The sequence below is a fragment of the Bufo gargarizans genome, chromosome 8 (assembly GCF_014858855.1).
Source record: "Bufo gargarizans isolate SCDJY-AF-19 chromosome 8, ASM1485885v1, whole genome shotgun sequence".
In the NCBI taxonomy this organism is placed as follows: Eukaryota; Metazoa; Chordata; class Amphibia; order Anura; family Bufonidae; genus Bufo; species Bufo gargarizans.
In genome coordinates, this window is record NC_058087.1 from 84,565,552 (window position 1) to 84,709,730 (window position 144,179).

A 144,179-nucleotide genomic window follows, 5' to 3' on the forward strand; every position below is an offset into this window, starting at 1 on the left:
TCTACGTGGCATTGATTCAACAAGGTGCTGATAGCATTCTTTAGAAATGTTGGCCCATATTGATAGGATAGCATCTTGCAGTTGATGGAGATTTGAGGGATGCACATCCAGGGCACAAAGCTTTGTGACGAGCTTTGTGACATGGTGCATTATCCTGCTGGAAGTAGCCATCAGAGGATGGGTACATGGTGGTCATGAAGGGATGGACATGGTCAGAAACAATGCTCAGGTAGCCTGTGGCATTTAAATGATGGCCAATTGGCACTAAGGGGCCTAAAGTGTGCCCAGAAAACATCCCCCACACCATTACACCACCACCACTAGCCTGCACAGTGGTAACAAGGCATGATGGATACATGTTCTCATTCTGTTTAGGCCAAATTCGGACTCTACCATTTGAATGTCTCAACAGAAATCGAGACTCATCAGACCAGGCAACATTTTTCCAGTCTTCAACAGTCCAATTTTGGTGAGCTCGTGCAAATTGTAGCCTCTTTTCCCTATTTGTAGTGGAGATGAGTGGTACCCGGTGGGGTCTTCTGCTGTTGTAGCCCATCCGCCTCAAGGTTGTGCGTGTTGTGGCTTCACAAATTCTTTGCTGCCTACCTCGGTTGTAACGAGTGGTTATTTCAGTCAACGTTGCTCTTCTATCAGCTTGAATCAGTCGGCCCATTCTCCTCTGACCTCTAGCATCAACAAGGTATTTTTGCACACAGGACTGCCGCATACTGGATGTTTTTACCTTTTCACACCGTTCTTTGTAAACCCTAGAAATGGTTGTGCATGAAAATCCCAGTAACTGAGCAGATTATGAAATACTCAGACCGGCCCGTCTGGCACCAACAACCATGCCACGCTCAAAATTGCTTAAATCACCTTTCTTTCCATTCTGACATTCAGCATTCAGTTTGGAGTTCAGGAGATTGTCTTGACCAGGACCACAACCCTACATGCATTGAAGCAACTGCCATGTGATTGGTTGACTAGATAATTGCATTAATGAGAAATAGAACAGGTGTTCCTAATAATTCTTTAGGTGAGTGTATATGTGTGATATATATAATATTTAGTTGAAAAAGCACCCACTTAAGTAATTTGTAAACAGGGGGTCAATCTCCGCTGTGGCCTTCATGGTGGATTCAAGGTAAGTCTAATTGCGTTTTTTTTTTAGTTTTTTTTATTTTTACCATTTTATTTCTCCTTCTAGATTAGGAGACATCTGGAAAAGAAAAAAAAAAAGCCACATTCAAACCATGCTGCAAAAACTAAAGGACAGTGTGAACCCACTCTTGGGACCCCTATATACACACACACACATTTTCTCTGGTGCTCTTTGTTTCTCTAGTGCTCTTTGTTTACTCAAATGCCATAGAAACCCAGTGTATGAACCATACATTTTCCCCTGTAGAGAAGATGTCAAACCACCAGAAAAAAAAGCTTCAACAAGCTGTGTAAAAAAAAAAAAAAAGCCGGAGACAGGCCACTAGGGGAAAAAAAAGGTTTTCTAGAGCCTTTCAGCTAACATCTGGAGCTGGCACTTTTACTGGAAAAATAATTACACAAAAACTCCATTAACACCCTATGTGTGAACCCTCCCTTAGGCCTCTTTAACACGGTCAGTATTTTGCATCAGTACTTGTAAGCCTAGTTTATTTACAAATGCCTATCCAGGCAATAGAACCTGTCTTGACCCAGATATAAATGAATACTTCACTTTTATTTGAATACAAGTAAAACCTAAATGCTAAGTGTGTGCGAGGTGCACTCTTTAATTGAACTTAAACAGAACCAAAAAATTAAGGGGTGTTAAAAACACAGTGCACCACTTCACTGGTAAGTATATTGCTTTGACAATTAGGCGGGGTGAAGAGATGTGCACTATCTCTCACCCTTACCACTGTAAATGCAGAACACTACCGTACCACCGTCCGTGGTGACTCTGCCAGCTGAGAATGGTTGTGCTAACAGCCATATAGAGTGGTGGGAGAAATGGAAATATCAACCCACTATGTGAATGGCGCATAAAGCGTCTCAGTTGATCTCAGACTGGGATTAGTGGCAACAAACACCGCAACACGGACTCGGTGCAGAGTAGACAAAACCACAACTAACTTGATTGCTAAACCAAACCAAGCAACGTCGGCCAGCCTGACCAACCGCTGGTTGCTGGTTAGCAGTGGAGTGGTGCACAGCGATTAAAAACTAACACTGCCCCCCGACATGTTTCACCAGTATTCTGGCTTCTTCAGGGGTCAATGGGTGAAACATGTCGGGGGGCAGTGTTAGTTTTTAATCGCTGTGCACCACTCCACTGCTAACCAGCAACCAGCGGTCGGTCAGGCTGGCCGAAGTTGCTTGGTTTGGTTTAGCAATCAAGTTAGTTGTGGTTTTGGCTACTGTGCACCGAGTCCGTGTTGCGGTGTTTGTTGCCACTAATCCCAGTCTGAGATCAACTGAGACGCTTTATGCGCCATTCACATAGTGGGTTGATATTTCCATTTCTTGTACAAGCACCTGAATGGGGCTTTCAGAAATCCATGCGCTTGCCACCACAGTCAAATGAATGGAACTGATTTTCAGTTGTGGAAATTTCTGCAACAACGTCCACAGTGTGAGTGCACCCTAAGGATCATGACCTTCCTCTGACGGGCCTACAGTAGATATGGATTATTCTTATTATGATGGAAGCTATTCTGAATAACACAATAATAAAGAACAAATATTTAAAGTGGAAACATGTTGGAAGTGTTTCCCAGTATAAGCATACATTGGATCCCTATTTTAGCAGTAATATGACACTATATTGCACTTTTATATCAGCACTGCTATTTTTGCATTAACACCACTATATTAGTAATGTGTGGCAATGACTTTGGCACCATGTAGAAATTTGTGTAGTCCTTTTAGTACAGCATAGCACAGATACGGTGGCAATATACAGTACAGCAGTACCATAGAAGCTCAGCTGCCATATGGCTAGCTAGCCGATCACTTTTACCTCCATACTAAGGGTTCATGCATACAACCATGGTTTTTTGTTTGCATCCGCTCCACATTTTTTTCGGGTCGGATGTGGACCCATTCACTTCAATAGAGCCGCAAGAGATCAGGAGAGTGCACTGTGTGCTGTCCGCATCCGTATGTCCGTTCCGTGGCAGTCGCAAAAAAATAGGACTTGTCCTATTCTTGTCCGTTTTACGAACAAGGAAAGGACTGTTCTATAGAGGGCAGGACGTTCAGTAAAATATGGAGCACACATGGCCAGCATCTATGTTTTGCCGATCCACAAATTGTAGACCGGAAAAACGTCAACGGCCATGTGCATGATTCCTAAGGGAACATTTTTCAATCCCTTTCTGCCCAAAAAACAGTGGGTGGTACGGGGGTAGCCATAGCCAGCCCAGGAAAATACCATTGATTATACCAGAAATAGACACCAGCTCCCTTGCTGGAATAGATTTACATTTTGGTGCACGGACCTACACAGATGCGCCACAGTTATTAAAGTTTTTTGAGGGGCATTTACATACTGACGACTTATCCTCAGGAAATGTCATCAATATCAGGTTGGTGGGGTAGGGGTCTGACTCCCAGGACCCCCACCGGTCAGCTGTACAAATAGGCCGCGGCACTTTGTGAATGCTTAGGCCTTTTCTTAGGTCATGTGATGTCACTTTCATCGGTCACATGGGTGAGGCACAGCTCCGTCCTTTTCAAGTGAATGGGCTGAGCTTCAATACCAAGTTACTATTAAATGGACGGCGTTGTGCTTGGTGACTGCAAGGAAGACTTGGCTTCCTCAAACAGCTGATTGGTAGGGGGGGCCAGGAGTTGGACCCCTTCTGATCTCACATTGACTACCTATCCTGATGATAGGCCTTCAGTAGGTAAATCCCAGAGAACCCCTTTCATAGGCATGTGCTTCTTAATAATTGTGGTGCATTTGACACCTGTGAGGGATAGATTAAGACCCCCGTGTAATACGCCAGTCTTAATAAATGTCGCCTTTAGACAATGTTGGACATGTGCAATATTTTCTCTAGAGGACTTCTCTCCATGAAGCGCCTGTCATTCCTGATGTGCTATTCCTGCAGTGGCAGTTAATCTAGTATAAATGAATAAAGGATGAAGGAGACAAATCACGTCACTTGTTGACTATGGTTCCATTATATTGCATATTCCCCTGTAAGTAGACTACGGAACACCTCCCAACAGCTCTCTTTTATTATGGAAATAGTTGTAGGTCTGTTATCTGCAGTATATGAGTGTCTTATGCAGTCATATAACACATATGTATGTTTACAATCTTATTTATATAATTCACAAAAATATCTGATAGACAATCTACATATTGATATAATATCTAGATTTAGATAATATATATTACTTTTTTTATATTCATGTGCTTCAAGTCATGGTTTCAAGAAGTGTAAAATTGTTCTCGGAGAGGACCATGTCATCACTTTTAATGCCTGTCTGGCTAATGTCTCGTATTGTGTTCTTAAATATCTCTGCTAGCGAGGCCTCTAAATGTGTCCGGAATGCTTTACTTATTAGAACATAAAGGATGGGATTAACACAACTGTTAACAAAGGCCAGGCTAGTAGAAATGGGGATTCCAATCCTAAGCCACTCACTATATGCGTCACTATGGTGAATATGCAATTCCAGCAAGCTAAATATGTGATAAGGAGTCCAACAAAGGAAAAAGGCGACCACAATAGCTAGGACCATCCAGAAGAATTTACTGTTTGTTTGTGTGGCTCGTCTCTTCATCCGGATGGATAGGATTGTATAACAGGTAACCATGGTTAGCAAAGGGAAGAGATACCCAATGAAAAACTTTACCAGAGTTAGTGAGGTATGGATCTTGTGGACAATAGAGTAATCTGTTTCATGGAAATGGTTGAAGCATACAATAGTAGACCTCTTCATCTCTGTGTCTCTGAAGTACAAGGAAGGGCTAGCAATAAAAGTAGCTATCGACCACACACAGCCGCTTACAACTCCTGATATCTTCACTGTCCGATGCCTCTGTATGCTTGGCCAAACCAACGATATGTATTTGTCCAGGCAAATTACTGTTAGAAAGAATACACTTGCAAACATATTTAGAATAGCAATGAAAGAATTCAGTTTGCAAAGTAGCTTCCCAAAAGGCCAGTGGAAGTTGGTAGCCACATATGTGATGTGCAGTGGCAGGAACAATACAAAGATTAAATCTGCAACGGCCAGATTGAGAAACCAGATAGTGCTTACAGTTTTCTTCCATTTAAATCCAGTGAACCAGATAACCATGACATTCCCTGGTACCCCGAGAAGAAAGGCTAGCGAGTAAATCACTAGAGATGCCACATGGAGTGCATGCATTTGTACTTCATTGTGAGGTCCCTCTTCAAAGTCGTCATAATCATACATATAATCGTAGAGGTCATCGATGGCAGAGTCGTTTATCGTCGAGTTCATGTTCTAATTTGTGTAGCTGGCTAGAAAACACAAGGGTAAAGATTAGGAAGACATGGCCAGGCAAGCTGCTGCTGCTTTCTGTAGATTGATTAGCAGTTGCTTGCTTATTGGTAAAGGGGCTGTGCAGCCAGTACATATTGATGACATATCCTCAGGATGGGTCTTCAATATCTGATTGGTGGGGGTTCAACTCCTGGCACTCCCGCCGATCAGCTGTATGAAGAAGAAGAGCGCTTGTACAAGCACTGCTTCCTCTTCAAGATTACACTGCGCATTGTCTCACTTGCAGCGGTGGCACAGTGTAATTACAAGTGCTCGTTAGGTGAATGGAACAAGCACTTGTAATTATGATGCACAGTGTAATCTTGAAGAGGAAGTAACACGCACAAGAGCTGCCTGCTCTTTAATCAGCTGATCGTGGGGGTGCCGCTGTACATTACCCTACTTCGTGAGATTTCCCTACCTCGTAACTTCTGGTCGCACAGGAAATGATGTGAGGGGGTGTGCCGGAGTTGTGCCGATCTGCGCATGCGCAAAATGACAGTTTAGGGAAATTTCACAGCGGAATTAAGCTGGACACTGCGCATGCGCCGGAGAGCCTTGCCAGCCTTAGGGTAGTGAAAAATTATGGCCCAGTGTGCAAGCTATATTTATTTAACAGAAAAAATGGCCATCAGACCTCCCTACCCCCACACTGCGCAGGCGCGGAGATCGGATGGATGTTCTGTAGTAAACAGTGCTTGCTTACTCTGGCCGTAATTTTTCCCTACCCTAAGGCTGGTGAGGCTCTCAGGCGCATGCGCAGTGTCCTGGTGTCCAGCTGAACTCCGCTGTGAGATTTCCCTAAGCCGTCGTTTTGCGCATGCGCAGATCAGCACAGCTCCGGCATGCCTCCTTGCGTCATTTCCGGTGTGACCCGAAGTTATGGGCTAGGGAAATCTCATGAAGTAGGGTAATGTAACATTACACCGGGAGTTGGACTCCCACCGTTCAGATATTGATGATAGGTTATCAATATGTACTGGTTGCACAACCCCTTTAATGCACACAAAACCACATGACTATTAACAATAAGAAAATGAATTACAATTTTGATCTATAGATCTCAGTTTCAGGCACATCTTGACTGCTCGCCGATAGCTACATCTGATCTTAGCCTAAAGCTTAACTTGCAGTGGTATTTTGTCTGGCAGAATGCAGATACTCATGCTGGAAACATGCCGGACTCCATTCTAGTGACAGTGTCCAACATGTGTCAGATCCAGCAATTCTGGTATTCTGCTCCAATGCCAGAACATAATATCTAAACGGTGATGTGAACCTAATCTTATAAGGAAATTCTATGCACGCTGTTTGTTTAATTATTCCCCAGATGGTATTAAGTCTCAGAAAAGTCATGTTAACAAAATATGTTGATGCTTCATAATTACTGGTACATTTAATACTCTAGGACTGATTCCATAATGTACCATAACCTAACCATCAAAGGAGGTCTCTTTTAATTTGCCCCTTTAGCCCTAAATTGCTACCATAAATAGTTATATCATAATCATCTGTCTTCTCACTATAGAATACAAATCCTGGAAAATATATTACAGTAGTTCCATTGTAGATGAAATATTTTTTAAGGGATTTTCCAGGTTCAGGATACTGATAGTCTATTTTCAGGATAGGCCATTAATATGAGATTGGAGGGGCACAATTCATTGTTTACATGGGTCCATCTACATGCAATGTCATCTATTTAGTAGAACCACTGCATTGTATTGTAGCTTTGTCCCACTCAAGTGGACAGGAAGGACCTATGGAAAACTAAGCACTGCAACCCCTCCAAATAGCTGGTGCTGAGGGTCTAGTCATCCTGAGGATGGGCCTTCGATATTGTTCTCCCTTTAAGAAGAGGAAATGCACTGCAAACAAAATTGCACCCATTTTCATAGTGTGTCTGTGGCTATATTAAAGGGGTTTTCTAGATGTCAGTAGATCAGTGGGCAGTGGGGGTCTGACATCTAGGACCCCTGCCGATAAGCTATGAGCTTTGCTGCCTTCTCTGTGTTTACTAAGCACATAGCCACACATTGTATGGCAGCTGTGCTTTGTATCGCACTCAGCCCCATAGAAGTGAATACCAAGCACAGCCACTATACCATGTACAGTACTGTACTTGAGCTGAGAGATGGCCGTGGCGCTATGGTGAGCGCCAATGCCTTCTTAAACAGCTGATTGGTAGGGGTTCCAGGTGTCCAATAACCATCAATCAGATACTGATGACCTATCCTTGAGGGTAGGTCATCAGTAGTAAAATTCAGGAAAACCCCTTTAATCATTAGAAGAATTCAGTTTTTGTCTGTCTGGTAAATTCGTAGTACATTAATTTATATTAATTTATTTGTATGGGCTGCAGTGCATGTAAGCTAGGCCAAATTTATCAATGTGTTGCATTCTTAAGGATACACGTACATACCCACATGGCATCTGTTATATATTTTAGCAGAAGGACCTGGCTTTGCACAGGTATATTTCATCTATTTAATTTAATGTTTGTGTGTGTGTTGTTAAAAAATATCGACAGTATCCCCCATAACAGTGACCTCCACAGCCCTCTTACCCCTAACAAAGACCCCCCACAATGCCCCACCTCCTTAAAATGACACCTCCACAGCAGCCCACCCCCTTAACTTTGACCTTCACAGCAGCCCGCTCATTTAACAGTGACCTCCACAACACCCCACCCGCCCCCCTAACAAAGACCTCCACAGCGGGGCATTATTGTCTTTAGTTGACAGTATATAAAACCCCACAGAATTCGTGTACACTTAAAGGGAACCTGTCACCGGGATTTTGTGTACAGAGCTGAGGACATGGGTTGCTAGATGGCCGCTAGCACATCCTCAATACCCAGTCCCGATAGCTCTGTGTGCTTTTATTGTGTAAAAAAAAATCCTGAGATGGAATCATCTCAGGTTAATTTGCATATGTATCAAATGTTAGTTTTTTTACACAAAAAAAAGCACACAGAGCTATGGGGAGTGGGTATTGCATATGTGCTAGTGGCCATCTAGCAACCCATGTCCTCAGCTCTATACACAAAATCCCGGTGATGGGTTCCCTTTAAGGTCACGTGAGTTACATCAGCCTCTACAACAACGTTGGCTAAGCTTCGCAATCAAAATCATATTACTCACACATTAGCTGTCTTATACTAAGAATGTCCTTTATTGCCTATAGCAACCAATCAGAGCTCTTATTAATGACCTGTAGCAAAATAGAAGCTGAGCTGTGATTGGTTGCTCTTTGCAACCTGATGAATATCCAGGCTAACTGCCACAACAGCCACAGAGAATGGCTCCTGTAGTTTGGTGGTTAGGTTATTAAGCGTATTTTTTTTACTAATATTTGGGAAGCGCGGGGTGAAAATTTCCACTCAAAACATAGTCTATGACGTTCCCCGAGTCACAGGAGGCGGCTGTGCAAAATCGTGATTGTAAATGCGACAGTGCGGATTCCTTTAGCGGACATACATACATTCATACATACATACACACACAGCTTTATATATTAGACATATACACACTCACATTTTAAAAGCAGGCTGTGTTTTGAGTGGGCCCTTGGATATCTGCCACACATTTGCAGTTTGATATGGTGTGGGGTTTTTGTCCCATTCAATATAACCTGCCATTATTTCCATGTGAAATCTACTTTGTTAAGTGACCCTTCATGTGTAATATAAACTCTATGTTTTGATCTACGTTCAAAAGCCTTAGTAAAATCTTGTGTTTCCTATTTTTTATTAATATTCGGGCATTGGAAGCAGCAAACTTAAATAAATAAGTAGCAAAAGACAACGCTACACCTCGCCCACGTATGGAGATGTCAGGCTCCAATCCCCGGATGGATCATTCCTCAGTTCAAGATATAGAGATAATCAATTCCACATGTGTATGGATTCAGCAACAGCGTTGACCGCGAATATTTGAATAGTGAATTTTAATCGCAAATATCAGCACTTCGAGAATTCGTGAATATTTAGAATATAGCGCTATATACCGTATTTTTCGCTTTATAAGACACACCTAGGTTTTTGAGGAGGAAAATAAGAAAAAAAATATTTGAACCAAAAGGTGTGCTTTTGGTAGGTTTTGAACTAATGGTGGTCTGTGGATGACGTGCTGTTATGGGGATCTGTGGATGACACTGATGGGGGATCTGTGCATTACACTGATGGGGGATCTGTGCATTACACTTATGTCATCCACAGATCCCCATAAGTGTCATCTACAGATCCCCCATCAGATGGATCAGTGTGGAGGGAGGAGGCGGGGACACTCATGGCGGGGCCCGGTGCAGTGACTCTACTCTAATACACCAGGCCCCGCAACTGTTAAACATTCAATTTGATCTCTATATCTAATTGTATACGCGCTGTACGGTACTTACTGTAGTACCGGAAGTATAACATTAAGACGGCGCAGACCGGCATCTCCCTCGGTCATGCGCCGCCTGTCGCAGCTCCCTTCTGATGCGCCGCCTGCCCCAGCGCGTCTACAATTAGATATAGAGATCAAATTGAATGTTTAACAGTTGCCGGGCCTGGTGTATTAGAGTAGAGTCACTGCACCGGGCCCCGCCATAAGTGTCCCCGCCTTCTCCCTTCACACTGATACTTCGCTGGCCGTGCTTTTTCCATTTTCCCCCCAGTGTGATATTTGTGCTGTGCTGAATTCCTGTGACTTCTGATACTATATATATATATATATATATATATATATATATATATATATATATATATATCTCTATATATATATATATATCTATATCTATATCTATATATATATATATATATATATATCTATCTATATATATATATATATAAAATCCAGATAGTGTAGTTTAGTGAGTGTATAGTGTAGCTGATAGGTTCCAGTGTACGGTGTTAGGGACATTAGTTAGGTAGCTCATATACAATGCCTGTCTAAAAAAAAAAGTTGCCACCCAAAAAAAGGTCACACACGCTAATATTTAGTTGGACCGCCTTTAGCTTTGATTACGGCACACATTCGCTGTGGCATTGTTTCCATAAGCTTCTGCAATGTCACAAGATTTATTTCCATCCAGTGTTGCATTAATTTTTCACCAAGATCTTGCATTGATGATGGTAGAGTCTGACTGTTGCGCAAAGTCTTCTCCAGCACATCCCAAAGATTCTCAATGGGGTTAAGGTCTGGACTCTGTGGTGGCCAATCCATGTGTGAAAATGATGTCTCATGCTCCCTGAACCACTCTTTCACAATTTGAGCCCGATGAATCCTGGCATTGTCATCTTGGAATATGCCCGTGCCATCAGGGAAGAAAAAATCCATTGATGGAATAACATGGTCAGTATGTTCAGGTAGTCAGCTGTCCTCATTCTTGGAGCACATACTGTTGCTGAACCTAGACCTGACCAACTGCAGCAACCCCAGATCATAGCCCTGACCCCACAAGCTTGTACAGTAGGCACTAGGCATGATGGGTGCATCGCTTCATCTGCCTCTCTTCTTACCCTAATGCGCCCATCATTTTGTAACAGGGTAAATTTTGTCTCATCAGACCACATGACCTTCTTCCATTGCTCCAGAGTCCAATCTTTATGCTCCCTAGCAAATTTAAGCCTTTTATTCTGGTTTGCCTCACTGATTAGCGGTTTTCTTACGGCTACACAGCTGTTCAGTCCCAATCCCTTGAGTTCCCTTCGCATTGTGCGTGTGGAAATGCTCTTACTTTCACTATTAAACATAGCCCCGAGTTCTACTGTTGTTTTTCTTCGATTTGATTTCAAACGTTTAAGTGATCGCCGATTACAATTATTCAGGATTTTTTTCCCGCCACATTTTTGTTCCTCGACTACGATGGGTCCCCACTATCCTTCCAGTTTTTAATAATGCGCTGAACAGTTCTTAACCCAATGTTAGTAGTTTCTGCAATCTCCTTAGATGTTTTCTCTGCTTGATGCATGCCAATGATTTGACCCTTCTCAAACAGACTAACATCTTTTCCACGACCACGAAATGTATCTTTTGACATGGCTGTTTAAGAAATGAGAAGCAACTCATTGCACCAGTTGGAGTTAAATAACTTGTTGCCAGCTGAAAGATAATCGCCCATGCAGTAATTATCCAATAGGAGGCTCATACCTATTTGCTTAGTTAAATTCAGGTGGCGACTTTATTTTTTTGGGCAGGCAGTGTATATAATCCAGATAGTTAGTTTTAGATAGTCAGTGTAGGTTAGTGAGTGAATAGTGTAGCTGATAGGGTCCAGTGCAGGGTGTAGTGTAGGTTAGATAGAGATGTAGTATAGTGTAGGCTTTTGCTGTCTGCTTTGTGTTTGAAAAAATAAAAATAAAGTTAGTTTGTTTCTGTGTTTTAATGTTTTAGGGTTTTGTGTGGGTAGTGATTAGTGTCAGCGTCTTTTTTCTTTGAAAAAACAAAAACAAAATAAAATGTGTTTTTTTTGTGCTTCAGGGTCATATTTTACCTTTTTTTCCCCATTGTCCCCAACCCAATAAAGTTTGCCCAAATTCCCTCATTATTTTCCTTATGTATATTTTGTGTATATAAAAAAACACAGGCGTGCTGGCAGCCGTGGTCATGGTAGGAGAGTTGGTTCCAGTGCTGGACCGCTGCCAGCACGGGGCTGCTCCTCTACCCATGGAGGGCCGAGCGCAGGTGGCAGAGGTGTCCACCTCATCTGTGAATTTTTTGGGAGTGGCAGCTGCCCCATTTCATCTCAAGACACTGAGGCAGTGGTGTCATTCGTGACACAAGCTAGTGGCACGGAGTCCTCTGTCCTGGCTCTGAGAAGCAGGACCAGCCCCCAAGAATCAACCCTGATGTTGTTTGACAGCAACAGTGAGAGGGATATCTTGGGGGTGGTAATGCAGGAGAGTGAGCTAGAGCTTGATCCGGATGCTTAGGACCTTTTGGAACGGATGGAGGAGGTACCGCCCATCAGAACCCCAGTGACATCCCTTCCAACTGGTGCATGTGGTTTCAGACACAGAACCACCACACCTAGTCAGACACAGGCGTCAGCGAGGGGACAGCAGAGCCAGGTCAGGGGCTCCACGTCTGCTGTTCCCATCAGTCAACCACTGGTCGACCTTGGGTCTGACATTACAGGCGATGAAGAGAAGGGTGACTTAGAATGGGTGCCATCTCCCTTGTCAGGTGACAGCAGCAGCAGTGATGATGAAGGTAGGCACCCGAGGCAAGCGGTGCTCCAGATGACCAGGGAGCCCAGTGGCAGGAGCTCCACTGGTAATCGCAGCAGGTACTGCCTCCACCTGTGCGCACAGAGCCCGAACAAGCGCAAACCAGCACCACTACATCTGACAGGAGGTTGGTGTGTAAGTCGCTTGTTTGGGCTTAATTCACCTGCAGCAGACCATATGACTAGAGTTGAGCAAACACCTAGATGTTCGGGGAGTTCGGCCGAACTTTAAAAAAAAGTTTGGGTTCGGGACCCGAACTTGGACCCGAACCCGAACCCCATTGAAGTCAATGAAGACCCAAACTTCACTTTATTATTTTCCGTTATAACGGAAAATAATAGTATTAGCTTTTTCAGATCTAAGTTTTCATGATCCGACAGTATATTCTAACACAGAGGCGTTCCCATGGTGATGGGGACACTTCAAGTTAGAATATACTAAGAACTGTGTACATAACTGCCCCCTGCTGGCTGGCAGCACCCGATCTCTTACAGGGGGCTGTGATCCGCACAATTAACACCTCAGGTGCCGCACCTGAGGGGTTAATTGTGCGGATGTCAGCCCCCTGTAAGAGATCGGGTGCTGCCAGCACTGGGGGGGACTTTCTGCAACCTTTTAGGTTAAAATTAATAAAAAAAAATAACAATATCTAAAAATGAAAGGACACATTAGAACGTAAAGAAATATTTATTAACGATGTTGATGAACAAATATGCCTTTAAGGCAACTTTTTTATTTGCTTATGAGCAACTCCTGGATCCCCTTATGGTGCAGCTCCTCCAGCTGATTCACCTTCTTATCCAGATGCCGCTGCTGCTGATGTAACCTCCTTTGCTGCTCCCGTATTAACTTTTGCTGAGTGTTGATCTCCAGCATTGCCCTTTGGTCAGCCTGCTGCAGCTGCATGATTTTTTATTTACCGAGTACTGTTAGAAAAATATTAAAATTACTTTTAATTAAGATTAAAAGGGAATTAGTGCATTGTGTGGAGTATTTGTTAAAGCACTGACGATTTACATTACAATTTTTTAGTTAATGATATTTATGATGATTATGTAATTTGTTAGTGATAGTTCAGTATAGTATAATGTTATTTAGTTGGTTAGCTAGTGCTAGTTCAGTACAGTATAATTGTATTTAGTTGGTTAGTTTGTGATGTTATGTAGAGTATAATGTTATTTAGTTGTTTAGTTAATGGTTTTAAATATAGATTACATAGTTAATGTCCAGTGTTGTTGTTTTCTATTACTGTAGTGTGTGTTGTCCCCTCATTTTTGGCCCTTTGTTTCTGTGCATGTTATGGATACAGAATTATATTGCTGTGTGCACATATTTAACCTCCTGGCGGGGGCTGGTGACAGCTTCCTCCTCTTCTTCCTCATCAGGAGTTGGGGGGGGGATGCGGCTGCAGAGAGCGACCAGCTTCTTTGGCCTCCACATCCACCATTTCACCAACATCAGGTGGTGGTGGAACATCTGCATGCTGGGAGGGTCCAGCATGCTTTCAAACCTCCTCCTCCTCAAATGCAGAGACCACAACCACAACCATATCCTATGTAGAAGGCCTGCGCCTTACAGAGGGAACTGGAACCCCTGTAATCACAAAATGTTCAGAATTTAGACAAACAACTCATAACAAATGCAAATTTACCCCTTAATGACCTGGCCTTTTTTCTCCTTTCTGCCCAGGCCATTTTGAGCAAATCTGACATGTGTCACTTTATGTGGTAGTAAAATGCTTTTACTTATCCAGGCCATTATGAGACTTTTTCTCGTCACATATTGTATTTCATGACAGTGGAAAAATTCTGTCACAAAATGTCATTTGTATAAAAAAAAGTTACTAAAAATTTGATTACTTGGTATTACTCTTTTTGTGATGTAAGGTGTCCAAAAAATAGTTTTTTTGACAGTTTTTTTTTTTTTTTTATGGTGTTCATCTGAGGGGTTAGGTCATGTGATATTTTTATACTGCTGGTTATTACGGACGTGGCCATACCTAATTAGTATTTTGTCTTAGTTAGGGGCTAATTTTTAGCGGGATGACGGTTAAATTGGTACTATTTTGAGGGTCATACGCCGTTTTGATTGCTTCGTGTTGCACTTTTAGTGATGTAATGTGACAAAAAATGGTTTATGTAGCACAGTTTTTATTTTTTATTTTTTAACAGTGTTCACCTGAGGGGTTAGGTCATGTGATATTTTTATAGAGCTGGTCGATACGGACGCGGTGATACATAATATGTCTACTTTCGTTTTTTTCACAATTTTTGGATATGTAATATGTGTACTTTTCTTTTTTTCACAATATTTTTCAATTTTTATTTAACTTTATTTTGGAAAAAGAAAAAAGAGAGATAGGAGGCAGCGTGTGTGTATAATAATTGGTAAAAAAGGTAAGTAGAAACTCTTACCAGACGATGTTGTGAAGAGTCACAACACCTATATGAAGCTTGTGCTGATTTTTCCAATCAGCGTGCGGAGCGCCTGCGCTGCTGCCTAGGTTCCAGCCCATGCCTTAGAAGCATTCATCGGGGAGAAGTATCATTGCAAAAGTAAAAAGAAACTGAACCTTTAGGATGGCGCTGTCAGCAGGAGTCAGAAGCAGGTAAGTATTGATAACACAATACTTTTTATTTACAGTTAAAATACGGTCAAATTCAACCATTTCAGCACTACCATACTCCAAAGCACCTTAGAATATAATAACTTTTTCTTAAAGAAATCAGGTCCACTATATACAAAAAATGGGTCGGTAAGGAATTGAATGCCTGATGACGGCTTTCCATAGTTTGAGACACATGCCCACCCCCCTCCCCTCCCCTTGCTCCATCTTTGCTTGGTCTCACGCACCCTTTTTTGAGATTAAATAACCGCTACATGTAAATACTGTTTTATGTTGTATATTGGCTCTCCGCCCCTGAAACGCGTTGACTGTAAATAAAAAGTATTGTGTTATCGATACTTACCTGCTTCTGACTCCTGCTGACAGCGCCATCCTAAAGGTTCAGTTTCTTTTTACTACTGCAACGATATTTTGGAAAAAGGACGCTTTTTTTTTTTTTTTAAACCTATATAAAAAAAAAAAAAAATTGGTTTATTTTTTGTCCCCCTCTGGGACTTCATTTTTTGGGGGTCTGATCCCATTTACAATGCATTACAATACTTCTGTACTGTAATGCATTGGCTGTAAGTGTATTACCAGTGTAATACAAGGGGCTGGATCTCACAGGACAGCCACGATGCCTAAGAAAGGCATTGGTCTACCTTCCCTGCCATTGGATCCCTGTCACAGCAGCACGGGGACCCGATGGACACCCAGCACACGTCTGAAGCTCGCACATGTCGCAGTCAGTGCTGACCACGGCTGTGCAGGGGTTAACGCGCCGGGATCGGTGATTTCACCGATGCTGGCACATACAGCAAGGGCCCGGCTATTAGTGACTGCTGGACCCCTGCCCCCGATCGGGCGGACGCAGCTCCTGCACCTGCCCGATCACCATACAGTACAATTACGTAACTGGGCTTTAAGTCACGTCCAGATCTGACGTACATGTACGTCATCGGGCGTTAAGGAGTTAAGTGGGGGATGTATCTAATGTAATGATGTACGTGGCCTTTTACTGGAATACAGAATGATGATTGCAGTTTATGTATATATATACACACACACACATATATATTTTTCTGTGTGTGTATAACGCACAAAATCAGCCAGTTACATCATAAATCTGTACCTCGCAGTGTGTATAAATATACAGTATATATACTCATGGCGAGGTAGAGATGTATGATGTAACCAGCTAATTTGCTATATGTAACACCAGTTAATAAGTAATCATTTGTAAAGGGATGAAATACTTATTTTCATAACTGTATATATACTGTACATTACAGAGTGTGGGCGAGAGATACAAAAGTAATGTAAGCACTGTACCTGGGCATATTCTGTCACGAATCTCTTTGATCTGTTCCGAATTTCTCCTCTTCAAATCCGACCATTTTTTAAAATATGGCCATCCTAGGGCGATTGCCCTTAAAGAGGACCTTTCACCAATTATGACACTGTGAACTAAGAATACAGACATTGAGAGCGGCGCCCGGGGATCTCAATGCAATTACTATTATCTCTGGGCGCCGCTCCGTTCTCCTGCTATGCCCTCCGGTATCTCCGGTCACCAAGTTATGGTAGGCGGAGTCTGCCCTTGTTCTTCTGTAGCGCTGGCCAATCGCATTGCAGAGCTCACAGCCTGGGAGAAAATAACCTCCCAGGCTGTGAGCTCTGCGCTGCGATTGGCCAGCGCTAGAGCAGAACAAGAGCAGACTTCGCCTACCATAACTTAGTGACTGAAATCTCCGCCTACTATAACTTAGTGGCTGGAGATACCGGAGGGCATAGCGGGAGAACGGAGCGGCGCCCGGGGATAATAGTAAGTGCAGTGAGATCCCCGGGCGCCGCTCTCCAAGTCTGTATTCTTAGTTTACAGTGTCATAATCGGTGAAAGGTCCTCTTTAAACTTCCTCTTGAGCTCGGAACGGATCTCCCTCACAATGGCCTGCTTCTCAGCGTGGACCCGGGTCCAGTCATAGCCCCGCTCCAACATGCGCTGCAGGAGAAAGATGCAAGCATATAATCCCCATTTTTTTTAAATACAAGTATTGTAAATAATGTCCTCAGCAAAACATCAAAAAGTTACCGTTATAAGATGGGAATGTATTGCGATTGTATGTGTGTGGAGTCTGAGCAATCGGATATTGGCCAGCTGAGCAGAGATGTACCTGTCTAGTGAAGTGACGGTACGGTATGGGGTGTACAGCTGGTTTGCCTCCCCGTGGTGCACCCTGGATAACTCTAAATGAACCAGCAAATATTGGCGGTTAGACAAAGAAAGCTTCTCCTGAGTCCTGACGAACAGGACACAAACCCTAATCTATAGACTGTGTTTGTGGGTGTGTGTGGGGTATATAGTGTACGGCAGGAAAATGGATGTGCAATGTGCATGTGAGAGATATTTCTATGCTGTCCATACGTACATGCTGCAGACAGTGCTGTGATGTTACAACAATATTTAGTGCACCAATCAGTGATATCTACTTAGACCTGATAAAAAGTGAAGTTATATGTATTGATAAAAAAAAATTCGGATCATAAGTGGCGATTTTCGCAATCACTAATACAAACCGGATTCCAAAAAAGTTGGGACACTATACAAATCGTGAATAAAAACTGAATGCAATGATGTGGAGGTGCCAACTTCTAATATTTTATTCAGAATAGAACATAAATCACGGAACAAAAGTTTAAACTGAGAAAATGTACCATTTTAAGGGAAAAATATGTTGAATCAGAATTTCATGGTGTCAACAAATCCCCAAAAAGTTGGGACAAGGCCATTTTCACCACTGTGTGGCATCTCCCCTTCTTCTTACAACACTCAACAGACGTCTGGGGACCGAGGAGACCAGTTTCTCAAGTTTAGAAATAGGAATGCTCTCCCATTCTTGTCTAATACAGGCCTCTAACTGTTCAATCGTCTTGGGCCTTCTTTGTTGCACCTTCCTCTTTATGATGCACCAAATGTTCTCTATAGGTGAAAGATCTGGACTGCAGACTGGCCATTTCAGTACCCGGATCCTTCTCCTACGCAGTCATGATGTTGTGATTGATGCAGAATGTGGTCTGGCATTATCTTGTTGAAAAATGCAGGGTCTTCCCTGAATAGATGACGTCTGGATGGGAGCATATGTTGTTCTAGAACCTGAATATATTTTTCTGCATTGATGGTGCCTTTCCAGACATGCAAGCTGCCCATGCCACACGCACTCATGCAACCCCATACCATCAGAGATGCAGGCTTTTGAACTGAGCATTGATAACAACTTGGGTTGTCCTTGTCCTCTTTGGTCCGGATGACATGGCGTTCCCAGATTTCCAAAAAGAACTTTGAATCGTGACTCGTCTGACCACAGAACAGTCTTCCATTTTGCCACACTCCATTTTAAATGATCCCTGGCCCAGTGAAAACGCCTGAGCTTGTGGATCTTGCTTAGAAATGGCTTCTTCTTTGCACTGTAGAGTTTCAGCTGGCAACGGCGGATGGCACGGTGGATTGTGTTCACTGACAATGGTTTCTGGAAGTATTCCTGAGCCCATTCTGTGATTTCCTTTACAGTAGCATTCCTGTTTGTGGTGCAGTGTCGTTTAAGGGCCCGGAGATCACGGGCATCCAGTATGGTTTTACGGCCTTGACCCTTACGCACAGAGATTGTTCCAGATTCTCTGAATCTTCGGATGATGTTATGCACAGTTGATGATGATAGATGCAAAGTCTTTGCAATTTTTCGCTGGGTAACACCTTTCTGATATTGCTCCACTATCTTTCTGCGCAACATTGTGGGAATTGGTTATCCTCTACCCATCTTGGCTTCTGAGAGACACTGCCACTCTGAGAAGCTCTTTTTATACCCAGTCATGTTGCCAATTGACCTAATTAGTGTTAATTGGTCTTCCAGCTCTTCGTTATGCTCAAATTTACTTTTTCCAGCCTCTTATTGCTACTTTTTGGGGATTTGTTGACACCGTGAAAATTTGAATCACCGTATTTTTCCTTTAAAATGATACATTTACTCGGATTAAACGTTTGATCTGTCATCTACGTTCTATTACAAATAAAATATTGACATTTGCCATCTCCACATCATTGCATAGAAACATAGAAACATAGAATGTGTCGGCAGATAAGAACCATTTGGCCCATCTAGTCTGCCCAATATATCTGAATCCTATGAATAGTCCCTGGCCCTATCTTATATGAAGGATGGCCTTATGCCTATCCCATGCATGCTTAAACTCCTTCACTGTATTTGCAGCTACCACTTCTGCAGGAAGGCTATTCCATGCATCCACTACTCTCTCAGTAAAGTAATACTTCCTTATATTACTTTTAAACCTTTGCTCCTCTAATTTAAAACTGTGTCCTCTTGTGGTAGTTTTTCTTCTTTTAAATATGCTCTCCTCCTTTACCGAGTTGATTCCCTTTATGTATTTTAAAGTTTCTATCATATCCCCTCTGTCTCTTCTTTCTTCCAAGCTATACATATTAAGGTCTTTTAACCTTTCCTGGTAAGTTTTATCCTGCAATCCAAGTACTAGTTTAGTAGCTCTTCTCTGAACTCTCTCTAGAGTATCTATATCCTTCTGGAGATATGGCCTCCAGTACTGCGCACAATACTCCAAGTGAGGTCTCACCAGTGTTCTGTACAGCGGCATAAGCACTTCACTCTTTCTAATGCTTATACCTCTCCCTATACATCCAAGCATTCTGCTGGCATTTCGTGCTGCTCTATTACATTGTCTTCCCACCTTTAAGTCTTCTGAAATAATTACTCCTAAATCCCTTTCCTCAGATACTGAGGTCAGGACTGTGTCAAATATTCTATATTCTGCCCTTGGGTTTTTACGCCCCAAGTGCATTATCTTGCACTTATCCACATTAAATTTCAGTTGCCAGAGTTCTGACCATTCTTCTAGTTTTCCTAAATCCTTTTCTATTTGGCGTTTCCCTCCAGGAACATCAACCCTGTTACATATCTTTGTGTCATCAGCAAAAAGACAAACCTTACCATCGAGGCCTTTTGCAATATCACTTATGAAGATATTAAACAAAATTGGTCCCAGTACAGATCCCTGTGGAATCCCATTTTTTTTGCATTCAGTTTTTATTCACAATTTGTTTAGTGTCCCAACTTTTTTGGAATCCGGTTTGTATTTTATAACACTTTATCTGCATATAAAGCGATTGGTCTGACATGCATGTGAATTGTAATCAAATACACTGATGTAATGTGAAATTACTTACAGTAATCAGGAGTTCTTCCTCACTGTCTCGAAAATTGCTTCCGACCATCTTTTCCAACCTGTTCAAACTTCGGGTAGTTCGAAAACAGTTGCTAGGCCATGCTCCTTTTTGCCCATGCGCATTAAGCGAATTTTATATTGCGATTTTAGTAATGAAAAAAAATGTGAACAAAGATAGCGAATTCATGAATATATGACAAATATTCGGCCATATATTTGCGAAATATCGCGAGATCGAATATTGCCCCTGCTGCTCAACACTATTCAGCAACCAGCAATTAAAACATAACTTTTAAAATTCCATTAAAGCTCATTGGTGTCCTCATGCTTACGCATTTTGCGCATACCACATGTCATCATAGCACTAGAGAAAAAAATAAGCAGTACTATCTTATAACAATAACCCACTGAAATGCTGATGGGTGCAGGATATGGAGCACATTTGAAACGTATAAGACATATAGAATGTGCACATTATATCAGAGCACAGTAAATACATGGGCCCTGCCAGGTGGATAAGAGCTACAACCAAACAACCAGCAGAGAAGAATTACAGAGGAGACAGAAAGGTCAAGCAGTGGTCTGGGTTGAGTGTTGTATAAAACAAAGAAAGGAAGGGAGAGAGGAAGACTAGCCTATGGACCTGTGAACCCTTTGGGAATAATGTGGTGGGTAATTTAGGGCCATCAAAATGAATAGAGACATCTATTACTAGAGAGCAGAATACACCTACTTCATACGTTTCAAAGGCTTTTATCGACAATTACATGACATTTATGCAAAGAGTCAGTATTTGCAGTGTTGGCCCTTCTTTTTCAGGACCTCTGCAATTCGACTGGGCATGCTCTCAATCAACTTCCTGACTGATAGCAACCCATTCTTTCATAATCACTTCTTGGAGTTTGTCAGAATTAGTGGGTTTTTGTTTGTCCACCCGCCTCTTGAGGATTGACCACAAGTTCTTAATGGGATTAAGATCTGGGGAGTTTCCAGGCCATGGACCCAAAATGTCAACATTTTGGTCCCCGAGCCACTTAGTTATCACTTTTGCCTTATGGCAAAGTGCTCCATTGTGCTGGAAAATGCATTGTTCTTCACCAAACTGTTGTTGAATTGTTGGAAGTTGCTATTGGAGGGTTTTGGTACCATTCTTTATTCATTCTTTATTCATGGCTGTGTTTTGGGGCAAAATTGTGAGTGAGCCCACTCCCTTGGATGAGAAGCAACCCCACACATGAATGGTCTCAGGATGCTTTACTGTTGGCATGACACAGGACTGATGGTAGCGCTCATCTTTTCTTCTCCGGACAAGCCTTTTTCCTGATGCCCCAAACAATCGGAAAGAGGCTTCATTGGAGAATATGGGCCAGATTTATCATGACTCTGACAGCTCACTCCACTTTAACATATGGCTAAAGTCAGTTTTAGCCAAGTCACATTTATGATCGGCCCTTTAAGACTGTAATAAATGTGGTTTGACGGTAGCAGTTTATCCGTCAGTAAGCAGCTTTACAAAAGTCGAACATCTTTACGGAAAAGTTGCACGTTTTTATGAAAAAGTCGCATGTTCTATTAAAAAGTCTCATAAGATAAGCATGGTCCCCACTGGAGTGAAATTGCGACTTTTTTGTGACTTTTTTGCGACTTTTTAAATAGTCCCAATAGTAAATCTGTCTAGAGATTAATTTACATAAGAAAACACGCCCACTTTCAGAAAACTGGCGAGCATAGTGCAGAGCAGAAAAAAGTTCGCAAATTTGTGCACAGTTTTAGCGTTTGGGACTTTTTTTGGGACTTTTTCACTCCATTATTCTGACCTGAGCTAATGATAAATCTAGCCCTATGACTTTGCCCCAGTCCTCAGCAGTCCATTCACCATATTTTCTGCAGACGATCAATCTGTCCCTGATGTTTTTTTTTTAGAGAATTGGCTTCTTTGCTGCCCTTCTTGACACCAGGCCATCTTCCAAAAGTCTTCTCACACCTGCCTGCTGCCATTCCTGAGCAAGCTCTGCACTGGTGGCACTCCGATCCCGCAGCTGAATCCTCTTTAGGAGACGATCCTGGCGCTTGCTGGACTTTCTTGGATGCCCTGAAGCCTTATTAACAAGAATTGAACCTCTTTCCTTGAAGTTCTTGATGATCCTATAAATTGTTGATTGAGGTGCAATCTTAGTAGCCACAATATCCTTGCCTGTGAAGCCATTTATATGCAACGCAATGATGGCTGCACGCGTTTCTTTGCAGGTCACCATGGTTAACAATGGAAGAACAATGATTTCAAGCATCACCCTCCTTTTAACAGGTCAAGTCTGCCATTTTAACCCAATCAGCCTGACATAATGATCTCCAGCCTTGTGCTCGGTAACATTCTCACCTGAGTTACCAAGACGATTACTGAAATGATCTCAGCAGGTCCTTTAATGACAGCAATGAATGCAGTGGAAAGTTTTTTTGGGGATTAAGTTAATTTTCATGGCAAAGAAGTACTATGCAATTCCTCTGATCACTCTTCATAACATTCTGGAGTATATGCAAATTGCTATTCTAAAAACTTAAGCAGCAACTTTTCCAATATTTATGTATTTCTCAAAACTTTTGGCCACGACTGTATAGGAGACATCATAGTAGCTGGATAACAACTAGAGATGGAGCCTCAAGAGAAAAAAAAAAAAACATCTGAAATATGCAAAATATGGGCAGATACAGTTTTATTCCTCATGTGCACACACATCCCTGCATTGTGTATTTTAGGCACGGCAGGGGAAGTCTTCCTGCCTGTACTCAAATGAAGAAAGCGGTGCAGAAAGGCACTAAACCAGGCATGTCCAAAGTGCGGCCCTCCAGCTATCTCAAAACTATAACTCCCAGCATGCCTGCATAGCTTACAGCTATTAGGGCATGCTGGGAGTTGTAGTTTTGCAACAGCTGGAGGGCCGCAGTTTGGACATGCTTGCACTAAACACTCAGCTAAGGCTCAGCTCACATCTCTTCTTCTTTTTTACTACATTCACTGTACATGTCAGGAAGAGATCCTGACCCATATAACGAACATATGGTCCCAATATAAGCAATTGTATGCCATACATCACCCATTGACCTCCATTCACTGACCCTACACTTTTTAATACATTTAAATACCTTTTTGGCATCCGTGATGTCCATTATACCCTATGGATACATTCGGCGAGCATATACTGATGTGTGCTCTGAAGATAGTACAAATGAGCATAGCCTTAAAATAAGCCTGTATTGTGCACATAAAACTGCAGAAACATTACAAATCATTTTGTAGGACACTGTGAGATTTCTTTTCCATGAAAAAGAACTAAAACTGAGAAATATGATTCATTTCCTAAAGGAATATAAACAGTCTCAGGGCACATTTCGTAATACTACATCAGTTCCAGATTGTTGTCAAAATGAATCTCAGATCCCGGTAGGTATGGATATCAGGATATATACAAAAATGAGACTTCATTGCATTGTTGGAAATTAAGTTAAAGAGAATTTCATTACAAAAAAAAATATACAAGTAAATCTAAGCCTTGAGCTAGGTCGTCCTACATTGTGAAGTTTTGTCTGTTTCCAGGTTAGAGGGAATTGGGGGTACTATCACTCCTTGGGGAGAGACTGCTTTAATCGGCATGAGGAGACTTATAGGTTATACACGCTCCTCTGGAATTCTGGGAAGAAAGGGATGCAAACTTGCTATGCCTCTAATGTCACCAGATGTAAGGCAGTTATAAGGAGATATAGCAACCCCCAAAGCCTGACTTAGGCCTCTCACCCAGTTAAGCCAGCTCTGTACTGATGAGGGGCAATCACCCCAAAACTGCTGTCTGCAGATTAGGCGCTGGCTTATTTAATATCATGGCCTAGTTATAGGGTTGAACATTGACTTATAGGATAGCTGCCTTATATCTGGTGGCATTACAGGCAGAGCTTATTTGCATCCCTTTTTTCCCAGAATTCCAGAGAAACATGTATGGCCTATAAGGCCTCTTACACCAATTAAGGGGCTCACTCCTCAAGGAGAAATAGTACCCCACAAATCCTGACTTAGGTCTCTTACCCAGTTAAGTCAGTACTCTCTGCTCTGCACTGATGAGGAGTAATCATCCCGAAACAGCTGTCTGCAGATGAAATGCTGGCTTATTTATTATACGAGTCATGTGTCAAGGCCTAGTTATAGGGTTAAACATTGACTTATAGGATAGCTGCCTTAAATCTGGTGGCATTAGAGGTAGAACTTACAAAGAGCTCATTTGCATCCCTTTCTTCCCAGGTTAGATGATTGTTTCACATTATGGCTTCCCAAAAGGGCATAGTGATGCAATATGAAACAGATGACTGCAAATCCATACATGACCCATTTGGCACACCTCCCAATTACTATATGCCCTCCATCCCAGAAATGTCACCCCATCTTTTTGTGACCCCGCCATATTTCTAACTTTGAAGTGATGTTATTTGCTAATACATATGCTGATATAATGTTATTCATGGCTTTAGGAAACATCTTTTTTTTTTCTGGCATAGTATTAGGGCACTGCCACGCTGCAAAAGATGCAGTTGAAAACTGTGTTTGATTAATTGAAGTGCGTGCTTTGGAGCCCAAACTTAGAAGGGGCCTACCCAGGAGGTGGACTAGAAGATTTTATTGTCAGGGCCCCCTCAACAAAATTATAAATGATTACGGTGACAGTATATACAGTGATATAGTGATATGACATTATTATTATTTATTATTAAAGGGCCAATCATTCCATGCCGCTGTTCATATAACTTACCGTATGTATGTGTAGGAAACAGACGGAAAGGCTGTTGGGCCTGGTCTGACTAGCCACAGGAGTGGGGGTTTGCAAAGAAGTTCCTGGGGGGGAGACGTTCAAAAATTTGCTGTGAGCCCAATCATTTCTAGTTACGCCACTGATTGACACAAATGTATTCACAACTTGGTTACAGAATGTAGTTAGTTTAGCAGCCTAATTTAGCACGGTAGAAATAATCTAAATGATTTAATTGTAGGGGGGGGATCAGCTGTGCTGCGGTTGGGATGCAGCCAGCTTCTAGCTGAGTACGGCGTATTCACTCAAGCTACAGCAGTATCGTTATATTAACCATTTAGAAACAAATTGTTTATTCTGTATTTCTTATTAAAGGCCGCGCAGTGACCCCCAAAACCTCATGGACATTAACCACTTAAGGACCCGCACCGTACCTGTACGGCGCAACCGGATGTGACTTAAGGACCAACGGCGTACATGTACGAGGCATGTTCCACCGGGCTCTGGGGAACGATCGCGGGGGACACAGGAACTTTCCTTAATTTCCAATAGGTGGTTATCAAGGCCCTAATTTTTCAAACTCAGGCCGGGGAGGGTCCCAATACTTCCGGAAGTCATGGTGCCCGTGTCGTAACAGGGCAACATTTTCCAGGTCAAGTCCCCCAGACAGAGAGGAAGTGAAGGACCCAAAAAAGATGCAGTGTTAAGGGGTATTAGGAAGGACACCATTTACCACTGCAAAACCTGCCCTAAAAAACCTGGCCTGTGCATGCAGGAGTGTTTTAAAATCTCCAACTCATCCATGGAGTATTAATTTAATTTCATCCTTTATGTTCCCTGTAATATTTCCACTTTATAGCTCTGATTTAGTCCACCTCGCTTGCATATCCACTTTCCAACAAACACTACATATTCTTTTTTGTGAGACAACTGTTAGGTCAAAAGTGCCCTTTCCACCCCTTAATATGTTCGTATGGGGGTGCTCTTTCCAAAATGGGGTCACTTCTTGTTTTTTTAATTTCTGGGGACCTCAGGAAATTCTTTAATGCGACATGGCACATAAAATCCACATCTGCCAATTCAGGCCTGCCAGCTAAATCCATATTTTGCAGTTTGCCTGCTGTGCGCCCATACAGCAGCCTACAAGCACATATGTGGTGTTTCCTGAACGGGGAAACAAATCAGTTTTGACTAGCCTGAGGGGTGTAGTTTCTAAAATGGGGTTTTTTATGGGTGGTTTCTAATATGTAAGCCCCAAAACCCAGTTTTTCAGGACCAGTTCCATAACTGAACTGGTCCTGAAAAACTGGGTTTTGGAAATCTTCTTTGCTTCTAAAGATTTGCTTCTAAACTTCTAAGCCTTCTAATGTCCCACAAAACAAACATGTAGTAGACATATGGGGAATGTAAAGTAATAACTATTTTTGGAGGTATTACTATCTATTATAAAAGTAGAGAAATTGAAATTTGTAAATTTGCTACTTTTTCATTTTTTTTTGTAAATTTGGTATTTTTTTTATAAATTAAAATGAAATATTTTGACTCAATTTTACCACTATCAAGAAGTACAATATGTGGAAATAGCTAAAGACTTCCACTCGTACTACACGAGTTTATATAACTTACGACATGATAGAGATCCTCTGCTTACCTCCAGAATCCAAAATTTTTTAAATCCCCTAGAAGTTCCCAAAATAACAGAGTCAGAGAGGTCCACACTATTAACACCGGTCACAGAAAAAGAAGTTAGGTCAGTATTATCTAGTTTCCCAGTGGGAAAAAGCCCAGGACCAGACGGTCTCACACTGTTATATTATAGGAAGTTTGAAGACACACTTATACCCCACCTTACTGATCTCTGCAATTACCTTCTCACAGGAGGGAACCTCTTTCCACAATCGCTAGAAGCCCATATTACTCTAATTCACAAACAAGGTAAGGACCCACAGGCATGTGAGAATTACAGGCCCATATCCCTTCTAAACCTGGACCTCAAGATCTGGGCTAAATTAATAGCAAATCGCATTAACCCTCTACTCCCCCGTCTAATTGGCCCTGAGCAAGCAGGTTTCGTGAAAGGAAGGGAAGGTAGGGATAATTTGCGTAAACTCCTTCACATCATTCATGCAGCACATCATCACAAATCCCCACTCGCCCTATTGGGAATTGACTCTGAAAAAGCGTTCGATAGGGTAGATTGGGGATTTCTAGAGGCTACGCTGCACAAATTTAACTTCCCAATAGAACTGACATCAGCAATTTTCACATTGTATAAGAGTCCCTCGGCACGAATAAAAATAAACGGGACATTATCTCCTTCTTTTAAGATAGCGAACGGGACACGCCAAGGCTGCCCGCTATCCCCAGCCCTTTTTATACTGGTAGTTGAGACATTACTGCAGAGTGTAAGACAAAATTTGCAAATACAAGGTTTTAAGTGTGGCCAAGCGCAATTGAAATGTATGGCATTTGCTGACGACTTGCTTTTTCTAATCTCTAGTCCTAAGACAGACCTACAAGTTATACAAACCCTATTAGATGAATATGGATATGTGTCATCCTTCAAAGTAAATCTCACCAAATCGGAGCTATTAAATATTTCCCTCCCTAATGCATTGGTCCTAGAAATCAAGCAGAGGTCCCCCTTCCCTTGGGCGGCAAACACTATTAGATACTTAGGGATACAGCTACCTAAGAAACTCTCTGACTTATACACTCTTAACTTCGCTCCCCTCCTAGCAGAACTCAAACGTCTCACAAGCGAATATGACTACCCATACATCTCGTGGCTAGGTAGGAAAAACCTCCTAAAAACATATATAATCCCAAAAATAACATATATGCTCTTGATGATACCAACACACTTGCCAGCACAGTTCTTTACATCCGTTAGAAAGCTTTTCTCGAGATTTCTCTGGAGAGGTCGTAGACCCAGGCTTGCCCATTCACTATTGATAAGAAGAAAAGAGAATGGGGGTATAGGCTTACCGGACATACAAAACATATACCGGGCTAATCACATCAACAATTGGATGGATCTAGTAAGCCCTAGGAAACAGACAAATCTTGCATTGTTTGCTCAGGAGTCTATTAACAAGCCGCTACGTTCCATCCTCTGGTGGCCAACTGAACGCATGATAAGGGATCCGGACACTAATCCCCTACTAGTGGGGATGTGCAGAGTATGGCTAACATCCAGGAATTTACTGGCCCCAGTCCCATCACCCTACATGCCTGCAGCCCTAATCCCAAATGTAGTGACGAATATTGACTCACCATACAATGATCTCTGGCAGAAACTGAATGAAACTACAATAGCGGATCTACTTCCGCAAGGCAAAATGCCGTCTCGTTCTACACTGCAGAACTTGTTGAACACCACTCCCCTGGGGGATCTACATTGGGCCCACTTCCATAAGGTGACAGACAGGTTCCTCAAAACATCCCCAACTCGTACACAATTAACTAAATTTGAGGAGATGCTGAAATCAACACAAGTGGTACAGAGGAGACTGGGGCTTACCTGCTCCTTGCTATCTGAAAGAAATGAAACAAGCAGACCCACATATATTCACTCATGGGAGAAAGAACTGAACGTAACTCTTTCAGACGCAGACGTCAAACAGATCCTTGCCAGATCACACGGTTTCTCACCATGTGTCAGGCTTCAGGAGAACCATTACAAACTACTCACAAGATGGTACAGAACGCCAGAATTTTTGTACTCTCATGGTCTCTCGTCGTCTGACACATGCTGGAGATGTGGCAATGCTACAGGCTCCTTATCACATATATGGTTTATGTGCCCAGCAATACAGACCTTCTGGGAAAACATAGAAAAAACTGTGAATAGGGTATGTAATACCAGACTTAAGTTACAATCTGAATATATTATCCTAGCACGAACTACAGACATCTATAAGCCATCCAAGCTAAATTTGGTGACGCATCTCATTGCGGCAGCAAAAACCTTAATACCCCTACATTGGTTAAGCCCAGACCCACCCACTCACCCACTCAACAAGAGTGGATACAGAAAGTAGACCAAATTTGTACGTTCGAGGAAATCTCAGCGTACAACAACAGGACCAGAGACAAATATCTCAAAACCTGGTCACCATGGCGTTCTTTTCGTATGTGAGCTGGCAAGAAGTTTACAACCGTTAGACAACTAAGCCTGACACCCCCCCCTATAACAGACTGGTCAACCCCCCCCCCTCCCCCCCGTTCCCTTTGCTCTTTCTCCTGTGCGTACGACTCTTGAAGTCACATCTTTTATACGCTTTATTCTGGATATATGCTAATGTTTAAACTTAATTGTAATCTGTCTTTTATGTTTATTGAAGCATAAAAAATTAAATAAAGAATTTACAAAAAAAAAAAAAAAAGAAGAAGTACAATATGTGACGACAAAACAATCTCAGAATGGCCTGGATAAGTAAAAGCGTTTTAAAGTTATCACCACATAAAGTGACACATGTCAGATTTGCTAAAAATGGCCTGGTCCTTAAGGTGAAAAATGGCTGGGTCCTGAAGGGGTTAACAATGAAGACCAAATTAACAATGCGGTTGTAATTAGTTAATATGATACTGCCGTGCCTCCTCCGGCCGTGGAGTACTAAGCCGCATCCCAACTAGAGCACAGCCTCTGGCTGAAAGTAGAACTGGCTTAGTTGCCCATAGCAACCAATCAGATTCCACCTTTCATTTTTCAGGGCTTCTTTGGAAAATGAAAGGGGGAATCTAATCGGTTTCTATGGGCAACTAAGCCAGTTTTCCTTTACACCAGTTCAAATCTCCCCCTCTGTGTGGCAGTACCCCTTAGGCCCCTTTCACATGAGCGTGATTGATTAGGCCCGGATGCGTTCAGGGTATGTTCAGTGAAACTTGCACCATTTTGCAAGCAAGTTCAGTCAGTTTTGTCTGCGATTGCGTTCAGTTGTTCAGTTTTTTCTGTGCGGGTGCAATGTGTTTTGATGCGTTTTTCACTCGCATGATAAAAAACTGAAGGTTTACAAACAACATCTCCTAGCAACCATCAGTGAAAAACGCATCGCATCTGCACTTGGTTCTGGATGCAATATGTTTTTCACTGAAGCCCCATTCACTTCAATGGGGTCAGGGCTGTGTGAAAAACAGAATAAAGAACATGCTGCGTTTTTCATGCAACGCAGAACTGATGCGTATAAAAAAACGCTCATGTACACAGACCCATTGAAATGAATGGGTCACGATTGAGTGCGGATGCTATGCGTTCACATCACACATTGCACCTGCACTGAAAACTCGCTCGTGTGAAAGGGGCCTTTGGCTGGGTTCACACGGGCGCCACGTTTTGGCTCAGAATGCGTCCCGGGTGCATTGCGGCAAACCCGCGCGAGTAGGTACACAATTTCAGTCAGTTTTGACTGCGATTGCTTTCCGTTGTTCAGTTTATATTGCGCGAGTGCAATGCATTTTGCACGCGCATGATAAAAAACTGAATGTGGTACCCAGACCCGAACTTCAGGTTTGGGTTCAAGGTTGTGTAGATGTAATTATTTTACCTTATAACATGGTTATAAGGGAAAATAATAGTATTCTTAATGCAGAATGCTTAGTAGAAGGTCAATTGAGGGTTACAAAAAAAATTAAAAATTAACTCACCTCCTCCAATTGATTGCGTAGCTGCCGGTCTCCTGTTCTTTCTTCAGGACCTGTCAAAGGACCTGTGGTGACGTCACTGAGCTCATCACATCGTCCAATCACATGGTCGATCACTACAGTGATCGACCATGTGATTGGACCATGAGATGCAAAGTCATCACAGGTCCTTTAGCCGGTAGCTCATGATTAAAGAAGTAAGAAGAGATCGGCAACTACGCAATCAAGAGGAGGAGGTGAGTTCATTTTTATTTTATTTTTTAACCCTCAATTGACCTTCTACTAAGCATTCTGCATTAAGAATACTATTATTTTCCCTTATAACCATGTTATAAGGGAAAATAATACAGTGAATAGACTTTCATCTTAGCAACCATGCGTGAAAATCGCACCGCATCCGCACTTGCTTGCGGATGCTTGCGATTTTCATGCAGCCCCATTTACTTCTATGGGGCCTGCGTGATTTTCATGCTACGCACAAGTGATGCGTGAAAATCACTGCTCACGTGCACAGCCCCATAGAAATGAATGGGTCCGGATTCAGTGCGGGTGCAATGTGTGCACCTCACGCATTGCACCTGCTCAGAAATCTCGCCCATGTGAACCCAGCCTTACTGGCTAAATTTACCTGCACTGTGAAGAATGATTGTTTGTTGATGCAGTAACTGCATGCAGTCAACCGCTGTGTGGCAGCACCCTAAGGCCTCATGCACATGCAGGTTACATATGGACCTTTTCCTTTCTATGGGTCCACAAAACAAAAATACTGCACACAAATCTCATCTATGTGCTACCCGTATACATGTGGCCAGGACGCAAATTGAAGAACCTGTCCTATTCTTGTCCATTAGGCTTTTTTTTTTACAGTGGGTCCTGCGAAAATTGTTTGAATGCACACATTCATATTTTGTGGGTTAACCGATTTTCGGACCACCAAAATGGATATGGAAGGGTAAGGCCAGACAGTGTAGCTGCAAGGTCATTCTTTATAAGGGCTCATGCACACAGCCGTGTTTTTTGTCTGTATTTGATCCACATTTTTTGGATTGGATTGGATGCGGACCAATTCACTTCAATGGGACCACAAATTATGCGGACAGCACACTGTGTGCTGTCCGCATCCGTATGTCTGTTCCATGGCACCCGCAAAAAAATAGAACATGTTCTATTCTTGTCCATAGGATAGGACAGTTTTATAGAGGGAAGGATGTTCCATTCCATTAAATGCGGAATGCACACTGCAGTTATCCGTGTTTTTCAGATCTGCAATTGGCAGACCGCAAAACAGACCACAGTTGTGTGCATGAGCCCTGGTAGTAAAGGGGTAATTTCCTTTTCAGTGCAGACTAAAGCCTTTCACATCAGCATTTGTTATTTCCGGAAGTCTGCTCCATTTTAGGAGCAGAACAATGAAAATAATGGAAGTGCTGGATTCGGCACATAACCGAAGCAAACAGAGCTAAACAGATCCTATTGACTATAATGGTTTCCATTTGGGAGAGCACTTTTTACCGCTATTTTTTAACAAATTCTGTGACCCAGACAGAGCCTCCAACACAGGTGTGAACGTAGCCTAAGCAGCTTTAATTAGGGGATCTATCCTATAATGTGGGTTTGTTGTTGGTTTTTCTGCAGATTGCACCCTATGTATATGTCAGTTTATGCTGCGGATGTAAAATTCATGCTGCAGACCAATTTACTGTATGCTGCAGAATTATTTTTCAGTGTGTGGATTATATTTCTTAAATGGGTATTCTGGTTGTGAGACGTTATCCCCTATCCACAGTATAGGAGATAACTATTCGATCAGTGGGGGTCCTACTGCTGGGACACCCACTGATCATAAGAACGGGAACCCCATACTCCTCAGGCCCCTCAAAATGAACAGAGCAGCAGGTCGGGCATGTGTGCGGCCAATCCATTTAACTCTATGTGAGTTCCAGACGGGGCCTAAAACTGGCCTAAATGTCCAGGCAATTTTGTGTGATTTTGTGCACGTGGTGGTTTAGTGACCCTAACTTTTTAAATTTGTTTGACTATCAAAATAGACCCTCTGCTCCTGCCCCGAGACACCCGTTGGGCATGTGACCACCGGAACTAACAGAGGAAGCGGCTCGGCTCCCTCCCTGCACTCGTTCAGTGATCTCTTGCCTGCATAGGTGAAGGCAAAAGCGGTAATAAACGTCTCCTGTCTTCTCCTCAGGGTCCCCGCTGGGTCTCACAGCAAGGACCCAACCTGCTCCTGCTAGATTGCAGGAGCTTTAATCCCGGCACAGTACAGCGCTGGGATTAAAGGGCTGCCTGACCGTTTACACACATGCTGTCTGCACAGGGTATGTGCAGATAGGACATATGTAGTCAGTGGGCAGTTGGGAAGGGGAAATGGTGCTGCTGATCCACAGGCGGTTCAGTTAAGAGTTTCTCCTTGCGTCTGTGCAACTATATTATTTTCCTAGTAACTAGTCAAGAAAAAATGTTATTGCGTTTAAGTGCATCAAAAGTGCAACAGAGACACACAATCTGGCCTTACCCTAAGACCCCATGCACATGACCATTGAGGTTTGCACATAAAACCGTTAATTTATCTGGGTCCGAAAACAAAAAAAATGTTGTCCAAGTGCTGTCCGCGGCCGGTTCACAAATGACAGAATCTGTCCTATTCTTGTCTGTTTTGCAGACAAGAATAGGCTTTTTTTTTTTTTTTTTACAGTGGGTTCTGCAAAAATTGCGGGATGTGCGTGGGTTGAACTCATACTCTGCGGATCTGCAATTTGTGGACCGCAGAATGCATACGATCATGTGCAGGAAGCCTAAGGGCTCTGTCACACGAGCGGATCCCGTTCATGGAATCCACTGATTGAAAGAGTGCCAAGCCCCGCTCCGGACAGCAGAGACACGGAGCATTAACATGATCGATTATACTCTTTGCCTCTCTGTGATCTTTTTACTACAATATCACAGTGACAACTTTATCTCACCATGATTTTGTAGTAAAAAGATCAAAGAGAGGCAAAGAGCATAATTCATCATATTAATGCTCCATGTCTCTGCTGTCCGGAACGGGGCTCGGCATCCGCTCGTGTGAAAGAGCCCTAAGGCCACTTTCAAACACTCAGTATTTTGCATACTGCATTAGCAGTATTTTGTATGCCGCTCCGGGACATATGGCCCGCTCACGGACCGTATGTCTTGGAGGGCATACGGTCGTGTGCATGAGCCCTAAAGCAAAGGTTGAAAGTCGCAGGGAACCACTACGCTTCCTGCAGCAATGCAGATGCACAAATTTCAGGTGGTTTTTGTGGCGGTGATTTTTCAGCCACATCTGTCGTGGCCATACCTTGTGCAGCAATTAGGCTAGGACTACATGGCGTGCAACATTTTTTATAATGATATTGAATCACGTGACATGCTGCGACTGGGATACGAGAGTTACAAAAAATCCATCCATGTTGGATTTCTGTGCGACTGTCGCGTCAGGGCATGTTGCAGTGCGACACCAGTTACAATAAGTGTTGTGCGACATGATTGTCACATGTCACCATGTAGCCCTAGCCTTAGAGTGAATTCACATAAATAGAATCTTTTTTCAGTTCTACCACATGTGAACATGCCCCCAGAGAGCAGGGACTGGATCACTTTACTGCTAGGCAGACCTGTTGATGGATGACCACCCCTGTGGCAGATGTAATGCCCTTCATTTTGGTTTTCACCCAGCTTTCTTATGAATATATAACAAAAAAGTGCTAATTTTAATTTGTACTGTGAATGAAGCAAGAAACTTACCAGAAGTAGTCCCTGGACACTTGAGCAGGGTGTAGTCAGTGAGAAAACACGAAGCCCTGGATCCTCCCTTCAGCCTAATTACAGAGAATACATATTTAGTGCAACACCCAAACACCGCTGGACTGGAAAATCACAGCGTTTTCAAAGAAGTGAGAGTCTGATTTTTGCAGCATTTTCCTTGGATGTGTAAAGTGCAAATTCATGTTTTTTTAAGGAATAATTTTATGTAAAAATCAAGCCAAGTGAAACATTGCCTAGAAAAGCTTAATGCCCTCTGTTTCTCGCTCTGAATTCAGATTTTGGAACAGTGAATGCCTGTACAGTTCTTACATGGCTGTAGCTACTGAATGGAGGAGTTTGAAATGAAGGACACTTATTTACAGCTCTCGGCGCATGTAAGGCCAGGGCTACAAAGTAACAGAAGAGAGGGGCTGTCTAGGTTCAGAACTGAACCCGGACATCCCCCCATTTTCACCCATGAAATGCTCTGATGCTTATGTCAGAGGTGCCGGAGGGGTGAAAATGGGGATATATCCAGGTTCAGCTCTGAACCTGGACAACCCCTTTAAATAGAAATGCACTAAGGTTGCACATAGGCTGAAGTCACACAAGGGGAAACTGTTTTCAGAAATAATGGAAGTCTATAGGCATAGTCACATGGCCAGAAAATGGCCCCATACAATTGAAGGGGGCATTTTTACGGACTTTTTTTAATGGTCGTGTAAACGTACCCTAAGGCCCCTTTCACACGAGCGAGTTTTCAGCGCGGGTGCAATGCGTGAGGTGAACGCATAGCACCCGCACTGAATCCTGACCCATTCATTTCAATGGGTCTGTGTACATGAGCGGTGATTTTCACGCATCAGTTCTGCGTTGTGTGAAAATCGCAGCATGTTCTTTATTCTGCGTTTTTCACGCAGCCCTGGCCCAATAGAAGTGAATGGGGCTGCGTGAAAAACGCATTGCATCCACAAGCAAGTGCGGGTGCGATGCGTTTTACACTGATGGTTGCTAAGAGATGTTGTTTGTAAACCTTCAGTTTTTTATCACGCGTGTGAAAAACTCATCAAAACGCATTGCACCCGCGCGGAAAAAACTGAACAACTAAACGCAATTGCAGACACAAAACTGACTGAACTTGCTTGCAAAATAGTGCGAGTTTCACTGAACGCACCCTGAACGCATCCGGACCTAATCCGTCACGTTCGTGTGAAAGGGGCCTAAGGCTGGTGTAACACATAGGTTTTTTTTCTGGCATTTTTATGGGGTTTTGCTGTTTTTGATACCTGGTGTTTTCTTGCCCATTTTTGGGGCAAGAAACACCACCTCCAGATATTGCATGAAAGTCTATGGGAAATGTTAAAGAGGTTCTCCAGGATTTTTTCATATTGGTGGCCTATCCTCAGGCCTGATCAGCTGTTTGAGGAAGCTGCGGTGCTCACCAGAGTCAGCCTCAGCCACCTCACAGCTCACCAAGCACAGCACCGTACATGTTATAGTGGCTGTGCTTGGTACTACAACTCCAAGACCATTCACTTGAATGGGGCTGAGCTGTGCCTAGGCCATGTGACCAATTAACATGATGTCACATGGCCTAGGAAGAAGCCTAAGTGATCACAGATGGGGTCCTGGGAGTCAGACCTCGGCTGATCTGATATAGATCAATATTAGAATTATCTATGGAGGATACAAATCTATGGGAAAAAGCCAAGAAAAATGTTGTATGTCTAAAAACACTTGAAAAAAACCCCCACTGAATTGCCTGGCATTTTTAACAAACAAAAAATATGCTAAAAAAAACCACTGCATGTGGCAGCAGCCTTAGGCCTCATGCACACGAACGTATTTTCATTCCGTGTCCGTTCCGTTTTTTTTGCGTATACTGAGCCATTCATTTCAATGGGTCTGCAAAAAAAAAAACGGAGGGTACTCCATGTGCATTCCGTTTCCGTATGTCCGTGTTTCCGTTCCGCAAAAAAAATACAACCTGTCCTATTATTGTCCGCATTACGAACAAGGATAGGACTGTTCTATTAGGGGACAGCTGTTCCGTTTTGCAAAATACAGATGTCATCCGTATTTTGGGCGGATCTGTTTTTTGAGGACCGCAAAATACATCAGGCCGTGTGCATGAGGCCTTAGTCATGCAACAGTTGCACATTTCACTTGGAGTTGTGTGAATGAGGGTAGGTTCATGCGTTGCTGGCATTTTTCAGCACTTATGAAATGTAAGTGTCGTTTTATGAACCTGCATTCTTTGGTGCATTTTTTGCAGTGAAAACACCAGCTCCAGATGTTAGCTGAAGGTCTATGGGAAATATGAAATGCAGGACACACAAGTGTAGTTTTGCTAATTTAGTTTTTGTGCATTTTATTTTTATGTCTTTTCAAAAACGTAGCACGCTGTAACCATCATGGCGCTTTTTCAGGCGTTTTTATATCACCTTCATTATAGGGGACAAATTCCATGAAAAGAAAGTTAGTGGTAAGACAATGTAGGGGAGGTTCATCAAAACTGGTGTAACGCTGGGTTTAGACCTGAGCGTTCGGGATGTCGCGCTCTGTATGCGCGATTGTACCGGCTTTTGCAATCGCGCATACAGAGACAAGCAAACGCCCATTGTCGCGCGTACCCGGAAGTCTATGTACGGGAACGCGCGACAAGACGCCCCAAAGAAGCTCATGTACTTCTTGGGGCGTCGGGCGTTTTACAGCGCGATCGTACGTGCTGTAAAACGCCCAGGTGAGAACCATTCCCATAGGGAAGCATTGGTTTCTCCTTGTTGAGCGTTTTACAGCGCGTAGGAACGCGCTGTAAAACGCTCAGGTCTGAACCCAGTCTAAAGGAAAACTAGCGCAGTTGCTATTAGCAACCAATCAGATTCCTCCTTTCATTTTCCATAGGAGTTCTGCAAAATAAAAGGTGGAATCTGATTGGTTGCTATGGGTAACTAAACTAGTTTTCTTTTACACCAGTTTTAATAAATCTTCTGTGTGGAAAAAATTTATGAAAAAAAATACTGCAAAATGCAGGTGCTCTAAAAACATACATGCAATTATTCTTGCATATTTATAGCCCCAAAAATGCGAGACAAAATTAGTGTGTGTAGGGCCCCTTAGGCCTCTTACACGAGCGATACGGATTGTGTCAGGATCTCTTCAGTGAAATCAGCTTTATCTGCAATTACATTTAGGCCTCTTTCACATCGCCGTGTGCTGGCCGGGCACGTGCTGCGGACCACAAATTGCGGTCCACAATGCACGGGCTACGACCGTGGGGCAGCCGCATGATGATCTCAGACCCTTTCACTGGAATGGGGTCTGCGATCCATCCGTTCCGCAAAAAGATAGAACAAGTTTAATATTTTTGCGGAACAGAAGCGCAGAATGGAAGATGTTCCGTGCTTCCGTTCCATTCCGCACCGCATCTCTGGATTTGCAGACCCATTTAAGTGAATGGTTCCACACCTGTGGTGCGGAATGCACACGGCTGGTTACATGTGTATTGCGGAACCGCAGTATGCAGCCCGCAATACGGCCGTGGAATGAATACGTTTGTGGGAAAGAGGCTTTAGGATCTGTTGTTCCGTTTTTTTTTTTGTTTCCGTTGTGTTTCCGTTTCTGTTCCGTTTTTGTGTTCCGTTTTTCTGTATGGCATATACTGTATACAGTAATTACATAGAAAAAATTGGGCTGGACATAACATTTTCAATAGATGGTTCCGCAAAAACGGAACGCATACGGAAGACATACTGATGCAATTCCGTATGTGTTCTTTTTTTTTTTGCGGACCCATTGACTTGAATGGAGCCACGGAACATAATTTGCGGGCAATAATAGGACATGTTCTATCTTTCAGCAGAACGGAAAAACGGAAATATGGAAACGGAATGCATACGGAGTACATTCAGTTTTTTTTTTGCGGAACTATTGAAATGAATGGTTCCGTTTACGGAACGCAAAAAACGGCCTATAAACAAAAAAAAATGGTTGTGTGAAAGAGGCCTTAGAGTCCATTCACACGTCCGTAAGTGTTTTGCAGACGGTACTCCGTGTGCATTCCATTTCCGTGTTTCCGTATTTCTGTTCCGCAAAAAAGTAGTGCATGTCCTCCTATTATTGTCTGCAAATCATGATCCGAGGCCCCATTCACGTCAATGGGTTCGCAAAAAAATATGGAACGCACACCGAACACATCCGTATGTCATCCGTATTTCATCCGTATTTTTCGGATCCATACTGTAGAAATGCTTTGCCCAGCCCCTATTGCTCATGTGTTTGGTGATTAATAGGTTACTGTTTCCGTTTCTGATCTGCAAAAAACTGATCGCATACGGAAACCATACGGATATGTTTTGTGGAATAACGAAATGGAAGAGGACTTAAATCAGAGAAAAAAAACTCAGATACGGAAAAACAGACTGCAAAACAACAACAGTCATGTGCATGAGCCCTTGCGCTGTAGTTTTTAAGCATGAAAATCTCTGCAGAAAAAAACTTGCGTAATCCACAACATGTGTAGGTGCCCAGCACTGTTTCACCATGCATGGAGGGTTGATTTCCAAAATAGAAAGGACAATTTTTGATTACAATGCATTTGGAAATTCTTCAGAGTTTTTCACTTTTTTCACATTCTGTTATGTTGCAGACTTGTTTTTCCCATCAATATCACATAATGACAAAGTGAAAACAGAATGTTCAAAATCTTTGCTGAATTATTGAAAAGGAAAAACTAAAATATTGCATTGACATAAGTATTCAGACCTGTTACTCAGCACCTTTGCAGTGACTACAGCCTTCAGTCTTCTTGAGTATGATGCCCCAAGGTTTTACGCTGGGTTCAGACCTGAGCGTTCTGAAACGAGCGCTCTGTATGCGCGATTGTATGGGCGTTTACAATCGCGCATACAGAGACAGGGGTGCACACATTGTCGCACGTTCCCGAATATCTATGTGCGGGAACGCGCGACAAACGCCCAAAAAAAAGCTCAAGCACTTGTTTGAGTGTCGGGTGTTTTACAGCGCGATCGTACGCGCTGTAAAACGCCCAGGTGAGAACCATTCCCATAGGGAATCATTGGTTCTTGCCTGTTGTGCGTTTTACAGTGTGTAGGAACGCGCTGTAAAACGCTCAGGTGTGAACCCAGCCTTAGGGTTTTTAAGCCATTCTTCTCTGCAGATCATCTCAAGCTCTGTCAGCTCTCTCCAGAGATGTTCAATTGAGTTCAGATCAGGGCTTTGGCTGGGCCACTCAAGGGCATTCACAGAGTTGTCCCGAAACGATTTCTGTATTGTCTTGGCCGTGTGCTTTGGGTCATTGTATTGTTGAAATGTGAACCTTTGGCCAAGCCTCAGGTCCAGAGCACAGTGGATCAGGTTTTCTCTATTCAGCTTTTCCTCACCTCTGACCTGTTTGCCTCTCCCAGCATGCTTCACTTTAGTATTGGGTATATAGTATTGGGTATTGGGCAGTGCCTGGTTTCCTCCAGACATGATGCTTAGAACTGAGGCCAAGTTCAATCTTGGTGTCATCAGACGAGAGAATCTTGTTTCTCACAGTCTGAGATTCCTTTAGGTACTTTTTGAAAAAACCCAGGTAGGCTTTCATGTGTCTTTTATCAAGGGAAGGCCTTTTTCTGGCCACTCTGCAATAAAGTGTGTCAGGGATGACTGACCTGGATGTTCTTCCCATCTGCATGCTGGTGCTCAGTCAGAGTGACCATGACCGTGTTTCAAATGTCTTCCATTTAAGGCTACTTTCACACTTGCGTTCAGAGTGGATCCGTCTGAGACGGATCCGCTCATATAATGCAGATGATGGATCCGTTCAGAACGGATCCATCTGCATTATATTGTAAAATAAATTCTAAGTGTGAAAGTAGCTGCAGACGGATCCGTCCAGACTTTACATTGAAAGTCAATGGGGGACGGATCAGTTTGAAAATTGCACCATATTGTGTCACCTTCAAACGGATCCGCCCCCCATTGACTTCCATTTTAAGTCTGGACGGATCCGTCCGCACGGCCAGGCGGACACCCGAACGCTCCATGAGGCAGTTCTGAAAATTCTAGAACATGTCCTATTCTTGTCCATTTTTTGGACAATAATGTGTTTCTACAATAGGGCCCGCAGAAAGTGTGTGATGCACACAACCAGTATCTGTATTTTGCGGACTTCAAAGTGGCAGTGGCCGCGTGCATGAGCCCTAAGAGGAAGAATGGAGTTCCACTTTTGTATAGAGATGGGTTCATTTACCCAAAGTATTAGCTAGGATCCTGCAAACCCAGGGTATCCAGGCTTCTCTCTAGGATGCTCATTGCATCATCAGCATCCTGAACTATATCTCTGTCTGTAAAGGAAATACTTGCAGTGGTAGATATGATCAGCCGAGGCAATGTTTCATTATTAACATTACCAGGTGGTTCATGACACAACACAACATATGGTCGTAGTTTTATCACCCACCCAAAGCAGGCAACGAGAAGTCTGCATCAAGGGAAATTAAGTAATATTTTGGGGGAAGAGATTGGCCCTTGACCAGGAATGGTCTAAGTTTTCCGTTTCCTGGCTGCAGATTCCCTTTAATAAGATACAATACTTGGTATGTGTATAACAAGAGTGTTGTATGCAATTTGTCTTATTTGAATACTTTTAGTACTGGATGTTATTACATTAAGGCTACTTTCACACCTGCGTTAGGTGCGGATCCGTCTGGTATCTGCACAGACGGATCCACACCTATAATGCAAACAATTGTATCCGTTCAGAACTGATCCGTTTGCATTATGAAGAAAAAAGTCAAAACAGATCCGTCCTGACTTACATTGATAGTCAATGGGGGACGGATCTGTTTTCAATTGCACCATATTGTGTCAGTGAAAACGGATCCGCTCCCATTGACTTATATTGTAAGTCAGGACGAATCCGTTTGGCTCCGCATCGCCAGGCGGACACCAAAACACTGCAGGCAGCGTTTTGGTGTCCTCATCCAGAGCTGAATGGAGGCGGGACGGAGCCAAACTGATGCATTCTGAACAGATCCTTATCCATTCAGAATGCATTGGGGTTGAACTGATCCATTTTGAACCGTTTGTGAGATCCCTGAAACGGATTTCACAAACGGAATTCAAAACGCCAGTCTGAAAGTAGCCTTACCCATGGATATGACTTATATTCTGCATAGAGATGGATACACTGTACTGTATGTTGCCTGTCTTGTAATAACCAGATTGTGAATTAAAATACTAGCACAGTGACTAATGTGTGGCAGCACCCTTATATATTCAGAAAATCACTGGCTCATGAACATGGCCCTTTTATGCATGAGACATATGTTTATTGCCAAGGACAAGATTGAACTTGGGAAAGGCTGATTGCACATGACAGAATCTAATCCTTTTCTTTGCCCTAAAAATAAAAACCGCCATGTGTATGAGCCCTTAATCTGCACATATTGATAAAAAAAAGCTTGTCCATCTATGGTGACCATGAACAAAGTGTGTGGAGGACAAAACGTGAAAAGGGGCATCCATGCACAAGGAAGACTGCATAGGAAATACTGGGGCAGACTTGCTAACCCTATACAGAACTGTGCAACATATTTAGACAGGTGCGGAAAAAAGTCTGCAGAGTAGGAATGCTTTTAAAAATAGTTTATTTTTATCAATTTTATCAAAGTGAATAAACAAAAGAAAACGCTAAATCAAATCAATATCTGGCGTGACCACCCGTTGCCTTCAAAACAGCATCAGTTCTTCATCAGTACACTTCATTAGTTCACTTGTACACAGTTTTAAAAGGAACTCAACAGGGAGGTTGTTCTTAGAGAACTAATCACAGATCTTCCGTGGATGTAGAATTGCTCAAATCCTTCTGTCTCTTCACGTAAACCCAGACAGACTTGATGGGGTTGAGATCAGGGCTCAGTGGAGCCATACTATCACTTCTTGTTCTTTACGCTGAAGATGACATTGGCTTTATGTTTGGGGTCATTGTCCTGTTGCAGAAAACATTTGGAGCCAATCAGATGTCTCTCTGATGGTATTACATGATGGATAAGTGTCTGCCTGTATTTCTCAGCATTAAGGACACTATTAATCCTGACTAAGGGTCCATTCACACGTCCGTTTTTTCTTTCCTGATCTGTTCCGTTTTTGCGGAACAGATCAGGACCAGATCTGGACCCATTCATTTTCAATGGGTCCTGGAAAAAAAAATCGGACAGCACAATGTGTGCTGTCCGTTTCCGTTGTTCCGTTCCGCATGTCCGTTTAAATATAAAACATGTCCTATTCTTTTCCGCAAAATTCGGATCCTGGTACAATACAAAGTCAATGGATCCACAAAAAACGGAAGACATTCGGATGTCATTCCGTATGTCATCCGTTTTTTGCGGAATCCGTTCCTGGAAACACATAACAATTTTTTATTTTTTTTTCAATTTTTTTTCAAAGAAATCCAAACAACTTTATTTGATTATTGAAATGTATACATGTTTCCGTTTTTTGCGGATCCGCAAAAAACGGATGACATACGGATGACATACGGAAACACTTTCAGGAACAACGGATCCGCAAAAAACGGACCGAAATTCGGATTATAGAAAAATACTGACGTGTGAATGTAGCCTTAATCCTCAACTCCATTTCCTGAATGACAACCCCATGCAGTGAGACTATGCAGCTTTCTTCCAGAGAAGGTTGGGATGGTGAACTCACTAAAAAGAAGAGCTTGCATGCATTTCCTCTTAAAATATACTCTCAAGAATTTTTGGTGATGTCAATTTTCCACATCACTGTAAAAAAAATCCTGCAGTTTTCCAACTGGCCACTAAGCCTAGTAATAGGCTGACAATGTCTGTTCTGAATAGATCAGCTTTCAGTAATCATCCCATTAGCATCACAGGTAGGATTGCAATAACAGGTATCTATATATAAATAAAGGCTCACGCACATGACCGTACTGTATGTATTTTGTGGTCCGCAAAACACGGATTCGGAAAAACACGGATTCGCAAAAATACGGATTACATCTGTGTGCATTCCATATTTTGCAGAACGGAACCGCTGGCCCCTAATAGAGCAGTCCTATTCTTGTCCGTGATATGGACAATAGTAGGATATGTTCTATTTTTTTCCAGAATTTACGGAAACGGACTGCACACGGAATAACTTCCATTTTTTTTTCCTGCGGACCTGTTGAAATGAATGGTTCCGCACCTCTGGACAGGTCCCAGGACATGTCACACTCTCCCATATAAGTCAATGAACATCTCATGTGGCTGCTCCAAGGCATATCTCTAATTGCTGTTAACAGCAGCTCAAGCAAAATATATAATCATGTACAGAAAATTTTATTTTAAAAACTCTACAGAAAATAAAAACAGCTCAGTAAGGCCTCATGCACACGACCGTTGTGTGCATCCGTGGCCGTTGTGCCGTTTTCCGTTTTTTTTCGCGGACCCATTGACTTTCAATGGGTCCGTGGAAAAATCGGAAAATGCACCGTTTTGCAGCCGAGGCCGTGATCCGTGTATCCTGTCCGTGTATCCTGTCCTATTTTTTTGACGGACAACGGTTCACGGACCCATTCAAGTCAATGGGTCCGTGAAAGAACACGGATGCACACAAGATTGGCATCCGTGTCCGTGATCCGTGGCCGTAGGTTGCTTTCATACAGACGGATCCGAAGATCCGTCTGCATAAAAGCTTTTTCTGATCTAAGTTTTCACTTCGTGAAAACTCATTTCCGACAGTATATTCTAACACAGAAGCGTTCCCATGGTGATGGGGACGCTTCTAGTTAGAATACACTGCAAACTTGGTACAAGACTGCCCCCTGCTGCTTGGCACCACCCGATCTCTTACAGGGGGATATGATAGCACAATTAACCTCTTCAGGTGCGGCACCTAAAGGGGTTAATTGTACTATCATATTCTCCTGTAAGAGATCAGGGCTGCCAGGCAGCAGGGGGCAGACCCCCCCCTCCCCAGTTTGAATATCGTTGGTGGCACAGTGTGTGCCCATCGCCCCCCCCTTCCTCCCTCTATAGTTAAAAATCGTTGGTGGCACAGTGTGTGCCCATCGCCCCCCCCTTCCTCCCTCTATAGTTAAAAATCGTTGGTGGCACAGTGTGTGCCCATCGCCCCCCCCTTCCTCCCTCTATAGTTAAAAATCGTTGGTGGCACAGTGTGCGCCCACCATCGCCCCCCTCCATCTTCCCCCCCCCCCATCATTGGTGGCAGCGGAGTTCCGATCGGAGTCCCAGTTTAATCGCTGGGGCTCCGATCGGTAACCATGGCAACCAGGAAGCTACTGCAGCCCTGGTTGTCATGGTTACTTAGCAATAGTACAATAGTAGAAGATTCATACTTACCCGCTTGCTGCTGCGATGTCTGTGACCGGCCGGGAGCTCCTCCTACTGGTAAGTGACAGTTCTTTAGCAATGCGCCGCACAGACCTTTCACTTACCAGTAGGTGGAGCTCCCGGCCGGTCACAGACATCGCAGCAGCAGGCAGGTAAGTATGAATCTTCTACAATTGTACTATTGCTAAGTAACCATGGCAACCAGGGATGCAGTAGCTTCCTGGTTGCCATGGTTACCGATCGGAGCCCCAGCGATTAAACTGGGACTCCGATCGGAACTCCGCTGCCACCAATGATGTTGGGGGGGGGAAGATGGAGGGGGGCGATGGGCACACACTGTGCCACCAACGATTTTTAACTATAGAGGGAGGAAGGGGGGGGGGGAGCGATGGGCACACACTGTGCCACCAACGATATTCAAACTGGGGAGGGGGGGGTCTGCCCCCTGCTGCCTGGCAGCCCTGATCTCTTACAGGAGAATATGATAGTACAATTAACCCCTTTAGGTGCCGCACCTGAAGAGGTTAATTGTGCTATCATATCCCCCTGTAAGAGATCGGGTGGTGCCAGGCAGCAGGGGGCAGTCTTGTACCAAGTTTGCAGTGTATTCTAACCTGAAGCGTCCCCATCACCATGGGAACGCCTCTGTGTTAGAATATACTGTCGGAAATGAGTTTCACGAAGTAGCTCATATCCGACAGTATATTCTAACGTAGAGGCGTTCCCATGGTGATGGGGATGCTTCAAGTTATGTTCGGGTGTCCGCCTGGCCGTGCGGAGGCAAGCGGATCCGTCCAGACTTATAATGTAAGTCAATGGGGACGGATCCGTTTGAAGATGACACACTGTGGCTCAATTTTCAAACGGATCCGTCCCCATTGACTTGCATTGTAATTCAGGACGGATCCGTTTGGCTCCGCACGGCCAGGCAGACGCCAAAACGACTTTTTTTTCATGTCCGTGGATCCTCCAAAAATCAAGGAAGACCCACGGACGAAAAAACGGTCACGGATCACGGACCCCGTTTTTTCGGACCGTGAAAAAAAACTGTCGTGTGCATGAGGCCTAAAAAGGATGTATATAGTTGAGGTATGCATCCATAGACATCTATGCACATACTGTACAGTGCATCCATAAATGAAATATCTATACATACACTTCTACGTACGTATGTTTAGTTTTCATAGCCATGGTATCCATACATAGACAGTGTGTGGAATATGGTAATTGAGGTAAACCTAATTTTCCTTTTTATCTCTTTTGTCATATCTTCTAACAGCAATAAATCACTGAACACAGCCATGAATGCAGGATTTTTCTTCTCAGGGATTTCTGCTTTCCTAACTAGAATGGAGAAGCATGACCCTATTCACTAATCGTCAATTATTGAAAAGCTTAAAAAATTCTGCTGGCAAAAGAACCAAAGTACTTACAACATGATGGACTGATGCCAGACTGGTCGTGCACCGCCAGACAGGGCTAGATAAACTGTATTACAGGAAGGATGTGGATGGAAAGTGTCCATTCCACGTAGGCCTCTTTCACACGAGCATGACGGATTAGGTCCGGATGTGTTCAGGGTGCGTTCAGTGAAACTCGCACCATTTTGCAAGCAAGTTCAGTAAGTTTTGTCAGTAGGGCCGGACCAGGGGCGAAGCTGTAGGGGGAGGCCATCATGACGATGGTTTGGTTAGTGAGGGTGAGGCAGGCAAGGGTTAAGTGTAGGAGGCAGTGGTGTTCCCAGGGTGTTTGGCACCCGGGGCGGGTCATTTCTCTGGCACCTTTCCCACAATACTTGACCACATACCTCTTACATCCAGGGACATCTCCTGTCATGTAGACCTTCTCTTTCCTCTTCAACTCAGTTAGACCGCCATGAGAAATTTTTTCAGCCGCATCTTGTCTCTACAGAGTTTGTAACACAGACACATTAGATTTCTACATTTTTCCATCAAGCTCCTCATCCTGGTGTCCCCACAATACCTGTGCCCGTTGCGCCCCCCAATGCCCCAGGTTCTATACTGCTGAAAAAATAGTGACCCTAATAGACATAATTGGGGTAATTTATCAAACTGGTGTAACGTAGAACTGGATTTCCAAAAGAGCTGTCAAATATGACAGGTGGAATCTGATTGGTTGCTATGGGCAACTAAGCCAGTTCTACTTTACACCAGTTTGATAAATGACCCCAAATGTTCCTATAGTGTCTAGAGCAGCTATAATGTCCCCTAGAGTGCCCCCAGTAATAACACCCTATATTGTGCTCCAGGCAATAATCCATGTATAGTGTCCCCAGAAATAATAGAATGGCCCCTACAGTGCCTCCCTAATAGAAAGGTCCCCATGCTGCCCTTATACAGTAATTTTCCCCACACTGCCCCCATACAGTAGTGTCCCCCACACTGCCCCCCTACAGTAGTGTCCCCCACACTGCCCCCCACACAGTAATTTCCCCCACACTGCCCCCCACACAGTAGTGTCCCCAACACTGCCCCCCACACAGTAATTTCCCCCCACACTGCCCCCACACAGTAGTCCCCCCACGCTGTCCCCCACGCTGCCCCCACACAGTAATGTTCCCCACGCTGCCCCCCCCCACAGTATTGTCCCCCACACTGCCCCCCACACAGTAGTGTCCCCCACGCTGCCCCCCACACAGTAATGTCCCCCACGCGGACAGGGAACTATGCGCACCGCTCCCTGCCCCGCCGTAGTATGCGGGACTGGGTCACGGGTGTCAGCGCTTCAGCAATGAGCGCTTCCATCTGTATTGATGGAAGCGCTCATTGCTTCTGGGCCTGCTGGCACCCCCGTCAGACCCGGCACCCTGGGCGCACCGCCCCCCCTGGGCACGCCACTGGTAGGAGGCAGTTGGGAGGGCGGCAGAGTTTTTGCTATGGTAAAAGAGTAGGAGTGGGCGGGCTAGTGGGCTTAAGTGAGAAGGAGTAGTTGGAGCAAGGCGCCATTTTATGCGCCATATATATATATATATATATATATATATATATATAAAAAAGTAATAATCAGTTGGTGCCTCCGAGCTGCCGTTCAACGGCTGGGGGCAGGATGGAGTCGCCAGTTTATCTGGTTTGTGTGGTGTTATTGGGGCTTCTAGGACCTCCCTTGTCTGTGCTTTAAGGGATGTTAGGTTGGTTATTTAACTGTTATTATGTTATTTATTTTATTTAATAAAACGGCTGTTGTGGCCAATTAAAATACAAACCGTTGTCTGTGGTTATTTAATACGGGGAATAAAGAGCTGGTGGTGGTTTGGTAGAGACCCGAACAGGTAACCAATACCATTGTCATGCGATTGCGTTCAGTTTTTTCCGGGCGGGTGCAATGAGTTTTGATGTGTTTTTCACGTGCGTGATAACAAACTAAAGGTTTACAAGCAACATCTTCTAGCAACCATCAGTGAAAAACGCATCGCATTCACATTTGCTTGCGGATGCAATGCGTTTTTCACTCGGCCCTGGCCCCATAAAAGTGAATGGGGCTGCGTGAAAAACGCAGAATATAGAACATGCTGCGATTTTCACGCAACGCAGAACTGATGCGTGAAAAACAACGCTTATGTACACAGACCCATTGAAATAATTGGGTCAGGATTCAGTGTGGGTGCAATGCGTTCACATCACACATTGCACCTTCACTGAAAACTCACTCGTGTGAAAGGGACCTTAGGGTTGTCCTATGATTAAATAAGCCATTTCCCTGCTAGATCACGTGTATTTCTTTTACTTTTATTGCTCCTATATTCCATTTTGAGCTGTGGTCACCGGCATGTACATGTATTTTGGCACAAAGTAAGCAAACCAATAGATGGGAAAGCCCTTTAACCCTTAGATTTTGCTTTTTTTTAAAAATGTTATACTCCCTGCCTTCCCGAAGCCATAACTTTTTATTTATCCATTCAGGTTTTTTTTTTTCAGGACAAGTTGCACTTTCTAATGTCACCATTTAATATTGTATATAATGTAATGGGAAGCTAGAAAAAATGTCCAGACCCATTGAACTAGAATGGGTCTGTAATCCATCCGCACCGCAAAAAAATAGAACACGTTCTATTTTTTTGCAGTGCGGAGGCACGGACAGAAACCCCATGGAGGCACTCAATAGTACTTCCGTGGGATTCTGTGCCTCCGTTCCACACAGCTCCTTCCGGATTGTGGACCCATTCAAGTGAATGGGTCCTTATCCGAGATGCGGGGTGCACACGGCTGGTGCCTGCACATTACGGATCTGCTGTTTGCGGGCCGCAATATGGGAACGGCTGGGCAACAGCCGTGTGCATGAGCCCTTACAAGGAGAGAGCTGCAGTAGAAAGGACACACCCTCTGAGTTGCCAGCCTGGAGATAATCTAGCAGAGCAACTGGAGCAGTGAATAGGGAGATCTCTGGATCCATGTGAGGTACAGGGCTGGTTCTAGCTTTGCTAAAAAGGTATTGTGATGTACTATATGATGTCTGATTTTCATTTTTTACATCAATCATGACGTAAGCCCTTTATATTTTATTGCTCTGGGCTCAGACGGTGTTAGTGTGGGACTTTTCGCCAAGCAAGCAAGGATACTGCTGCTATATGGAAAATTTTACTTTTGTTGGTCTGCAAATGTGGCACACTTTTACCTAAATTAAATTTTTCTGGGGTGTGGCCCGGGCGGTGAGCTGGGACTCTTGGCCAGTCATGTAAGGCCCCTTTCACACAGGCGTTGGGGATTGGGGCCAGATGCGTTCAGGGAAAATGGTGCGATTTTGACACTAAAACAAGTCTGTTTTCACTGCGATTGCGTTCCATGTTTGCGTTTTTTCCACGCTGGTGCAAAACATTTTAATGCGTTTTGCACGCGCGTGTGAAAAATTGTCATGTTTGGTACCCAGACCCGAACCCGGACTTCTTCACAGAAGTTCGGGTTTGGGTTAGGTGTTGTGTAGATTGTACTATTTTCCCTTATAACATGGTTATAAGGGAAAATAATAGCATTCTTAATACAGAATGCATAGTACAATAGGCCTGGAGGGGTTAAAACATTTTTTTAACTCACCTGATGATGATCCACTTGATCGCACAGCACGGCATCTCTTCTGTCCTCTTCTTTGAGGAATAGGACTTTTGATGACGTCATTGCGCTCATCACATGGTCCATCACATGATCGTTTACCCTGGTGATGGATCATGTGACGGACCACGTTATGAGCGCAGTGACGTCATCACAGGTCCTTTTCCTGTGCACAGCAAAGATGAAGACAGAAGAGAAGCCGGGCTGCGCGAACAAGTAGATTAAGGTGAGTTATATATTTTTTTAACCTCTCCAGCCCTATTGTACTATGCATTCTGTATTAAGAACGCAATAATTTTCCCTTATAACCATGTTATAAGGGAAAATAATAATGATCGGGTCCCCATCCCGATCGTCTCCTAGCAACCGTGCGTGAAAATCGCACCGCATCCGCACTTGCTTGCGGATGCTTGCAATTTTCATGCAACCCCATTCACTTCTATGAGGCCTGCGTTGCGTGAAAACTGCAGAATATAGAACATGCTGTGATTTTCTCGCAACGCACAAGTGATGTCTGAAAATCACCACTCGTGCACAGCCCCATAGAAATGAATGGGTCCGGATTCAGTGTGGGTGCAATGCATTCACGTCACGCATTGCACCCACGCGGAAAACTCGTGTAAAAGAGGCCTAAGAGTTCTGCTGCTATATGGAAAATGAAATGTTCATCAGTAAGCAAATGTGGCGCACTTCATGCCTTTGCCTAAATTTAATTTTTCTGAACTCTGGCTCAGGCGGTGTGGGTAGGACTATGGCCAGGCATTCTGACCCTGTTAGGCCTCTTTCACACGGGCGTCAGTTTTTTTGCCCGGATAAGAGCCGGGTGCGTTGCGGGAAAATGTGCGATTTTCCCACGCGAGTGCAAAACATTGTCATGTGTTGCACTCGCGTGAGAAAAATCGCGCATGTTTGGTACCCAAACCCGAACTTCTTCACAGAAGTTCGGGCTTGGGATTGATGTTCTGAAGATTCTATTATTTTCCCTTATAACATGGTTATAAGGGAAAATAATATCATTCTGAATACAGAATGCATAGTAAAACAGCGCTTGAGGGGTTAAAAAAAAAAAAAAAAAAAATTTAACTCACCTTCGTCCACTTGATCGCGAAGCCGGCATCTCCTTGTGTCTCCTCTGCGCTGAACAGGACCTGGGGTGAGCTGCTCCATTAAATACCGGTTAAGGACCTGCGATGACGTCACTACGGTCATCACATGGTACGTCACATGATCTTTTACCATGGTGATTCACCATGGTAAAAGACCATGTGATGACCGGAGTGATGTCATCACAGGTCCTTAACCGGTATTTAATGCAGCAGCTCACCCCAGGTCCTGTTCAGCAGCAGAGGAGACACAAGGAGATGCCGGGCTTCGTGATCAAGTGGACGAAGGTGAGTTAAATTTTTTTAATTTTTTTTTTAACCCCTCTAGCGCTGTTTTACTATGCATTCTGTATTCAGAATGCTATTATTTTCCCTTATAACAAAATAATAATGATCGGGTCTCCATCCCGATCGTCTCCTAGCAACCGTGCGTGCAAATTGCACCGCATCCGTACTTGCTTGCGGATGCCATCCGATTTTCACGCACCCCATTCACTTCTATGGGGCCTGCGTCACGTCAAAATCGGACTATATAGAGCATGCTGCGATTTCCACTGAACGCACAAGTGATGCGTTAAAAACAACGCTCATGTGCACAGCCCCATAGAAATGAATGGGTCAGGATTTAGTGCGGGTGCCATATGTTCGCTGCACGGATCGCACCCGCACGGAAAACTCGCCCGTGTGAAAGGGGCCTTAAGGCATAATTTCTGGATGCTTGGTTCCCTAACAAGTCACTCCTTTTTTTTTAATCCCATAACACTGTGTGTCTTTAATCACCATCAGCCTCTGATAAGGGACAATTATTGGAAGCTTGGAAATATGAAAAAGCAGAACCGGCACAGTGAGTTTTTAAACACACTGTTAGTTAACTCCATCAAACATGCGTTTACCAATAGCTGTGTACGCCACTCTGACAAGATTTGTTATTGCTTCGGGAGGGGGGAGAGAAAATAAAATAATAATTATAAGGGGTAACATGCTTTCCTAAAAATTCTGTGCCCTAGGAGATCAGAGGGTGTTATATACCAATGTTCTGGGAAATTGCAGCCCCTTTGGTTCGGGAAGAATCAATAAGGGTCCAAACTGAACTTTTTAAAAAAATTCTGTGAATCTGCATCTAATCTCAAAAGGTTCACTCATCGCTACCAAATAGCAGTCATTTTTTGTAATAGCCAAAACATAGGTAACATTTTTTGTATTAGCCAAAACATAGGTAACATTTTTTGTAATAGCCAGAACATAGGTAAAAATTTTTGTAGCAGAGATAAGCAAATCTTTAGAAATTCTCTTCTTCATTGATTCTCCAAAATACAAATGACTTTGCTGTGAATCTCCAAGCTGATGAATGAAGCCTACTGTTTCTAATTAGGAACAACAAATAGACTAACAGTGTGCTAGTCATGGCTGGACTTCCCTGTCTGTCACACTTTATATTTTGAAAAAGAAACCTCCTTTTTCTCCTCTATGTGATAATTGTACACATTGTATACATTTCAGGAGAGACTTGTTGAACCACGTTGATTAAATGGAGCCCATTGTTACAGCAGTTATGATAAGATGGGTGGTATAGTGCTTGGCTTTAAAAAAAAAATCATGTTTATTTGCTTAGAAATCTTTCCTGCCAGATGTACTAGTATATAAAGGCAGGCTGTGTTTAGAAGTGTGTGCTCTGTAGACTGCTTTTATACAGAGGCATCCAGTAAAAAATATGTAGCACAGGGTATGCGTTTTAACATGAGAACATATGGCTGATGGCCGACACTGATTTCCTATACATCTATTGGATGTATACGTCAAGCACTCCGCCCTATGTATACCTTCGGCGGAGACTGTTCAGACATTGCAGAATATTTCCAACGCTCATCTATACATTGAAGGGATGAAATGTTTAGTGAAAATCCACAGCATTTCCACAATAGAATATGCATGAGCCAAATGTGTAAGATCTGCAAGAATGCTTGTTTTTCTGTGCAGAAACTGTCCATTTCATGTGATTGGTGTTTTCAAAATCCCATCCATATGTATTTGGGTGATTTTGAGTAGTGATGAGCGGCAGGGGCTATATTCGAATTTGCGATATTTCACGAATATTTGGGTGAATATTCGTCATATATTCGCGAATTAGAGATTATTTTCTTGATTGAAAAAAAATCGGCTTGCGAAATACAGGCGTGGGTCACTTTTGCTACATTTTCCAAGCTGCTAGACGTTTCCTGAGACTGGAGAAAATGGTTGGCCCGGCAGAACATTAAAAATGCCTTTATATGCAGTTAGAGTGCGCCAATATATTTGCGATTGCACTAATCGGCACTAATGATGCAAAGATTTTGGCGCAATACGCAAAACTTCACATTTTAGCAGGTCTGCATGTATGTATGGAAAGCAGAACCTATCACACTAACACCCTGCAACCTATCAGCTACACTATATCAGGATATAATCTACACTGACTATCTCCCACTAACTATCTGTATTAGGCCCCATGCACACGGCCGTGTTTCACAGCCGTGTGCGGGCCGTGGAACCGCGGCCTGGATCCCTCCTGAGAGCGTGCGCTCCTGCTCTCAGGAGGGATCCAGGCCGCGGTTCCACGGCCCGCACACGGCTGTGAAACACGGCCGTGTGCATGGGGCCTTATATATATGTAGTGTGGAAAGCACAGAGCACAGCAATGACACTGCTGTCTCTCTCAGAACTTTAAAAACTACAGAAAATGGCTGCTGAGGAGGTTCTTATATAGTAAGGGGTAGGCAACTTTCCTATTGGTTGCTAGGGATGTTGCTAAGCTCAAAGACATTGCAGCCTTCTCATTGGCCCACAAGCAAGAAGGGAGGTTACTGATGAAAAAAAAAAATCAAGAATATCGAAAATTAAGACTATATATCACTATATTCTAAATATTAACACATTCACAACTCAGAAGGGAAGGAGCACGATATGGTAATTTTTGCGGGATGAGGTGATGTTTTCATTGGTACCACTTTGGGGTACATATGACTACACTGTCTGCACAATTATTAGGTTAACCCAAAATGTTAATAAACCTCAAACCTGAATATTTAACCCTTTCATGACCAAGCCATTTTTCACCTTTCTGCCCAGGCCATTTTTTAGCAAATCTGACATGTGTTACTTTATGTGGTGATAACTTTAAAATGCTTTTACTTATCCAGGCCATTCTGAGATTGTTTTCTCGTCACATATTTTACTTCATGACAGTGGTAAAACTGAGTAAAAAAAATAAATATTTTTTATTTATAAAAATAAAATAAAAAATTACCAAAAATTTTGAAACATTTGCAAATTTCCAAATTTCAATTTCTCTACTGTTATAATAGATAGTAATAACTCCAAAAAGAGTTACTACTTTGCATTCCCCATATATCTACTTCATGTTTGGATCATTTTGTGAATGCCATTTTATTTTTTGGGGACGTTAGAAGGCTTAGAAGTTTAGAAGCAAATCTTGTAATTTCTCAGAAAATTTCCAAAACCCACTTTTTGAGGACCAGTTCAGGTCTGAAGTCACTTTGTGAGGCTTACATAATAGAAACCACCCAAACATGACCCCATTTTTTAAACTAAACCCCTTAATGTATTAAAAATGATTTTACAAACTTTGTTAACCCTTTAGGTGTTCCACAAGAATTATTGGAATATGGAGATGAAATTTCAGAATTTCACTTTTTTGGCAGATTTTCCATTTTAATGTTTTTTTTCCAACTAACTAAGCAAGGGTTAACAGCCAAACAAAACTCAATATTTATTGCCCTGATTTTGTAGTTTACAGAAACACCCCATATGTGGTCGCAAACTGCTGCACGGGCACACGACATTGCGCAGAAGGAAAGGAATGCCGTATGGTTTTTGGAAAGCAGATTTCACTGGGATAATTTTAAGCTGCCATGTCACATTTGAAGACCCCCTGATGCACCCCTAGAGTAGAAACTCCAAATAAATTACCTAATTTTTAAACTAAGGGATAAGGTGGCATTTTTTTTGGGTACTATTTTAGGGTACATATGATTTTTGGTTGCTCTATATTACACTTTTTGTAAGGCAAGATAACCAAAAATTGCTGTTTTGGCACCGTTTAAATTTTTGGTTATTTACAATGTTCATCTGACAGCTTAGATCATATGGTATTTTTATAGAGCAGGTCATCACGGACATGGCAATACCTAATATATGTACTTTTATTTATTTATGTAATTTTTACACAATTATAGAATTTTTAAAATAAAAAAATAATGTTTTAGTGTCTCCGTAGTCTGAGAGCCATAGTTTTTTCAGTTTTTGGGCGATTGTCTTAGGTAGGATATAATTTTTGCGAGATGAGATGATGGTTTGAATGGCACTATTTTGGTGTGCATATGACTTTTTGATTACTTGCTATTACACTTTTAGTGATGTAAGGTGACCAAAAATTGCTTTTTTTTACACTTTTTTTTTACACTGTGCACCTGAGGGGTTAGGTCATGTGATATTTTATAGAGAAAGTCTTTACGGACGTGGCAATACCTAATATGTATACTTTTTTATTTCTGTAACTTTTATACAATGATATAATTTTTTAAACAAAAATAAATAAATAAATCATGTTTTAGTGTCTCCATAGTCTGAGAGACATAGTTTTTTTAGTTTTTGGCCGATTGTCTTTGAGGGATCATATGACTATTTGATTGGAACTATTTTGGGGGGCATATGACTCTTTGATTGCCTGCTATTGCCGTTTTTGTGATGCAAGGTGCCCAAAATTTTATTTTTGATACATTTTTTTTTTTTTACCGTGTTCACCTGAGGGGTTAGGTCATGTGATATTTTTATAGAGCAGGTCATTACAGACATGGCAATACCTAATATGTACACTTTTTTTTATGTAAGTTTTACACAATGATATTTTTTAAACAAAAAAATTAATGTTTAGTGTCTCCATAGTCTGAGCGCCATAGTTTTTTCATTTTTTTTGGCGATTGTCTTAGGTAGGCTATCATTTTTGCGGGATGAGATGACAGTTTGATTGGAATTATTTTGGCGGGATATGACTCTTTGATCGCTTGCGATTACAGTTTTTGTGATGTAAGGTGAGGTGCTTTTTTTTACACCGTTTTTGTTTTATTTTTATTTTTTATGGTGTTCATCTGAGGGTTTAGGTCATGTGATATTTTTACTGTGGTTTTCAGCATAATAGACTAATATTGCTTTGGTTTTTCCAATGTGACGCTGGAGTAAGATACAGCTTACATTTAGACCATTGCTGGATACACTAAAGTTATGTAGAGGCCGGTGCCTCTACATAACTTTGGAGGATCCACCACCAGCTATAGGGGTTATTAAGACCAGCGTAATAAATGACCCCCAAAGTATTTAGCTATGAGAAAGTGTTGGAAATACAACTCCGGGTAGCTTGCATAAGTGTTAAACACATACCTTACATTGTGAGACATTTTTTACATTTTAAATTACATGTCTAAAAACAGTGACCAGAGGCACTTTTCACATATCACAAGTGGCAAAGATTTCATTAAAGGATTGCATGGTATGCCATATTCTACACATCACACAATTATAAAATCTATCAAAATTTGACTATTAACCACAAATAGTGGTTAAACAACACATTTTCAATGTATGACAGAAAGCTGAAAGGCATTCATCAATCTCCTCCAATATGTGCTGTTAGAACAAGACCTGAGTGAAAATAATGATTAATGTGTCATAGTCACATGTCAAAGATTTTGATTAGTGAGGTCTGAGAGCCGAGACCCCCACTGATCGATCGCTAATAAGAGGGGAAACAAGTGCTCGCATAGGAGGCTGTCTCCCCTCACTGCAGGAGACGAGCTCATACACTTCTATTGAGCTTGTCTCGTGCAGCGAGGAGAGACACCACTCTGTGTGAGTGCTTCTTTCTCCTTGTTTTAGCAAAATGTGGGGGGGTCTCAGCACTGATTTTATGTCACTATGACCTATCAAAAGTACAGGGACACTTTAAATACATTATTTGGGCAGCCAGTCAACTGAATTGCTGCCATGAAATACAAGGGAAATGTCTGGCTGCCCATGGTCTCTCCCAGATAAATCAGCTGTTTGCAGAGGGTTTGTGCAGTGACTCCACATTAAAGGGTGAAAAGTACAGTTTTGTTTTCAAACAATGTAAAACATATAAATTAAGTTGTAAACGGTTTCTAAACTGTATTCAACAAAAGTCTACAATTTCCGAAATAATCATAACTAAACTGAACTAGAGAATCCATGACGTTCATTTTATCTTATGAAACACTCCCTCTCTACAAAGGAATACTGATAATTCATCAGTCTGCTTCTATCAGTACAATATGCACTCTTCCCAGACCTAACTGACTTTCTGACTAGCCCCAGGCAGTACACTACTGACAAAGCTGCACATTCTGTGCTACGTTCTGAGGGACACAAACATCTCCCATGTAATATTTTACATGGATATCGATGTGTTGTGTAAGTCTAATGAAAATGGGCGAAAGAGGACTCACCTCCGGTAGTTGCTGCAATCGCGCATGAAGTGAAATAATCTGCAGCTGTTGGGCAGAGAGAAGTACTCTGATTCATTTTCTCCTGAGAGGCCAGGATACCCTGCCTTCGTGGGAGGGACAATGTAATCCTCTGATACCATGAGGATGTGACAGTTTGCATCTGGACTAACAATGACGGAGGTGCAGATGAATGACTGTCTGTCAGGCAGGGGAAGTTGGATTACACAGACCCTTTGAAAAGAAATGACTGTGGCTGCCGCCACTCTCTCAATAGTGCAAAATGTTCATGGATACACACAGAATTTAGAACTCAGTTGAGGCTCTAGGCTGGATACACACATACAGGTTTTGATGCAAAGATGATAAATACTGCCCAGTCAGGTTTGCAGAAAGAACCCCATAACATTTCCTGTCTTTTAAAAGACAGGAATGTTATGGGGCTCTTTCTGCAAACCTGACTGAGCAGTATTTAAAGGAACTAAGAGCTGTCCCCAGGGCTGGGACAAGGTCCACCACCAACAGAGGCTGAGCTGCCCAAGTGCAACCCCCCCCCCCCAACTTGTGGAGTCTTTACTAAATACTTACTGTTGTAATCACACATAAATGTGCACAGTTATAAGTACCAATTAACTATAGCTGCAAACAAATGCACAACCTCTTTAGATCCATATAAAGATAGAAATAAAGTGCAGAAAAACACATTAACCACATAATCTTAATATAAATAAACATAATCCTGTCAACAAGACAGAATAAAAACTAGCAAGTTTTGCAGGGGTACGGGTAGCTGGGGTGGTAGGACAAGGGCTGATGGGGGAAGGGGGGCTGGGTTAGATCATCTAACCCCCCCTCTCCCCATCAGCCCTCGACCCTCCCCATCTAACCCACCAGATATTTAATGTTATTTATTCCTGCAGCTCTAATGCTCTGATGATCACTGATCAGTAGATGACTCAAGTCAAGCCCCCCCCGCCATTTAGATATGTATGTTTGTTATTATTCATCATCCACCCCAACCCATCCACCCCCCCCCCCCCCCCCCCGGGCGTTCCTTGTAATTTTACCCCATCCAGAACCCCATCAGACTTCAGATCAGACGGAAAAGAATATTATCTTTATTTAAAAACGATCTTACTTTACTTCAGGGCAGACTCTCACGCTCTATCCCTGCTGGGACCTGGGCTGGGTCGTGACACAGTGCTGTGCTGCTGCCTGCGCTGCTCCCGGTCTCCAGAGGGCGCACATGTGACCTGACTGCGTACAACGCGTCAGGTCAAAGTGCGCGCTGTACGCAGCCAGTCAGGCAAGCGACTGAGCAGAGACCAGAGCAGCAGAGCTACAGTGGGATGCAAAAGTTTGGGCAACCTTGTTAATCGTCATGATTTTCCTGTACAGGGAGTGCAAAATTATTAGGCAAATGAGTATTTTGACCACATCATCCTCTTTATGCATATTGTCTTACTCCAAGCTGTATAGGCTCGAAAGCCTACTACCAATTAAGCATATTAGGTGATGTGCTTCTCTGTATTGACAAGGGGTGTGGTCTAATGACATCAACACCCTATATCAGGTGTGCATAATTATTAGGCAACTTCCTTTCCTTTGGCAAAATGGGTCAAAAGAAGGACTTGACAGGCTCAGAAAAGTCAAAAATAGTGAGATATCGTGCAGAGGGATGCAGCACTCTTAAAATTGCAAAGCTTCTGAAGCGTGATCATTGAACAATCAAGCGTTTCATTCAAAATAGGCAACAGGGTCGCAAGAAGCGTGTGGAAAAACCAAGGCGCAAAATAACTGCCCAAAATAACTGCCCAAGATGCCACTTGCCACCAGTTTGGCCATATTTCAGAGCTGCAGCATCACTGGAGTGCCCAAAAGCACAAGGTGTGCAATACTCAAAGACATGGCCAAGGTAAGAAAGGCTGAAAGACGACCACCACTGAATAAGACACACAAGCTGAAACGTCAAGACTGGGCCAAGAAATATCTCAAGACTGATTTTTCTAAGGTTTTATGGACTGATGAAATGAGAGTGAGTCTTGATGGGCCAGATGGATGGGCCCGTGGCTGGATTGGTAAAGGGCAGAGAGCTCCAGTCCGACTCAGACGCCAGCAAGGTGGAGGTGGAGTACTGGTTTGGGCTGGTATCATCAAAGATGAGCTTGTGGGGCCTTTTCGGGTTGAGGATGGAGTCAAGCTCAACTCCCAGTCCTACTGCCAGTTTCTGGAAGACACCTTCTTCAAGCAGTGGTACAGGAAGAAGTCTGCATCCTTCAAGTAAAACATGATTTTCATGCAGGACAATGCTCCATCACACGCGTCCAAGTACTCCACAGCGTGGCTGGCAAGAAAGGGTATAAAAGAAGAAAATCTAATGACATGGCCTCCTTGTTCACCTGGCTTTTGAGTGTCCTTGCAAAGAAAGGTGGCTATATTGGTCACTGATTTGTTTTTGTTTGTTTTTTAAATGTCAGAAATGTATATTTGTGAATGTTGAGATGTTATATTGGTTTCACTGGTAAAAATAAATAATTGAAATGGGTATATATTTGTTTTTTGTTAAGTTGCCTAATAATTATGCACAGTAATAGTCACCTGCACACACAGATATCCCCCTAAAATAGCTAAAACTAAAAACAAACTAAAAACTACTTCCAAAAATATTCAGCTTTGATATTAATGAGTTTTTTGGGTTCATTGAGAACATGGTTGTTGTTCAATAATAAAATTAATCCTCAAAAATACAACTTGCCTAATAATTCTGCACTCCCTGTATAAATCGTTGGTTGTTGCGATAAAAAATGTCAGTTAAATCTATCATATAGGAGACACACACAGTGATATTTGAGAAGTGAAATGAAGTTTATTGCATTTACAGAAAGTGTGCTATAATTGTTTAAACAAAATTAGGCAGGTGCATACATTTGGGCGCTGTTATCATTTTATTGATTCCAAAACCTTTAGAACTAATTATTGGAACTCAAATTGGCTTGGTAAGCTCAGTGACCCCTGACCTACATACACAGGTGAATCCAATTATGAGAAAGAGTATTTAAGGCGGTCAGTTGTAAGTTTCCCTCCTCTTTTAATTTTCTCTGAAGAGTAGCAACATGGGGGTCTCAAAACAACTCTCAAATGACCTGACGACAAAGATTGTTCACCATCATGGTTTAGGGGAAGGATACAGAAAGCTGTCTCAGAGATTTCAGCTGTCTGTTTCCACAGTTAGGAACATATTGAGGAAATGGAAGACCACAGGCTCAGTTCAAGTTAAGGCTCGAAGTGGCAGACCAAGAAAAATATCGGATAGACAGAAGCGACGAATGGTAAGAACAGTCAGAGTCAACCCACAGACCAGCACCAAAGACCTACAACATCATCTTGCTGCAGATGGAGTCACTGTGCATCGTTCAACCATTCGGCGCACTTTACACAAGGAGATGCTGTATGCGAGAGTGATGCAGAGGAAGCCTTTTCTCTGCCCACAGCACAAAAAGTGCCGCTTGAGGTGGGCTAAAGCACATTTGGACAAGCCAGCTTCATTTTGGAATAAGGTGCTGTGGACTGATGAAACTAAAATTGAGTTATTTGGCAATAACAAGGGGCGTTATGCATGGAGGAAAAAGAACACAGCATTCCAAGAATAAACCCTGCTAACTACAGTAAAATATTGTGGTGGTTCCATCATGCTGTGGGGCTGTGTGGCCAGTGCAGGGAATGGGAATCTTGTCAAAGTTGAGGGACGCATGGATTCCACTCAGTATCAGCAGATTCTGGAGACCAATGTCCAGGAATCAGTGACAAAGCTGAAGCTGTGCCGGGGCTGGATCTTTCAACAAGACAACGACCCTAAACACTGCTCAAAATCCACTAAGGCATTTATGCAGAGGAACAAGTACAACGTTCTGGAATGGCCATCTCAGTCCCCAGACCTGAATATAACTGAAAATCTGTGGTGTGACTTAAAGAGAGCTGTCCATGCTCGAAAGCCATCAAACCTGAATGAACTAAAGATGTTTTGTAAAGAGGAATGGTCCAAAATACATTCAACCAGAATCCAGACTCTCATTGGAACCTACAGTAAGCGTTTAGAGGTTGTAATTTCTGCAAAAGGAGGATCTACTAAATATTGATTTCATTTCTTTTTTGTGGTGCCCAAATTTATGCACCTGCCTAATTTTGTTTAAACAATTATTGCACACTTTCTGTAAATCCAATAAACGTCGTTTCACTTCTCAAATATCACTGTGTGTGTCTCCTATATAATACATTTAACTGACATTTTTTATCGTAACAACCAACGATTTATACAGGAAAATCATGACGATTAACAGGGTTGCCCAAGCTTTTGCATCCCACTGTAGCACATAAGTCAGTGCCAAGTGCTCACTACTCCCTCCGTCCTCCAGCGTGGCCGGCAGGCGCGACAGCAGCGGCGACGTGGTCAGTGGCCTGCCTGCCGCTCCGGGGGCTGGGGAGCTGGCCTGCGCCCGGAGGCTGGAGCCTCCGGGCGCAGGCCAGCGATTTACAATATTCTCCATGGTATCAGCGCATCTGTCCCCTTGTTTCCTGTGGTTATGTCTATCTCCATGAAACCCAATGCTCTTTCAGATTACCCCAATAGAAGTGGGGTTACTTATCCAGTGCGGCCGGGCCTATAATGGGAATGAATTAGCCTGTACCAGCCCAATCCCTCATGGACACACACACTCCACGGCGACATCCAGTAAGGTGTGATTACTCACACAATTTTCTGGGGATACTGATGACGGTGCGGTGTAATTATCAAACATTGTTTTACACCTTGGTGATATCTGGTCTAATGGAGCTCAGGTGTACACACTGAGCGTTTCCACCCCATTTTGGACACACATGACCTATATATTTAAGTCCTCTGTGTGTTCTGGGTTATACGCTTTCACCATAGTTTTATTTTTTCTTTTAGTGCCTCACTTCTCTGTTATAGTAATTAGAAACGCATCACCTATCTACACCGATCAATCCGCGAAGAGTTGTTTTCTTTTGAATCCATTCCTGGCTTTGGCTTCAAAAAACACAAACATTATAAACTGTAAGTATGAATCCAGCATAACAGTCACGTCTATTTTGCCAAGACCCAAGACTAGGAATAGTGCACGTCTGCTAGCCTGTACATTTTATAGTTAAAGGGGTGTTCCTGTTACGTTGCAGTTACACCAACAGATTTTCTGATAGATTTTACGACCAATCATTGGTCAGATGGCTGTTTACACACACAGATTTTTTGTTATACACACTAACTATTGGTCTGATTGGACAGAAATTGGTCAGATAATCTGTTGGTATAAATATACCCTAAGGAATCAAATCTGAAACAATATCATACTGGAAGTTTGAAGCTTTGGAAAAAAAAGAGGCAATTTTACCAATACCAAGATGCTTCAAAATCTCCCAGTCCCAACTGCCCATAAGCGTCACAATATTGCAGTCACTGTGTGGTTTGTTCTTTTACTTGCAAAAGTAGCACACCCTGGGACAGTGCTTCTAGCTGCATAGCATAAACAGATTAATTTAGTTTCTTAATATCATCAAATTTAAGGAAGTTATGGCGATATGTAAGTTACTGCATTTCCTATTCTTATGTAGATTTCAATGAACAGTGGCCATATAAAGAGTATGGTGTGGTGCAGGGCTTGGTTAACAAACTGTAGATACTCCAAAATGTTTAACGCAACAGGATTATACTGTCAAATCTTGTCAGAGAGAGGTGTACTGTCTTCAATGTTGTGGTGGTTCTAATCAGACTCTGTTCACAACACTCAGCAAATACACCATAATTTCTTTTAACTAGGGGAAGCTATCCCACTCTCATGCATCTCCATAAGATCTGCTACTAGCAACCACATTGCTTTCACAACTCCTTCTCTGCTGCATTATACTTACTACTACCTTCTCAACCTTTAACAAACCTGTCAGCTGAAGTGCCGTCTGCAGGAAGCAAGTTACAGAACAAGAGCAGCTGAGCAGATTGATAATGTGTGCTTCAGTCTGCTCAGCTCCTCCTGCTCTATACAATGGTGCCTACAGATTGGATTGTATTTTATGATGGCAGGTTAATATTAAAGGGGACCTTGCAGTGCAATCTGCAGGCAACATGTTATAGAGCAGGAGAAGCTGAGCAGATTGATATATACTTTTGCAAGCAATGATTCAATATAAGTTATATTTTTTTTGTTCAGTAGTCGGTTCTACACAGTGATTTCCACCTAGTTCTGTATGTTATCTCATTCAGGGATTTTTTTTAAATATTGCATTCTACTAATTTTGGGGTAAAAATCTATCTTTTTCTTTTTCAGTTGGTCTTATACATTGTCACCAGTTTTTCCTCTGCAGCTTTCAGAGTATCTGACTATTATTTTCTGCTTCACGGTGAGCTGCCCTAATGGCTTGATCTGTGGCTCTTACCTCTGAACTCATGACAGCTCATAAACACTGGATGGAGCAAGATACTTATCAAATTTGAAATAATTTAGCTATAATGATATTATTAATATACAGTGGTAATCAGCTGTTAGGAAAGTACAGATAAGGGCCACAGATTGAGCAGTCACAGCAGCTTAAAGAAAAACTGTTTAATAAAGACTCAAAATTGAACTTTTCTTACAAAGATACATATTTCAATCTATAGAGCTTCTCCTGCTCTATAACATGATGCTTGCAGAATGGACTGGATTTATACCTTTTAGGCCACACTCCTTAACTCCTAAAGGTGGAATAACTGGTCTCATATATCACAGTTGTAGCTCCACCCAGGACGGGCAGTGTGGTGTCCTTATGATGGTATGGTAAAGTAACATTTTACTCCTTACCAATCATAGTGCCTGGGGTGCCATTTCTTCAAACCCCCAGCACCCAAAATATGACATAACAAATGTTTATTTAACCATACTTGCAGTCTTAAAAATACATAAACATATTAACATTACTGCACACATTTCAAGTTCCTCCACTCCTTACAACTGAACAAGCATGACCAACCTTCCCTGGGGCACAGGGGATCAGACAGCTGTTTTTGAAGTTGTTAGGGTCACTGCAGTCAGACTCCTACCCTTGAGACACTTATAAATTATTAAATTGATACGTGGGAAAGCCCTTTAAAAGACACATGTATTCCTTTTAAAGGGGTTTTCCCACATGGATAAGCTGGATAAGAGATACATGTCTTGTCACAGTGGTCCCACCACTGGGACCCCCATGATTACTAGAACAGGAGCCCCATGCACCCTGTTTGTCCTCATGTACTGCAACAGTGAGGAGATATTTGAATGGAGGCGCAGTCAAACATGCAGAGGGCTATAACATTTAAAGTCAATGGGACTGGCGATAACAGAGTATAGTGCTTGGCTGCTTCCATCAGCCCCTCAGACAATGAATGGAGCAGCAGGGGGCATATTCGACTGTCAGTACAAAAAAACTCTTTGTCACTGTGTTCATACAGCGAGGAGGAACAGGGAGCTTGAGACAACAATGAGGCCCCCAGTTATAAGACATGTATCATCTATCTTGTGGATTTGCCCCCTATACATTTAAAGGATTTAAGGATAGTATGTGGTCCCATAAGAGTTCTGAAAATTAATGTAACATAGTAAAATGTTGCATGAGTAAGGAAAAACAATTAAAGAGGTTGACCCACATTGAATATTGGTGGCATATAGCTAGGATATGCCACCAATGTTAGATAGGTAGGGGTCCCACCTCTAGAACCCAAATCTGTCTCTAGAAGAAAGTATTCAAAGAGATCGAGAGCACACTGTGCATGTATGGGACGCCCGCCATTCATTTCTATGGGAGAACCGAAAATAGCTATTTCCAACAGTTACATAGAAGTGAATGGATCAGTGGCTGTGCCTGTGTGATGCCCTCTCCATTAATTTCTATGGGACTTCCGAAAACAGCCGAGTGCGCCACTTCACTTTCTTTGGCGCTCCCATAGAAATTAATAGAGGGCGGCCGCACATGTACGGTACAAAACGCTCTCCAAAACTTTGGGCGCTCTATCCCAGAAATATCCTAGTGATACTCCACCAATATTTGAGGTGAGACAACCCCTATTATGACTTTGTTTTACATGATTATTCTTCTCTATATCCTGTTTTGTATGCTTCATTGTTTTCTTAGCTGTAATCTTCATTTCCCCTGAAGATTCTTATCTCTTGCTTCCACATGTTCAACTCTTTTTTCATCCTTCCTTACCTTTTTTTCTGTATAATCATACAATCAGATGGGAACTCAAAATATGGACATACAATGCTAAAATACATAAAACAATTGCCAACTCAGATACTGAGTAAGGCTACTTTTACAATAGTGTTCTAATTTTCTGGTATTGAGATCCGTCAATACCAGATCCGTCAGTCCCCATTGTCAATGGGGACTGAACTGAACAGAACGGAATGCTCCAAAATGCATTCCATTCCGTTTAGTTGCATTCCCAGACCAGAGAGCAAACCACAACATATTGTAGTTTGCTTTCTGTCCTGGGATGCGGAGCAAGAAGTTTTCTCTGACAAAATCTGGCACAATAGAAAACTGATCCGTCCTCCATTGACTTTCAATGGAGTTCATGAGGGATGTATGTTAAAGATAATGCAATCGGATCCGTTAACGGATGCGGATGGTTGTATTATCAGAAAAGGAAGAATCTTTGCTGACCCCTTCCAGATCCAGCAAAAACGCTACTGTAAAAGTAGCCTTAGGGTACTGTAGGAAGGCGCAGGCGTCCGTCATTGACGGAAGGTACTTGTCACCGAGGTTCCTGGCCTTGGTGAGATAGGAACCGGTAGTTAAGTGTGTCAGCAGCAGCTAGGCTGGCTGACACAGTGTTTTTTACTTAGTGTGGCTGTAAAGCTGATCCGGGCCGGTTCTTATTGGGAGCAGCCAAAGAGCAGAGTGGGTGGCTGTTCCCCACGTTCCAGGCCAGGTTTTGGCCTGGGAATAGAAGTCCAGCCAGCAGTCACAGCTGTGTGTGGATTACCCTGCATTTTCATAGTGGAGCTGTGAAGCACTGTGGTCTTGGGTGCCAACCAGTTTGTAGCATGCTGGAGAGCCGCACGCTGAAAATCAGGCGCCCTAAAGTCTGCTGTGCACGGCTGTGGATTACCATAGACAAAACAGTCCACCAGGTGACACGTTTGTGCTGTGGACTTTATGTGGTGTGAATTAACACTAGGACTCTGCACAGTGTTGTTTTTGTTTTATCGCTTTTTGTGTGAATAATGACAGAATTTTTACTTTACTACCGTGTTCTTGCCTCTATACTGCGTCCGCTTACCCTGCCTACCAGAGCAAATCCCTACAGTACTTGCACACTAGCATTTAAGTATTCCGGTATTGAGTTCCGTCATAGGGGCTCAATACCAGAAGAAAACGCTTCAGTTTTGTCCCCATTCATTGTCAATGGGGACAAAACTGAACTGAACAGAACGGAATGCTCCAAAATGCATTCCGTTACGTTTAGTTGCGTTCCCAGATCGGAGTGCAAACCACAACATGTTGTAGTTTGCTTTCCGTCCTGGGATGCGGAGCAAGATGTTTTCTCTGACAAACTTTGCAAACAATAGTGAAAGGTAACCTCAATTAATACTTAACTTTCTAATTAAAAAGTCATGCTAGTGCACACACCAATTAAGCACACATTTAAGTGCTAGAAATGACTCGCTGCATTGATCTGGAGGAGTGTGAGCAATTATAGAGGGTCTATCTAAAAGACTGGGGTAGGGAGGTGTGGGATCCAAGTGCTGGGTATCGCCCCTATATGTCCCTATTCTCAACTCAACAAAAAACCTTACACAGAGGGCAATACACATCCCCCTTGAAAGGGCAACCTCTCTGTGACACTCCTACCTACCAGGATGTCCCTCTGTGTCCCTGAATTTTTGCTTTACTACCGCTTACCCTGCCTACCAGAGCGAATCCCTACAATTGGTGGCTTGGAGCGGGCAAGCGTAGTGAGGCTGGCGTGAACGCCGAAATGTTTTTGATTAGCATTTTTTGGCATGGTTGTATGTCAGTTATCAAACTAGCTAAATTCAAACCTTTGTCACACGGCAAAATAGAGGCTGTTGTGAAGGCAGTGCCACTGCGACATACATCGGCGAAACTTATAGCTAAGGAGCTAATGGAGATGTTCTTCAGAGTGGGGCTTCGAAAAGAGGTTCTGACTGACCAGGGGGCACCTTTTTTGTCCACGGTCATGAGGGAACTCTGTAAGTTGCTGCATATTAAACAGTTATGGACGTCTGTGTACCATCCACAAACGGACGGTCTGGTGGAAAGGTTTACTAAAACTCTAAAAACCATGTTAAAAAGGTTGGTGTCCAAAGATGGGAAGGATTGGGATCTTCTTCTGCCCTATCTCATGTTCGCAGTGCAAGAGGTGCCCCAGGCCTCTACTGGGTTCTCGCCCTTCGAATTGCTATATGGTGGACATCCTCGGGGCTTGTTGGACATAGCCAAAGAGGCGTGGGAACAACAGCCCACTCCACATAAAAGCATCCTTGAATATGATACCAAGATGCAACAGCGAATAGAGACCATTTTGCCTCTTGTCAGGGAGCATATGGAGGCCGCTCAGCGAGCCCAGAGTCTGATCTAAAATTGGCAGGCTCGGGTCCGGATCTTTAACCCGGGCGACCAGGTTTTGGTTCTGGTGCCGACCGTGGACAGTAAGTTCCTAGCCAGGTGGCAGGGGCCCTATGAGGTACGTGAAAGAATTGGAGAGGTAATTTACAAGGTACACCAGCCCGGGAGGTGAAAGCCAGAGCAGGTTTACCATGTTAATTTACTAAAACCTTGGAAAGATAGGGAAACCTGTACGGAAGAAAGCCCGCGACCAGGTTTTCTAGGGGAAGAGGTTCTGGCTCCTCTGTCTGATGCAAGGGCAGCGGTTGCTACAATAAAAGTTGCTGACAGCAGCTAGACTTGCTAATAACCTTAATACAGTTCCTATGTTTATGTGTTAAAGACAAAAGCAGAGTTATTTACTGTGACATCATGTTTTGGATGTCATATAACTGTTATATTTTGTGTTCACAGAAGCAGAAAAAGATAATAGGCCTTTAAGATTCATTTTCTAATGTAAGGTAAGCTCAGTGACACGGCAGAAACAACAGAAAGCATAGTGTTAATCTGTTGTTGCTGGGCAGAAGTGTAGACCAATCATAGCCAGCTTCTCACACAGCAATAGTTTTCACCAATCACAGCCAGCCTCACACACAGCCTGTCTGGGAATTCCCCTAGCAGGAGCTGCTAGAATCATTATTCACCAGAGACAGGAGCTGAAGAGACATTCACTCCACTGAGAACTCTGTTTTTATGGAAACAGAGAGGCCAAAATAGGTATTTAAATCAGTTATATAATGTTACTACTGTTTGTATAGTGATTAGAACTGTATACTGAACCAGTTATATGTGTGTTTACTTACAGTTCCACTAAATTCAATTGCAAGCATTTAGATCCCATATTGCAATCCAAATTGCATACAACCATAAAAGATCATACTCAACCAATCTGCAAATAGTCACTGCTAACTGCATACTGCAAGTGAACTATTATTTAGACCTCAGATATACCTCTCAGAGAGATCATAAAGTGCTTAAATAACTTAAAGTGAGAGTACAGATACTCAAGAGAGAAATATATCCACCATTTTATGTTGAATGACAAGACTGAACAGTTGAACCACCATCTTATGCATACCGCCGTTTTATGAACATGTACATGGACTATCTGCTGCGGAGGCGGCAGTGTTATATATAAAGAAAAGTTTAAGTTAATAAAGAAGTTATTTCAAGCATTTGGTGTGCTCTTTAAACCTACTGTTTCAATAGAACAAAGCTAGAGGAATTACAGATAGTCTGGTTAGAGACAGCGCAAAAGGCACTTAATAGTGCTGCGCCTGCCACAAGTAGATCCACCCAGTCCGGCTGAATTATTACGAGAATTTCCGGTCATGTGAACTAGGGCTTGTAACATGACATGGGCCAATACGTGAACGAGACCGGCCGGAGCAGGGAACACATGATACACAGTGGGCGTGCAGCACAGGTAAAAGCCGTGCCTGCTGAGTGACGCTGCTAAGGGGGCGTGATCAAACCAGAGTTGGGATGTATGAAGGCTTCAAAGCATCCCCTAGTATACCCTATAATTATGGCACTAAGGCCCTTAAGGTGCTTGTATGCCTAAAATTGTACCATGGCATGGTAAGGTGGCCATGCCCAGTCACACAAGGACTCAGTTTGGCATGGATTCAAAGATGATCAAATATAGTCAGCAGGATAGAAAAAGAAAATTGGCTACAGCAAAATGCCCATTAGAACAAAGGGGATACACATATCCCTAAGTAGCTTAAGTGGTTTATGATACATATTGATAACCAGTATTATGTATACAGATATCAATCAAAAAGGTATACAGGAGGTGTTTTGGCAAAACAGAGCGGGGACTGGTGGTTAAACAATCAGATATAATATCCATACAAAGTTGTTCACTTTATACCCACGGCAAGTGGGGATAAAAGGAACACCAAGTAAACAAACAGCAACAGGTAAAATGACTAGGCCCCATAGCTAGGGAGGAGGGAATGGTAACCTCCTAACAATCCGTGAGCCTCTCCCTGTCTGCTGACAGTATGAGCAAATCCTGATGGTGAACAAATTCATATGCTGGAACCTAAGCCCTGCTGACACTGAAGCAAGCCCTAACTTAGGGAATGGGGAATGAGACACCCAGTACTTTCCACCGTGAAGGGACCAGCGTCTCCCTGAGACCTAGAAGCAACACACGCACAAAGGGGAGAACAGGAGAATCCACATTCTTTCTTCTGGACCGTAACCCTTCCAATGTACGAGGTACTGAAGGAAACCACGAAGAATACGCAAGTTAATTATTTTGGAGATCTGAAACCCCAGATTATCATCTACCAAAACAGGAGGAGGTGGCAAGGGAGATGGTTCAGCAGGTTCCACATAGTTTTTCAACAAAGACCTGTGAAACACATTATGGATCTTCCAAGCCTGCGGAAGTTCGAGATAAAACGCAACCGGATTAATAATGGCAGAGATCTTGTAAGGACCAATAAATCTTGGGCCCAACTTCCAAGAGGGTACCTTCAACTTAATGTTTTTAGTGGAAAACCACACCAAATTACCCACACACAGGTCCGGACCAGTCATACGTCTCTTGTCAGCCATACGTTTATATCTTTCGCCCATTTTTTCAAATTGATTTGAATCTTCCGCCAGATAGATGACAGCGAGGAAGAGAATCTTTCCTCTTCAGGTATACCAGAGGACTCAGCCCCAGAAAAGGTACCAAACTGAGGGTGAAACCCATATGCACCAAAAAATGGTGACTTATCAGTGGACTCCTGTCTATGACAAAAATGAAGACCACTCTTCCTGATTCTTAACGACAAAACACCTCAAATAATTTTCCAGATTTTGGTTAGTGCGCTCAGTTTGTCCGTTCGACTGAGGATTGAAAGCTGATCAGAAGGACAACTGAACTCCCAGATGAGTACAGACTGCCCTCCAGAACCTGGAAACAAAGTGCCTATCAGGCACCACATCAGAGGGAATGCTCTGTGTAACAATGCCATCAATAAATACTTGAGGGAGAGTCTTGGCATTTGGCAAACCTGATAATGGTATAAAGTGCGCCATCTTACTGAAGCGGTCCACCACCACCAAAATTACCATCTTCCCAGAGGAACTAGGCAAATCAGTGATGAAGTTCATGGACAAATGCGTCCAGGGACGGGATGGGATGCACAAAGGAAGAAGAGATCCTGAAGGCCAAGTATGAGTCACCTTGGCACATGCACAGGTCTCACAGACTGCCACATAACCCTCCACACCCTCCACACCTTCCACACCTTTGTGTAGACCTGGCCACCAGAATCTCCGGGAAATAAGATCTACAGTGGATCTGCTCCCAAGGTGTCCCGCAAGGACAGTATCATGATGTTCCTTGTACACCTTGTGCCGAAGCCCAGAAGGAACAAACAACCTCGCTGGAGGAATCAGGTGCCTCACCTTGAGCTTCCAACAACTCAGCCTCAAGTTCGGGATACAGGGCGGAAACCACCACCCCATCAGCCAAAATCAGAACAGGATCCTCAGAATCTAACCCCCCCCCCCAGGAAAGCTATGCGACAAAGCATCCGCCTTGACGTTTTTAACCCCAGGGCGATAAGTAACCACAAAATTAAATCTGGTAAAATACAATGACCATCTGGCCTGCCTTGGGTTCAGATGCTTCCCCGATTGTAGGTAAGACAGATTTTTATGATCAGTAATTACCGTAATAGGATGAATCACCCCTTCTAACCAATGACGCCATTCTTCAAAAGCCAATTTAATGGCCAGCAACTCTCTATTGCCAACATCATAATTTCCTTCGGCAGAAGAGAGTTTTTTTGAAAAAAAAAGCACAAGAGTGCCATTTGCCAGGAGAAGAACCCTGCGACAAAACTGCTCCGACTCCCACTTCTGACGCGTCAACCTCCACAATGAAAGGCTGAGACTCATCAGGTTGTACCAGAATGGGAGCAGAAGCGAAACATTTCTTTATTGCAGAAAAAGCATGTAATGCCTCTTTAGACCAGACTGAGAAATCCACACCTTTCTTTGTCATATTGCTCAAAGCTTGACAACAGTAGAATAATACAGGATATATACTGCACGGACCTTTTCGGGATCCATACGAAAACCTGAGGATGAAAGCAGGTAACGCAGGAACTGCAGCTCCTGAACAGCAAACACACATTTTTCTAACTTAGAATATAATTTATTCTCCTGGAGGATAAGTAATACTTGTCTTAAATGATCCTGATAAGTTTCCATATTGGGCGAGTAAATTAGTATGTCCTCGAGGTAAATAACAACAAACCTCCGCACCAAATTATGAAAAATGTCATTGATAAATTGCTGAAAGATCGCCTGGCCATTAGTCAACTGAAAGGGCATGACCAAGTTCTCGAAGTGGCCCTCAGGGGTATTAAAGGCCGTATTCCATTCGTCCCCTTCCCTGATTCTTATCAGATTATGAACCCCTGTTAAATCCAACTTGGAAAACACCTTGGCTCCTAAAATTTGATCAAATAAATCCGGGATCAATGGAAGGAGATAAGGATCATGGACAGTGATAAGATTTAGCTCCCAGAAGTCTAAACATGGTCTAAGGATCCCATCTTTTTTTTAAACAAAAAATAAGCCGTCAGCCATCGGTGACTTAGAAGGTCTAATATTTTCCGTTTGGTAAAAACTTGGTAATATACTCTCGCATAGCTACTCTTTCGGGTTGGGAAAGATTATACAACCGAGACTTTGGCAATTTAGCTCAGGGAATAAGGTTGACCGGACAATCATACTCTTGGTGAGGGGGTAACTCCTTATCTCGACCCTCAGAGAATACATCAGAAAAATCTGAAAGAAACGGGAGTAACATCTTTCAAATACAGGGCGAATGGTTTTCCCTATATAGAAGGCACCACATTGGTGTTTTACCAAATAAACAACGTAATTACTTTTGCAGGTGATAAATTGCATCACTTTATGAGAGACCCCTCCAAAGGAAAGGTACTTCATTTGACTATTATGACTGCAAAAGGAGCAATTACCGCATTTGTGATTGCCCAACGGTTTATTGGAAGATAAGCAATTGTCTGCCCTCTTACCCCGGAACCTGCTTCTCACTATTCTGTCTTTAATTGTGCAAGATATAGAAACAGCTAGAAGGAAAGCAGGGGTATTTACTCAACAGGAATTGCTATATAGGAATAGAGGCAAAGTCTGGGATGAAAAGGAGAGATTTATATTCACCTTTAAATATAGCCCTGCAGCTGAGCTGATTAAACGTACCATTTATAATAATTGGGATATCTTGAAGAATGAGGAAGGTTTAGGAAGCATAGTTGACAATAGACCACTGATTGTGTGCATTTAAAAAGTGAGAAGCAGGTTACGGGGTAAGAGGACAGACAATTGGCTATCTTCTAATAAACCGTTAGGCAATCACAAACGTGGTAATTGCTCCTTTTGCAGTTATAATAGTCAAATTAAGTACCTTTCTTTTGGAGGGGTCTCTCATAAAGTGATGCAATTTATCACCTGCAAAAGTAATTACGTTGTTTATTTGGTAAAATGCCAATGGGGTGCCTTCTATATAGGGAAAACCATTCGTCCTCTATTTGAAAGATTTAGGGAGCACCTTCATTCCCTCAAGACCGGCAAAGGCTGCACTAGACATCAAATATGTCCATAATATGCATGGAGGAGATCCACGCTGTATTTCCTTTGCTTGGCTAGAGCAGGTGCCGTATATGCCCCGAGGCCGGAGCAGGCACAAAGCACTCCTGCAAAGGGGTGCATCAGGGGGGCTTTAAATGGCACATGGTGTCAAAAAACCAGTCCAGCAAAATCTGCCTTCCAAAAACCGTATGGCATTCCTTTCTTTCTGTGCCCTGCCGTGTGCCCATACAGCAGTTTGCGACCACATATGGGGGGTTTCTGTAAACTACAGAATCAGGGCCATAAAAATTGAGTTTTGTTTGGCTGTTAACACTTGCTTTGTATCTGGAAAAAATTGATTAAAATGGAAAATTTGGCAAAAAATTGAAATTCTGAAATTTCATCTCCATTTGCCAATAACTCTTGTGGAACACCTAAAGGGTTAACGACGTTTCTAAAATCAGTTTTAAATACCTTGAGGGGTGTAGTTTCTTAGATGGGGTCATTTTTATGGAGTTTCTACTCTAGGGGTGTTTCTGTAAACTACAGAATCAGGGCCATAAAAATTGAGTTTTGTTTGGCTGTTAACCCTTGCTTTGTAAATGGGAAAAAAATATTAAAATGGAAAATCTGCCAAAAAAGTGAAATTTTGAAATTGTATCTCTATTTTCCATTAATTCTTGTGGAACACCTAAATGGATAACAACGTTTTTAAAATCAGTTTTAAATACCTTGAGGGGCATAGCTTATTAGATGGGGTCACTTTTATGGAGTTTTTACTCTAGGGGTGCATCAGGGGGGCTTCAAAGGGACATGATGTCAAAAAAATAGTCCAGCAAAATCTGCCTTCCAAAAAACATATGGCATTAGTTTTCCTTCTCTGCTCTGCCGTGTGCCCGTACAGCAGTTTACAACATATGGGGTGTTTCTGTAAACTACAGAATTAGGGACATAAATATTGAGTTTTTTTTTTGCTGTTAACCCTTGCTTTGTAACTGGAAAAAAAAATATTAAAATCGAAAATCTGCCCAAAAAAGTGAAATTGTGAAATTGTATCTCTATTTTCCATTAATTCTTGTGGAACACCTAAATGGTTATCAACGTTTGTAAAATCAGTTTTGAATATCTCGAGGGGTGTAGTTTCTAGAATGGGGTCATTTTTGGGTGGTTTCTTTTATGTAAGCCTCACAAAGTGACTTCAGACCTGAACTGGTCCTTAAAAAGGTGTTTTTTTTTTTATTTCTGAGAAATTTCAAGATTTACTTCTAAACTTCTAAGCCTTGTAACGTCCCCCAAAAATAAAATGTCATTCCCAATATGATCCTAACATGAAGTAGACATATGGGGAATATAAAGTAATAACTATTTTTGTAGTGTATATTTGCTAATTTTTAAAATTTTTTGCCAAATTTGGTATTTTTTTATAAATAAAAATGATTGTGACGAAAAAAACATTCTCAGAATAGCCTGGATAAGTCAAAGCTTTTTAAAGTTATCACCACTTAAAGTGACACTGGTCAGATTAGCTAAAAAGTGGCCTGATCCTTAAAGTATAACTGTCGTATATATTTTTTGGGGAGTATTGGATTGTGGTGATTAATATCTCCTTGGTGGTCCTATTTCAACTTTTCACTGTGTATTCAATTACCCCTTAATTCCACAGTTCCCTGTAGTGCCTAGTTTTACCTGGGCTTAAAATAGGGTTGCTAGGCATGGTCCGTCTATCTGTTGAAGCACGGAGGACGCAGAAGCAGGCTGCGTGCAAGGACTGTAAGTGAATGATTAAAGCCAGGTCCTTCCCAGCAGCTGTTAACAGTGCCTGGGCTGTGTGCACTGTTCCCTGGACCTGCCCTTGGCAGACGCTCCCTCACTCAGCAGAGCTGGAGAAGTAGGGTTGAAGCAGCGCACAACAGGGAAGGGAGATCTGCCATCTGCTCAGTGTATAAATGAAAGCAACATGTGGTAAGAGGACCCCTTTGTGCTGCAGGAGATTAACCCTTTAGGTGGAGCGCTCTGGTTACTGACACTTTTGGGGGGCTATTGTTACTGGCTAGTGAGGGCAGGCGGGATTAGCCTCAGGGTGAGGGCAGTGACGGCCATCTTAACTGAATAGTGAAATTGCAGTTTTATGCAGACTGATTGCTAAGGGCTGAATCTTATTAAATATGGGGTAAGTCAGTCTAATAGTAATTGATTCTGGAATATCATGTTATTAGTAACTACTGTGGGGATGTGCTCGTGGTAGGCTACAGTAGCGGTGGCCGTATTGAGGCAATCACAGACAGTGTTTGTGATACACCGTGACTTTATTCACACCAAAGGCATAACAGGCAATGTGCAGACCACACAGGTGCATATCCACATAGTGCATAGAACAAAAGTCCTTCCTTAGAAAATAAACAGCAGGTTTGAGTCACCTTGTTTTTGGACAGACCACAGCGGTCCTGCAGGCCTGTAAGCTACCTGCCTTTGTCTCCCTCAGGCCATAGCCCCTTTTGCTAATAGCACCACAGGTCCCAGGGCTATCCTTCAATATGTGCTGCGCCCAGACTCTCCTTCACCAGCACTGACTCTGTCTGTGGAAATCTCCAGCACAGCCAGACACACCCCACCCCCATCTTCAGCAGGCTGGGTTCTTTAAAGGCCCAGCTCCACCAAAAACCTTGGCTGGCCGTGGGGAACAAGCACCCACCCAGCTCTTTACCTGTTCCCAGTAAGAACCGGCCCGGACACGCTGCGCCAGCAGCATTCGCCTCTGTAACCACAATGATCCGGTTCTTACTCCACTGAGGCCAGGACCTCTGGTGGCACGTATCGTTGGTCCATTATTATCCCGGGGACTCTCCTACACTACATATATGAAAATTGAAATTAGGGTCTAAGTGTGACAGTTAATCTGAACAGGATGCCGCTTTTTGCAGTTTCTGATCCCCGCGGTCAGAAACTTTTGAGTGCCTAAAATAAAGATTTCTCACCCCCCCCCCCCCCGCATCCCTGCACGATTTTATTCCGGCGTGTGGTGCGGGGGGGAGGGTCACAGGCGGTGGGGGCGTTGCGGGAGGTGGGCGGTGCGGCAGGCGGGATCGCGATCCCCCGCCCGCCTCCGCTTGAAAATTCGTTGGCTTCTAGTGGGTTATACCAGGGTGCCAGCACATTGCTGACACCCTGGTATAATAGGCTGACATCTGTGCAGATGTCAGCCGTTTAACCCTTTCCATACCGCGGTCCATACGGACCGCGGTATGGAAAAGGTTAACTGTCATCGGTCAGGGAGCTCCCTCCCTCTCCATCGGGGGGCTGCTGTGCCTTTGCAGCCCCCCTGATGGAGAGGGAGAGAGCCCTCCGACAGTTCCCCTCAGCCCTGTGCTTACCCTTCCCCGTCTGCGAAGTTGTGGCAGACAGGGAAGATTCCCATGGCAACAGGACGCCTTCTCAGGCGTCCTGCTGTCCATGGTGTTGAACAGATCTATGCTAAAAGCATAGATCTGTTCAGACAAAGTGTAAGTAAAATACAGTACAGTACAATATATATTGTACTGTACTGTATTATACAGACATCAGACCCACTGGATCTTCAAGAACCAAGTGGGTCTGGGTAAAAAAAAAATTAAAAAAAAGTGAAAAAAGTTGAGATAAAAAAACATTTATCACTGAATAAAAAAATAAAAATAAAAATACACTACACATATTAGGTATCGCCACGTCCGTAACGACCTGATCTATAAAATGGTAATGTTACTTTCCCCGCACGGTAAACGCCATAAAAATAAAAAAATAAAAACTATGAGAAAATTGAAATTTTTCCCACCTTACTTCCCCAAAAAGGTAATAAAAGGGATCAAAAAAGTTGCATGTACGCCAAAATAGTACTAATCAAACCGTCATCTCATCCCGCAAAAAATGAGACCCTACTCAAGATAATCGCCCAAAAACTGAAAAAACTATGGCTCTTAGACTATGGAAACACTAAAACATGATTTTTTTGTTTAAAAAATGAAATCATTGTGTAAAACTTACATAAATAAAAATTAAGTATACATATTAAGTATCGCCGCTTCCGTATAGACCGGCTCTAAAAATAAAAACGCTGTAAAAAAAGCCATTTTTGTCATCTTACGTCACAGAAAGTGTAATAGCAAGCGATCAAAAAGTAATATGCACCCCAAAATAGTGCAAATCAAACCATAATCTCATCCCGCAAAATATGAGCCCCTACTCAAGATAATCGCCCAAAAACTGAAAAAAACTATGGCTCTTAGACTATGGAGAAACTAAAAAATGTTTGGGTTTTAAAAATGAAGTTATTGTATAAAACGTACATAAATAAAAAAAAATTTATACATATTAGGTATCGCCGCGTCCGTGACAACCTGATCTATAAAATTACCACATGATCTAACCTGTCAGATGAATGTTGTAAATAACAAAAATTTTTTTTCCAAAAAAGCTATTTCTTGTTACTTTGTCGCACAAAAAGTGAAATATAGAGCAACCAAAAATCATATGTACCCTAAACTAGTACCAACAAAGCTGCCACCCTATTTCGTACTTTCTAAAATGGGGTCACTTTTTTGGAGTTTCTACTCTAGGGGTGCAACAGGGGGGCTTCAAATGGGACATAGTGTCAAAAAAAAATGTCCAGCAAAATCTGCCTTCCAAAAACCGTATGGCATTCCTTTCCTTCTGCGTCCTGCCGTGTGCCCGTACAGCAGTTTACGACCACATATGGGGTGTTTCTGTAAACTACAGAATCAGGGCCATAAATAATGAGTTTTGTTTGGCTGTTAACCCTTGCTTTGTAACTGGATAAAAAATATTAAAATGGAAAATCTGCCAAAAAAGTGAAATTTTGAAATTGTATCTCTATATTCCATTAAATCTTGTGCAACACCTAAAGGGTTAACAAAGTTTGGAAAATTAGTTTTGAATACCTTGAGGGGTGCAGTTTCTTAGATGGGGTCACTTTCATTGAGTTTCTACTCTAGGGGTGCATCAGGGGGCTTCAAATGGGAAATGGTGTCAAAAAACAGTCCAGCAAAATCTGGCTTCCAAAAACCATACGGTGCACCTTTCACACTACGCCCCGCTGTGTGGCCATACAGTAGTTTACGGCCACATATGGGGTGTTTCTGTAAACGGCAGAGTCAGGGCAATAAAGATACAGTCTTGTTTGGCTGTTAACCCTTGCTTTGTTAGTGGAAAAAATGGGTTAAAATTGAAAATTAGGCAAAAAAATGAAATTCTCAAATTTCATCCCCATTTGCCAATAACTCTTGTGCAACACCTAAAGGGTTAACGAAGTTTGTAAAATCAGTTTTGAATACCTTGAGGGGTGTTGTTTATAGAATGGGGTCATTTTTGGGCGGTTTCTATTATGTAAGCCTCGCAAAGTGACTTGAGACCTGTAGTGGTCCCTAAAAATCTGATTTGCTTCTAAACTTCTAAGCCTTGTAACATCCCCAAAATATAAAATATCATTCCCAAAATAATTCAAACATGAAGTAGACATATGGGGAATGTAAAGTCATCACAATTTTTGGGGGTATTACTATGTATTACTGAAGTAGAGAAACTAAAACTTTGAAATTTGCAAAATTTTCCAAATTTTTGGTAAATTAGGTATTTTATTATGCAAAAAAAAAATATTTTTTGACTTCATTTTACCAGTGTCATGAAGTACAATATGTGACAAAAAAACAATCTCAGAATAAGATAGTCAAAGTGTTTTAAAGTTATCAAGTGTCAAGATAAGTCAAAGTGTTTTAAAGTTATCAGCACTTAAAGTGACACTGGTCAGATTTGCAAAATATGGCCAAGTCCTTAACCCCATAGGGACACAGCCTTATTTCACCTTAAGGACCAGGCCATTTTTTGCAAATCTGACCACTGTCACTTTAAGTGCTGATAACTTTCAAACGCTTTGACTTATCCAGGCCGTTCTGAGATAGTTTTTTCGTCACATATTGTACTTCATGACACTGGTAAAATGAAGTCCCAAAAATTATTTTTTTTGCACAAAATAATACCTAATTTACCCAAAAATTACTAAAATTTGCAAATTTCAAAGTTTCAGTTTCTCTACTTCTGTAATACATAGTAATACCCCCAAAAATTGTGATGACTTTACATTCCCCATATGTCTACTTCATGTTTGTAGCATCATGGGAATGATATTTTATTTTTTGGGGATGTTACAAGGCTTAGAAGTTTAGAAGCAAATTTTGAAAATTTTCAGAAATCTTCAAAATCCCACTTTTTATGGACCAGTTCAGGTTTGAAGTCATATTGTGAGGCTTAGATAATAGAAACCTCCCAAAAATGACCCCATCTAAGAAACTACACCCCTCAAGGTATTCAAAACTGATTTTACATACGTCGTTAACCCTTTATTGCCCTGACTCTGCCATTTACAGAAACACCTAATATGTGGCCGTAAACTACTTTACGGCCACACAGCGGGGCGTAGAGTGAAAGGTGTGCCGTTTGGTTTTTGGAGGGCTGATTTTTATGGACCGGTTTATTTACACCGTGTCCTGTTTCAACCCCCCTGATGCACCCCTAGAGTAGAAACTCCCTAAAAGTGACCCCATCTAAGAAAGTACACCCCTCAAGGTATTCAAAACTGATTTTACATACGTCGTTAACCCTTTAGGTGTTGCACAAGAGTTATTGGCAAATGGGGATGAAATTTGAGAATTTCATTTTTTTGTCTAATCTTCCATTTTAACCCATTTTTTCCACTAACAAAGCAAGGGTTAACAGCCAAACAAGACTGTATCTTTGTTGCCCTGACTCTGCTGTTTACAGAAACACCCAATATGTGGCCGTAAACTACTGTACGGCCACACAGAGAGGCGTAGAGTGAAAGGTGCGCCGTTTGGTTTTTGGAGGGCTAATTTTTTGGACCGGTTTATTTACACCATGTCCTGTTTCAACCCCCCTGATGCACCCCTGGAGTAGAAACTCCCTAAAAGTGACCCCATCTAAGAAATTACACCCCTCAAGGTATTCAAAACTGATTTTACATACGTCGTTAACCCTTTAGGTGTTGCACAAGAGTTATTGGCAAATGGGGATGAAATTTGAGAATTTCATTTTTTTGTCTAATTTTCCATTTTAACCTATTTTTTCCCACTAACAAAGCAAGGGTTAACAGCCAAACAAGACTTTTTGGGGGACTATTTTTAGGGTACATATGATTTTTGGTTGCTCTATATTACATTTTTGTGAGGCAAGGTTACCAAAAATTGAAATTCTGAAATTTCATCTCCATTTGCCATTAACTGTTGAGGAACACCTAAAGGGGTAATAAAGTTTGTATAATCAGTTTTGAATACCTTGAGGGGTGTAGTTTCTTAGATGGGGTCACTTTTAGGGAGTTTTTACTCTAGGGGGGCATCAGGGGGGCTTCAAAAGGGACATGGCGTCAATAAAAAAGGCCATCAAAATCGGCCTTCCAGAAACCATGTCGGTCCTTTCCTTTTGCGGCCTCCCTTTTACTGATACAGCAGTTTACGACCACAAATATGGCATTTCTGTAAACTGCAGTATCAGGGTAATAAATATAAACTTTTGTTTGGTTGTTAACCCTTGTTTTGTTACCGGAAAAACCGGATTGAAATGAAAAAGTGCCAAAAATTGCGTTTTTGGCACCGTTTTCTTTTTTTTTTTTAACCGTGTTAATCTGGGGGGTTAGGTCATGGGATATTTTTATAGAGGAGATTCTTACGGACCCGGCAATACCTAATAAGTCTACTTTTTTTTTTTTTTACAATTATTTAGGTTTTTGACTATATTATCCTTTTTGATACAAAAATAAATTTTTTGTATCTCTAAAGTCTAGGTGTCATTTTTTTATTAATTTTTTATCCGATTATCTTATGTGGGGGCTCATTTTTTGCGGGACGAGTGGACGTTTGTTTTGGCACTATTTTGGGGGCTATATGCCTTTTTGATCGCTTGCTATTAAACTTTATGTTATGTAAGGTAACAAAAAATAACTTTTTTTGCACCTTTTTTTATTTTTTCCTTGACCGTGTTAATCTGGGGGGTTAGGTCATGGGGTATTTTTATAGAGGAGATTATTACCGACGCGGCAATACCTAATATGTCTACTTTTAATAAATTATTTTAGTTTTTTTGGGTGTCTCAAGTCTGAGAACCAGTTTTTTTTAAATCCGATGTCAGTCCTAAATTGGGATATAAATTTAGTACTCCATGGAAGTGTGATACTCCCTGAAGCAACCAATAATCCGGGAATCTCGCCCCTCATATATACGAAATTTGTAAGTGTACCCTGAGGTACTCTCACAAATTTTGTATACCTTCACCCATACCTCGCCCGCTTGGAGGGCACATACTGGCGGAAAATGAGTCTCCCCTTGAACGCAATGAGAGACTCATCAACCGCGACCTCTCTTCCAGGTACATAGGCCTCCATGAATTTGGCCCCAAAGTGATCGATGACCGGCCGTATCTTGTACAGACGGTCATGGGCAGGATCACCTCGGGGGGGGACATGCTGCATTATCGGAATAATGCAGACATTTCCGGATGGCCTCAAACTGGGATCGTGTCATGGCCGTACTGTAAAGTGGGGTCTGGTAGAGGACGTCCCCACTCCAGTACAGCCTGACACTGGGTTTCTTGACCAGGCCCATATGCAGCACGAGGCCCCAAAATGTCCTCATTTCGGCTGCACTGACCGGCGTCCAGCCACCGGGCCTGGCCAAAAAGGACCCCGGGTGTTGAGCGACGAACTGTTGGGCGTACAGATTCGTCTGCTCCACCATCAAATTTACCAGTGGGTCACTGAAAAAATGACGAAAAAAGTCATATTCAGTGTAGCGTCTCCACCGCCTTGGCGGCTCATCATCATCGCTAGATAATGAGGAGGATGCGGATGACAACAGGAATGTGGGGTCATCCTCATCTTCACTGGGACTCTCGGAGTCGGAGGCAAGCTGGGAGTATGCCTACTCGGCCGATAATGTCCGGCGGGCCATAGGGGAGTGTGTGTCTACGTGTGTATGTGCGTGTGTGGAAATCTTTATTTTGTGTGTGTGTGGGGGCATGGGTGTTCACGAACTCACCCTAAAACTAACAGAAAAAAAAAAAAACCTGACTAAAAAAGGCCACAAAATGTGAAAAATAAATAAAAATCAAAACCGCTGATCAACCGTCCGAAGTTGATCAGCGGTGGGGTGTGCGATGCGCTAACAGTGGCTGGACGCTAAGAGTGCCGTCCACAGTCAGCGTACACAAAAAATAGTAATAAATAAATCCTGCACCCCAATAAAGTGGGGGGGGGCAAGTGGCAGCACCCCTGGGGGGTCTAGGGTCACACAGCTGTGCTGTGGACCCCAGACACCCTAACTAGGGTGATGCAATGAAAAGTTCTAAAAACTAACTTTCCCTTTTTTTCCATGCCTAACCCAAACTTTCCCTATGCTGTCCCTATGTACCTGATGGGGTGCTGGGGGCAGAGATCGGGTCCTGGGGGCACAGATCGGGGTGCTGGCAGCGACGGCAGACACGTGCAGGCAGCTCCTCTCTCCTTCGGCTCCGGAACACAAAAGGAGGAGGAGAGGAGCGCCTGCCTCTTTTGAATCTGCCGCCGGACCGCCCACTGACCAATCAGAAAGCGATCCTGAGTGGTGATGTCACCATCACCACTCGGGATCGCTGGATGGTGATTGGTGGAGTGAAATCACACCACCATCACCATCCTGTTCCGGGTTATCGGGTCTTCAGAGACCCGAATAACCCGGAAACGCAGAAAACCGCAGGTCTGAATTGACCTGCGGTTTTCTGCGATCGCCGACATGGGGGGTCACAGGACCCGCCGGCGCATTTGCCCCAGGTGCCTGCTCAATGATTTGAGCAGGCACCGGGTTCCGATCACCGCCCGCCGAGCGGCGGTGATCGGAACCATTCATGACGTACCGGTACGTCATATGTCCTTAAGTACCAGGACATCATGACGTACCGGTACATCATGTGTCATTAAGAGGTTAAGGTGAAATAGGGCTGAGTCCTTAAGGGGTTAAGGTGAAATAAGGCTGTCTCCTTAAGGAGTTAATTCCCTCAAGACCGGCAAAGGCTGCACTAGACTGATCGGACATGTCTATAATATGCATGGAGGAGATCCACGCTGTATTTCCTTTGCTGGGATAGAGCAGGTGCCGTATATGCCCCGAGGCAGGGGCAGGCACCAAGCACTCCTTCAAAGGGAAGCCAGGTGGATAATGAAAGCTGAAGCTTTACGGCCCCTGGGACTCAGTGACAGAAACGACTTGAATCTTGAGGCTGTGCTCCCGGTGAACTCATCTGGGACACTCGGCAGTGCCGCTTGCATTTACTTTTTCTACTATTATGACAGAAATCCCCTTGCTTAATATACATGTTTTAAAACCATGACTCTGAACGAACTGATAGTCCACAAGGTTAACCCCTGCCCCACTGTCAATAAATACTTCCAATTCAATATTTTCGGAGTCTAGCGCCACCATGGCAGGCAGGAGAAATTGGGTACTACCGGTAAAAGACAAAAATACCTTCTCCTACTCTCCACCCACACTGCAAAGAGTAAGAGAACTAGATCCATTAGTTACAACCTTTTTTTTTCCTTTTTCACTTTGAGGTTTAATATAAGGACATACAGTACAGACCAAAAGTTTGGACACACCTTCTCATTCAAAGAGTTTTCTTTTATTTTCATGACTATAAAAATTGTAGATTCACACTGAAGGCATCAAAACTATGAATTAACACATGTGGAATTATATACATAACAAAAAAGTGTGAAACAACTGAAAATATGCCATATTCTAGGTTCTTCAAAGTAGCCACCTTTTGCTTTGATTACTGCTTTGCACACTCTTGGCATTCTCTTGATGAGCTTCAAGAGGTAGTCACCTGAAATGGTTTTCACTTCACAGGTGTGCCCTGTCAGGTTTACTAAGTGGGATTTCTTGCCTTATAAATTGGGTTGGAACCATAAATGGCATTGTGGAGAAGTCAGGTGGATACACAGCTGATAGTCCTACTGAATAGACTGTTAGAATTTGTATTATGGCAAGAAAAAAGCAGCTAAGTAAAGAAAAATGAGTGGCCATCATTACTTTAAGAAATGAAGGTCAGTCAGTGCGAAAAATTGGGAAAACTTTGAAAGTGTCCCCAAGTGCAGTCACAAAAACCATCAAGCACTACAAAGAAACTGGCTCACATGCGGACCGCCCCAGGAAAGAAAGACCAAGAGTCACCTCTGCTGCGGAGGATAAGTTCATCCGAGTAACCAGCCTCAGAAATCGCAGGTTAACAGCAGCTCAGATTAGAGACCAGGTCAATGCCACACAGAGTTCTAGCAGCAGACACATCTCTAGAACAACTGTTAAGAGGAGACTGTGTGAAACAGGCCTTCATGGTAGAATATCTGCTAGGAAACCACTGCTAAGGACAGGCAACAAGCAGAAGAGACTTGTTTGGGCTAAAGAACACAAGGAATGGACATTAGACCAGTGGAAATCTGTGTTTTGGTCTGATGAGTCCAAATTTGAGATCTTTGGTTCCAACCACCGTGTCTTTGTGTGACGCAGAAAAGGTGAACGGATGTACTCTACATGCCTGGTTCCCACCATGAAGCATGGAGGAGGAGGTGTGATGGTGCGGGGGTGCTTTGCGGTTGACACTGTTGGGGATTTTTTCAAAATAGAAGGCATACTGAACCAGCATGGCTACCACAGCATCTTGCAGCGGCATGCTATTCCATCCGGTTTGCGTTTAGTTGGACCATCATTTATTTTTCAACAGGACAATGACCCCCAAACACACCCCCAGGCTGTGTAAGGGCTATTTGACCATGAAGGAGAGTGATGGGGTGCTGCGCCAGATGACCTGGCCTCCACAGTCACCGGACCTGAACCCAATTGAGATGGTTTGGGGTGAGCTGGACCGCCGAGTGAAGGCAAAAGGGCCAACAAGTGCTAAGCATCTCTGGGAACTCCTTCAAGACTTTTGAAAGACCATTTCAGGTGACTAACTGTTGAAGCTCATCAAGAGAATGCCAAGAGTGTGCAAAGCAGTAATCAAAGCAAAAGGTGGCTACTTTGAAGAACCTAGAATATGACATATTTTCAGTTGTTTCACACTTTTTTGTTATGTATATAATTCCACATGTGTTAATTCATAATTCAGTGTGAATCTACAATTTTCATAGTAATGAAAAAAAAAAAAACTCTTTGAATGAGAAGATGTGTCCAAACTTTTGGTCTGTACCGTACGTTAAAATTTTTTCCTTCTTTACCACAGAAGAAACAAAGTCTTCTCTGAACCCTGAAGTTCCTATTACCAGGGCATGAAGAAACATGTCCCAATTGCATAGGCTCATCACCAGACACGAGCTCAAGTGTCTCTGTACCCTGCGGGACAGAAGAGGCTGTTTCCCCATATGGTAGTTCACCCCGAGTGAGGGGAACCTTGCACATCTTTCTCAGGCGTCTATCAATCCGTACGGCCAGGGACACAGCCGCCTCCAAAGAATCAGGGATTTTGTGGAATGCCAGGGCGTCTTTTAGTCTCTCAGACAGCCCTTGACAGAATTGACTACGGAGTGCTGGGTCATTCCACTCCGAATCAGTCGCCCATCTCCTAAATTCAGAACACTATGACTCTGCAGAACGTTCTCCCTGACTCAAACTACACAGCTTAGATTTGGCCAGAGAAACCCGGTCTGGGTCATCATAAATAAGGCCCAGGGCCCTGAAAAATTCATCCACCGCTCGGAGGGATTGGGAACTGATCATTAGAGAAAAGGCCCAGGACTGAGCATCACCTTTCAGCAGAGAAATAATAATCCCCACGTTTTGATTTTCGTCCCCAGAGGAGAGCGGACTCAGTCGAAAATACAGTTTAGAAAATTCTCTGAACCAAACAAAATTATCACTCCCCCCAGAAAACCTATCTGGGAGAGCGACTTTAGGTTCAAGGCTGCCCTGGGTCCCACTGACGGAACCAGACGCCTGAGAATTCTCAAACTGTACAACTGAATTACGGAGGTCAGCTACTTAGTAACATAGTAACATAGTACATAAGGCCGAAAAAAGACATTTGTCCATCCAGTTCGGCCTGTCATCCTGCAAGTTGATCCAGAGGAAGGCAAAAAAACCCTGTGAGGTAGAAGCCAATTTTCCTCACTTTAGGGGAATAAAAATTCCTTCCCGACTCCAATCAGGCAATCAGAATAAATCCCTGGATCAACGATCTCTCTCTAGTAGCTATATCCTGTAATATTACTACAGTCCAGAAATACATCCAGGCCCCTCTTGAATTCCTTTATTGTACTCACCATCACCACCTCCTCAGGCAGAGAGTTCCATAGTCTCACTGCTCTTACCGTAAAAAATCCTCTTCTATGTTTGTGTACAAACCTTCTTTCCTCCAGACGCAGAGGATGTCCCCTCGTCACAGTCACAGTTCTGGGAATGAATAAATGATGGGATAGATCTCTGTACTATCCCCTGATATATTTATACATATTAATTAGATCTCCTCTCAATCGTCTTTTTTCTAAAGTAAATAACCCTAATTTTGATAATCTTTCAGGGTACTTTAGTTGCCCCATTCCAGTTATTACTTTAGTTGCCCTCCTCTGGACCCTCTCCAGCTCTGCTATGTCTGCTTTGTTCACTGGAGCCCAGAACTGTACACAGATAATCCCTGTATGCGATCCACCAGTGCATTAACGGTATCCATACCTACACAAAGCAAGAAAAATAATGACGGTGGGGCAGTTGATAATGTCACGGCAAGTGGGGATAAAAGGAACACCAAGTAAACAAACAGCAACAGGTAAACAGACTAGGCCCCAAAGCTAGGGAGGAGGGAATGGTAACCTCCTAACAATCATTGAGCCTCCCCCTGACTTCTGACAGTATGAGCAATTCCTGATGGTGAACTAATTCATACGCTGGAACCTAAGCCCTGCTGACACTGAAGCAAACCCTAACTTAGGGAGCGGGGAATGAGACAGGCAGTACCTTCCACCGTGAAGGGACCAAGGTCTCCTTGAGACCTAGAAGCAACACACGCACAAAGGGGAGAACAGGAGGACTTAGCTTGAGACGACCGGGAAGTAGAGGATTCACAAACAACCTGTATAAAACTCCAGAAGGAAAATATCAACCGCAAAGTCAGCAGTAAGAGGCGGACTTAAATAGATCCTCTTAAACAGCTAACGAGCAGAACCTGTGGAGAGGGTGGGATCCTGCACACAACAACAAATAGAAGGGAAACACAGAAAGATCTGTCAGATAGACTCATGTGCTGCAAGTCTATCCAATCTTCTCAGATCTCTCACAGGGCAGGCAGTGACAGTCTCCCTCTGTAGGACCTTCCTCTCCCAGTTACCTCCTCTCTGCAAAGGGAGAATGATCTTGATCCCCATGAACCTCACTTTGGAGTAGTCCCCCCCATGCATAAGATCGATATGTTTGGCCAAGAAGATGTCTCTCCTGTGGCGTAGGTCCCCCAGATGTTCCCCAATCCACCTGCGGAGTTCATGGGTAGTTTTCCCAATGTATTCCATACCACAGGCGCAATTTGCTTTATAGATAACCCCCTTGGAGCGACAGTTAATGAACCTCTTAATCGGGTATCTCTTCTCGGTAGTATTGCTGGTAAAGGTGTGTCTCTGTTTTTAAAAGGGGCACGCTACACAGCCACTACAGCTGTTGCACCCACATACCGGACGGAGCCAACCCTCCATCTTATTGGGTCCTCCACTGTAGTGACTGTGAACCAGTCGATCCCGTAGGTTTCATCCCCTATGGTACCTTATTTGTGGGGCCTCAGAGATGGCATCTTTAATATCTGGGTCAAATTCCAATATATTCAAATATTTGGAGATGATTCGTTCATCCTCAGACTATTGGAATTCACACTCACATGTAATTACTTCCTCTTTGACGGTGTCGTCTATAACCAGCTCAGTGGCACTGCGATGGGGAGCCCCTGTGCCCCGTCGTATGCAAATCTGTTCCTGTGCTGGTGGGAGAAGAACATTGTCTTTATGGATCCACCCCGACCCACTCACAGTAGACATTGTGATGTGGGCGAGATTCATAGACGATATTTTTATCTTATAGCGGGGACAGAGGGAGGCCTTTGGAAAATTAATAGCAACATTGAATGAAAACCACATAGGTTTGAGATTCACATCTGAACTTGTCAGTGATTCGCTTCCTTTACTGCATATTTTCATTGAGGAGGGCCCTGAGGGGGAAATTTGGACAAGAACCTTTAGGAAACCTACAGCGACCAATTCCTTATGGAACTGGGAGAGCTACCATCCTAGACCATTAAAACAGGGATTCCTACTGGACAATATCTGAGGATGAAGAGAAATTGTTCCACACTTGCACATTTCAAGGAACAGGCTGGGGACCTTTGTGTTAGATTCCGGGAGAAGGGGTACCCTGACTACATTTTGAGAAAAGCATACTAAAGGGCCCTGTCCAGTGATCGTACTTAGTTGTTACATCCTAAAAAGGCCTCAAAGGGGAGAGACACTATCCGTCTGATAACTAGTTTTGATGGTGGAGCAGAAGAAGCGAGAAGAGACATCTCCAAATATTGGAATATATTGCAACTTGACCCAGATATTAAAGATGCCATCTCAGAGGCCCCACAAATAACGTGCCCTAGGGGATAAAACCTACGGGATCAACTGGTTCACAGTCAGTACAGTGGGGCATCCAATAAGATGGAGGGTTGGCTCCTCCCGGTATGTTGGTGCTACCGCTGTAGTGGCTGTGTAGCGTTCCCCTATTTAATTCAGGGACGCTCCTTTACCAGCAATACTACCCAGAAGAGATACCCCATTAGGAGGTTCATTAACTGTCGCTTCAAGGGGGTTATCTGTAAAGCCAATTGCGCCTGTGGTATGTAATACATTGGGAAAACTAACTGTGAACTACGCAGGCAGATTAGGGAACATCTGGGGACCTACACCCCATGAGAGACACCCCCTTGGCCAAGAATATCGATCTTATGCATGGGGAGTACTACTCCAAAGTGAGGTTCATGGGGATCCACATTGTTTGCCCATTGCAGAGAGGAGGTGACTGGGAGATGAAGGTCCTATAGAGGGAGACCTGGTGGATATTTGAATTAAAAATGACACAACCAAGGGGTCTAAATAAATAACTTTTGTATGGATGTTATATCTGATTGTTTAACCACCAGGCCCTGCTCTGTTTAGCCAACATACCTCCTTTATACCTTTTTGTTTGATATTTGTATACATAATACTGGTTATCTATATGTATTATAAACCACTTTAGCTACTTATGGATGTGTGTATCCCCTTTGTTCTAATGGCCATTTTGCTGTAGCCCATTCTTTTCTTTTCCTATCCTGTTGACTAGTGTTGAGCGAGCATGCTCAACCAAACTGCAGTTCGGCTCGAGCATTGTTATGCTCAGCACATGGCGGTACTCGGCCAAGAGAACTTCTCATCTCTCATTCCTCAGGTGGAGAGGACGAGCAAAATGGTGCAATACCAGAAGTTCTTGTTGAAAAATTGCTCCAAAAATTTCCATCTGACAACACTGGCGGCAGAGTCCGTAGTTCCTTGGACAACCGAGGAGGGGAGACAAGGGGAACACACAGCAGTTCCAACAAAGGCAGGGCAACACTATCCGAGGCCTGGGACAGTTTCATGACACCCCGCCAGCACCCTCATCCTGATGCATGGCCTAGTGTCACAAGGAGGGAAACGTTTCGGAAGATGGCAAAGGAGTACGTAGCAGACCGTGTAAGCATCCTCAGTGAACCCTCAGTGCCTTACAACTACTGGGTGTCCAAGCTGGACATGTGGCACAAACTGCTGCTGGTGGCATTATAACAGATAAGCGTATCCGCCTGTCAACTGAAAATTCTGACAGGTTGACTCTTATAAAAATGAACAAGGCCTGGATTGCCCCAGACTTCTCGACTCCACCAGAGGAAAGGGGATGAACAAAGTCACTTTAAATGTGTTGTTTAATGTGCCCAGTACACTGTTTTCCCATGCACCCCTTCTACCACAAAAAAAGGTATATGGTTAAATCTTCCTTTTCTCATCCTCCTCTTTCATCATATCAACATGCTTATTCGTCGCATATAATGCCCTCGCATATATGCCCTCGCATATAATTTTTTACAGGGTCAGCTCACCTGCAGGCCCTTGCATATAATGTTTTACAGGGTCAGCTCACCTGCAGGCCCTCGCATATAATGTTTTACAGGGTCAGCTCAACTGCAGGCCCTCGCATATAATGTTTTACAGGGTCAGCTCAACTGTAGACCCTCGCATATAATGTTTTACAAGGTCAGCTCAACTGCAAGCCCTCACATATAATGTTTTACAGGGTCAGCTCACCTGAAGGCCCTCGCATATAATGTTTTACAGGGTAAGCTCACCTGCAGGCCCTCACCTACAATCTTTTACAGGGTCAGCTCACCTTCTAATGACGACAACGAAGTCTTGCCTGTGGTACTCTGGCACACAGGGCTGACTTCATGTTAGGCTGCCTTTCCCACGCCCCGCACTTTATACGCATTTTAGACAACACCGATTACTGGTTGTTCACCCTTCTCGACCATTTGCTCAAAGAGAACATCTCATCTCTCATTCCTCTGGTGGAGAGGACAAGCAAAACAGTGCTATTCCAGAAGGTCTTTGTTGAAAAATGTCTCCAAAGTTGATAGGGCAGACATCCAAATGGATTGTCGCCATAACGGGGACGTGCAATTTCCTAGAAGTTATCTAGAGTCAACATAGCAGCAGCAGGCCCTCACTTACAAGTCCAGTCTCTGTAGCTAAGAGTCTGGTCAACACAATCCTCACCATGATGGCACACTGGGTGAATGTTGTGGAGGCCAGGAGCAAGTTGGCTGCTGGCCCTAGACCTGCCCTCCAATAGATCCTCGTTAACGTAAAGTGTACTCATTCCAATAACAGGGCCTCTTAAGAGTGCTGTATTGTTATTTATCGTCACTTGGGCCTGCTGCCTTCCTTGGTCGCTTGTGCTTTAATAACTTGTCCCACTCTGGGTGGTTCAAAATTAGGAAAAAAAAGGGGCAAGGCAACAACAGCCAATCATATTTCAGCCATTGACCTCCCTTGGATGTGGTAGCCCTTTCTCAGGCTCCCTCTCCGGCATTGAATCCTGATTACCCGTTACCCGTGATCACTAGTGATGCGCGAGCACCAAAGTGTTCTGGTGTTCGGGTACTCGTTCCGAACACATAGCGATATTTGTGAGCTTGGCTAAGCACCCAAGTATAATGAAAGTCAATGGGACTGCTCGGATGAGGGGAGGGTGCCTACTTCATAGGAAAAGGTCTGAAAGTGATGGAAACACCTCTGAAATCGATCAGGAACAGCAGGGGGACCATATTGGTTGTTTGTGATGACTCACCTAACTGTTGCACATGGAGTGGGTGCCCCAACCGGTATAGACACACCCAGTCTATAAGATAAAAGATGAATATAAAATATAGAGTGGTTGTACACACCTCATTTGGAGGGAATCATCTAACATATTAGTATAAATCAGAATCCTATAGTGGAATGATAAATAGTTTTATTTTACATATACTAGAAACAGGAGTAAAAACAATATCTGGTATGTATAAAGTTTCAGAGTCAGAAGGACCATAAGGTGGTGGGGTCTCCGTAATGAATAGCTCGGATAGTCCTCAAATGGCTATATAACGCCAGATGTAGGCACGTGGGACGCGGCTGCCACAGACACAAATATTACCAGCGTGTTGCTCCAAACATCGTGATGCAACAGCATAATCTGCGGCATACATGTATGACATCGAGGAAAATTTCCCAATCTTCCGTCAATTACGATACCGCCAGGCTGTTTCCCAGCTGGGACAACAAACCGTGAGTAAGGGTTCTATTATCAATCCCTATCATCTAAGTGACTAAAAATATTTATCAAGCCGGTCTATGTGAATTGCAGGAGTCTATGAAAATTGCAGGAATAGAGTAGAGAATAGATAAGGAATCTACATTGAACAACATATTGATTTTTATAAATTCACTCACAATGTAGATGTTACCCTATCTGGAGCATTGAAATGATACATTGTTGTACAATCGGGAGCACTCACATCTATTTATTCTAATAGACAATACGGTTTTCACGGTAGATGAACTACTTGCTGGATAAATACCATCATTATTTTTAATTCTTGCATTTTTAACTCTTGCAGTCATACTGTGGATGAACTATTTGTTGGAGAAGTCTTTTTTACAGGTGGAATCATCCTCCTCTTTTTTTTTATAGGTGGAATCATCCTTCTTATAGGTGGAATCATTTTCATACCTAAACTTAGGGTTCTTCTTGTGCATGATTTTATAACTATTTTTTAACAGGTGGACCCATTCTTGTATTCTGTATTTTGTATTTTAGTGTATTTATTTGTATTTGTATATTTATGGTCCCATTATGGATGAACTGTTGACTATTTGTTGGATGAACTGCATCCAAATTGGATTGACATTTGCACCATAACCTATTTGATGAATTCTGACTAATGTCTGTACTTATTTGATGAGTGTTGACTTATGAAATATTTTTCCAATATAGTTATATCTCCTTGAACTATCGAGGACGTTATATAGCCAATTGAGGACTATCCGAGCTATTCATTGCGGAGACCCCACCACCTTATGGTCCTTCTGACCACGGTCCCCGTTGTTGAATATCTCTCAAACTCCATACACACCAGAAGGGGGACCATGTCTGGATGCATCTTGGACTCTAATGTTGCTGCTGAGAACCATGTTGTACGCCACTTTTACAGACCGACAAAAAAACGCCCAAAACCCCGCCCCCAAAAACAAAAACAAAAAAAAAATTTTTTAGAGGAAAAATTGTTAGGAAACATTATTTTCTGTATGTTCAATTGTATATACAGTGTAAGTGCTGCCAGAAACTACATAGAAAAAGCACTCCGATACAGCCTGTATATCACATAAAAGAGGGCCTCATTCACATGGTGCTACAATTGTTTAGGTACACTGCTACACTCCTAAAACCTATGCAAAGTGAAAGGGCTGCCAAATATTACAAGGAACCGGGACTCCAATATACCCCTTCTTACACAGGAGGACATCATACACACCCTTAAAAAATTATCCTTGATGGCCTGCTGGTGACCCTCCAAAACATTCGGAGCGAGGGCATGCTCGTCACCCTATAAAAAAATAGGGGTGAGTGTCTGCTGCTTAGCTGACCTTCTAAAACATTATATGTGAGGGCCTTCAGGTGAGCAGGCCGCATAAAACTAAAACATTAGAGGTGAGGGAATACAGGTGAGCAGACCGTATAAAACATTGGAGGTGACGGCCTGAAGGTGAGCGGACCCTATAAAAGATTGCAGTGAGGGCCTACAGGTGAGCAGACAATATAAAACATTAGAGGTGAAGGCCTACTAGTGAGCAGACCGTATAAAACATTGGAGGTGAGGGCCTGAAGGTGAGCGGACCCTATAAAACATTGTAGTGAGGGCCTCCAGATGAGCAGACCATATAAAACATTAGAGGTGAGTGCCTACCGGTGAGCAGACCGTATAAAACATTGGAGGTGAGGGCCTGAACGTGAGCGGACCCTATAAAACATTGTAGTGAGGGCCTACAGGTGAGCAGAGCGTATAAAACATTAGAGGTGAGGGCCTACTGGTGAGCAGACCATGTAAAACATTGGATGTGAGGGCCTGAAGGTGAGCAGACCCTATAAAACATTGTAGTGAGGACATATATACTGTATGGAAGAGGAGGAGGAGGATGAGAAAACAAGATTCAAACATATACCCTTTTTTTGCGGTGAAAAGGGTGCATCTGAATCTTGTGGACTGAGTACATTACAAAGCATACATTTAAATTGCGTTTTTGTTCCTCATTAGCTCAGCTTTCCTCTGGTGGAGTGAAGAAGTCAGGGGCAATCCAGGCCTTGTTCATTTTTATCTCAGTCAACCTGTCAGCATTGTCAGTGGACAAGAGGATACGCTTATATGTTATAATGCCACCAGCAGCACTAAATACACACTCAGACAATATGCTGGCGGCAGGGCAGGCCAGCACCTCCAAGCCATAAAGCGCAAGTTCTTGCCACGTGTCCAGCTTGGACACCCAGTAGTTGTAAGGCACAGAGGGATCATTGAGGACGCTGACCCGGTCTGCTATGTACTCTTTCACCATCTTCCAAAACATTTTCCTCCTTGGAACAGTAGGCTGTGCTTCAGGATGCGGTTGCTGGCGGGGTGTCATGAAAGTGTCCCATGCCTTGGAGAGTGTTGCCCTGCCTTTGTTGGAACTGGAGTGTGTTCCCGTTGTCTGCCTTACTCGTTTGCCTATGGAAGTACGGACTCTGCCGCCAGCTTTGTCAGATGGAAATGTTTGGAGCAATTTCTCAACAAGGACCTTCTGGTATTGCACCATTTTACTTGCCCTCTCCACCACAGGAATGAGAGATGAGAAGTTCTCTTTCTAGCGGGGGTCGAGAAGGGCGAACACCCAGTAATCCATGTTATCTAAAATGCGCATAACGCGAGGGTCGCGGGAAAGGCAGCCTAACATGAAGTCAGCCACGTGTGCCAGAGTACCAACAGGCAAGACGTCTATGTCGACGTCAGGATGATTCTCCATCTCCTCATCCTCATCCCCTTGTGCCCATCCACATCGAACCGATGGAATTAAAGTTCCGTTGGTAGTACCCTCTATAGCAGAGGCAACTGTCTCCAGCTCCTCCTCCTCCTCATGATCCAATTTGCGCTGAGAAGACAAAATGTGGATGGTCTGGCTATCACCCACACTAAAGTCCTCCCCCATTTCGACGTCTGCCACATTCAGAGCGTTGTCCTTAATTGTGAGCAGCGATCGTTTGAGTAGACACAGAAGTGGGATGCTTACGCTGATTATAGCGTTATCGCCACTAATAGGGATGAGCGAACTCGAACTGTATAGTTCGGGTTCGTACCGAATTTTGGGGTGTCCGTGACACGGACCCGAACCCGGACATTTTCGTAAAAGTCCGGGTTCGGGTTCGGTGTTCGTCGCTTTCTTGGCGCTTTTGTGACGCTTTCTTGGCGCTTTTTGAAAGGCTGCAAAGCAGCCAATCAACAAGCGTCATACTACTTGCCCCAAGAGGCCATCACAGCCATGCCTACTATTGGCATGGCTGTGATTGGCCAGAGCACCATGTGACCCAGCCTCTATTTAAGCTGGAGTCACATAGCGCCGCCCGTCACTCTGCTCTGATTAGCGTAGGGAGAGGTTGCGGCTGCGACAGTAGGGCGAGATTAGGCAGATTAACTCCTCCAAAGGACTTGATTAACTGATCGATCTGCAGCTGTGGATCATTGAGCTGCTGATCCTCAATTGCTCACTGTTTTTAGGCTGCCCAGACCGTTTGTCAGTCACATTTTTCTGGGGTGATCGGCGGCCATTTTGTGTCTTGTGGTGCGCCAGCACAAGCTGCGACCAAGTGCATTTAACCCTCAATGGTGTGGTTGTTTTTTGGCTAAAGCCTACATCAGGGTGAAGCTGTCACACCAAGTGCATTTAACCAGCAATAGTCTGTTCATTTTTTGGCCATATACAAAATCAGGGGCAAGCTGCGCCTGTCACCAAGTGCATTTAACCCTCAATGGTGTGGTTGTTTTTTGGCTAAAGCCTACATCAGGGTGAAGCTGTCACACCAAGTGCATTTAACCAGCAATAGTCTGTTCATTTTTTGGCCATATACAAAATCAGGGGCAAGCTGCGCCTGTCACCAAGTGCATTTAACCCTCAATGGTGTGGTTGTTTTTTGGCTAAAGCCTACATCAGGGTGAAGCTGTCACACCAAGTGCATTTAACCAGCAATAGTCTGTTCATTTTTTGGCCATATACAAAATCAGGGGCAAGCTGCGCCTGTCACCAAGTGCATTTAACCCTCAATGGTGTGGTTGTTTTTTGGCTAAAGCCTACATCAGGGTGAAGCTGTCACACCAAGTGCATTTAACCAGCAATAGTCTGTTCATTTTTTGGCCATATACAAAATCAGGGGCAAGCTGCGCCTGTCACCAAGTGCATTTAACCCTCAATGGTGTGGTTGTTTTCTGGCTAAAGCCTACATCAGGGTGAAGCTGTCACACCAAGTGCATTTAACCAGCAATAGTCTGTTTATTTTTTGGCCATATACAACATCAGGGGCAAGCTGCGCCCGTCACCAAGTGCATTTAACCCTCAGTAGTGTGGTTGGTCAAGCTGTGACACCAAGTGCATTTAACCAGCAATAGTCTGTTCATTTTTTGGCCATATACTACATCAGGGGCAAGCTGCGCCCGTCACCAAGTGCATTTAACCAGCAATAGTGTGGTTATTTTTTGGCCATATCCCAGTCTAATTCTGTCACTAAATCCATACCGGTCACCCAGCGCCTAAATACTAGGCCTCAAATTTATATCCCGCTAAATCTCTCGTTACCGCTGTCCTGTTGTAGCTGGGAAAGTTATTTAGTGTCCGTCAAAGCACATTTTTTGTTCTGGGTTGAAGTACAATTCCCAATTTAGCAATTTCATAATTTAGTGGTTTCTGCTATATCAGAGCTATTTGAAATCTATCCCTAAAAGGGTATATAATATTCAAGGTGCACATTGGGTCATTCAGAATAACTTCACACACACCCGCTACTGTGTATTTTCAAGTCTAATTCTGTCACTAAACCCATACCTGTCACCCAGCGCCTAAATACTAGGCCTCAAATTTATATCCTGCTAAATCTCTCGTTACCGCTGTCCTGTTGTAGCTGGGAAAGTTATTTAGTGTCCGTCAAAGCACATTTTTTGTTCTGGGTTGAAGTACAATTCCCAATTTAGCAATTTCATAATTTAGTGGTTTCTGCTATATCAGAGCTATTTGAAATCTATCCCTAAAAGGGTATATAATATTCAAGGTGCACATTGGGTCATTCAGAATAACTTCACACACACCCGCTACTGTGTATTTTCAAGTCTAATTCTGTCACTAAACCCATACCTGTCACCCAGCGCCTAAATACTAGGCCTCAAATTTATATCCTGCTAAATCTCTCGTTACCGCTGTCCTGTTGTAGCTGGGAAAGTTATTTAGTGTCCGTCAAAGCACATTTTTTGTTCTGGGTTGAAATACAATTCCCAATTTAGCAATTTCATAATTTAGTGGTTTCTGCTATATCAGAGCTATTTGAAATCTATCCCTAAAAGGGTAGATCATATTGAAGGTGCACATAGGGTCATTCAGAATAACTTCACACACACCCGCTACTGTGTATTTCCAAGTCTAATTCTGTCACTAAACCCATACCTGTCACCCAGCGCCTAAATACTAGGCCTCAAATTTATATCCCGCTAAATCTCTCGTTACCGCTGTCCTGTTGTAGCTGGGAAAGTTATTTAGTGTCCGTCAAAGCACATTTTTTGTTCTGGGTTGAAGTACAATTCCCAATTTAGCAATTTCATAATTTAGTGGTTTCTGCTATATCAGAGCTATTTGAAATCTATCCCTAAAAGGGTATATAATATTCAAGGTGCACATTGGGTCATTCAGAATAACTTCACACACACCCGCTACTGTGTATTTCCAAGTCTAATTCTGTCACTAAACCCATACCTGTCACCCAGCGCCTAAATACTAGGCCTCAAATTTATATCCTGCTAAATCTCTCGTTACCGCTGTACTGTTGTATGCTTGGAAAGATATTTAGTGTCCGTCAAAGCACATTTTTTGTTCTGGGTTGAAGTACAATTCCCAATTTAGCAATTTCATAATTTAGTGGTTTCTGCTATATCAGAGCTATTTGAAATCTATCCCTAAAAGGGTATATAATATTCAAGGTGCACATTGGGTCATTCAGAATAACTTCACACACACCCGCTACTGTGTATTTTCAAGTCTAATTCTGTCACTAAACCCATACCTGTCACCCAGCGCCTAAATACTAGGCCTCAAATTTATATCCTGCTAAATCTCTCGTTACCGCTGTCCTGTTGTAGCTGGGAAAGTTATTTAGTGTCCGTCAAAGCACATTTTTTGTTCTGGGTTGAAATACAATTCCCAATTTAGCAATTTCATAATTTAGTGGTTTCTGCTATATCAGAGCTATTTGAAATCTATCCCTAAAAGGGTAGATCATATTGAAGGTGCACATAGGGTCATTCAGAATAACTTCACACACACCCGCTACTGTGTATTTCCAAGTCTAATTCTGTCACTAAACCCATACCTGTCACCCAGCGCCTAAATACTAGGCCTCAAATTTATATCCCGCTAAATCTCTCGTTACCGCTGTCCTGTTGTAGCTGGGAAAGTTATTTAGTGTCCGTCAAAGCACATTTTTTGTTCTGGGTTGAAGTACAATTCCCAATTTAGCAATTTCATAATTTAGTGGTTTCTGCTATATCAGAGCTATTTGAAATCTATCCCTAAAAGGGTATATAATATTCAAGGTGCACATTGGGTCATTCAGAATAACTTCACACACACCCGCTACTGTGTATTTCCAAGTCTAATTCTGTCACTAAACCCATACCTGTCACCCAGCGCCTAAATACTAGGCCTCAAATTTATATCCCGCTAAATCTCTCGTTACCGCTGTCCTGTTGTAGCTGGGAAAGTTATTTAGTGTCCGTCAAAGCACATTTTTTGTTCTGGGTTGAAATACAATTCCCAATTTAGCAATTTCATAATTTAGTGGTTTCTGCTATATCAGAGCTATTTGAAATCTATCCCTAAAAGGGTATATAATATTCAAGGTGCACATTGGGTCATTCAGAATAACTTCACACACACCCGCTACTGTGTATTTTCAAGTCTAATTCTGTCACTAAACCCATACCTGTCACCCAGCGCCTAAATACTAGGCCTCAAATTTATATCCTGCTAAATCTCTCGTTACCGCTGTCCTGTTGTAGCTGGGAAAGTTATTTAGTGTCCGTCAAAGCACATTTTTTGTTCTGGGTTGAAATACAATTCCCAATTTAGCAATTTCATAATTTAGTGGTTTCTGCTATATCAGAGCTATTTGAAATCTATCCCTAAAAGGGTAGATCATATTGAAGGTGCACATAGGGTCATTCAGAATAACTTCACACACACCCGCTACTGTGTATTTCCAAGTCTAATTCTGTCACTAAACCCATACCTGTCACCCAGCGCCTAAATACTAGGCCTCAAATTTATATCCTGCTAAATCTCTCGTTACCGCTGTACTGTTGTTGCTGGGCAAGATATTTAGTGTCCGTCAAAGCACATTTTTTGTTCTGGGTTGAAATACAATTCCCAATTTAGCAATTTCATAATTTAGTGGTTCCTGCTATATCAGAGCTATTTGAAATCTATCCCAAAAAGGGTATATAATATTCAAGGTGCACATAGGGTCATTCAGAATAACTTCACACACACGCTTCTGTGCATTTCCAAGTCTAATTCTGTCACTAAATCCATACCGGTCACCCAGCGCCTAAATACTAGGCCTCAAATTTATATCCCGCTGAATTTGAATACAATACATTGGGCCAAATAATATATTTGTTGTTGTGGTGAACCATAACAATGAGAAAAACATCTAGTAAGGGACGCGGACGTGGACATGGTCGTGGTGGTGTTAGTGGACCCTCTGGTGCTGGGAGAGGACGTGGCCGTTCTGCCACATCCACACGTCCTAGTGTACCAACTACCTCAGGTCCCAGTAGCCGCCAGAATTTACAGCGATATATGGTGGGGCCCAATGCCGTTCTAAGGATGGTAAGGCCTGAGCAGGTACAGGCATTAGTCAATTGGGTGGCCGACAGTGGATCCAGCACGTTCACATTATCTCCCACCCAGTCTTCTGCAGAAAGCGCACAGATGGCGCCTGAAAACCAACCCCATCAGTCTGTCACATCACCCCCATGCATACCAGGGAAACTGTCTCAGCCTCAAGTTATGCAGCAGTCTCTTATGCTGTTTGAAGACTCCGCTGGCAGGGTTTCCCAAGGGCATCCACCTAGCCCTTCCCCAGCGGTGAAAGACATAGAATGCACTGACGCACAACCACTTATGTTTCCTGATGATGAGGACATGGGAATACCACCTCAGCATGTCTCTGATGATGACGAAACACAGGTGCCAACTGCTGCGTCTTTCTGCAGTGTGCAGACTGAACAGGAGGTCAGGGATCAAGACTGGGTGGAAGACGATGCAGGGGACGATGAGGTCCTAGACCCCACATGGAATGAAGGTCGTGCCACTGACTTTCACAGTTCGGAGGAAGAGGCAGTGGTGAGACCGAGCCAACAGCGTAGCAAAAGAGGGAGCAGTGGGCAAAAGCAGAACACCCGCCGCCAAGAGACTCCGCCTGCTACTGACCGCCGCCATCTGGGACCGAGCACCCCAAAGGCAGCTTCAAGGAGTTCCCTGGCATGGCACTTCTTCAAACAATGTGCTGACGACAAGACCCGAGTGGTTTGCACGCTGTGCCATCAGAGCCTGAAGCGAGGCATTAACGTTCTGAACCTGAGCACAACCTGCATGACCAGGCACCTGCATGCAAAGCATGAACTGCAGTGGAGTAAACACCTTAAAACCAAGGAAGTCACTCAGGCTCCCCCTGCTACCTCTTCTGCTGCTGCCGCCTCGGCCTATTCTGCTGCTGCCGCCTCGGCCTCTTCCTCCGCCTCTGGAGGAACGTTGGCACCTGCCGCCCAGCAAACAGGGGATGTACCACCAACACCACCACCACCACCTCCGTCACCAAGCGTCTCAACCATGTCACACGCCAGCGTTCAGCTCTCCATCTCACAAACATTTGATAGAAAGCGTAAATTCCCACCTAGCCACCCTCGATCCCTGGCCCTGAATGCCAGCATTTCTAAACTACTGGCCTATGAAATGCTGTCATTTAGGCTGGTGGACACAGACAGCTTCAAACAGCTCATGTCGCTTGCTGTCCCACAGTATGTTGTTCCCAGCCGGCACTACTTCTCCAAGAGAGCCGTGCCTTCCCTGCACAACCAAGTATCCGATAAAATCAAGTGTGCACTGCGCAACGCCATCTGTAGCAAGGTCCACCTAACCACAGATACGTGGACCAGTAAGCACGGCCAGGGACGCTATATCTCCCTAACTGCACACTGGGTAAATGTAGTGGCAGCTGGGCCCCAGGCGGAGAGCTGTTTGGCGCACGTCCTTCCGCCGCCAAGGATCGCAGGGCAACATTCTTTGCCTCCTGTTGCCACCTCCTCCTTCTCGGCTTCCTCCTCCTCTTCTTCCACCTGCTCATCCAGTCAGCCACACACCTTCACCACCAACTTCAGCACAGCCCGGGGTAAACGTCAGCAGGCCATTCTGAAACTCATATGTTTGGGGGACAGGCCCCACACCGCACAGGAGTTGTGGCGGGGTATAGAACAACAGACCGACGAGTGGTTGCTGCCGGTGAGCCTCAAGCCCGGCCTGGTGGTGTGTGATAATGGGCGAAATCTCGTTGCAGCTCTGGGACTAGCCAATTTGACGCACATCCCTTGCTTGGCGCATGTGCTGAATTTGGTGGTGCAGAAGTTCATTCACAACTACCCCGACATGTCAGAGCTGCTGCATAAAGTGCGGGCCGTCTGTTCGCGCTTCCGGCGTTCACATCCTGCCGCTGCTCGCCTGTCTGCGCTACAGCGTAACTTCGGCCTTCCCGCTCACCGCCTCATATGCGACGTGCCCACCAGGTGGAACTCCACCTTGCACATGCTGGACAGACTGTGCGAGCAGCAGCAGGCCATAGTGGAGTTTCAGCTGCAGCACGCACGGGTCAGTCGCACTACAGAACAGCACCACTTCACCACCAATGACTGGGCCTCCATGCGAGACCTGTGTGCCCTGTTGCGCTGTTTCGAGTACTCCACCAACATGGCCAGTGGCGATGACACCGTTATCAGCGTTACAATACCACTTCTATGTCTCCTTGAGAAAACACTTAGGGCGATGATGGAAGAGGAGGTGGCCCAGGAGGAGGAGGAGGAGGAGGAGGAAGAGGGGTCATTTTTAGCACTTTCAGGCCAGTCTCTTCGAAGTGACTCAGAGGGAGGTTTTTGGCAACAGCAGAGGCCAGGTACAAATGTGGCCAGCCAGGGCCCACTACTGGAGGACGAGGAGGACGAGGATGAGGAGGAGGTGGAGGAGGATGAGGATGAAGCATGGTCACAGCGGGGTGGCACCCAACGCAGCTCGGGTCCATCACTGGTGCGTGGCTGGGGGGAAAGGCAGGACGATGACGATACGCCTCCCACAGAGGACAGCTTGTCCTTACCCCTGGGCAGCCTGGCACACATGAGCGACTACATGCTGCAGTGCCTGCGCAACGACAGCAGAGTTGCCCACATTTTAACCTGTGCGGACTACTGGGTTGCCACCCTGCTGGATCCACGCTACAAAGACAATGTGCCCACCTTACTTCCTGCACTGGAGCGTGATAGGAAGATGCGCGAGTACAAGCGCACGTTGGTAGACGCGCTACTGAGAGCATTCCCAAATGTCACAGGGGAACAAGTGGAAGCCCAAGGCCAAGGCAGAGGAGGAGCAAGAGGTCGCCAAGGCAGCTGTGTCACGGCCAGCTCCTCTGAGGGCAGGGTTAGCATGGCAGAGATGTGGAAAACTTTTGTCAACACGCCACAGCTAACTGCACCACCACCTGATACGCAACGTGTTAGCAGGAGGCAACATTTCACTAACATGGTGGAACAGTACGTGTGCACACCCCTCCACGTACTGACTGATGGTTCGGCCCCATTCAACTTCTGGGTCTCTAAATTGTCCACGTGGCCAGAGCTAGCCTTTTATGCCTTGGAGGTGCTGGCCTGCCCGGCAGCCAGCGTTTTGTCTGAACGTGTATTCAGCACGGCAGGGGGCGTCATTACAGACAAACGCAGCCGCCTGTCTACAGCCAATGTGGACAAGCTGACGTTCATAAAAATGAACCAGGCATGGATCCCACAGGACCTGTCCGTCCCTTGTCCAGATTAGACATTAACTACCTCCCCATAACCATATATTATTGGACTCCAGGGCACTTCCTCATTCAATCCTATTTTTATTTTCATTTTACCATTATATTGCAAGGCTACCCAAAGTTGAATGAACCTCTCCTCTGCCTGTGTGCTAGGCCTAAATATATGCCAATGGATTGTTGCAGTGGTGGCTGACGTGAAGCCTCATTCTCTGCTATGACATGCAGACTGATTCTCTGGTGACATGAAGCCAGATTGTCTGTTACGGGACCTCTCTCCTCTGCCTGGGTGCTGGGCCTGAATTTATGACAATGGACTGTTGCAGTGGTGGCTGACGTGAAGCCTGATTCTCTGCTATGACATGCAGACTGATTCTCTGCTGACATGAAGCCAGATCCTCTGTTGCGGGACCTCTCTCCTCTGCCTGGGTGCTGGGCCTAAATTTATGAAAATGGACTGTTGCAGTGGTGGGTGACGTGAAGCCTCATTCTCTGCTATGACATGCAGACTGATTCTCTGCTGACATGAAGCCAGATTGTCTGTTACGGGACCTCTCTCCTCTGCCTGGGTGCTGGGCCTAAATATCTGACAATGGACTGTTGCATTGGTGGCTGACGTGAAGCCTGATTCTCTGCTATGATATGAAGACTGATTCTCTGCTGACATGAAGCCAGATTGTCTGTTACGGGACCTCTCTCCTCTGCCTGGGTGCTGGGCCTAAATTTATGAAAATGGACTCTTACAGTGGTGGGTGACGTGAAGCCTGATTCTCTGCTATGACATGAAGACTGATTCTCTGCTGACATGAAGCCAGATCCTCTGTTACGGGACCTCTCTCCTCTGCCTGGGTGCTGGGCCTAAATATCTGACAATGGACTGTTGCATTGGTGGCTGACGTGAAGCCTGATTCTCTGCTATGATATGAAGACTGATTCTCTGCTGACATGAAGCCAGATTGTCTGTTACGGGACCTCTCTCCTCTGCCTGTGTGCTAGGCCTAAATATATGCCAATGGATTGTTGCAGTGGTGGCTGACGTGAAGCCTGATTCTCTGCTATGACATGCAGACTGATTCTCTGGTGACATGAAGCCAGATCCTCTGTTACGGGACCTCTCTCCTCTGCCTGGGTGCTGGGCCTAAATTTATGAAAATGGACTGTTGCAGTGGTGGGTGACGTGAAGCCTGATTCTCTGCTATGACATGAAGACTGATTCTCTGCTGACATGAAGCCAGATCCTCTGTTACGGGACCTCTCTCCTCTGCCTGGGTGCTGGGCCTAAATATCTGACAATGGACTGTTGCATTGGTGGCTGACGTGAAGCCTGATTCTCTGCTATGATATGAAGACTGATTCTCTGCTGACATGAAGCCAGATTGTCTGTTACGGGACCTCTCTCCTCTGCCTGTGTGCTAGGCCTAAATATATGCCAATGGATTGTTGCAGTGGTGGCTGACGTGAAGCCTGATTCTCTGCTATGACATGCAGACTGATTCTCTGGTGACATGAAGCCAGATCCTCTGTTACGGGACCTCTCTCCTCTGCCTGGGTGCTGGGCCTAAATTTATGAAAATGGACTGTTGCAGTGGTGGGTGACGTGAAGCCTGATTCTCTGCTATGACATGAAGACTGATTCTCTGCTGACATGAAGCCAGATCCTCTGTTACGGGACCTCTCTCCTCTGCCTGGGTGCTGGGCCTAAATATCTGAGAATGGACTGTTCCAGTGGTGGGTAACGGGAAGCCAGATTCTCTGCTATGATATGAAGACTGATTCTCTGCTGACATGAAGCCAGATTGTCTGTTACGGGACCTCTCTCCTCTGCCTGTGTGCTAGGCCTAAATATATGCCAATGGATTGTTGCAGTGGTGGCTGACGTGAAGCCTGATTCTCTGCTATGACATGCAGACTGATTCTCTGGTGACATGAAGCCAGATCCTCTGTTACGGGACCTCTCTCCTCTGCCTGGGTGCTGGGCCTAAATTTATGAAAATGGACTGTTGCAGTGGTGGGTGACGTGAAGCCTGATTCTCTGCTATGACATGCAGACTGATTCTCTGGTGACATGAAGCCAGATCCTCTGTTACGGGACCTCTCTCCTCTGCCTGGGTGCTGGGCCTAAATTTATGAAAATGGACTGTTGCAGTGGTGGGTGACGTGAAGCCTCATTCTCTGCTATGACATGCAGACTGATTCTCTGCTGACATGAAGCCAGATTGTCTGTTACGGGACCTCTCTCCTCTGCCTGGGTGCTGGGCCTGAATTTATGACAATGGACTGTTGCAGTGGTGGCTGACGTGAAGCCTGATTCTCTGCTATGATATGAAGACTGATTCTCTGCTGACATGAAGCCAGATTGTCTGTTACGGGACCTCTCTCCTCTGCCTGGGTGCCGGGGCCTAAATATCTGAGAATGGACTGTTCCAGTGGTGGGTAACGGGAAGCCAGATTCTCTGCTATGATATGAAGACTGATTCTCTGCTGACATGAAGCCAGATTGTCTGTTACGGGACCTCTCTCCTCTGCCTGGGTGCTGGGCCTAAATTTATGAAAATGGACTATTACAGTGGTGGGTGACGTGAAGCCTGATTCTCTGCTATGACATGAAGACTGATTCTCTGCTGACATGAAGCCAGATTGTCTGTTACGGGACCTCTCTCCTCTGCCTGGGTGCCGGGGCCTAAATATCTGAGAATGGACTGTTCCAGTGGTGGGTGACGGGAAGCCAGATTCTCTGCTATGGAACCTCTCTCCAATTGATTTTGGTTAATTTTTATTTATTTAATTTTTATTTTAATTAATTTCCCTATCCACATTTGTTTGCAGGGGATTTACCTACATGTTGCTGCCTTTTGCAGCCCTCTAGCCCTTTCCTGGGCTGTTTTACAGCCGTTTTAGTGCCGAAAAGTTCGGGTCCCCATTGACTTCAAAGGGGTTCGGGTTCGGGACGAAGTTCGGATCGGGTTCGGATCCCGAACCCGAACATTTCCGGGATGTTCGGCCGAACTTCTCGAACCCGAACATCCAGGTGTTCGCTCAACTCTAGCCACTAACCATCTGTGTGGATTTATCACAGTTTCTTAAAACCTCACAGAGGTCTGCCATCAATGCCCACTCCTCGGTTGTGAATAGTGGAAGTTGACTCAAAAGGAGATGACCATGTTGCAGCTGGTATTCCACAACTGCCCTCAAGGCCTGGACAACATGTAGAACGTAGAGGTCCAGCGCATGCTCACAACAGTCGGTGAGCTGGAAGCCCCAAGTTGACAGAGCGGCTGAAGCTGTGGACACCCATGCGGCGCGCCTTTACTAATAGCTCTGTCAAATTTAGGTATGTTTTAATAAACCGCTAAACCACTAAGTTTAATACGTGCGCTAGGCATGGCACGTGCATCAGGTTGCCGAGCACCAAAGCTGCCACCAAGTTACAGCCATTATCCGACACAACCTGGTTATAGGTTGAGTGGCAACAGCCACAGCTCGTTCTGGTCCCTTATACCCTGCCACAGCTCTGCAGCAGAGTGCTGTTTGTCCCCTAGGCAGATCAGCTTCAGCATGGCCTGTTGACCTTTCCCTACAGCAATGCTACACTGCTTCCAGCTACTGATGGCTTACTGCTGGAGGTAGAAGTGGTGGGAGTAGCGGCAGAAGAGGAGGAGGAGAAGTGGGGGTTGGAGCCAGTAAACATGCTGGCTGCTGGCGGAGACCCTGATGGACGCAGGGCCAACAATCTTGGTAGTGGGTAGCACCTGTGCCATCCCAGGATACGACTCACTTCCAGCCTCCACAACATTCACCCAGTGTGCGGTCAGGGAAATGTAGCGTCCCTGGCCACCAGCACTTGTCCATGTGTCCATGGTCAAGTGGTCTTTCCCAGTAACTGTGTTAGTCAAGGCACGGGTGATGTTCTGGGACACATGTTGGTGTAAGGCACACCATGAAAAATAGTGGCAGCTGGGGACTGCGTACAGAGGGACAGCTGCCGATATCAGGCTGTGGAAGGCCTCAGTCTCCTCAAGCCTATATGGCAACATTTCAAGGGCCAATAATTTTGAAAGTTGTGCATTTAATGCTCTGGACAGTAGGTGGGTGGCTGGGTATTTCCGCTTGCATTCAAATGCCTGGGGTAAGGACAATTGGACGCTGTGCTGGGAAAGGGAAGTGAATGTAGTTGCTGATGGTGCATGCGAAGGCCCAGGTGCAGGGCAAGAGGCATCCGGCCTTGCGCCTTCGACAGGGGATTGGCCAGCAGTGCATAACACAGGGGAAGAGGAGGCAGTGGGGTTGCCTACAGACCCAGATTGTGGACCCAGGCGTTCAGCCCACTGATTATGGTGCTTAGATGCCATGTGGCAGATCATGCTGGTGGTTGTGAGGCTGCTGGTGTTCGCACCCTGGCTCATTTTGGTACGGCACAGGTTGCAAACTACCACTCTTTTGTCGTCTGCACTTTCCGCAAAAAAGCGTCATACTGCGGAACAACTACTCATTGGCAAAGGAGATTAACACATGTCAGTGCTCTGTGTAACGGTTGCGGGCCTGTTTGGTGTGGGCCGACTTCTGCCTTTTGCCACACCACTGCCTCTTACAGCTTGTTGCGGTGCTGCAGATCCCTCCTTGTCTGTACTGCTTTCATCGCTTGGCTTTTCACTTCCCAAGTTGGGTCAGTGACTTCATCGTCCACCACCTCCTCTTCCACTTCCTCATCCCCATCCTCCTGACTTGACCTAACGACAACCTCAGTGATTGACAACTGTGTCTCATCCTCATCCACCTCATTAAAAAATAATTGACGTTTACCACCCTCATCTTCTTGACCCTGTGATAGGTCAAGAGATTGTGAATCAGGGCACAAGATCTGTGCCTCTTCAAGCAGGCTTGGCAAGAGGGCCAAATCTAGTGATGTCTGAGTGTGGCATCAACGGTTTGTCCGAGTCCTGACTCTACATGGTGGGAGGAAGGAGGATCAGGGTGAGGATTCTGTGGACCAGACTCTTTGCTAATGAGACTGGTCTTGGTGGAAGAGAGGGTGGAAGAATTATCTTCTGCCATACAACCGACCACCTGGTCGCATTAGTCCGACTTGGACAGTGTGACGCCCAGTTAACTGTGAAATGAAACTAGGTATGGTGGATTTTAACTTTTTTCCAGTTTCACCGGCAGCTGGCACAGTTTCATTGCACCCAGGGCCACGGCCTCTGCCTGAACCGTCAGCAACACGCCCACTTCCCCGTCCCTTAGTGTTCGCCTTCTTCATATTAAAAGGTTTATTCAATAGATGTTGGACAACTTATTTAAATTTGCCCCCAGCAAAATAATTCACTGCTGGAATACATAAGGTTTGTGGATTGAATGCACACACAGATGTGCCCCAAACTACTGTAGTTAAATTTGTCCCAAATACAAATAATTCTCTGCTGGAAGAATATATATGGTTTCGGCCTAAAAGCACACACAAATGTGCCTAAAACTAGTTAAATTTGTCCCAAATAAAATTTATTCTCTGCTGGAATACTGTGTATAACGTTTGTGGATTGAACGCACACATAGATGTGCCCAAAAGTAGGTATAACGTTTGTGGATTGAACGCACACATAGATGTGCCCAAAAGTAGGTAAATGTGTCCCAAATACACATAATTCTCTGCTGGAATACTGTATATACGGTTGCGGCCTAAACGCACACACAAATGGGCCTAAAACTAGTTAAATTGTCCCAAATAATATTTATTCTCTGCTGGAATACTGTATATAACATTTGTGGATTGAACGCACACACAGATGTGCCTAAAAGTAGTTAAATGTGTCCCAAATGCAAATAATTCTCTGCTGGAATACTGTATATACGGTCGCGGCCTAAACGCACATACAGATGTGCCCAAAACTAGTTAAATTTGCCCAAAATATAAATAATTCTCTGCTGGAGTACTGAATATAACGGTTGTGGATTGAATGCACACAAAGATGTGGCACAAATTAGGTTAATTTCCCCAATTATTTTTTTTATCTGATGGCGCGGTGTATATCTCACTTGCAGACACACTCTAGTGAATAAGCCCCTTTTTATAATGTCTGCTAAACACACTGCTTTCTGATGGCATACTGTATATCTCACTTGCAGACACACTCTAGTGAATAAGCCCCTTTTTATGATGTCTGCTAAACCCACTGTTTTCTGACGGCGTATTGTAGATCTCACTAATATCAAATCTTTCTGTCTTTTAAAAGCTTTTGGGTACTTAAATTTTTTTCCAGCCCTGCACTATCTGTCCGTTCCTAAAGACGCCTGATACTGCTGAATTTAACCCCTGGTAAAAAAAAAAATATGGTGCTGCACTGCTGTCAAACACACACTGTAGTACTTAAGAGGACTATTTGGTCTTTAAATAGCTTTTTTGGAGTTAAATCTCTCAATTTCCAGCAAAACGCTGTCTGTCCCTGCCTACTGTCTGCTCTCCCTGATGCTGAATGATCCGAGTGTGGGACATCGGCGCCTATATAAACTGGTATCACGTGTTCCGGCCAGCCAGTCAGTGTAAGGCTAATAGCTAACATGGCTAAGGAATTACTTACCTGAATGTTGATTGGCTGCTTAGGAGGCGCCAAACATGCGTGGAGGAGACCCGAGCAATGAGGCGAGCACACGTGGTATTCGGCCGGGTACCGCCACATGCCGGGCATAGTGATGCTCGAGCCGAACCGGTACTCGGCCGAGCATGCTCACTCATCACTAGTGATCACCATGGTAGATGCAGAAAAGAACATCGAAAGTTGATACGGTAGACATCCAAATGGATCGTCACTGTCAAGGGGACGTGCAATCCCCCAGAGGTTATCTAGAGTCACCAATGCGGCAGCAGGCCCTCGCCCCTAATGTTTTAGATGGTCAGATCAGCAGGCCCTTGCTCCAAATGTTTTTGAGGGTCACCAGCAGGCCATCAATCATAATTTTTCAAGGGTGTGTATGAGAGTGTTTATTCCTTGTAATTTTTGGCAGCGCTTGCACTTTATATACAAGTAAATATATAGGAAAGAATGTTTCTTAACAATTTTTCCTCTAAAATTGATTTCAGTTTTGTGTGTATTATTGTCAGTCTGTAAAAGTGGCGTACTACTCGGACAACATGGTTCCCAGCAGCGACCTGGGAGTCCAAGATGCATCCAGACATCCTCCCCATGCTGTTCCCGAACCATTTGGGTGGTGTGTCCATCAATTGCTGAACTTTTCCTATGAACCAAGCACCCTCCCCTCTTCAGTTCAGAGGGTACTTGGTTTAATGCTTGGGTTCTCCTATTGACTTCCATTATACTCGGGTTCTCGGTAGAGCACCCGAGCATCCCGATGTGTTCGGCAAGAGCACCCGAGCACTTTGGTGCTTGAACAACACTACTGCTGACTATATTTGATCATCTTTAAATCCATGCCAAGAGTCCTTGTGTGACTGGGCATTGCTACCTCACCATGCCATCGTACAATTTTCAGCATACAAGCGCTTTAAGTGCCTTAGTGCCATAATTATGGGGTATACTAGGAGATGCTTTGAAACCTACATACATCCCAACTCTGGTTTGATCACGCCCCCCCTTAGCAGCATCACTCAGCAGGAGCAGCTTTTACCTGTGTTGCACGCCCACTGTGTATCATGTGTTCGCTGCTCCGGCCCGTCCGGCTCATGTGTTGGCCCATGTGACGGTGATGTGACAAGCCCTAGTTCACGTGACCAAAAATTCTTGCGAGAATTGAGCCGGACTGGGTGGATCTACTGCCTGCACGGGAGGTTATAAAAGTGCCATTATACAGACTGCTCTGCTAGGGGCTGCTGCCATACGCTGCCGCCGGAGACCTGACTGGATACCTGACAGCGTTGTGAAATTACGGGTCTCCATGATTGAGTCGAGTGAACAGCATTCACCTGGCTGTTCCTCCTCACCTGACCTATGACTCCACCTGTACTCTGGAGCTAAGTATTTTGAGTTTGCACATGAGTTGTTGAAACTTTACTGATGCCAACTGTGCTTTAACTATCCTGTCAATTTTTGGCTACCTTGCAGTTTGTTGTGAGTCCCCTGATGATTTGGCTTAACGGCTACCGAAACGCGTCGGAGCAGTTTTTTGTGTATTGGGACATTTGCTTATCTATTTATACTAGGATTTCCCCTGCTGGGCAGTCGACTGGCACAGCGTAGGGACACAGAGGGACATCCTAGTAGGTAAGAGTGTCACAGAGGGGTTCCCCTTGCAAGGAGGAATGCGTATTGCCCCCTGTGTAAGGTTTTTTGTTCAGTTGTGAATAGGGACATATAGGGGCAGAGACCCAGCACTTGGATCTCTCACTCCTCCCTACCCCAGTCTTTTAGATAGACCCTCTACAATTGCTCACACTCCTCCAGATCAATGCAAGTCATTTCTAGCACTTAGGCCCCTTTCACACGGGCGAGTTTTCCGTGCGGGTGCGATGCATGCGGTGAACGCACTGCACCCGCACTGAATCCTGACCCATTCATTTCTATGGGGCTGTGCGTTGCGTGAAAATCGCAGCATGCTCCTCTTTGTGCGTTTTTCACGTAACACAGGCCCTATAGAAATGAATGGGGTTGCGTGAAAATCGCATGCATCCGCAAGCAAGTGCGGATGCGGTGCGATTTTCACGCATGGGTTCTAGGTGACAGTCTATTCACTGTATTATTTTCCCTTATAACATGGTTATAAGGGAAAATAATAGCATTCTGAATACAGAATGCTTAGTATAATAGTGCTGGAAGGGTTAAAAATAATAAAAAAGTTAACTCACCTTCTCCTCTTGTTCGCGTAGATCCCGGTCTGTTCTTTAGCTGTGGGCTAAAGGACCTGTGGTGATGTCAGATCACATGCTCCATCACCATGGTGATGGACCATGTGATTGGAGCATGTGATCTGACATCACCTCAGGTCATTCATCCCACAGCTAGAGAACAGACCGGGATCTACGCGAACAAGAGGAGAAGGTGAGTTAACTTTTTTATTATTTTTAACCCTTCCAGCACTATTATACTAAGCATTCTGTATTCAGAATGCTATTATTTTCCCTTATAACCATGTTATAAGGGAAAATAATACAATCTTCAGAACATCAATCCCAAGCCCGAACTTCTGTGAAGAAGTTCGGGTCTGGGTACCAAACATGCGCGATTTTTCTCACGCGAGTGCAAAACGCATGACAATGTTTTGCACTCGCACGTAAAAATCGCGCATTTTCCCGCAACGCACCCGCCTCTTATCCAGGCAGAAAACATGACGCCCATGGGAAAGAGGCCTTAGATGTGCATTTAATTGGTGTGTGCACTTTTTTCATTAGAAGGCATATAAAATGTGAAGTATTAATTGAGGTTACCTTTCACTATTGTTTGCTGTTTCTAATATTGGGTACCCAGAACTTCTTGATCATTACTAACCATTGATCCCATGGTCGTGTGATTGTATTCTGACAAAATCTGCCACTCAATGGAGTTCATGAAGGATCTGTCTTGGGTATGTTAAAGATATTACCACCGGATCCATTCATAACGGATGCAGATGGTTTCATTATCAGTAACGGAAACATTAGGGTACTTTCACACTAGCGTTTAAGTTTTCTGGTATTGAGTTCTGTCATAGGGGCTCAATACCGGAAGAAAACACTTCAGTTTTGTCACCATTTATTGTCAATGGGGACAAAACTGAACGGAACAGAATGGAATGCTCCAAAATGCATTCCGTTCCTTTTAGTCAATGTCAATGGGGACGGATACGTTTTATCTGACAAAATCTGCCACAATAGAAAACGGATCCGTCCTCCATTGACTTTCAATGGAGTTCATGATGGATCCGTCTTGGGTATGTTAACCACTTCAGCCCCGCTAGGTGAAACCCCCTTCATGACCAGAGCACTTTTTACACTTCGGCACTACACTCCTTTCACCGTTTATCGCTCGGTCATGCAACTTACCACCCAAATGAATTTTACCTCCTTTTCTTCTCACTAATGGAGCTTTCATTTGGTGGTATTTTATTGCTGCTGACATTTTTACTTTTTTTGTTATTAATCGAAATGTAACGATTTTTTGGCAAAAAAATGACATTTTTCACTTTCAGCTGTAAAATTTTGCAAAAAAAACGACATCCATATATACATTTTTCGCCAAATTTATTGTTCTACATGTCTTTGATAAAAAAAAATGTTTGGGCAAAAAAAAAAATGGTTTGGGTAAAAGTTATAGCATTTACAAACTATGGTACAAAAATGTGAATTTCCGCTTTTTGAAACAGCTCTGACTTTCTGAGCACCTGTCATGATTCCTGAGGTTCTACAATGCCCAAACAGTAGAAAACCCCCACAAATGACCCCATTTCGGAAAGTAGACACCCTAAGGTATTCGCTGATGGGCATAGTGAGTTCATAGAACTTTTTATTTTTTGTCACAAGTTAGCGGAAAATGATGATGATTTTATTTTTTTTATTTTTTCTTACAAAGTCTCATATTCCACTAACTTGCGACAAAAAATAAAAAATTCTATGTACTCGCCATGCCCCTCACGGAATACCTTGGGGTGTCTTCTTTCCAAAATGGGGTCACTTGTGGGGTAGTTATACTACTGCCCTGCCCTTTACATATACCCATGCTGGGTGAGAAAAATATCTTGGTCAAATGCCAACTTTGTATAAAAAAATGGGAAAAGTTGTCTTTTGCCAAGATATTTCTCTCACCCAGCATGGGTATATGTAAAATGACACCCCAAAACACATTCCCCAACTTCTCCTGAGTACGGCGATACCAGATGTGTCACACTTTTTTGCTGCCAAGGTGGGCAAAGGGGCACATATTCCAAAGTGCACCTTTCGGATTTCGCAGGCCATTTTTTACACATTTTGATTGCAAGGTACTTCTTACACATTTGGGCCCCTAAATTGCCAGGGCAGTATAACTACGCCACAAGTGACCCCATTTTGGAAAGAAGACACCCCAAGGTATTCCGTGAGGGGCATGGCGAGTTCCTAGAATTTTTTATTTTTTGTCGCAAGTTAGTGGAATATGAGACTTTGTAAGGAAAAAAGAAAAAAAAAGAAAAATCATAATTTTCCGCTAACTTGTGACAAAAAATAAAAAATTCTAGGAACTCGCCGTGCCCCTCACGGAATACCTTGGGGTGTCTTCTTTCCAAAACGGGGTCACTTGTGGCGTAGTTATACTGCCCTGGCAATTTAGGGGCCCAAATGTGTAAGAAGTACCTTGCAATCAAAATGTGTAAAAAATGGCCTGCGAAATCCGAAAGGTGCACTTTGGAATATGTGCCCCTTTGCCCACCTTGGCTGCAAAAAAGTGTCACACATGTGGTATCGCCGTACTCAGGAGAAGTTGGGCAATGTGTTTTGGGGTGTCATTTTACATATACCCATGCTGGGTGAGAGAAATATCTTGGCAAAAGACAACTTTTCCCATTTTTTTATACAAAGTTGGCATTTGACCAAGATATTTTTCTCACCCAGCATGGGTATATGTAAAATGACACCCCAAAACACATTCCCCAACTTCTCCTGAGTACGGCGATACCACATGTGTGACACTTTTTTGCAGCCTAGATGCGCAAAGGGGCCCAAATTCCTTTTAGGAGGGCATTTTTAGGCATTTGGATCCCAGACTTCTTCTCACACTTTCGGGCCCCTAAAAAGCCAGGGCAGTATAAATACCCCACATGTGACCCCACTTTGGAAAGAAGACACCCCAAGGTATTCAATGAGGGGCATGGCGAGTTCCTAGAATTTTTTTTTTTTTTGCATAAGTTAGCGGATATTGATATTTTTTTGTTTTTTTCTCACAAAGTCTCACTTTCCGCTAACTTAGGACAAAAATTTCAATCTTTCATGGACTCAATATGCCCCTCACGGAATACCTTGGGGTGTCTTCTTTCCGAAATGGGGTCACATGTGGGGTATTTATACTGCCCTGGCTTTTTAGGGGCCCTAAAGCGTGAGAAGAAGTCTGGAATATAAATGTCTAAAAATGTTTACGCATTTGGATTCCGTGAGGGGTATGGTGTGTCCATGTGAGATTTTATTTTTTGACACAAGTTAGTGGAATATGAGACTTAGTAAGAAAAAACAAAAACAAAAACAAACAAAAAATTTCCGCTAACTTGTGCCAAAAAAAATGTCTGAATGGATCCTTACCAGGGGGGGGGGGGGGGGGGTGATCAATGACAGGGGGTGATCAATGACAGGGGGGTGATCACCCATATAGACTCCCTGATCACCCCCCTGTCATTGATCACCCCCCCTGTAAGGCTCCATTCAGACATCCGCATGATTTTTTACGGATCCATGGATACATGGATCGGATCCACAGAACGCATGCGGACGTCTGAATGGAGCCTTACAGGGGGGTTATCAATGACAGGGGGTGATCAGGGTAATCAGGGTGATCACCCCCCTGTCACTGATCACCCCCCCTGTAAGGCTCCATTCAGACATCCGCATGATTTTTTACGGATCCATGGATACATGGATCGGATCCACAAAACGCATGCGGACGTCTGAATGGAGCCTTACAGGGGGGTTATCAATGACAGGGAGTGATCAGGGTAATCAGGGTGATCACCCCCCTGTCACTGATCACCCCCCCTGTAAGGCTCCATTCAGACATCCGCATGATTTTTTACGGATCCATGGATACATGGATCGGATCCACAAAACGCATGCGGACGTCTGAATGGAGCCTTACAGGGGGGTTATCAATGACAGGGGGGTGATCAGGGAGTGTATATGGGTGATCACCCGCCTGTCATTGATCACCCCCTGTAAGGCTCCATTCAGACGTCCGCATGTGTTTTGCAGATCCGATCCATGTATCCATGGATCCGTAAAAATCATGCGGACGTCTGAATGGAGCCTTACAGGGGAGTGATCAATGACAGGGGGGTGATCAATGACAGGGGGTGATCAGGGAGTGTATATGGGTGATCACCCGCCTGTCATTGATCACCCCCCTGTAAGGCTCCATTCAGACGTCCGTATGCTTTTTGCGGATCCGATCCATGTATCCGTGGATCCGTAAAAATCATACGGACGTCTGAACGGAGCCTGACAGGGGGGTGATCAATGACAGGGCGGTGATCAATGACAGGGGGGTGATCAGGGAGTTTATATGGGGTGATCATGGGTGATCAGGGGTTTATAAGGGGTTAATAAGTGACGGGGGGGGGGGGTGTAGTGTAGTGTAGTGTGGTGTTTGGTGCGACTGTACTGACCTACCTGAGTCCTCTGGTGGTCGATCCTAACAAAAGGGACCACCAGAGGACCAGGTAGGAGGTATATTAGACGCTGTTATGAAAACAGCGTCTAATATACCTGTTAGGGGTTAAAAAATTTGGATCTCCAGCCTGCCAGCGAGCGATCGCCGCTGGCAGGCTGGAGATCCACTCGCTTACCTTCCGTTCCTGTGAGCGCGCGCGCCTGTGTGCGCGCGTTCACAGGAAATCCCGGCCCTCGCGAGATGACGCGTATATGCGTCGTTGAGCGCAGGGCTGCCACCTCCGGACCGCACATCTGCGTTAGGCGGTCCGGAGGTGGTTAAAGATAATACAACCGGATCCATACATAACGGGTGCAGATGGTTGTATTATCAGTAATGGAAGCGTTTTTGCTGAACCCTGCCGGATCCAGCAAAAACGCTATTGTGAAAGTAGCCTTAAAGAGTCAATCCACAGGAAAGCTTGTTCTGGCACTTGTAATATCCAAAGTTATTGTACTCGTGAAAAACACTATTCACACAGCGTAAAATCAATCTTGATTATGTGTTTTGAGCCCATTAAGGATATTAATAATTTATTTCTGGCTAATTAGTGATCCTCCTTACTTAAAGGGGTTTTTGATGTGATTAGAAAAAACGGTTCTATGTTTTTTACAGCCACAGTACCACTCTTGTGCAAAGTTTTTTTTCTAGTACAGTAGCTCAGCTCCATTTATGTCATTATTAAGTATATTTCTTAGAGTTCGTCTGCTGCTGTATCCAAGATCGCTTTCCCAACAATGCCTGTGGCTGGCTCATTTAGTTGCTAGAGATGTCCCGAACTATTGCTTGTTCACGGTCGCTGTGGCGGGCGAACATATGCAATGTTCGGTCCGCCCCTCTATCCGTTATTATTGGTGAAACTTTGACCCTGTACCTCCCAGTCAGCAGACACATTCCAGCCAATCAGCAGCAGGCCCTCCCTCCCAGACCCTCCCACCTCCTGGACAGCATCCATTTTAGATTAATTCGGAAGCTGCAGTCTTAGTGAGAGGAGGGACAGTGTATCTGCTGCTGATTTAATAGGGAAATCGATAGCTAGGCCAGTGTATTCAGTGTCCACGCCAGTCCTGAAAGACTCATCTGATCTGCTGTAAGGACAGCGTCCTGACTGTACCCCAAAAAGCCCTTTTTAGGGCTAGTACATTAGTCCGTTTTTTCCCCCCCTCTGTAATCTAATTGCAGTTGCCTGCCAGAGTGTGTGTCAGGCTCACAGCGTATACTGTGCCCACTTGCCCAGTGCCACCACTCATATCTGGTGTCACAGTAGCTTGCATTTAAAAAAAAAAAAAACTTTTTTGACTGTAATATAATTGCAGTTAGTTGCCTGCAAGCGTGTATGTCAGGCCTACAGCGTGTACTGTGCCAACTACTGCCAGTGCACAGTGCCACCAGTGCCACTCATATCTGGTGTCACACACAGTAGCTTGCATAAAAAAATTAAATACATTTTGGACTGTAATATAATAGCAGTTAGTTTTCTGCAAGCGTGTGTGTTAGGCCTACAGCGTCTACTCTGCCAACTTCTGCCAGTGCCGCTCATATCTGATGTCACACACAGTAGCTTGCATTGAAAAAACAAAAACAATTTCAACTGTAATATAATAGCAGTTAGTTGCCTGCAAGCGTGTGTATCAGGCCTACAGCGTGTACTGTGCCAACTACTGCCAGTGCACAGTGCCACCAGTGCCACTCATATCTGGTGTCACAGTAGTTGCATAAAAAAAAAAAAAAAAAAACATTTTTGACTGTAATATAATTGCAGTTAGTTGCCTGCAAGCATGTGTGTCAGGCCTACAGCGTCTACTCTGCCAACTACTGCCAGTGCACAGTGCTACTCATATCTGGTGTCACAGTAGCTTGCACGCATAGTACAACTAAACTAATCTAAAAAAAATGACAGGCAGAGGCAGGCCACCCCGCAGGGGCTGTCGTGGTCGTAGTGCTGTGATTCCCTTTGGCCCTAGAATAATGCCCAGTGTTCAGAGGCCACGTACCCTGAACTCAAAAAGTTCTAAGGACATAGTTGACTGGCTAACACAGGACACCCAATCATCTACAGCTTCCGCTCAGAACCTTGACGCACCATCCTCCTCCAGCTCAGCTTTGGGCACCTCTCAAGTTACCACTCGCTCGCTCCCCGCTACCACCAACACTAGCACCACAGCTGTTTCACTTGATCTGTCAGAGAAGTTATTTACACATCAGTTGGAAGAAATGAGTGATGCGCCACCATTATTGCCAGAGGATATAGATAACAGGGACATGTCTCAGTCAGGCAGCATTACACACATAAACGTACGGTGTGATGATGATGATGTTGTACCCGCTGCTGCTTCCTTGTCAGATACAAATGAAGCGGTTGATGATGACGATGTGTCCGTGGATATCCACGTCACACCAAATGTATTTCATCAATTAATCGTTTTTAATTCATAGTAGTTTATACATCATTTCTTTGTTCCATCCAGAGCAATTATTCAAGCAATATAATTAGTTAAGCAGTACAACCCCAACGTTTCGGTCGGTGTTGACCTTTATCAAGGGATCTGTAAAGAATTCATAGTAGAATGATAAGTATTATGGACGGAACAGTGATGCAACGCTAGAGATTATGAATAAATTAGACAATATATATCGCTGTAAGATGTGTCATCTTATACTTTAAGAATTTAAGAATTTAAATCTGAGTCTACAAACAGCTTCCGCGTTTCCGTGGTCCAGGGCGGAAAGGAAAAAATGAGGGAAAAAAAATTGCAAAACCAGAGTAAAAGAACCGGAAAGTAGCAAATATAATAATAGTTGCATCACTGTTCTGTACTCTGTTGTGCAAAAGGAAGTCATGGCATGTTTGGCACACAGTGTTGGGGCAAGGGTCCATCTGACCACTGATACCTGGTCTGCAAAGCACGGTCAGGGCAGGTATATCACCTACACTGCGCATTGGGTAAACCTGCTGACGGCTGCCAAGCATGGAATGCGTGGCTCTGCAGAGGAGTTGGTGACACCGCCACGACTTGCAGGCAGGCCTGCTGCCACCTCCTCTACTCCATCCTCTTAGCTAACCTCCTCGGCTGAGTCCTCTTCTGCTGCTGCGTCTTGCTCCACATCAACTGCACACCCCCAGATCCCCAGGGGCTATTCCACATCCCGGATACGACAGTGTCACGCCGTCTTGGGGTTGACTTGCCTGAAAGCAGAGAGTCACACCGGACCAGCACTCCTGTCCACCCTGAATGCACAGGTGGATCAGTGGCTGACTCTGTACCAACTGGAGATCGGCAAAGTTGTGTTTGACAACGGAAGCAATTTGTTGGCGGCATTGAATTTGGGCAAGTTGACACATGTGCCGTGCATGGCACATGTGTGTAATCTGATCGTACAACCCTTTGTGCATAAGTACCCAGGCTTACAGGATGTCCTCAAGCAGGCCAGGAAGGTGTGTGGTCATTTCAGGCATTCCTACGCAGCCATGGCGCACTTTTCAGATATTCATGCCATTGAGGCGCTTGATTTGCGACAGCCCGACGCGTTGGAATTCAACACTCTTAATGTTTGATCGCCTGCTCCAACAAGAAAAAGCAGGCGATATTTGTATGACCGAGGTGCTAGTACAGCCTCTGCGGAGCTGGAAATTTTTTTGCCACATTACTGGACGCTTATGCGCAATGCCTGTAGGCTCATGCATCCTTTTGAGGAGGTGACAAACCTAGTCAGTCTCACTGAAGGCACCATCAGCGACATCATCCCATTTGTTTTCTTCCTGGAGCATGCCTTGTGAAGAGTGCTGGATCAGGACGTAGATGAGCGTGAAGAGGAAGAGTTGTGGTCACCATCACCACCAGAAACAGCCTTATCAGCATTGCTTGCTGGACCTGCGGCAATGCTGGAAGAGGAGTCTGAGGATGAGGATTCAGAGGAGGAATGTGGCTATGAGGAGGATGAAGACCAACCACAGCAGGCATCCCAGGGTGCTCGTTGTCACCTATCTGGTACCCGTGGTGTTGTACGTGGCTGGGGGGAAGAACAGTGAGATCAGTGAGGACGAGGAACATGACATGAGTAGCTCGGCATCCAACCTTGTGCAAATGGGGTCTTTCATGCTGTCGTGCCTATTGAGGGACCCTCGTATAAAAAGGCTGAAGGAGAACGACCTGTACTGGGTGGCCACGCTACTAGACCCCCGTTATAAGCAAAAAGTGCCTGAAATATTACCGAATTGAGTCGGAAAGGATGCAGCAGTTCCAAAATAAAAATAAAAAGTATGCTTTACACAGCGTATAAGGGTGGTGTCACAGCACAACGGGAATCTAACAGGGGAAGAGGTGAAAGTAATCCTCCTCCTACCACGACCACGCCGGCAAGGACAGGACGCTTTACAGATGTGTTGTTGATGGAGGACATGCAGAGCTTTTTAAGTCCTACGCATCGCCACAGTCCTTCGGGGTCCACCCTCAGAAAACGACTCGACCGACAGGTAGCAGACTACCTTGCCTTAACTGCAAATATCGACACTCTGAGGAGAGATGAACCCCTTGACTACTGCGTGTGCAGGCTTGACCTGTGGCCTGAGCTATCCCAGTTTGCGAAATGGAACTTCTGGCCTGCCCCGCTTCAAGTGTCCTGTCAGAAAGGACCTTCAGTGCAGCAGGAGGTATTGTCACTGAGAAGAGAAGTCGCCTAGGTCAAAAAAGTCTAGATTACCTCACCTTTATTAACCACCTCCGGACCGCCTAACGCAGATGTGCAGTCCGGAGGTGGCAGCGCTGCGCACAGTCACGCATATACGCGTATACGCATATACGCGGCGATCGCTCGCTGGCAGGCTGGAGATCCGAATTTTTTAACCCCTAACAGGTATATTAGACGCTGTTTTCATAACAGCGTCTAATATACCTCCTACCTGGTCCTCTGGTGGTCCCTTTTGTTAGGATCGACCACCAGAGGACTCAGGTAGGTCAGTACAGTCGCACCAAACACCACACTACACTACACTACACTACACCCCCCCGTCACTTATTAACCCCTTATAAACCCCTGATCACCCATGATCACCCCATATAAACTCCCTGATCACCCCCCTGTCATTGATCACCGCCCTGTCATTGATCACCCCCCTGTCAGGCTCCGTTCAGACGTCCGTATGATTTTTACGGATCCACGGATACATGGATCGGATCCGCAAAACGCATACGGACGTCTAAATGGAGCCTTACAGGGGGGTGATCAATGACAGGCGGGTGATCACCCATATACACTCCCTGATCACCCCCTGTCATTGATCACCCCCCTGTCATTGATCACTCCCCTGTAAGGCTCCATTCAGACGTCCGCATGATTTTTACGGATCCATGGATACATGGATCGGATCCGCAAAACACATGCGGACGTCTGAATGGAGCCTTACAGGGGGTGATCAATGACAGGCGGGTGATCACCCATATACACTCCCTGATCACCCCCCTGTCATTGATCACCCCCCTGTAAGGCTCCATTCAGACGTCCGCATGTGTTTTGTGGATCCGATCCATGTATCCATGGATCCGTAAAAATCATGCGGATGTCTGAATGGAGCCTTACAGGGGGGGTGATCAGTGACAGGGGGGTGATCACCCTGATCACCCCCTGTCATTGATAACCCCCCTGTAAGGCTCCATTCAGACGTCCACATGTGTTTTGTGGATCCGATCCATGTATCCATGGATCCGTAAAAAATCATGCGGATGTCTGAATGGATCCTTACAGGGGGGGTGATCAGTGACAGGGGGGTGATCACCCTGATCACCCTGATCACCCCCTGTCATTGATAACCCCCCTGTAAGGCTCCATTCAGACGTCCGCATGTGTTTTGTGGATCCGATCCATGTATCCATGGATCCGTAAAAAATCATGCGGATGTCTGAATGGATCCTTACAGGGGGGGTGATCAGTGACAGGGGGGTGATCACCCTGATCAACCCCTGTCATTGATAACCCCCCTGTAAGGCTCCATTCAGACGTCCGCATGTGTTTTGTGGATCCGATCCATGTATCCATGGATCCGTAAAAAATCATGCGGATGTCTGAATGGAGCCTTACAGGGGGGGTGATCAGTGACAGGGGGGTGATCACCCTGATCACCCCCTGTCATTGATAACCCCCCTGTAAGGCTCCATTCAGACGTCCGCATGTGTTTTGTGGATCCGATCCATGTATCCATGGATCCGTAAAAAATCATGCGGATGTCTGAATGGAGCCTTACAGGGGGGGTGATCAGTGACAGGGGGGTGATCCGGGAGTCTATATGGGTGATTACCCCCCTGTCATTGATCACCCCCCGGTCATTGATCACCCCCCTGTCATTGATCACCCCCCCTGTCATTGATCACCCCCCCCCCCCGCCCTGTAAGGCTCCATTCAGACATTTTTTTTGGCACAAGTTAGCGGAAATTTTTTGTTTGTTTTGTTTTGTTTTTGTTTTTTCTTACTAAGTCTCATATTCTACTAACTTGTGTCAAAAAATAAAATCTCACATGGACGCACCATACCCCTCACGGAATCCAAATGCGTAAACATTTTTAGACATTTATATTCCAGACTTCTTCTCACGCTTTAGGGCCCCTAAAAAGCCAGGGCAGTATAAATACCCCACATGTGACCTCATTTCGGAAAGAAGACACCCCAAGGTATTCCGTGAGGGGCATATTGAGTCCATGAAAGATTGAAATTTTTGTCCTAAGTTAGCGGAAAGTGAGACTTTGTGAGAAAAAAACCAAAAAAATCAATTTCCGCTAACTTATGCAAAAAATAAAAAATTCTAGGAACTCGCCAGGCCCCTCATTGAATACCTTGGGGTGTCTTCTTTCCAAAGTGGGGTCACATGTGGGGTATTTATACTGCCCTGGCTTTTTAGGGGCCCGAAAGTGTGAGAAGAAGTCTGGGATCCAAATGTCTAAAAATGCCCTCCTAAAAGGAATTTGGGCCCCTTTGCGCATCTAGGCTGCAAAAAAGTGTCACACATCTGGTATCGCGGTACTCAGGAGAAGTTGGGGAATGTGTTTTGGGGTGTCATTTTACATATACCCATGCTGGGTGAGAAAAATATCTTGGTCAAATGCCAACTTTGTATAAAAAAATGGGAAAAGTTGTCTTTTGCCAAGATATTTCTCTCACCCAGCATGGGTATATGTAAAATGACACCCCAAAACACATTCCCCAACTTCTCCTGAGTACGACGATACCAGATGTGTGACACTTTTTTGCTGCCAAGGTGGGCAAAGGGGCACATATTCCAAAGTGCACCTTTCGGATTTCACCGGTCATTTTTTACACATTTTGATTGCAAAGTTCTTCTCACACATTTGGGCCCCTAAATTGCCAGGGCAGTAAAACTACGCCACAAGTGACCCCATTTTGGAAAGAAGACACCCCAAGGTATTCCGTAAGGGGCATGGCGAGTTCCTAGAATTTTTTATTTTTTGTCGCAAGTTAGTGGAATATGAGACTTTGTAAGAAAAAAAAATAAAATAAAATCATCATCATTTTCCGCTAACTTGTGACAAAAAATAAAAAGTTCTATGAACTCACTATGCCCATCAGCGAATACCTTAGGGTGTCTACTTTCCGAAATGGGGTCATTTGTGGGGGTTTTCTACTGTTTGGGCATTGTAGAACCTCAGGAATCATGACAGGTGCTCAGAAAGTCAGAGCTGTTTCAAAAAGCGGAAATTCACATTTTTGTACCATAGTTTGTAAATGCTATAACTTTTACCCAAACCATTTTTTTTTTTGCCCAAACATTTTTTTTTATCAAAGACATGTAGAACAATAAATTTGGCGAAAAATTTATATATGGATGTCGTTTTTTTTTGCAAAATTTTACAGCTGAAAGTGAAAAATGTCATTTTTTTGCAAAAAAATCGTTACATTTTGATTAATAACAAAAAAAGTAAAAATGTCAGCAGCAATAAAATACCACCAAATGAAAGCTCCATTAGTGAGAAGAAAAGGAGGTAAAATTAATTTGGGTGGTAAGTTGCATGACCGAGCGATAAACGGTGAAAGGAGTGTAGTGCCGAAGTGTAAAAAGTGCTCTGGTCATGAAGGGGGTTTCACCTAGCGGGGCTGAAGTGGTTAAGATGAATGAGGCATGGATACCGAAGGGACTGACAGTCGGCAATACATTTGACTAAAAAAGGCCTGATGAGATGAGCTGCCTTGGGGTAAAAATGGTCCACACACTGCTGTATTTTATCTCGGAATGCCGGATGACTTGCGTAACTTATCCACCACCAACTCGGGTTCAAGCCGCAATGTTTTAGTGCACTTTCTGCCTGAAAAACATCAATTTCTCTGGCCCCGGCTGCAACAATACCTAATTTTTCAGGCATGTGTACATGCCTAATCTTTCTGGCCTCTGGTGCTGCACTGTGGCTGCAAAAACAAAACAAAAAAAAGGCACATACATGTGTCAATTCACCTTCGTGATCGTTACCTTGTTGTGGTGAAGGGGCTTGCGTATCACAATGAAGCGACCACCTCTATGAGTGTGTTGGCAGTGGCAATGTTGGCACACCCCAGATGATAAGGTCGTTGCTTCATTGTGAACAGACCAAAAACAACCGGCTGGATAATTTTGCATAGAAAAAACATTAATTTTCTTTGTGATCATCTAAGGTGATCATTAAAGCCTACTAGGCCAACAATGGGCCCACACTGCAGAATCATTGTTTTCTGGGTCACTTAACTGTCACTGAACTACCTCAGCACGACCATAGGCTTTGAAAAAACCCCATCGCCTGCAATCTTCCAAACGTGTGCACGAGCACAGTCATCACTACACAAAGAATGACGCATAAAGGAATAAAATTTATGTCATGAGTGTGTCAACTTTGTCTAAAATCTATTCCATATACGTCCCCTGATAGGGGGCGTAACAGGTATTAAATTGATAGGAATAGTACTACTTAAACACACCACTCATATCTGGTGGCACAGTACATTGTACGGCGCACGCGCAGTTCCCCAAATTGGAAGTAGGAGGACCGACCAAGCATCTTTTTCCATCTCCCGGTTCCTAAAATCTATTCCATAGACCAGCCCCTGATAGGGGACGTAACAGGGATTAAACTGATAGGAATAGTACTACTTAAACACACCACTCATATCTGGTGGCACAGTACACTGCACGGCGCATGCGCAGTGCCCCAAATTGGAAGTAGGAGGACCAACCAAGCATCTTTTTCCATCTCCCGGTTCCTAAAATCTATTCCATAGACCGGCCCCTGATAGGGGACGTAACAGGGATTAAACTGATAGGAATAGTACTACTTAAACACACCACTCATATCTGGTGGCACAGTATATTGCACGGCGCACACGCAGTGCCCCAAATTGGAAGTAGGAGGACTGACCAAGCATCTTCTTCCATCTCCCGGTTCCTAAAATCTATTCCATACACGTCTTCTGATAGGGGACGTAACAGGGATTAAACTGATAGGAATAGTACTACTTAACCCCTTCAAGACCAAGCTAGTTTTCACCATAAGGACCAAGCCACATTTTGCAAATCTGACATGTTTCACTTTATGTGGTAATAACTCTGGAACGCTTTTACTTATATAAGCGATTCTGAGATTGTTTTCTCGTGACATATTGTACTTCATGTTAGTGGTAAATTTGAGTCAATATGTTTCACCTTTATTTATAAAAAAAGCCCAAATTTACAGAAAATTTGGAAAAATTTGCAATTTTCTAAATTTGAATTTCTCTGGTTATCTGACAGACAGTGGTAACTTACAAAATAGTTATTACTTTACATTTACCATATGTCTACTTCATGTTTGCATCATTTTGTAAATGTAATTTTATTTTTTGGGGATGTTAGAAGGCTTAGAAGTTTAGAAGCAAAGTTTAAAATTTTTCAGAACATTTCCAAAACCCACTTTTTAAGGACCAGTTCATGTCTGAAGTCACTTTGTGAGACTTATATAATAGAAACCACCCAAAAATGACCCCATTTTAGAAACTACACCCCTCAAGGTATTCAAAACTAATTTTACAAACGTTGTTAACCCTTTAAGTGTTCCACCAGAATTAATGGAAAATGGAGGTGAATTTTTAAAATGTCACTTTTTTTTTTGCAGATTTTTCACTTTAGATCCATTTATCCTGCAATTCAGCATGGGTTAACAGCAAAATAAACCTTAATATTTGTTACCCTGATTCTTAAGTTTACAGAAACACCCCATATGTGGTTGTAAAGTGCTGTATGAGCACACAGCAGGGCTCAGAATGGGAGAAACATCGTGTGGCTTTTGGAAGGCAGATTTCGCTGGAATAATTTTCAAGCACCATGTCACATTTGAAGACACCCTGAGGCACCCCAACAGTTAAAAAACACCAAAAGTGACCCCATTATGGAAAATACACCCCCTAAGGAATTTTTCAAGGGGTGCACTGAGCACTTTGGCCAGATAGCCGTTTCATAGAATTTAGAAAGACTTGGCAGTGAAAATGAAAAATTTCATATTATTCAAGAATATCTCGCTTTAGGCCCAAATTTGTCATTTTAACAAGGGGTATCAGGAGAAAATGCACCCCATAATCTTTTACCCATGTTCTCCTGAATACGTCAACACCCCATATGTGGTTGTAAAGTGCTGTATGAGCACACAGCGGGGCTCAGAATGGGAGGAACATCGTGTGGCTTTTGGAAGGCAGATTTCGCTGGAATAATTTTCAAGCACCATGTCGCATTTGAAGACACCCTGAGGCACCCCAACAGTTAAAAAACACCAAAAGTGACCCCATTATGGAAAATACACCCCCTAAGGAATTTTTCAAGGGGTGCACTGAGCACTTTGGCCCAATAGCCGTTTCATAGAATTTAGAAAGACTTGGCAGTGAAAATGAAAAATTTCATATTTTACAAGAATATCTCGCTTTAGGCCCAAATTTGTCATTTTAACAAGGGGTATCAGGAGAAAATGCACCCCATAATCTGTTCCCCATTTTCTCCTGAATACGTCAACACCCCATATGTGGTTGTAAAGTGCTGTATGAGCACACAGCGGGGCTCAGAATGGGAGGAACATCGTGTGGCTTTTGGAAGGCAGATTTCGCTGGAATAATTTTCAAGCACCATGTCGCATTTGAAGTCACTCACCCCAATAGTGAAAACCGCAAAATGGATGCTCTAGGGGTGCCAGAACATAAAAGGAAATTGAAGAATTGCCTCATTTAATAAAATGACACCTTTCAATGTATTCATCTAGGGGTATAATGGGAATTTTTAAGGTTTTTATTTTATTTTTTATTTTTTGGGGGGAGCTATTATTGGATTGCCAAATGGAAAAATGCTCAATTGAAAATGTCTTGCCATGGATTAATTAAGAATTTAGTGAAATGGACTTAATGGATATCAGTTGAGGTGTGATAAACTTGAAAGCACTCTCCAATGCAGAGGCCCGGTTTAGAGGGACAGGTCTGACAGTAGTGAGTGGTGTCTTTTCTAATCCCTTTAACCGAGCAAACTCGACACCTTTTTTGGGGTCGTCTTTTTTTTTCTGTGGGGGGAAGTACTCCAGGGAAATGCTGCCCACGTATTATTCTTGATACCCCAGAAGCACTGCTGGATAAAAAACTGGCCTCTCCTTCCTGAACGCCAAAAATCAATTTTTTTATTATTTTTTCCTGAAATTCCAAGAAGGTCCCCCCATGACCAGCTGTTCTGTGGATGACAAAGGCATTATATAGTGACACTTGGGTTAGGTACACAGCTAATTTTTTTGTACCACACCTTAGATTTTCTTAAGGCACTGTAGGGCTGTAGTACCTGGTCTGAAAGATCCACTCCATCCATGAACTTGTTGTAATCCTGGATACACACAGGCTTGATGTTCTGCTCTGTGGTTCCTCGGACTGGGACTGGGGTGGACTGATCTGCATGGAGGGTAGTCAACACAAGAACATCCCGTTTGTCCTTGTATTTTAGCAGCATCAAATTTTCTGAGCAAACAGCCCTGCTTTCCCCACGACGCACTGTCTGATCTATAAAGGATTTAGGGAGCCCTTTTTGATTTCTTCTAATTGTGCCACGTGTGCCTATGCCTCTGGCAGCAAGGCACTTCAGGAGAGGGACACTATTGTAAAAGTTGTCCAAATACAGATGATATCCGTGGTCCAGCAGGGGGTGGACTAAATCCCATACTATCTTCCCACTTATACCCAGAACCGGGGGACAATCTGGTGGCTCAATTTTGGAATCTTTTCCCTCGTAAATACGAAAGCGCAGTGTATACCCAGATACACTTTCGCAGGCCTTATACAACTTCACACCATACCTAGCCCTTTTATTGGGCAGGTACTGGCAGGTACTTCGGCCTTTGAAGTGGACCAATGATTCATCCACTGAGAGACATTTTTGGGGGGTATATACTTGACCAAATTTGGAATTGTAGTGGTCAACCACTGGCCTAATTTTAAAGAGTCTGTCATAACTGGGGTTGCTTGGGGGTTGGCATTCATTATTATTGCTGAAGTGTAGGAATCTTAGAAGAGCTTCGAAACGGGCCCGGGGCATGGCAAGACTGTGAAGAGGGGTGTGATATAAAATATCTTTGTTCCAATACGAACGTATTGTTGGTTTTTTTATAATTCCCATGCTTAGGAGAAGGCCCCAAAACCTTTGCATTTCAGTTGTGTTAGTAGGGGTCCATTTGTGGGGCCTTGAGAGATAACTGTCTGGATGGGAGGCAATAAATTGCTCTGCATATATATTTGTTTGTTCCACCATCAAGTTAATTAGGTCATCAGTGAAGAATAATTGGAAAAAATGTATTTCACTGAAACCTGTTGTATCTACATTGATGCCTGGAGTGGCTGTAAATTCAGGCACCTGGGGCACATAGTTATCTGCAGAGATCCATGAAGAGTCACTTGTACAGGGCTGCGACGGCGCACTACCCCTAGGACGCCTACGAGGGGGTTCATCATTAGATGAATCATCTGAGGAAGATGAAACTAAAAATGTCACTTCATCTCCACTGTTGGAGTCAGTGTCCTCAAAAAGTACGGCATATGCCTCTTCGGCAGTGAAAAGCCGTTTAGTCATTTTAAACTGTAAACTAACGTAGATTTTTTTTTAGTCTTTTTTTAATATATATATATTTTTTAAAAATGGAACAGTAGACTAAAATACTGTATATCCTTTAGGATAGGAAAAAAACTCCTCGAAACACTTGGAAATTATTGACAGGTGTCACAGGTAGCACAGATGGCTGGCGATGAGCCAGGGGTCTAGTATGGGACACAGAGTAGTCCCAATATCCTTACTGGGGCAGAAAAGGGGTTAATTAATGTATTATATTACAGTATTAGGTGGCACAAAGCCACATGGGGCATAAGAGACTTATATTTTACAGAATGGTGCCACTCAAGCACAGGAGGATGGCACAACTATTGACGGTTATTATTTTTTATGTAACTTGGGAGTGTGTGACAGGTGACTTGACGGACAGACAGGCTAGTGTGACAGGTATCTTTATTGAACGGACAAACTGGAGTCACAGGTGTCTTGATGGACGGACAGACTGGACTGACAGGTGTCTTGATGGGCGGACAGGCTGGAGTAATAGGTGTCTTTATTGAACAGACAGACTGGACTGACAGGTGTCTTGATGGGCGAACAGGCTGGAGTGACACGTGTCTTTATTGAACGGACAAACTTTAGTGACAGGTGTCTTGATTGACGGACAGGCTAGTGTGACAGGTGTCTTGATGGACGGACAGGCTGGAGTGATAGGTGTCTTGACGGGCAGACAGTTGTCTTGATGGACGGACAGCTGGAGTGACAGGTGTCTTGACGGGCAGACAGTTGTCTTGATGGACGGACAGCTGGAGTGACAGGTGTCTTGACGGGCAGACAGTTGTCTTAACGGACGGACAGGCTGGAGTGACAGGTGTCTTGACGGGCAGACAGTTGTCTTAACGGACGGACAGTAGTGACAGGTGTCTGGATGACGGGATGAGGTGATGAGGAGATGACTGGACAGGACTAATCTCACTGACTGGGGCAAATCGGTACTGAAGGGGTTATTAGGGGTTAATTATGTACGAAGCAGGGGATGAGGCACAGAACTGACTACAGGTGACAGATGACAGGCTGTTGATGAGGCACAGAACTGATCTGTGTCACTGACTGGGGCACAGAAGCAGCTTTTCGGCACTAAAGGGGTTAATGTGATCCTAATCTACAGCAGCTTTTCACACTCTCTCCTTCTCTGATCGCTTCCCTGACAGGAATTGGGAGGATCAGAGAAGGAGAAGCACATAGTCCCTCCCCAAACCCCCCTAACCTGCCTCGATGCGCTGCGATTGGTCCCTCTGCGCTATTGGACCAATCACAGCGATCGCGGGCGGGTCAGAGCTCCGATGCTGCTCTGGTTGCCTGGCAACCCCAGCACGCCGGCTTCACTGTACCCTCAGCGCTTCGCTCCCTGCGCTGACAGTGAAAGCCGATCACGTACATGCACGTGGGGATGCGGTGAGGCACCACATTCTCTCACGTACATGTACGTGATGTTGCGTGAAGGGGTTAAAAACACCACTCATATCTGGTGGCACAGTACATTGCATGGCGTACGCGCAGTGCCCCAAATTGGATGTAAGAGGACCGACCAAGCATCTTTTTCCATCTCCCGGCTCCTAAAATCTATTCCGTGGACCGGCCCCTGATAGGGAACGTAACAGGGATTAAACTGATAGCAATAGTACTACTTAAACATACCACTCATATCTGGTGGCACAGTACATTGCACGGCGCACACACGCAGTGCCCCAAATTGGAAGTAAGAGGACCGACCAAACATCTTTTTCCATCTCCCGGTTCCTAAAATCTATTCCATACACATCCCCTGATAGGGGACGTAATAGGGATTAAATTGATAGGAATAGTACTACTTAAACACACAACTCATATCTGGTGGCACAGTACATTGCACGGCGCACGCGCAGTGCCCCAAATTGGAAGTAGGAGGACCAACCAAGCATCTTTTTCCATCTCCCGGTTCCTAAAATCTATTCCATAGACCGGCCCCTGATAGGGGACGTAACAGGGATTAAACTGATAGGAATAGTACTACTTAAACACACCACTCATATCTTGTGGCACAGTACATTGCACGACGCACGCGCAGTGCCCCAAATTGGAAGTAGGAGGACCGACCGAGCATCTTTTTCCATCTTCCGGTTCCTAAAATCTATTCCATACACGTGCCCTGATAGGGGACGTAACAGGGATTAAACTGATAGGAATAGTACTACTTAAACACACCACTCATATCTGGTGGCACAGTACATTGCACGACGCACGCGCAGTGCCCCAAATTGGAAGTAGGAGGGCCGACCAAGCATCTTTTTCCATCTCCCGGTTCCTAAAATCTATTCCATACATGTCCCCTGATAAGGGACGTAACAGGGATTAAACTGATAGGAATAGTACTACTTAACATACCACTCATATTGGGATTGAATAGTACATTGCATGGCGCATGCGCAGTGCCCCAAATTGGAAGTAAGAGGACCGACCAAGCATCTTTTTCCATCTCCCGGTTCCTAAAATCTATTCCATACATGTCCCCTGATAGGGGACGTAACAGGGATTAAACTGATAGGAATAGTACTACTAAAATACACCACTCATATCTGATGGCACAGTACATTGCACGGCGCACGCGCAGTGCCCCAAATTGGAAGTAAGAGGACCGACCAAGATATCTTTTTCCATCTCCCGGTTCCTAAAATCTATTCCATAGACCGGCCCCTGATAGGGGACGTAACAGGGATTAAACTGATAGGAATAGCACTACTTAAACACACCACTCATATCTGGTGACATAGTACATTGCACGGCGCACGCGCAGTGCCCCAAATTGGAAGTAGGTGGACCGACCAAGCATCTTTTTCCATCTCCCGATTCTTAAAATCTATTCCATACACATCCCCTGATAAAGCACGTAACAGGGATTAAACTGATAGGAATAGTACTACTTAAACACACCACTCATATCTGGTGGCACAGTACATTGCAAGCCATACACGCAGTGCCCCAAATTGGAAGTAAGAGGACCAAGCAAGCATCTTTTTCCATCTCCCGATTCCTAAAATCTATTCCATACACGTGCTCTGATAGGGGACAAAACAGAGATTAAACTGTTAAGAACAGATTTTTTTTTATTTAAAAAAAAGAGGACAGCCTCTGCGGAGCTGGGTATTTTTTTGGACCATGACACTTTTGCCGTGCATGCTTGTTGCCAGTTTTTAGCATGTTTACACACTTCCCCTTTAAGAATGTTGTCCCTTCCCATTCTGGTGGGTATGGGGTTAAAGTCTGAGCAATCTGGAGCTGGGTGTGGGCTCTTATAGTACTTGGGCTTGGAGCCTGAGGTTAGTGGGACTTCAACTTCTTGTGGAGATGGAGTTATGCTGCCATCCTGGACCTTACCATTTGTCCAGTTTGAGGGTCACCTTGTTGAACATAGATTGTTATCCCTTATGTATCCTCCATGTTCCCTACCTTCCCTACCTTACCTGTGTTGATGTTTGGTCTGGGTTTATGTTCAGGGTGTGGTGTAAGTCTTGTTTTGTCATGTCTGGTCTTTTGGTGTTGTTCGTCCAGCATGTATGCAAGGCTTTTCCCTGTGTGTTGGGCCTCCTGTGAGGGGGCTCCTGGTTTCCTCAGAGGGGGAACCGTGTTGACCAACTGCCTGCTTAAGTGGGCAACCACTAGTCAGTAGCAGTTGTGGTTTCATCCAGTTGTTGTGGCAGGTAAGTGCTGTTGTTCCAGTGTGTGTTGTTTGTGCTGAGTGCTTACCTGCCAATCTGGTTTATGCTACTGTCTGCTCCTTTCTTGTTGCTAGTCCTGCTGGAGACTCCGGTTCATCCGTGTCGTGGATGAACAGGTCGTCTCCTAGCCCTGACATTATTACCAGGGATCTCTAGGGTTAGTAGGGCCCAAGGTTACGGGTATGAGCCCTGCCACCATTAGGATTTGCTCATACAGTTAGGAGGTCAGGGCTAGGATTTAGGGATGTGTTAGAAGGTCACCTGCTCCCTTTATTCCTGTTTCCAGGCCTAGTGGCATATCCCGCCAACCTACAGTGTACGGTGTGGAGTTTCCCTCCACTCCCCACCGTGACAGCTATGAGAGTTCTTGTAGTTGTTGTAGTCCTTGATAGAGGCAGTCCCATGGGCCAAATCTTCACAGTGATTCACATGACAACTACAGCCAATCACTGACCTCATCAGTGAATGTATTTTCAACCTGACATTACTGCTGCAGCCAGGTTAAAAAAAATCCCAGCGGTGTGAACCATGGTGGCAGCGCTGGATCTAGTAGGTGAGTAGTGCTTCATTTATTACTTTACCCCATTTCCCAACATTGTCCGTCAATCAGGCTAAAGTTATTCCACTTCAAGCATCCACTTCACAGGTCTGCAAAAAAAAATTACACTTCACAGGTCTGCAAAAAAATTTTCAAGAGCTGTTTTCGTTATTCCACGTAATCTTTATGTTTTTTGGTGCGCTGAATCCGAAAATGACCTCCATTTTGTCATAGGACATCCCATTTCCTGACAATTTAGCTAACTATGTTAAATAAGGCAATACCTCAAAATAAATGGAAATAGACTTCTAAAATTAAAGTTTTATTACCATTTTTTGAAGGAAAATCCTTCCTTTTTTTACCTGAAATGAGCTCACCTACACACACTAAACTCAATTCTTCTTCCCTGTGAGGCTCCTCTTGGTGTATTTATGCTTGTGAATAGCATCTGGAATGTCTCTCTGAAGCATCCAACAGTAGTCTGCCATCATTGTAATGCTCCATTTTCCCTGGTATCTCCTTTCCATCTCTTTAATGTCTTTGTGGAATCGTTCACCTTGTTCCTCACTCACAGTTCCCAAATTTTTTAGGAAAGTAGTCAACGTGGAACTGGAGGAAATTAACTTTCAAACTCATCAGGCAGCCTAAAGCTTGAAATGCTCTCATCTGTGGCCGTTGTGCCGTTTTCCGTTTTTTTTCGCGGATCCATTGACTTTCAATGGGTCCGTGGAAAAATCGGAAAATGCACCGTTTTGCAGCTGAGACCGTGATCCGTGTATCTTGTCCGTCAAAAAAATATGGCCTGTCCTATTTTTTTGACGGACAACGGTTCACGGACACATTCAAGTCAATGGGTCCGTGAAAGAACACGGATGCACACAAGATTGGCATCCGTGTCCGTTATTCGTGGCCGTAGGTTACTTTCATACAGACGGATCCGAAGATCCGTCTGCATAAAAGCTTTTTCAGATCTAAGTTTTCACTTCGTGAACTCATATCCGACAGTATATTCTAACACAGAGGCGTTCCCATGGTGATGGGGACGCTTCTAGTTAGAATACACTACAAACTGTGTACAAGACTGCCCCCCGCTGCCTGGCAGCATCCGATCTCTTACAGGGGGCCGTGATCAGCACAATTAACCCCTTCAGGTGCGGCACCTGAAGGGGTTAATTGTACTATCATATCCTCCTGTAAGAGATCAGGGCTGCCAGGCAACAGGGGGCAGACCCCCCCCTCCCCAGTTTGAATATCATTGGAGGCCAGTGCGGCCCCCTCCCTCTATTGTAATAATTCATTGGTGGCACAGTGTGCGCCCCCCGCCCCCCCTTCCTCCCTCTATTGTAATAATTTGTTGGTGGCACAGTGTGTGCCCCCCATCGGCCCCCCTCCCTCTATAGCATTAACAACATTGGTGGCCAGTGTGCGGCCTCCCATCTCCCCCCCCCCCCCGATCATTGGTGGCAGCGGAGTTCCGATCGGAGTCCCAGTTTAATAGCTGGGGCTCCGATCGGTAACCATGGCAACCAGGACGCTACTGCAGTCCTGGTTGCCATGGTTACTTAGCAATAGTACAATAGTAGAAGATTCATACTTACCTGCTGGCTGCTGCGATGTTCGTGTCCGGCCGGGAGCTCCACCTACTGGTAAGTGACAGGTCTGTGCGGCGCATTGCTAAATGAACTGTCACTTACCAGTAGGAGGAGCTCCCGGCCGGACACAGACATCGCAGCTCCCAGGTAAGTATGAATCTTTTACTATTGTACTATTGCTAAGTAACCATGGCAACCAGGGCTGCAGTAGTGTCCTGGTTGCCATGGTTACCGATCGGAGCCCCAGCGATTAAACTGGGACTCCGATCGGAACTCCGCTGCCACCAATGATCGGGGGGGGGGGGGAGATGGGAGGCCGCACACTGGCCACCAATGTTGTTAATGCTATAGAGGGAGGGGGGGCCGATGGGGGGTGCACACTGTGCCACCAATGAATTATTACAATAGAGGGAGGAGGGGGGGCCGATGGGGGGCGCACACTGTGCCACCAACAAATTATTACAATAGAGGAAGGGAGGGGGGGCGGGGGGCCGCACACTGTGCCACCAACCTATTATTACAATAGAGGGAGGGAGGGGGGGCCGCACTGGCCACCTATGATATTTAAACTGGGGAGGGGGGGGTCTGCCCCCTGCTGCCTGGCAGCCCTGATCTCTTACAGGGGGATATGATAGTACAATTAACCCCTTCAGGTGCGGCACCTGAGGGGTTAATTGTGCTGATCACGGCCCCCTGTAAGAGATCGTGTTGCCAGGCAGAAGGGGGCAGTCATGTACACAGTTTGTAGCATATTCTAACTAGAAGCGTCCCCATCACCATGGGAACGCCTCTGTGTTAGAATATACTGTCGGAAATGAGTTTTCACGATCTAACTCATATCTGACAGTATATTCTAACATAGAGGCGTTCCCATGGTGATGGGGACGCTACAAGTTAAAATATACCATCGGATTGGAGAAAACTCCGATCCGATGTTATAAAAGGGACTCCAGACTTTACATTGAAAGTCAATGGGGACGGATCCGTTTGAAATGGCACCATATTGTGTCAACGTCAAACGGATCCGTCCCCGTTGACTTGCATTGTAATTCAGGACGGATCCGTTTGGCTCCGCAGCGAGGCGGACACCAAAACGACTTTTTTTTCATGTCCGTGGATCCTCCAAAAATCAAGGAAGACCCACGGACGAAAAAACGGTCACGGATCACGGACCTACAGACCCCGTTTTTGCGGACCGTGAAAAAATACTGTCGTGTGCATGAGGCCTTAGTCTGAAGATCTTTTTGTAGTGAGGATCTTTGTTATTGCCTAAAAGTTTCCGTACGACTTCTTTAAGTGCAATCCACCCTTCTTTTTGAGGATCCGTCATGGTATTGACAAACTCTTGATCAACTATAAGCCTTCTAATGTCTGGTCCGACGAACACACCTTCCTTTAATTTTGCCACCGACAGGCCTGGAAACTTGGTGACTAAGTATTTGAAGCATTCTCAATCTCTTGGAAGTTATTTTACGAATTGCTTCATCAATCCCAATTTTATGTGGAGAGGTGGTAGAAGAACTTTATGGAAAGGTATTAAAGTTTCTCGGAAGACATTGTTTTCACTGACTGTTAGCACCTTAGGCTGCCAACTCTTCTTGGTCCAGTGATTTTGTCGGTCTCAAATGTCCCATAGACACAGAAAACAAGGGTATTTGGTGTACCCAGCTTGTTGCCCGAGCAGCATGCACAAGACCTTCAAGTCCCCACACACTTGCCAACCATGGTCTTCATATTCAAGTTTACGAAGAACCAATTCCAAGTTCTCGTAGGTTTCCTTCAATTATACTGAATGACCTACAGGTATGGAAGCGTAAAAACCACCGTTGTGGAGTAAAACTGCTTTGAGACTTCTTTTTGAAGAATCTATAAAAAGACGCCATTGCTCTGAATCATATTGGATTTTAAATTGACCCATCATGCCTTTGACATCGATGCAATAAACCAACTTGTCTTCCTGGGCGAAGTAAGGAACGAACTCCTTTTCACGATGTCTGAACCATGAAGATGACACTCCTGGCAACAATAAATTCCTGCTTTTCAGACTTGATCCGAATAACTCAGCGGCATCTTTGAGAAGATTCAAGTCTCTTACTTAATCATCCATCTCCTCCTGAGAAAACAATTTTGGTCTTGTATCCTCTTTAAAGTCAGATTCTTTAGGAAAGATTAAACCCTTCTACCTTTAGAAGCACAGACTCAGGGCTGAGGCTTACACATACAGCATGCTGCTGAGTATCCCAGTAGTCAGACATGTCACTCAGAGCAGCACTTGTATTGACCCCCTTTGCAGGGGGGGGGGGGGGGGGCAGATATTGTTCACCTGAAAATAACAACAAAAGGCCAAGAAGAGAACTAGGGAAATGAGGAAATACAATTTTTTTCCCCCTAAAACTTGCTTACCTTATGTATATATTGCTGACCATCAGATTTACAGTGCTATATTTTTTTTTACATAGCTTGGAAAACCCCTTTAAGTTTTTTTGGGCATTTTATATCTTAAATGCATTTATGTGAATTGATTAATGATAATTTGGACTTTAAATTTGGTTAAAAACCCATAATATAAAAGAAATATACAAAGTTTTTTCAATATTTTATTTGTTTTCAGCACACCAAAATACATGAAAATTAGAATATAGTGATATATATTAGTAATATCGAATATTAGATAGGTTAGATAGTGATATAGTGTAGCTGAGAGGTTCTGCTGTCCATACATACATGCTACATACATACATAGTGCTGTGATGTCACAAGTTGACAACAATACTTAGTGCCCCAATCACTAATAAGTAGTCAGACCTGTTAAAATGTGAAGTTGCACGTATTGCGCCAAAATATTCGCATCATTAGTGCCGATTTCGCAATCACAAATATATTGGAGCACTCTATCTGCATATAAAGCTATTGTAACGTTCTGTCGTGCCAAACCATTTTCTCCAGTATCAGGAAACTTCTAGCAGTTTGAAAAATTTAGCTATAGTGACCCATGCCTGTATTTCACGCCCTTTACGCAAATATTACATTGCCGATTTTTCGCAATCAAGAAAATAATCTTGAATTTGCAAATATATGATGAATATTCTACCAAATATTCACAAAATATCGTAAATTCGAATATTGCCCCTGCCGCTCATCACTAATACTAAGTTCCATTCTTCAACTGCCACCAGCTGCAGCAAAAGGATGTCTGCAGAGTTTAACAAACAGACATCTTACTTTCCTACTTTTCCATCATCTTCCCACCTTCTCAACACCTCATCCTGCCACCCCCAATACTGTGTCCACTGAGCTCCCCTATACTTTCCTGCAGAAACAGTTCCCCTGAAAATACTAGTACCACACCCCTTTATATTGTGCGCTAGTACAAAATAATACCCCCTTACTTTCAGATCAGACCCCCTTATAAAACCCTAAATGAGATCCCCCCCATCTCAGAACAAACCCTCTTTAGAACTCTATGTTAGACCCCATTTAAAACCCCAGTTTTAGACCTCAGATCAGACTCCCATTAGACCTCCATGTAAGACCCCAACCCAATATCAGACCTCTGATAAGACCCATTAGAGCTCCATACCCCCATATAAGACCTCCATTAGACCTCCATACCCCCATATCAGACCTCAGACCAGACCTCCAGACCCCCATATCGGACCTCAGACCAGAGCTCCAGACCTCATATCAGACCTCAGACCAGACCACCAGAGCCCTATTACACCTCAGACCAGACCTCCAGTCCCCCATTAGGCCTCCAGACCCCCATATCTGACCTCCAGTCAGACCTCCATACCCCCCAGTCAGACCTCCAGACTGCTCATTAGACCACTCCAGAACCCCAGTGAGACCCCTCCAGACCCCTAGTGAGACCTCTCCAGACCCCCAGTGAGACCACTCCAGACCCCTTCATTAGACCTCCATATCAGACCTCAGACTGTAAAATAATAAAGTAACTTACCTCTCCTGCTGCCATTCTTCCTGTCCTGGCTGTCTTCTTTTCTCAGAACCCACACTGCAGTCACCTGACCTCCTGCAGCGTGAGGTCAGAGTGCGCTCTGTATGTCCTGACAGCCAGGACACAGCAGGGCGGGCCCGCAGAAAAGCGAGCAGGTGGAGGGTTAAGTACTCCTTCTGCATACTAGTAAGCGCTTCCATTAGTGCTCACTAGTATTCCCTTTATAAGATGTACTGCATCTTATAAAGGGAAAAGTACACTACTACTGGCAAGGGGGGCCCTCTGGGGCCCTGTCACAACTGCGACCGCTGCAACTCCTATAATTACACCAGTGACCCCTGAGAAAGGACATGTCCCCTAAGCTGAAAGCTTGAAATACATTTAGCTGAACAATTGGAGCAATGAATGGGGATATCTCTGGATCCATGTGACGTACAGGGCTAGTTCTAGCTTTGTCAGAAAGAGAATGTCATGTACCAGATTGTGTATGTTTGCATTATTCATGGGATAACGCCTTAAAGGCAATCAAGATCTTAAGGCATTCAATCTAAAACTCAGCTTCTTCCGGGGACCTGCGGCTGGTACTGAAATTCCTTGTGCAGAGTGCTTTATTCCTGTACAGGACATTGACTTGAAATATGCATCCTGGAAGACCTCCTTGAGGTGAAAATAAGCCCTGTCTGCTACAGGCTTTAGATAATTTTGGTTATGTCTGCAAATTAACACTAACAAGACATTTTAAGAGTATTGAGAAGAGTAAAAATAGAAATGATCTCTTGGTTGCAGGGACGGACTGGGAACTTAAAGTAGCCCTGGAAGAAACCTTAAAGTGGCCCTACATGTAGGTGGGCCCAACAAATCTAAGCAGGGTCAGCAATACCATCCCTAAATACCATCCCAGCAGAACCAATTACCACAGGGCAGCACAAAATACCTCTCCAGAAGCTGTCCTTCTGTGGTGGCCAACAATGACTGTAATGGTCTGCCCTCCTCCTCCTTCAATTATCTGTAGTTAATATATGGACCTGGGGATTAGGAGGTGAGGTGTGGGCCACAGCACTGAGACAGCCCTACCTTCAGCATCCTGCCTGGACTCCCCCTAGTAATGACCCCTATAGTGCCCCCAGTGGTATGCTCCCCACATGGCCAAGGAAAGAAGAAAAAAAAATAATAGTTGCGGCCCATTCCAATTTCTTCCGCACTGCAGTATTCAACTGTATTGCCGTCCTAAGGACAGTGATACAATTGAATTCAGACAGGTATATAAGTACCTGACACTCTGAGCATTAATTAACGCTAAAAGGATCAGATTATGTACCTGACCAGTGGCAGTTAGAATAATAATAATCTTTATTTATATAGCACCATATTCCACAGTGCTTTACAGTTTAGCGGTTCATGTTCAAACAGTCAAATAACATAGCAACAGATAAGTCATTAATTATGACAATAGGAATGAGGACCCTGCTCTCAAGAGCTTACAATCTATGATAAGAGCTTGGGTGGCCCCTGGACATCAGCCCACTGGGAAATTTCCCTGTAGGATTTATGGCCAGTCCGACCCTCTCGGTGAATCTATTAATGATAATTACATAATATGTATGTCACGCCAAAATCCTCTTTTTATCCATTGGAACACAAAAGTAGTCACCTTAATACATTTCAATCTCAAGTTTCAGCGGACTTTAGGAATATAAACAAAACCCTACATCCTAACGATAAACTCTCTAAAGAGAGACATTCTCCCTTACGCTCCTAACCCTCTGATTCTTCTTTAGAACTACTGATATTCTATTGTCACAGCGGCTGCTGTGCTCCACTGCTTCCCTGCTTAGCCCCACAGTCCCGGGCGCCATGTTCAGCGGTGATCTGCTGCCAGTGCTTCCCATTCACCGCTGCAGTCCTGGGCTCTTTCTGTGTATGTACTGATGTTCTGGGATCTGCTCCACAATTTCCTCTCAGCCCACTGTGCCATGGGCTGCTTGCTTGCTGCTTGTTCCCTGTAGCACTTCCTTAAAGGCTGTCAATTCTTGTACTTTATGCGTTAGGTCATGTGACCTCGCTGACCAATCCTAGCCCTCCTGCACATATATAAGTATCTCAGCCCCCTTCTCAGATACCTCAGTGTCAAAGTCTTTGTGTCCTGCTAAGGTTCCTGATATCTGCTTTTGTTCCTGACTCGTACTTATATTCCTCGACTCTGCTACCTGTTTGATCCCTGCCTGTTTGCCTTGACTATCCTGTTGTCGACCCGGATTGCCTGACCTGTACCGCCTGCCCTGACCTATTGCCTGTTTACTTTGCCTCTGCCTCATCCTTCGGTCCTGCACTGTTGCTTCTGGTTACGACTCAGCCTGATGACAATGCCTGTACCTCTGGTACCTTGCTCAGGTACCTCCTGGTCCTCCTGGACCAGCTGCCTCATGTGCCAATCCTTCTCAAGAGGTAGCGACCTGGTGTTCCCCTCGGGAAAGTCTATCCCGACCATCAGGGGTACTGTGAAGATCGAGAAGTTCACTTAGACAACACCCTTAGAGAAGGTAAGACACGTTGCACAGTGGGTTCACACCCGCTAGTTCGTTACATTATTATCTACCTAAAATTCACAAATCCCTCAATAATTCCCCAGGCCGTCTGATCATATAGAGAATGATTCCTTTTACTTCCCATATGTCCCACAATATAGATCTTAGCGTTGCCATCATATCTACGTGACTCAAGTCAGCTTCTTACTGATATTACTTCACTTTCACTTCCCTCTGATTTTTCCTTCCTTACTCTGGCATTAACTTCATTATACACTAATATTCCTCATAATTTAGGTTCACGGGCTGTCCATGATACTCCCACTCTACACAATGTCATTCTGCCTTTAAAAATAGATTTTTTGATAATGGTATTTCTTTCTTTAGAACAATTTTTTTTTTTTTCAAAGGTCAATTATATCAGCAAATCAAAGGCTGTCTGATGGGAGCTGCCCCCTAGTTATGCAGAGATGTACATGCAGTGTTTCAATTCTCAATACATCTCACAGCCTAGTCATCTACTTGTTGCAATGTCTATGTGGCCTTCAATATATGGGCCACACCACTCAAACTATGCGAGCCTGTCTGAATGCCCACAGATTTAATATTAATCACTCCAAAAAGGACCATAGTGTCTCGAGACATTTTACCTCTTTTCACAATAATGATTCTGTTTAGCTTCAAGTGTTTGTTTTTCAACAGATCACTTCAGAGACCGAGATGTTCACCTAAATAATAGTGTTGAGCGAGCATGCTTGGCCAAATACCACATGAATTCGAGTGAGATGCTCGAGTCAGTGTATTTAAATCTAATTTAGACTCTATTTCTAAGCAGAAGATCACTGTACAGTGAGGGAATCCCTCAGTGTGAGTCCGCGGCTTAGGAGTCTCTGCTATGACTCCATATATAGTTATGTCCATATATGGAGTCAGTGCTTGGAGACACCCAAGTGTATTTAAATCTAATTTAGCCTATTTTTCAGAAAAGTTTCTGCCAGATTTCAAACTCATGACCTTCTGTATTAGGGGCAAGGCACTTAACCACTCAACTAAGCACTGACTCCATATATGGACATAGCTATATATGGAGTCAGAGCAGGGACTCCTAAGCCAAACTAGAGTCCCGACACCCTCCCATTGAATTCCATTGTGCTCAGGTGCTTGGTAGAGCACCTGAGCATTGCAAAGTGTTCTACTCAAGCACACAAGCACTTTGGTGCTCGCTCAACACTACTAAATAATAATAATTCGCCTTCTGGATTTTTAAGATGAACATGCT

At 44.0% G+C, this 144,179-nt stretch overlaps 1 protein-coding gene across 15 annotated transcripts; it reads right to left on the minus strand.

The window, feature by feature from the left end:
* Positions 1–4,204: 4,204 nt before the first annotated feature.
* On the minus strand, positions 4,205–57,932 carry CMKLR2 (chemerin chemokine-like receptor 2). Of its 15 annotated transcripts, XM_044303421.1 has the most exons (6): positions 57,844–57,932; positions 34,796–34,869; positions 29,064–29,192; positions 28,234–28,317; positions 25,373–25,455; positions 4,205–5,486 (listed from the first exon to the last, which is right to left on the minus strand). In XM_044303421.1, the coding sequence occupies exon 6, from the start codon at positions 5,464–5,466 to the stop codon at positions 4,408–4,410; it is 1,059 nt and encodes a 352-aa protein (XP_044159356.1). In that variant the 5' UTR covers positions 5,467–5,486; positions 25,373–25,455; positions 28,234–28,317; positions 29,064–29,192; positions 34,796–34,869; positions 57,844–57,932; the 3' UTR covers positions 4,205–4,407. The 15 variants fall into 15 exon arrangements, 14 of the variants coding, with proteins under 14 accessions (XP_044159356.1, XP_044159348.1, XP_044159354.1 ...); XM_044303413.1 differs by lacking the exons at positions 25,373–25,455; positions 28,234–28,317; positions 29,064–29,192 and adding exons at positions 13,514–13,647; positions 14,060–14,314; XM_044303419.1 differs by lacking the exon at positions 29,064–29,192.
* Between the last annotated feature and the right edge of the window lie 86,247 nt (positions 57,933–144,179).

What these genes read in the sequence shown, in the direction of transcription:
- CMKLR2 (XM_044303413.1), bottom strand. Translation starts at nt 5,466, where the DNA reads ATGAACTCGACGATAAACGACTCTGCCATCGATGACCTCTACGATTAT.